Below are 109,618 nucleotides of genomic sequence, written 5' to 3' on the forward strand. Positions count from 1 at the left end.
ATGACAGCTGTGATAGAACGTGGAAGTTTCAGTAACATTTTATAAATGCTGAAAAATCATTTTGTTTGACATGGTGGGATCTTTTTGTCTGTAAAATTAATTATGCAAGCAATGGAGGTGGAAATGCCTTTATGCGCAAATATTGATATAACCATCCTCCCACTATGACCCGTGAAAGCATGCAGTTTATTAGGCTACAGATTAAATATATGATGATGAACTTCACAGGGAGGTGAAAGTGCAAGGTGATGAGCTTGATGCTCCTTTCCAATAAATATCCAGGGTCTGATTCTGGTGACATGATGATCGATGCTTGACTGCCGTTTGACAAATACAAATGTTTTTTTTATCCATAATAATCTCATGTAGACTAACCTACCCCCGAGCTGTTGGCGAGAGCGCATGCGTCAAAAGACCAGAGTGGGTACATTTGCTGTTTAACGCAACGTTTTTTGTGACAAAACTATCGGTAGAGTTGAAAATGTGATGGAAAACCGTCGAACTTTAGATTTTTATTCGGTACATAAACTTTTAGCGAAAAAGTACATTTTGTGTACACTGTCATCATGCACTGCTTTTTATCCGCAACAAGTCTGTTTGGTGGAAACTTGCAAATTTTCTTTATGCAGATTTTAGAATATTTGCATGAAAATCTGTCACCATTTAGATGTAAACCTAGCTATTGTCTATCAAAAAGTACTATGGTATGTTACCTTTGCATTATGAGTTGACTTTATGACCCTTAATTACATGATTATGTAAGATACTGTATTTAGAGATGCACTCACACTTTCTCTAGGTTTTCACAAGGACCAGGTTGGGGGCTGGGTATGTAACAGGCTGATGCCATACTATGTGCTGTAGCCAACTCTTCTATTGTTGTCAAGCCGTATGTACATGTTTGGCATGTCAGCGAATATACGCGTACTTCACTAAAGCACAAACAGATCTGGACCACCAGGCTAGATATAATAACACATTTCCTGCTTTCTGGTTTGCATTAGGACATCCGGTATCAGCGGCAACGGGAGATTTCTTAATTTAAGACTGTTCTGTCGGTTCCTCTAGATCCTCCTTTAGCTTCCCATCCCTCCCTCTCGTATGGAGACGAAAGAGTGCCTTCCCTGCCAGTGGCTGGGCATCCTTATCTTCGTCCTATGCAAACATTTTCTACCAGCCCACTCAACCAGTCTCTTTGTAATAGTGTAGCCAATGCTTCATATACATAGTGGTTTCAAAGAGTATTTTTTTATTTTAGGTACTTTTGAACAGTCTCTGAAATGTTGTTTTGTTGTACATATACATTTTTCTATATATAAAACAAATATGTCACAAGTATTTGTTGTATATATCACGAGAAAAAAAGCTTTCTCGTAGACTTAAGGAATTGTGGAAAGTCTATTTTTCTACTCTTCTCAGTTGGGATTGTAACAGTGGTGAACTTAAATCTGCAATTTAGGTGACTGACATCTTCAAAATAAACAGCTTTGATAAAAATGATCAAATGGCTTGAGATTCTTTCTTTTGCAGTGAGTAAAGAAGGTCCCTGACAAGGACTCCCGTCCATGAAAAGTGATAAGTTACGATACTGTATTTCTGTTTTTAATGGTTACTTGAATGCTTCTGCACAGGGTCAACTGGGTCAGTAGCATCTTCAAATGTCAGTATTAGAAGTTCATTTCCTGCAGTTTACAAGGACTAGCCTGATCCACCATCCAAACCACTGCGTAAACACAAACTCACAAGATCAGGGTGGTCTAATAAGGCTAGAGAAGGACCACATGATGACTTGTCAATCATTTAAAAAAAAAAATAAAGTTCAGTCATCCAACTACTGCATATGCTAATGTTTGCAACACATTCAAATGGATGGGCTCATAATTTGAGATCTCACAAGGAAGAGATTTATTACCATCTGAGCGATTGGCTAAACTCCATTTCTGGTGTGATAGTTTGATTAAAATATCCCCTTATTAATGGTTTGCCAGATGTCAAATCAGCATGTGGGGTATTAAAGCTAGCAAAAAAATATTTAAGCTTCCATTATATTCTCTAATGGATGGGTCGATGGTTCCCAGGTGTAACTGCTGTAAGGAACGATAACGCTAAAACAATTTACATTATTCATAGCTTTATTTCTTAGAGTGAACATTAAAAAGGAACATGGTAACATTTAACGTGGTCCTTTAAAATACAAACCGTACTAATGGGCCAGGGTTCTGCAATCATGCAATCTACAAACAGCACTAAGGAAATTGCAACTAAGGACAAATACAAAATTATAAATTGTCAACGGAATGAGTTGAAAGAAAGCATGTTGTGGGAACGATGACCAGCTTAACCAGAGTTTTAAGAGCAAATCCATTGATGTTTATTAAAATAAAAAGGTAAATAAAAGGTCAAGGGGTCACCATAAACTGGGGTCACTGCTCTGTCTGTTGTCTGGAACACTTGCTATCAGGCAAACTAAACTTAGGCTTTCTCTCCAGTTTTAACAAAAATTGTTTGAGGGAGAGCAATGATAGACTAACAATTTCCTCTAGAAAAAGATAACCAAAGTATCATCCACATCAACCAAATGCCAGTTCATTAACCTGCTTAGCCTCAAAAGACAAATCACATTGCAGAGCCCCGAGTACAGTACAACAAGGCATACTGCCCAGAACAAGATAACGCAAAAGCTCATACAATGTTCAAAATACCTTTTTTTTTTAAACTGCATTTTTATTTGTTTAAACAAAACGTCTGAGGAGTTGTACTAGAAGATGATATTGGACGCAAGGCAATGACATTCAGTGGGAAGAAGAAAAAGGAATACAACTATACTGACAGGTGTTGGGGAAATGTGGAGAGGGGGAGACCGGGAGTTGTCTGAATGGAGACTGCTCAGCTGCAGTAGTACTGGCCCGCGTTGGCCCGTCGTCTCTTGCGGTTCTGCTGCTGTTGGAAGAACTGACGGATGTCCTCGGGAGTCACCACCTGGGGGGAAAGAGAAATGGGGCACAAACCTTTTATGCCTCTTATTGGGTGTAGCGACTTTGGCTACAAACAAAAGATGGAGTCGAGGTCATGCTAGGAGTATGAGTTTGACAGAATTCGATTTTCATCGGACAGTTACTTTAAATAAAGTTTGATCTCATGGTCACACACCAAGGACAGTACCGCCAGGAGGTGCATTCCAGATTCAGGGACCACAATGTGAAGAGAGAGCAAAACAATCCTCATCAATACTATCATTATAGTCCTATTTACTGAAGCTGGTTTGCGACACTGGGATAGTGAACATCAACTGAGGACCAAAATACAATGATGCTGATATGATTGATCATTCAACTAAATAGTGTGTATGCTGATAAATGTGCAGGTTTTAATTACCTTTCCTTCTGCAGCAAATCTCTGCAGGAAATCCTTCAGCTCAGTCTTCATGTCATTGTACCCTGAGAACCAGGAAAAATAATAATAATAATAATTTTCAAAAGCAGCTCTTTTCTGATTGCAGCACCGATAGTTGTCTCCACACAAAATAAATTAAATCTGTATTTCAATCATTACAGCCGAGGGAATGGCTCTAACTACTCATCCAACACCTGCCTCACCTCTTCCCTTCATTCACTCTCTCCCTGTCAGATGGTCCAAATTCTCTCCCTACCCCTAATGCTTTGATGGTTGCAGGTCTGTACTGTGTAAGCAATAATGGTGGAAACTCCTCTACTTCACATACTTACCCAGAACCTTCAGACCTGCAAACATCAAAGGGATAGGGAGAGAACTGGTACAGTCTCTTCTTCTTTAACCTCCCCACCACCACCTCGTACCGTGGATTATCTCCAGCTGCTGAACCCGGCCCAGGGTATTAAGGGCCGACATCAGGGGGTCGCGACCCTCGGCAGTCCCCGCCTGCTCCTGTTCTGTGGTCTTTCCTTTATTCTCGTAGGCTAAGACCGTGTCCGACTCATCCAGGAGAAAGGACATACCAGCTTCAGCGTAGGATTTCTGCTGGGGGGAGGAAACGGGTGAGCACACTTCTCCTATTGTCAATAGTAATTCTACGAACAATATAGGCCTACTCAACGACATAAATATGCAGTAATTCTGATCATAAACCATTTTTATTTGGGTGTATTATGCCTTTGATTTGTTTTGCAAGATACTACTCGTACATACACACCAAATTAAAAAGGCCTAAACAACATGCACGTATTTACCTGTTCTACAATAAAACAGGTGTATTCATTAGTGCACACTGTAGCAAAACATTTCGCAACTGAAAATATTTTACACCGAAAACCAGCGTTTCTTATTGGGCAAATTCAGGTTAGTCCCTCTCACTTTCCACCCGTTTGGTTCCCAGTGAATACACCTCAGATTGTGGCTGTTTGACTTCCTTCTAAAACGGCTGAAGCAGAGAACAGAGTAGCAGCCGGGTTGACGGGATAAGTGGTGAAGACATACCTTGCAGCTGACACAGGAACAGAGTTTGGTTCTCCAGGCTGAGGGCCAGAATACAGCTCCAAACTCTGCTCTCTCTGTACCTGTGCCCCCCAGCTCCTTGAGCCTGCACTCTTTGGAGGGAGGCGAGCCTCCCTCCATCTCCTGGTGCCTCCTTTTGCAGCCTGGCACCCCATTGGATTTGACCTGCGAGTAGGACAGATATCACACAATGTCCTCTGAACACTCAAAAGATGAATATTTTCATCCACAATATGATTACAAAAGGTTACACATGAAGAGGTTGAAAGGATGAGGGCAGAAAGTGAACACCTTGCTTTAACTTATCGCGCCCGGTATGATCTGTTAAGTCTAAGGAAAGGAAAAATGTCCTAAGTATCTTATCAAGGCCCATTACCTTGCACTACCTCGCCAGTAGACAGACCACTCCCTTAAAACCCAAACCAAATTACGAGGACATGCCAAAAAAAACAGTTGCATAAGAGCGACTTCTGTCTTTGGTGCATGCAAATGTGCGAGCTCACCGGGCCCCTGCGGGAGGGGGCAAATCGTGGGCTGCCATATTTTCTGTCAAATAAGGCTGGCTTCAATTTGCTGCTCGCTTCAGAGGCTGACTAATGAAATCATTCTTGTTGATGATATGCGGGCGCCGCAAAGCCTTTGGGCTGCTCCCCGCAGACCAGAGAATCTGCGCATGGCACGGGCCATTTATCCCCTAAATACCCACAGGAAACTAACACAGCCTGGTTCTGTGCACTCATCTCATGCTGACTGTTAGAGGACTGAAGCCACCTGGTGGTTAATACCGACAGTTCCTTTTCCCTGCTCTGCATAGATGCAATGCTGTCAACAGTGGTGAAAGCAGAAACTTGACTTCTGAAACATGTGTACTTAAAGCATAAGAAAACAAAATGCATGAAGCCGCATTGGAAACCTTTTCCACATAATATAGTTCCATCCATCTGTTTTATCTGGTCATAATATCCCTTTCTCAGTGATACTTTTAAACCAAGATACCCATTACTGGTTCATTCATGATATTCATTGTACTGCAAGAAATAAAATGCTATTCATTGTCCTCGTAACATTGAGTGTATATGAAGCTTTGTGTGGAGTGAGTACCTTCTCTTCACCCTGGTCATTGAGGCTCGTGGAGGCCTCCTCTGTTGTGTTCTTGCCCTCCTCACGGTCCCCCTCTTCATTCGTCACCTCCCATTCTGCTTTGCAGGGGCTGGCTTTGGTCGCAGCGGGCACTGGAGGAGAAATACAAAACAACATGGAGTCACTTAAGAGCTGACAGGCTCTTTGCACTGTTTTACTATGGCTGTATTCATCAATCTAGCAAGGCAATATTTTCAATAATGTAGTAGTTTCCCCCCCTAATTTATCGAACAGCTATAGTTATATATTTAGAGCCGCCTGTTCGATAGGAATCCAGCAATGGTTTTGTCATGTCTGTTGTGAGCGAGTCTACCAGCAGAGGAGCTTTTCTAAAGCCGCCCTTTTGATGTGACGTGGAAAACAGGTGAGGGAGTACAGTTACGGCCGGAAGTTACTTTTTATACCAGGTTAGGACAGCATTTTAGCTAACCCTAACTCTTTTCTTGACCTTAACCTAAGTCTCCTAACCTGCCAAGTTAATTATCCTAACCTGCTGCGTAAAAACACTTCCGATCGTAGCTGTACTCCCTCTAGTCAGAACCCTGGATCGAGCCAGAGACAAGTTTATTCGACAGAGAAGCCTCTGATTGTCCTAGGAATGTCTAGTGTTTTATTCTGACTTATATAATTTGACACCGTGTTATAACACATATGGAATGATGTAGTAACCAAAAAGTGTTAAACAAATCAAAATATTTTAGATTCTTCGAATTAGCCACCCTTTGCCTTGGTGACAGCTTTGCACACTCTTGGCATTCTCTCAACCAGCTTCACCTGGAATGCGTTTCCAACATATGCTGAGCACTTGTTGGCTGCTTTTCCTTCACTCTGCAGTTCAACTCATCCCAAACCATCTCAATTGGGTTGAGGTCGGGTGATTGTGGAGGCCAGGTCATCTGATGCAGCGCTCCATCACTCTCCTTGGTCAAATAGCCCTTACACAGCATGGAGGTGTGTTGGGTCATTGTCCTTTTGAAAAACAAATGATAGTCCCACTAAGCACAAACCAGATGGGATGGCGTATTGCTGCAGAATGCTGTGGTAGCCATGCTGGTTAAGTCTGCCTTTAGTTCTAAATAAATTTGGGTCACCAGCAAAGCACCCCCACACCTCTATGCTTCACGGTGGGAACCACACATGCGGAGATCATCCGTTCACCTACTCTGCATATCAAAGACACGGCAGTTGGAACCAAAAATCTCAAATTTGGACTCGTCGGACCAAAGAACAGATTTCCACCGATCTAATGCCCGTTGCTCATGTTTCTTGGCCCAAGCAAGTCTCTTCTTCTCATTGGTGTTGTTTCTTTGCAGCAATTCGACCATGAAGGTCTGATTCACAGTCTCCTCTGAACAGTTGATGTTGATGTGTCTATTTGAACTCTGAAGCATTTATTTGGGCTGCAATTTCTGAGGCTGGTAACTCTAATGAACTTATCCTCTGCAGCAGAGGTAACTCTGGGTCTTCCTTTCCTGTGGCGGTCCTCACGAGAGCCAGTTTCATCATAGCGCTTGATGGTTTTTGCACCTGCACTTGAAGAAACTAAGTTCTTAATTTTCCGGATTGACTGACCTTCATGTCTTAAAGTAATGAGGGACTGTCGTTTCTCTTGCTTTGCTTATTTGAGCTGTTCTTGCCATAATATGGACTTGGTATTTTACTAAATAGGTGTATCTTGTGTCTACCAACCCTAACTTGTCACAATACAACTGATTGGCTGAAATACATGAAGGAAAGAAATTCTACAATGTAGAAAAACCCTGGAATGAGTAGGTGTCCAAACCTTTGACTGGTACTGTATATATTTCCACACTGAGGTTGGAATAATATTGTGAAAATGATAATGCCGTTTAAGTCTAAGAGCTGTTTGAAAAGGCCGCCTGAAATTTCAGCCTGGTTTGGTGGGATGGAGTTTTGGCCGGCGTGGTGATTTAATTAGTTAGACCAATGAGAGTCTCAAACCTCCTTGCCAATAACAGCTAGTTTTCAGCTTTCCCACTCAGACCACCTCCAGACAGTCCTAACAAAATTCTTGCTTGAGAAATTGCTCTTCGCTAAGAAGCTATTTTGTTTCTTTTTGACCATTTTAATTGAAAAGAAATCACAGTAAGGTAAATCATTGTTACCCAGAAATGATTTGATATTGAGATCAAAAAGGCTGAAGGGGGCATGAAATCGTGCACACATCGACCCCAATAGCTAACGGCACTTTAGTATTTTAGTCACCCATTGAAGTAAACTGCTCTACCGCAAACCATAGCCTCTTGTTCACTAGTTACTGCAGGTTTCATTAGTACTGTACAGGTAACTGCCAAAATAAAGGAAACGCTTGAGTCAGTGAGGGATACAAAGTATTTTGAAAGCAGGTTCTTCCACACAGGTGTGGTTCCTGAGTTAATTATGCAAATAACAAACCATTATGCTCAGGGTAATGTTTAAAAATGTCCAGTTGCCCATTACTTTGGCTACCATGGCTAGAAGAGATCTCTGAACTTGAAAGAGGGGTCTTAAGTCACCAGTTGTCAATCCAGTTGAACACTTATTTGGGGTTGTCCCAACACCAACAAAACACCAAATAATTGAATTTCTCGTGGAAGAATGGTGTCGCATCCCTCCAATAGAGTTCCAGACACTTGTAGAATCTATGCCAAGGTGCATTGAAGCTGTTATGGTGGCTCATGGTGGCCCAAAGCCCTATTAAGACACTTGAAGTTGACGTTTCCTTAATTTTGGCAGTTACCTGTACGTTCGCATAGAAGCATAAACAAAACACAATGTGGTAGGTCTAAAGAATGTCTCCTATCCTGAAGTGTGTTTTCTTTCTGAATTTGTTAATTGAGGCATGTCAGTAAACTGAAGGTAAGGAGAGTACCCATAGAACTACATAAAGAATCACTGTGAATTCTAGGATCTCTAGGAGTACCTGCCAGATGGGTGGCGTAGGTCCACAGGAAAGGAGCATTGTTCATGCAGGACTCACACACCATCTCCTGGAGCTCCACACACTCTGGCACAGGGCAACCCAAGTGCTGGATAAAAAAAACATAATAACACTCAGATACGATATACATATGCTCATATAGCAGCTATGGCATCAAGGGTACACAGTCAAGACCAGGGTAAAGGCCAGGTCGGTCTTGAGTTAAATACTCGGGATGTATTCAAGATGTAGGACTACAGATTCTGAGCAGGACGTCACAGATTATAGGATCCCTATATTATCTTGATGTGGTTCCCAAGATGTTAAACCAGGGTTCTCCAACTCTGGTCATGAAGAGCTATTGGGTGTACAGGCTTTTGTTCTAGCACGGCACTAAAACAATTAATCAATGAATTATGGGCTGTGTTCAGTAGGCACAAAACATGAGAAAGCATTTTGAAACAGAGCTCCTATCCAAACCTGTACAATAATAATGCTCATTTTCGCTTTCCGTTTTACCATGTTGCTTCCTACTGAACAAACCCATTCAATTTGGACCATGATTAGCTGAATCCATTGTGCTGGGTTGGAACAAAACCTTGCTCACCAAGTAGCTCTTCATGACCAAACGTTTTAGAACCCTGTGTTTAACACTTCTCCTGGCATTGTAAAGATCTGATCTGTCCAAGGCCTATATTCACAAATATCATACCCCTACAAAATACTAACATTCTGTTATTGGTAATGGTGAGAGGTAAGCATGTCTTGGGGATATGATCTTTGTGCTTCTGTAACTTTCTTGCTCATCATTATTCATGATTATCCATAATCATGGTAGCATCCACAAACATATATTATTTAAAATAAAAGTAACTCCCAAATGACAATACATTCACCATTCACTTCTATTAAGCATAATATAAATCAAACACACGTGTAGTCAAAAGTATGATATATACAAAAGTATGTGGACAGCCCTTCAAATTAGTGGATTTGGCTATTTCAGCCACACCCTTTGCTGACCGGTGTATAAAATCGAGCACACAGCCATGCAATCTCCAAGGACAAACATTGGCAGTAGAATGGCCTTAACGAAGAGCTCAGTGACTTTCAACGTGGGACGTCATAGGATTCCACCTTTCCAACAAGTCAGTTAGTCAAATTTATGTCCTGCTAGAGCTGCCCTGGTCAACTGTAAGTGCTATTATTGTGAAGTGGAAACGTTTAGTAGCAATAATGACTGAGCCGTGATCACAGAACGGGACTGCCAAGTGCTGTAGTGCGTAAAAATCACCTGTCCTCGGTTTCAGCACTCACTACAGTGTTCCAAACTGCCTCTGGAAGCAATGTCAGCACAAGAACTGTTCGTCCGGAGCTTCATGAAATTGGGTCTCCATGGCCAAGCAGTCGTACACAAGCCTAAGATCACCATGTGCAATGCCTAGTGTCGGCTGGAGTGGTGTTAAGCTTGCCGCCATTTGACTCTAGAACAGTGGAAATGCATTCTCTGGAGCGATGAATCACGCCTCACCATCTGGCAGTCCGATGGACGAATCTGGGTTTGGTGGATGCCAGGAGAACGCTACCTGCCCCAATGCATAGCGCCAACCGTAAAGTTTGGTAGAGGATGTTTTTCATGGTTCGGACTAGGCCCCTTAGTTCTAAGGGAAATCTTAACGCTACAGCATACAATGACATTCTAGACGATTCTGTGCTTCAAACTTTGTGGCAACAGTTTGGGTAAGGCCCTTTCCTGTTTCAGCATGACAATGCCCCATGCACAAAGCGAGGTTCATACAGAACTGGTTTGTCGAGATCTGTGTGGAAGAACTTGACTGGCCTGCACAGAGCGCTGACCTCAACCCCATCAAACACCTTTGGGAAGAATTGGAATGCCAACTGCGAGCCAGGCCTAATCACCCAACATCAGTGCCCGACCTCACTGATGCTCTTGTGGCTGAATGGAAGCAAGTCCCCCAGCAATGTTTCGACATCTAGTGGAAAGCCTTCCCAGAAGGGGGGACAAAACTCCATATGAATGCCCATGGTTTTGGAATGAGATGTTTGACGAGCAGGTGTCCACATACTTGGTCAGGTAATGTATAAGTGAATTTGCCCAAATACTTATGACATCTTGAAATGGGGGGGACTAGATACATAAAGTGTTGTCATTTCTAAACGGTAAAACAGATGTATGAAAATACCCTCAAAGAAAAAGGTTACATTCTGTACCTTCACGTCATATGAAACACTTGATCGCGAATCCAAAATGCTGGAGTATAGAGCCAAATGAAACATTTTAGCTTTACTGTCCAAATAAATACATAGGGGAGTGTACATGCCCAGGGACCTGTGCATCTTCAACACATCCTTATGCTTTGGTGCTCCACAAAAGCCTTACCCTGCCATGAAGCCAGTCCTCACAGACAATGCACTGTATCATCTCATCTTCAACCTGGGAAAGACATGTTTTGGTCAATAAATCTTCACTGGAATACGGATTTTTTTTTTAAAACCAATTCATAGACTATTTGAGGTGAAGGGTCAACTCTTACCGGGTCTTCTGGGTCTGGATATGGCCTGTTACAGGTGCAATACAGACCAAAAAAATTGTGGCTGTATTTGTTCTCCGTGTTCAACTGATCCTTGTCCTAAAAGACAGTGAAATCAGTAACATCATGGATTAAAGTCTCTCAGTCAATGGTCCTGGGTACCCAAAGGGGTGCAGATTTTTGTTTTTGCCCTAGAACTAACACACTTCATCATCAAGCCTGATTATTTTGGGTCCCCAGGACCAGGTTTGGTTAACACTGGCCTAGATGTACAGTTTCGGACAAATATATTGCCACCCTTGAACTTTTCTTAAATAATCTCCTATTTCTTTAAGTTGAAATGTAAATAAAAACTCACCACACTTATTGGATTTTCAACATCGCAAAACCAATTTTATTTTTGTATGCTTAATTTGATCATTTTAATTGAGAAAACAAAGACCAATGGCATGGACAAAATTGTTGGCACCCTGAAGCTAGTACTTGGTTGCACAGCCTTTGGCCAAGATAACTGCAGAAAAATAACTGCAGCAAATGACTCTAATTCTTCAGTGTTTGAGAGTTGCCCTCCACCAATTGCTGTTTTTGGTCATCAGTAAACACAGCGCTGATCTCTATTTCCAAAGAGCTCTAATTTAGTTTTTTTGGTACACAGAATATTTTCTCCTGGATTTAGGCTTGTTTAGGTGGGTTGTTGAAGTTCAATCAGGCTTTCTTGAGCCTCCTTCAGCAGTTTACCAACAACCAAATGAAGCTTTCAAAGAAAAGAACATCCTTCCTAAAATCAAACAAGGGGAGGTTTGATAATGCTGTGGGGTTTCTTTGCTATCTCTAGTACTGGGGCGGAGCCTGTGTTTGCAAGAGATCATAAAATCAGCAGCTTATCAAGGTGTTTTGGAGTGCAGCGTTTAACCCAGTGTCCAAAAACTGTGTCTCTGTTGAAGGTTGTGGGTTTTCAAGCAACCCAAACACACATCAAAAGCACCCTGGAATGGTTTAAGAAAACACTGGAGTGGCAGGCAAAAAGTCCAGATCTGAATCACATCCAATAGGGAGCTGAAAACAGCAGTTGGGTCACTCACAAAATGGTAAGAAATAAAATAAGTGTCATTGAGAATTACCTTAACAGCTTTCGATGTCCAAAAAAGTTAAACACATTACTATGTTTAACATTTCTCCCTAATGAAAAGGCCTGAGTTAAACATAACACTGAAAATTCACCTAAATTAAATTAAGTATGACTTTTGCAGCTGTTTCTGTAATGAGAAGGCGAAGTGGGGTAAACTGGGTGTTTGACAATAAGAACCTCCTTTTGAAGGCATATAAGCGTATACATTTCGGGGCTCCTGAGTGGCGCAGCAGTCTAAGGCACTGCATCTCAGTACTAGAGGCGTCACTACAGACCCTGGTTTGATTCCTGGCTGAATCACAACCGGCAGTGATTGAGAGTCCCATAGGGCGGCCCAGTGTCGTCCGGGGTAGGCCGTCATTGTAAATAAGAATTGGTTCTTAACTGACTTGCCTGGAGAAATATTTTTCAAATTATAAAATAAAACTTAACTTGTGCTCATCTAAGGACTACTCCTCTAGATGACGCATCATCACTTTATTTAAAAACTGATTGGAGTTTTTACACAAACTAGTCCACAGACAGTGTTTGTACGTAATAAATACTAGAGGTAAATGTTATGGTTTATTAAAATAAGTTAGTTTTTCTCAAGTAAAATTATATATATATTTTTTTAATACCAGAAATTAATCCGGACGCATTTCGGTAATGAGACTTTGGTGGAAATGTACAAAATTCAGGCGAAAAATGTAAATGTATTTACAATAAGATACTTCCCATAAAACCACACATCTTAGTCCTCAGAATGATACGAGATTTTTGCAGGTTCATCATGGTTTTGTAACTCAATTTGCTACAGACATTTTAAAACTGGTTTAATTAGAATCACCCAGTTGGTGGAGGGCACCCCTCAAACATTAAAGAATTAGAACAGTTTGCTCCTGAAGAGTGGGGCAAACTGCCAGTAGAAAGGTACAGCAAGCTCTTTGATGGCTATAATGCCATTTTCCTTTATTTATTTTTTAAATTAAAATTGTCAAATTTAAAGATGCGCTATGCAGAAATAGTTCCGCAATTTCCTGGTTACTAAAATTCTAATAGATTAAATTTGTGACAAAACAAGCAAGTATAGTGTAGAGAAACATTGTACCATCTAAACCATCCAAATATATTGTATTTTCAAGCTGTTTTAAGCTGGGGTAAAAGACGCAAAAACTAAACTTTAAAACAGGAAGCATACAAATAGCGCACATAAAACATACCGCTTCTTAAACTTGCTTTCAATGAAAATGACAGATCTTTAACTCACATCTCCAGTTGAAGTCGGAAGTTTACATACACCTTAGCCAAATACATTTAAACTCAGTTTTTCACAATTACTGACATTTAATCCTAGTAACAATTCCCTGTTTTAGGTCAGTTAGGATCACCACTTTATTTTAAGAATGTGAAATGTCAGAATAATAGTGATTTATTTCAGCTTTTATTTCTTTCATCACATTCCCAGTGGGTCAGAAGTTTACATACACTCAATTACTATTTGGTAGCATTGCATTTCAATGGTTTAACTTGGGTCAAATGTTTCGGGTAGCCTTCCACAAGGTTCCCACAATACGTTGGGTGAATTTTGGCCCATTCCTCCTGACAGAGCTGGTGTAACTGAGTCAGGTTTGTAGGCCTCCTTGCTCACACACGCTTTTTCAGTTCTGCCCACAAATTTTCTATGGGATTGAGGTCAGGGCTTTGCGATGGCCACTCCAATACCTTGACTTTGTTGTCCTTAACTTTGGAAGTATGTTTGGGGTCATTGTCCATTTGGAAGACCCATTTGCGACCAAGCTTTTAATTCCTGACTGATGTCTTGAGATGTTGCTTCAATATAGCCACATAATCCTTCCTCATGATGCCATCTATTTTGTGAAGTGTACCAGTCCCTCCTGCAGCAAAGCACCCCCACAACAGGATGCCACCCCCGTGCTTCACGGTTGGGATGGTGTTCTTCGGCTTGCAAGCCTCCCCCTTTTTCCTCCAAATATAACGATGATCAATATGGCTAAACAGTTCTATTTTTGTTTCATCAGACCAGAGGACATTTCTCCAAAAAATACGATCTTTGTCCCCATGTGCAGCTGCAAACCGTAGTCTGCCTTTTTTATGGCGGTTTTTGAGCAGTGGCTTCTTCCTTGCGGAGCAGCCTTTCAGGTTTTGTCGATATAGGACTTGTTTTACTATGGATACAGATACTTTTGTACCTGTTTCCTCCAGCATCTTCACAAGGTCCTTTGCTGTTGTTCTGGGATTGATTTGCACTTTTCGCAACAAAGTACGTTCATCTCTAGGAGACAGAACGCGTCTTCTTCCTGAGCGGTATGACGGCTGCGTTGTCCCATGGTGTTTATTCTTGCGTACTATTGTTTGTACAGATGAACGTGGTACCTTCAGGCATTTGGAAATTGCTCCCAAGGATGAAACAGACTTGTGGAGGTCTACAATTTTCTTCTGAGGTCTTGCCTTATTTCTTTTGGTTTTCCCATGATGTCAAGCAAAGAGGCACTGAGTTTGAAGGTAGGCCTTGAAATACATCCACAGGTACACCTCCAATTGACTCAAATTATGTCAATTAGCCTATCAGAAGCTTCTAAAGCTATGACATTTTCTGGAATTTTCCAAGCTGTTTAGGCACAGTCAACTTAGTGTATGTAAACTTCTGACCCACTGGAATTGTGATACAGTGAATTATATGTGAAATAATCTGTCTGTAAACAATTGTTGGAAAATTACTGGTGTCGTGCACAAAGTAGATGTCCTAGCTGACTTGCCAGAACTATAGTTTGCTAATTAACAAGAAATTTGTGGATTGGTTGAAAAATAAGTTTTAATGACTCCAACCTAAGTGTATGTGAATTTAGTCAGGACCCCTAAGAGTTACATATTGCACAAAAATAAAATTGGTTCTGCAATGTTAAATCTAATAGCATGTTGTGGAGACCAAAAGTTGTTTTCAATTTCAACTTATTTTAGAAGAAATAGGGAATTATTTAAGAAAAGTGCAAGGGTGCCAATATATTTGTCCAGACCCGTAACTGGCTTCATATAGAAAACATGCACATCATGCTGTTATTGGCCTAATGTCTCTAACTCAAACTACAGCATCACATCAAAACTACCACAATTTCAATAAATGTAAGGAAACTTACTGAGTATAACTTGCACCTCATCTCTTCAAACTTGCCGTTTCCACAGTCACAGCGGAAATTCCTGCAAAAATTCCCAGCTCAGGATTAACTGTAGGAAAATTCTGTTCGCATCTGCAATATCTCAGATAAAGCTAGAGTGCTGTGGTTCATGATTTTATTTATTTCACTAGGTAAGTTGACTGAGAAAACATTCTCATTTACAGCAAATACCTGGGGAATAGTTACAGGGGAGAGGAGGGAGGGATGAATGAGCCAATTGGAAGCTGGGGATGATTAGCCATGATGGTCAGATTGGGAATTTAGCCAAGACACCGGGGTTAACACCCCTACTCTTACAATAAGTGCCATGGGATCTTTAGTGACCATACCTATTTAACATCCCATCTGAAAGACAGCACGCTACACAGGGCAATGTCCCCAATCACTGCCCTGGGGCATTGGGATATTTATTTTAGACCAGAGGAAAGAATGCCTCCTACTGGCCCTCCAACACCACTTCCAGCAGCATCTGGTCTACCATCCAGGGACCGACCAGGACCAACCCTGCTTAGCTTCAGAGACAAGCCAACAGTGGGATGTAGGGTGGTACAGGACAAACAAGGCAACAGTAAACATGTCATCCCCCACAAATGATGCAACCCCCATCAATGAATTACTTCAACTCCCACCATGGCCCAATCAGTGTAATTTTGTAAATGCCAGATCTCTGTGGCAAAACGCATCTCTGTCTGAGATATCGCGTGACTAGTTTACAAACAAACGGACGGAGACAGATCCACAGCCCCCTCCCCAATTTCATTGTGTGGGACAATAATACCTTTGAGCACAGATATAGGGGCACACACAGCACTGAAATATTGTCCTACAGTATTTCTGTTAATTTCCCGACAATTCTGCATCACCTCCGTTCATCGACACCCAACATTTGATCTATTGCGCATGGCCCACGTTTGTGTTTGTCTGTCTTATCCTTTAGGTGTCCACTCCACGTCTCTATCTGAATTCGTCATCCCAGCTCCTCACCTCCTCAACCTTATTGGAGGAGTAGGTCCAAGGTCCCTCCCTTCAGACTTTCTTCTCCAATAGGTTTTGAGAAGGTGGCAACGAGAGAGGATGCAAGGAATTGAGGAAAGATTAATTGAAAAAATTATCAACAATGCAGTGAAACTCACCTTTTGGTGTAGAGCTCAAACAGGTCATGGCCTTCATGGCATTTGTAGGAGCAGGCCAGACAGACTCCGGCTGGCTGGCCCCCCTTTGGTGTGCAGGTGCTGCAGGCATAGAGGGCTTGTCGCTTCACATAGCCCTGCAAGACCACATCAAAACAAACACGTGTGAAACTGACATCAACTTGAGTCCTTCGGATAGAGCATGAAAATGTAACGTTACATTTGATAAAACCACAGGTTACATTTTGTTATAACGAGTTCATAAAAATACAAATCAAGTTCAATTTATTAACAATTGTCATTTAGGTTGCCGGAGACATCAGATTGGTGACGTCGCTAAAGTTTTCATTTTTCAAAATCCATTTGAAACTAAACACTGGCTTAGACTGCAAAGCTGTATTATAGCTAACTTAAATTGGGATAATTTGTGTTTCTCTAGCAATGTGGAGCAAATAGCCTACCTCGGGATAGGAACACTTCTCAGAATCACTACCAGCTAAAACAGCAGATGCCTCATTCTCCAACTCTTCATCTTCTTCCAAAACATCTACCAAAGAAACAGTAGCCTCATCTCCCTCATTTGCCGCCATTCTTGGAAAATAGAAGGTGAAAAAAGTGTGAATACAAGTTCCTGTTCCAGGGCAAAATGTAGAGCGCCAGATAAATCTAAACAGGGACGTCCATGACTTGAGAAGAGGTATCAAAATGCTCTGTTCACCAAAAGATACAATAAATTAGATACAATAAGCAAAAAAAGATTGGAGCGCACTGGACGTTATGTTATTCTCAAACCCGATACACTGAGGGAGTTATTTTACATTGGCCCAGGTTGAACCGTGCATGGGCCGGCACGTCATCTGGCGAAAGCGGGGAGGGAGGAACGCCCATCTCAAAATGAACAGTAATCTGCGCCGTTCGATCATGTTGTTAACAAGGCATCATGTTGCATCGTTCGGAAACATACTATTTATATACTATAACATACTATCTATTTTCCATCAAATAAATGTTAGCAATGTCAAATTAGTTTTCACTTGGACGGCAGAAAAGCAATCACTTTGCATGGGAAAAGAAAGAATCCTACTCATTGCTGAACTTGCTTAATTACGTCACTATTGTTTTGAGCAGATTTAGATAGAGCAGAGCAGCTGGCTCGCGCCAGGGAGGCAGCCCGGTTCCAAGTCGAATGTAACCAACTTTAAGCCAAAGCAAAACATGTTTACACGGGCGCCCGGGCTAGATTAATCGAACCCCCTCACTGTAGCTATCTCACAATGACAATTTCCGCACGATTTCCGGTTATGCTAACATTTCACCCTGTTGGCGGGAGTTTCTGAAAAGCACTTCTGAGATCTTCACATTTTGATGAAAATTAAACTATTGTCTACCTATTGGTTTAGTTAGTGGTTGTTATTTATATATGTCTTTGTGCAAATATGGCTAAAGTCTCAGAAAGTACAAGACTGACCAAATCGATTCTCCGTCAAAATGCCGCTACGACTCGGGTCAGAGTTCAAACTAGGGTCATGGTTCAACAATCATGGCAGCTACTGAGATACGAGGGGAGCTAAAATACAGGGATGGCCTGAAGAAAGAGATTATCGTAAAAACTGAAAATAACCTCACTTCTATGATAGTGGGGATTAAGAAATTAAACGCAGACGTATCGGGGCTCCTCACTGATCTCGTTGTACAAGAACAATTTTGCGGAGGAAATGACAAGGGGGATTTGCAAGTCGACGACGGTGAGCTTGGTTAGCTAGCTAACGTTACTGGTAGCTCATTTAACAACACGCTTAGCTACCGCAATGGATGTTTGTAAAAACAAAACAAGGTTCGCGAATTGCTCTGTTTCTATTGTGGCTAGTGTCTCACGAAATCTATCAATTTTGGTTAGCTAATCATGACATGGAAGAACACAACACCTTTCGGTAGATAACTAGTTGCTATGAAAATCATTATATAGACAAATCCCAACCTTAGCAAATCTTTGGATGATCAGATAAACCGCCCACGTTGATCAGAGAATTAATTTAGATAACTGTCTTTGGGCTAGCTACTTCATAACACAGATCTTCCGAGTATCAAACCGACTAGCTTGCTAGCTTTTTTTTGTCAGCATGAATACGTTTGTTGTGCTTATGATGCCACTGTGACGTACAAACATATCTTGTTACTACATGTGCATGTGAACAGATTCATTGATTCCGTCATTGGAGTATTGATATGATCATTGCGTTTTCTCGATATCACAATTTATCAAATTACAAGTGTTTAAAACATAAAGCCTGCAGCCTGTCATTTCAGATGACAGGCCGTCTTGAGACTATGGGTAGGCGGCCTATGATATTTGAAGACGTTATGTATATCAGATATAGGCAGATGGCTATCAAATCAATCAGCTTTGTGTCATGCCTGCACAGTGTGTTATCAAGCTGCATAAATTGTGTCAACAGATTTGATGTGAATATTCCTCTCAATCATTAAAACACGCATCTCTGACATAACTGGTATTTGATCACTGATATGTAACCATGCTCAGTATCTTGTGCTACATGAGATAAAACAATTAAATATGGCTTGGTCAAATTATTTTACTGAACCTACCTCAGTCCGTGACAGGCTTCATTAAACTGATGCAATCTAAAATGAGTCCAATATTAACATATGGACTACAACACTTGACAGTTTTTAATATCACTATATAGGCAATGTACTTTAAGCAGGTCCTATGGGTGGGAAGGGGAGGAGGAGATAAATGTCTGTTGGTTTGTTTTCACTTCTGTCAACCGCCCCCCAAAATGTAACTTGATCACAAAAGTAATTTTCTGTCATCTGTTGCAGATGAGGAGGAAGATGAAGACACAAAGGCCCCTATTATGCAGCCTCCTGCAAAGCGGTCCAAGACCTTGAGGGCCTGACAAGGGCTCTGTCCCAAATGGCACCCTTTTTCTTATATAGTTCACTCCTTTTGACCAGGGCCAGTAGTGCACCAGGTTGCCATTTGGGACTTAGAAGACTACTGTAGGAAGAAGGGAGTCTGGTGGTCCTGGCATACAAGACTGGAGGACACTGTTTTGGGGGCAGATATGCCAACCTGTATTATTCAATCCACTGGGTGGCTATTAGTAATTCACTCCCACTCATGTATGGTATTGCTCCTGCCTTGGCAATCATTGCAGTTATGATCTACATCTTTCTCTTGTTACAATTGAAATGTTTGTTTTGAACATTTGTATAAATGTCAATCATTTAAGTGGAATGTATTTCATAGAAATTTTGTTAATGTATAATAGAATTGCACTGTCCCCCCAGCATTTGCTTGCTTTGAGAAATTACATGAATGGTCTGCAGACATTTTCCCATAATACGTTTAATTTTCTTACAATCCAGACCTTATTTTAATCACAGTGCGTTTAGATTTGAAAGGCAATAAAAAATCAGAAGCACCAACGTGAATAACCACTCATTCTTTTAGACAGACCAAACAAGCCCATATTTTTTCTTCTTCTAATACGACGTTTCAAAAATAAACAGAAAAAACATGACAGGTAGTGTTTCTACAGGCTAGTGCTGTATGTCCAAACTATCATATAGGACTTGTGTAGGTTGAATCAAGGGTGGACAACTCTGGTCGAGTAGGGAAGCTTCTGCAAAGTATGATTTGGGTTATTGGGTAGATACAATGTCACCACATTGGCTATCCTGAGAATAGCTTGAGGTTTCAGTAACTGTAGTCAGTTGTATCTTGTTAACCAATAGTACTTTCGGTAGGAGAAAATTGATCAAAATGAGCATTCCTATGAGTTCAGGTAGTAACTCCATCTGATGCCTTCTGAACGTGATCCTTTGTAGACACTGCATCTTCTGAGGACCCAAGTTGTTAATGGGTGCAACATAGTAAAAATAGATGAAGTTGAAACGGGGTGGAGTGAAAGATAATAGTTCAGTTAAAATGTAATGTGAGCCACTAAAAACACCCAGTCCAAAACCCAAGTAGATGATCCTTTATAGCAGCCCCACCCCAGTGCACATTTTTGCCCTAGCACTACACAGCTGATTCTATTAACCAACTCATCAAGCTTTGATTATTTGAATCAGCTGTGTAGTACAAGGGCAAAAACCAAAACAGGCACCCCAGAACAAAGTTTGGGGAACCCTGCTTTATAGCAGGGGTGTCAAACTCATTACATAGAGGGCCTAGTCTGTTGGTTTTTGCTTTCAATTAAGCCCTAGACAACCAGGTGAGGGGAGTTCCTTACTAATCAAGGACAAGGGAAGAGCACAAACCCGCATACATTTGGGCCTCTACAATGAGTGACACATGCTGTATAGTCAAGGACAAAAATCAGGGTTGTGTTCATTAGGAAACAAACAGAACTGATAAGCATGGAAGGATTACCTGGACAAATTTGTATTTTCTGTTGGGCTGGGTTGTGTTCATTAAGGCACACACAAAGCGTATCCTAACAGAAAATACAAATTTGTCCAGGTAATCCTTCCATGCTTATCAGTTCTGTTTGTTTCCTAATGAACACAACCCAGCCCAATTCCCTTTCGGTCAGGTCACTCGACGCAGCACATGCCACTTCCCTGTGTTGGGAGGAAGGTCAAATAAACCTTCTGTACATTCATTACTGTGCTAATGTAGATGGAACATTAAATCAAAACTTATTCAGAATAGTTCCATCTTGAATCAATTGGAAACGTTTAAAAATATGGAGGTTGACCTCCCATCAACACAAAGAGTAGCCAAAGATGATTTCAAAACAAGGTTCAAATTAAATTAGTATTTTGCAGAATTGCTTAAGGACACTACCTGCCATATAAATTAATGTGGCACAGACATCCAAGATCATATAGGTTAGCCAAATTTGTCCCATTGCTCATTTCAAGATAGGAAGTTATCTTTGTTGGCAGTGAACATTTTCCTCGTAACTTACATATGTGAAGGATTCCACAACTCATCGATCATTATTGAACATACATTTCCACATAAATGTCTTACAAAAAAGGGACCAGGGATCCTCATAAAAAAGGCAATAACATTTTGACAATTTCATGTTATGTTTTTGTCACTTTATGGCACACAAGGACAACAAACAATGGCTGTAGTAGAAGATCGGTATTTTTCAAAAGCATGGTCCGTGTGCTTTGTGTGGACTTTCTTTGACTTTACTTGGAGGGTGGGGGGGGAGTCCTAAAAGGCACAAGATATTTATCTTATACAAAGACTGGATAGATGGACGAATCTCCGAAACACTTCCTAAATATTGCAAGTAATAGAATGACAAAAAAAGCATGTTATGTAGAAGGAAATTACTGAGCCAACACAGCAGTAAATAACACTACAAAATACATTCAGACCAATAACAAAACAACACTGCAGTACTTATCTAAGAATCACTACTGGTCCACTAAGACAGTTTTTTAAAATGGCATCACATTCCTAAAACTGTCTGTACAAATTAGTTGACATGTCATATTTCACCTTACTTCGAGTCAGTAATAGTTTTGGGATGATGATTGAACCAATATGGCTCTCAACCTTTCCTCACAGAATTATTTGCTCAAAAAAAGTGGGACCTTGCAGTGAACGGATAAACCCTCAATGATTGGTGTCTATCATAGTCAGGTACTGTGGTGAGACCCTGGAGCACTTGGCACCCTTTGGTCCAGCCTTTGTTGAATGTAAGAAATCACAAATACAAAGGGTTGTGAAACACGTACCATTGTTCATCTCAAGAACAGCACATAGCACACATACACATCAACAAAACCACCACCAAACCCCCAAGTGAATTGCCTAGTGAAGACTGGTAGGCTTAACACTTCACACAGTGCACTAGTTGAGTGTTAAGCATCCTGTAGTTCAGGTGGGAGAGTAGTAGGCCGCCGCCTAGTTTGTGTGCAGCATGCACTAAGGCTGCTCACCCCGCCTCTGATATTATCCACCGTCTCAATCGGTTGGGACACTTTAGGTGTCAATCAGCTGCAGCCGGCTGATCTGATTGGACGCCTTGGCAAAGGTCTGGTGGCGGTTGCAGAGTACCGCCAGGCATACGGGCAGGATGCAGTAGCCCACCGTCTTGGGGTCGGCGCGCGTGCACGAGTAGAGGAAGAGGAACACCTGAAGGTAGGGCACGAGGAAGATGGTGACCCACACCCAGAAGGGCAAGAGGAACAGGCGAGTTTTGAGACTCTGGGTCCAGGTGGGCAGTGAGGCTGAGGATGGGGGCCCAGAGGATGCGGCGGGAGGCGTGTTGTCCCCTGCCAGAGGTCGCTGCTCCTGAGCCACCCGCTCCACGTGCTCCAGGGTGAGACGGTTGTATGTTTGGTCGATCTCAAAGACATAGTAGACGACAGCCACGCTAGCCAGAAGGTACAGCCCCACGCCGATCCATCCCATCCGCTGACGGAAGTTCATCATTCTCCATACTCCTCCCTGGAACACAAAAGGGCCTTAGTTTCGTAGTACTACTCAATAGCTTGCATTATGTATACCCATTTTCTTACCCAGTTGGCCACCCCTGGGTAAAAAAACATTTTGGCTACATTCAGTATGATATGTTTTACTGTAACAGTCAATTAAACAAAAACAGTGCTGTTCTGAACGACCAGTTAAAAAATGGGTGGGGTTGTGGGTTGGGGAACGCTGTCAGCATGTCCGCTGCCCTTTAAATATGTCACGCATTGCTTCAAGCCACACCCTGCCACCCCCACCAAACAGTAAATGTACCTCAAAGTCTGGGGCGTATTCAATACTCCGATTATGTTGCAAAACATTTCTTAAAACGGAACAAAACGGGGAGGGACCTACCTGAATTAGTCCAATAATGATTACATCCTTGATGAAGAACGTTCAATGTTTTGGGGAAATGTGACATTCAGTACACCATTATGCAACGTAGTAAACATTAAAATCAAACTGAATGCACCCCAGGAGAACCACCTAGGCCAGCCTGGTCTCAGAGTAGATGTAAATCAGGGATACTCAAATTAGTATATGTTACATTTGGCAGCGTTTTCCACTAGCGCAAGCTGTCGCCTACACAGCCGGTTACAAACACATTTTCAGCTGGGTACTTTTTCCACTTAAATTAACTAGGCACATTTTTTACAATACAAAGTCATTAAAAAAAGTCAGCCGAGCCCTCTCCCGCTAGAATGAACGATATGTATCTTCTAGCGATCTATTGATAGGACAGGCGCCTGTCAGTCACAAAGTGAGCGATGGCGGGTTTGACAGTCTGCTGTCTGTCCCGCCTCCCAGTACCTGTGTGTGTGTGTGTTGTGTACACTGTGCTTGTAGCCAGTCAATCTGTACACGGAGGGAGAGAGCATGATGCTCCTTCATCATCTATGTCAGTCAATTTGACCGTCCCATATAATGTGGTAACGATGAGTCAAAATCCACTTAGCCTACTGTTTTCTGGCACATTAATTTATTTTATTTTGCGTGTTTCATATGCAGCCATGAAGGGTTGGAGCATAGTATTACTGTAAATTGATTGATGAACAGTAAGCTTGACTACTTTATAAATGGTGTTGAACTGACTGAATAAAGTCCATCTCATATCCTTCATAAATCATACAACGTAGTTATAGGCCCATGGCATCGCATCGGGACAAGTAAACTAAAGATCTTGTTTGTATTTTCGATATGAAATCCATCAGGACTTGCCAGACAGTGACGTAAAAGTGATTGACTCGTCAGTAGCCTACCGTATTGCATTTGTAAGAGAGACGTTCATTTGGCTCCCTAACTTGCATACCGGTAAGTTTTTGCAGGGATGCAAACTGGTGAGGACCCAAAAAGGTGACACTTTTTGTTACACTGAAATATGCAAAAAAAAATCCTTGCTAGGGGGAAATGCAGGTTTGAACAAAATTTTTCTTAAGACTTGTCATTTGTAGTAAAGTCTAGGCAACAAACAACAAAGAATATGATCCACATGATCAGTCTCTGTGTGTAAAATAAAAAGTGGTTAATGTGAACCTAACTCACAGCAAAAAAAAATGTAAGAAAGCAACCCAAAGTTTGTTGCCTAGACTTTCCTACAAATGACAAGTCTTAAGAAAAAAACAATACACTAAAATTGCAGTTAGCCATGACAGTCTTTATAATAGAACGCTTGTGACCACACCCACACATCACCTTCTCACCCGTCTCTGTGGTCAGGCTTCTCACCTAACGTTACCGTTCAGGGGACGCGCTGCTGTACCTGCCAAGCTGCCTTTCCACTCTCCGGTGTCTTTCTAGAGCGCGTGCTAATGCTGTAACTAGCAAGTTGGTTGTCTCTTCTCTCTTCAGTCGTATGCTGCGTTCTGTTATGTGAACGATTGGCTAAGCCTTGGATACAGCCAGTACAGCTCCAAACGCGCATCACTCGTTCGCTTACAGCCAGTAGTGATCCAAATTTTAAAATAAAATAAAACCCTTGAATGTGTAGGTGTCCAAACTTTTGACTGGTACTGTACATACGTTCACACACAGTGTACAAAACATTAGGAACACCTGCACTTTCTATGACATACAGACTGACCAGGTGAAAGTTATGATCCCTTATTGAGCTCACTTGTTAAATTCGTGTAGACGAAGGGGAGGAGACACGTTAAAGAAGGATTTTTAAACCTTGAGAAAACAGACATGGATTGTGTATGTGTGCCATTCAGAGGGTGAATGGCCAAGAGAAAATATTTAAAGTGCCTTTGAACGGGGGTATGGTAGTAGGTGCCAGGCACACCAGTTTCAGTATGTCAAGAACTGTAACGCTGCCGGGTTTTTCAAGATTAACAGTTTCTTGCGTGTATCAAGAATGGTCCACCACCCAAAGGACATCCAGCCAACTTGACAAAACTGTGAAAAGCATTGGAGTCAACATGAGCCAGCATCCCTATGGAACGCTTGACACCTTGTAGAGTCCATGCACTGATGTATTGAGGATGTTTTGATTGCAAAAGGGTGTGCAACTCAACTTAGGAAGGCACCCTAATGTTTTGTACACTCTCACACACAGTTTATTACATACACCACCCCATTCATGAAACTGGATCGCTCTTACAGACAGTGAGTTACGTGGCCATGGCTTACTATATAAAGCAGACAGAAAGACATCCAGTTACAGTTCATTTGAACGTTAGAATGGGCAAAACGAGTGACCTAAGTAACTTTGAGCGTGGTGTGAAGGAAATTTAATTAAATGAAGAAACAGTCTTGAAAATGTAAATCTTATCCTTGGTGTCGTAAACAATCCTTGATTCCTGCCTGTCCCTGGTAAAGATATGAGGGTGCGTCATGACCTTCTCCTTAGGACCATCTGGCAGAACGCCCAGAATATGTTCTTTAGGTTAAGATAGGAGACAGTGCCAGACACATGCTGGAACCAACCCTATGAACTATGCCTATGTAACATGTCTGTAACCAGTATATAAGGGAACTAACAAGACTGCCTCGTTAGAGCTCCTGTTCGACATGTGTACATGGTGCAGTGAGTTGGTTGGAACCTCTCCAAAGCGCTGAGAATAAAGAATTATTAATTTAAGATTGACTTCGAGTGTCCCTGGTGTAGAATTTCTAAGACAATTTGGCATCACGAATAGAATTATTGAATCTACCTGCGGAGCTTTCCAGTGGGGGTCTGCGAGGAAAACTGGTGGCGCATTTTATGAAGCGTGAGGGAAATTTCCATGTGACCAAAAAGACCCGCACAGACCAGACCCTTACTGTGAGCTGTCCAGGAGACACACCATCCGCGAACAATTGAGGGAAGGCAACTGATTTCAGTAAGTCAATTGAAATCAATCTGTATACATTTTTTTTAAGGATTAAAAAAAGGAATTAAATCAAGGCGAGTAACGCATAAAAAAGGTACCCATAGTCTTATAGAGAGAAGACCATTCACTAGTTTTAAGAGAAGACTAGAGCGAGGGCAACGCCCCGCTGACAGCTGCCTATAGGCATTTAGAATAAATTTTGATGTGATCTGCAGCTAGAAAAAAAAGAACGCAAGGTATTTTTGAGTATGTGTTATTTATATGTATAGCAAGTAACGGCAAGAGCACCGTTGGCGATACATATTGTGCATAGCAAGTAATGACAGAGAATCGTAGACGATGCACGTGGGTAATGAGACTTCCGAGTGTGTTTGGAAATAGTACTAAGTGAATGTGGATGTGAAAGTTATGTGATTGTGAGATATGGAATAATAAGCTGAAAGAAATGTGGTTAACAAAAACCGATTGAAATTTGGATAACAAACGATTGAAATTATTACCATTAGGAATTTGGATAATAAGAGGATTGAAATTGAGCTACTAAGTATTGAGTGAATGAGAGCTGTCAGGGCACTAGCTTACGTGTGAAAGAGGTGAATGAATGTCACAACCACTTCCATGTGAGCTGATTGGCAATGTTATATAGGGGTCTGTCCAACACCGCTGTTGGATCTACAGGTAGAGGATAACATGTCTCAGAAATCTCAGAGGACAACATGTTGTCTCGTTAGATACATGTTATCCTCTTACAATGAAACATGTTAACGAGGACAACATGACTTTAGATTGTATGAGGATAACATGTCTCATTAGTGGAGTTTGATGTATAAAGTTATTATATACGGAGATACAGTTGAAGTCGGAAGTTTACATACACCTTAGCCAAATATATTTAAACTCAGTTTTTCATAATTCCTGACAATTAATCCCAGTAAAAATTCCCTGTTTTAGGCCAGTTGGGATCACCACTTTATTTTAGGAATGTGAAATGTCAGAATAATAGTAGAGAATGATTTATTTAAGCTTTTTCCTTTCATCACATTCCCAGTGGGTCGGAAGTTTACATGCTACCAAATACTAATTGAGTGTATTGCCTTTAAATTGTTTAACTTAGATCAAACGTTTCTGGTAGGCTTCCACAAGCTTCCCACAATAAGTTGGGTGAATTTTGGCCCATTCCTCCTGACAGAGTTGGTGTAACTGAGTCAGGTTTGTAGGACTCCTTGCTCACACATGCTTTTTCAGTTCTGCCCACACATTTTCTATAGGATTGAGGTCAGGGCTTTGTGATGGCCACTCCAATACCTTGACTTTGTTGTCCTTAAGCAATTTTGCCACAATTTTGGTGTCTCACAGTACGGACATTGCAATGTATTGCCCTGGCCACATCATTCTTTTGGTGTTTTTCAGAGTCAGTAGAAAGGCCTCTTTAGTCTCCCCGTCAGACCTGCATCCCTTAGCGCATCCACCACGGCCTGTAACCTACAAAGATGTGACTCCCAACTGTTACTGTGCACAATTATGTCATCTAAATAAACAGCGGCGTACTCACTGTGCGGCCGCAGGACGTGGTCCATGAGTCGCTGAAAGGTCGCTGGTTCCCCGTGGAGCCCAAAAGGCAGAACCCGGTAGTGGTATAACCCCCCTGGGATGGAGAAGGCAGTCTTCTCCCGGGAGGCCGCTGCCAGTGGCACCTGCCAGTACCCCTTCGTCAGTTCCAAGGTGCTGACGTATCTCGCCATCCCCAAGCGGTCGATCAGTTCATCCACCCGGGGCATAGGGTAGGCATCAAACTTACTGACCTTGTTCAGGCCTCGGAAGTCATTACAGAAGCGGACGATCCGTCCGGTTTCGGAACCAGCACTATGGGGCTAGACCACTCACTGTATGACTCCTCCAGTACCCCCATTTCAAGCATCGTTGCCACTTCCCGCTGGACTGCCACCCTCCGGGCTTCTGGTATTCAGTATGGCCGTTTACGCACTTTTTCTCCCGGACGGGTGTGGATGTGATGTTCCACGAGATCTGTGCGCCCCGGCACCTCGGAGAACACGGCAGTATTCTGCTGGACCAACTCTCTGAGCTCTTCTCGTTGGGTCGGGCTGAGGTCTTCCCCCATTGCAACTTCGACCGAGGGCGGGGCATGCTGTGGCCGCGTCCACGTTACGCACAGCACCTCACGTGCGTGCCATTTCGTCAGTAAATTCACATGGTAAAGCTGGAGGGGTTTTTGTCCGCCCCGGTTGGCGGACCTTATAGTTGACGTCACCTACCCGCTCAACGATGTCGTAGGGCCCATGCCACGTAGCCAGGAATTTACTCTCTGTTGTAGGGATCAGCACCAAGACCTTCTCACCTGGTTGGAACTCTCGTGGTTGGGCCCCCCGGTTGTAGACACGCTCCTGGGCCATGTGCTCTCTCACCACTGGCCACATCGCCATCACCCTCTCCCTCATCTCCTCCACATGTTCTACTACGCTGCGAAGGGGGGGGGGGGGGTGGTTGGCTGTTCTTCCCAGACCTCCTTGGCTAGGTCCAGCAGCCCACAGGGCCGACGGCCATACAGGAGCTCAAAGGGGGAGAACCCCGTGGATGCTTGGGGGTACCTCGTGATAGCACAACAGCAACTCGATGGCAGTAGCAAACTATTGTAATCAACTAGCCAGCTAACCTACAACTAGCCAGCAAGCTAACTAACAAAGCTAAAGGAACAGGTTAGCATAACTCTAGCAAAACAAAAAATGTATGATTCTAAAGAAGGTAGCTGGCTAGCATTTATGAAGCCAGCAACCGTGTTCCTCACACACTAGGAAAGTTTTTTGTCCAACGTTTAATGAACACACACTCCCAAAACACACGTTCTCTGATGACGTCGCCCAATGTATGCACTTTCGGTAGCCTGATTGCGGCCAGACAGAAGAAATCCACACACAATAACCCCCTTACCACCTGAATGCATGGCACTTAAGTCAGATATTTCCCAGTTCCCAGTTATTAAAATCAAGTTTTTGGTCCACAAGCCACTGTTGCGGGTAGATGTAAAAATCTAACAGGCACTCAGCGGCGCACAATTGGCCCAGCGTCGTCCAGGTTTGGCCGGTGTAGGCCGTCATTGTCAATAAGAATTTGTTAACTGACTTGCCTAGTTAAATAAATAAAAAATACCCCCTCAGTCACCGGCTTCATCAATAAGTGCATCAACGACGTTGTCCCCACAGTGACCGTACGTACATATCCCAACCAGAAACAATAGATTACAGGCAACGTCAGCACCGAGGTACAGGCGTCAGCACCGAGCTACACGCTTTCAAGGAGCGGGACACTAATCTGGACGCTCATAAGAAATCCCACTATGCCCTCAGATGAACCATCAAACAGGCAAAGTGTCAATACAGGACTAATATTGAATCCTACTACACTGGCTCTGAAGCTCGTTGGATGTGGCAGGGCTTGCAAACTATTACAGACTACAAAAGGGAAACCCAGCCGCGAGCGGCCCAGTGACGCGAGTCTACAAGACGAGCTAAATGCCTTTTACATTCGTTTCGATGCAAGCACACTGAAGCATGCATGAGAGCACGAGCTGTTCCGGACGACTGTGTGATCACGCTCTCCGTAGCCTATGTGAGCAAGACCTTTAAACAGGCCAGACGGATTACCAGGACGTGTAATCAAAGCATGCGCGGACCAACTGACAAGTGTTAGTGAACATTTTCATCCTCTCCCTGACAGAGTCTGTAATACCTAGAAGTTTCAAGCAGACCCCCATAGTCCCTGCGCCCAAGAAAGCAAAGGTAATCTTCCTAAATGATTACCACCCACATCGGTAGCCATCATGGCTCACATCAACACCATCATCCCGGAAACCCTAGACCCACTCCAATTCGCATACCGCCCCAACAGATCCACAGATGATGCAATCTCAATCAACACTGCTCTTGCCCACCTGGACAAAAGGAACAGCTATGTGAGAATGCTGTTCATTGACTACAGCTCAGCGTTCAACACCATAGTGCCCACAAAGCTCATCACTAAGCTATGGACCCTGGGACTAAACACCAACCTCTGCAACTAGATCCTGGACTTCCTGAAGGGCCGCCCCCAGGTGGTAAGGGTAGGCAACAACACACCGGGGTGGCAGGTAGCCTAGTGGTTAGAGCGTTAGACTAGTAATCGAAAGGTTGCAAGATTGAATCCCCGAGCTGACAAGGTAAAAATCTGTCGTTCTGCCCCTGAACAAGGCAGTAACTTCTTATGGCTTGGGGGCAGTATTTTGACATCTGGATGAGAAGCGTGCCCAAAGTAAACTGCTTGTTACTCAGGCCCAGAAGCTAGGATATGAATATAATAGGTAGATTTGGATAGAAAACTCTAAAGTTTCCAAAACTGATAAAATAATGTATGAGTATAACAGAACTGATATGGCAGGCAAAACATGAGGAAAATCCATCCAGGAAGTGGGATTTCTTTTGATGTGGGTATTTTCAATTGAATGCCTATAGAGTATCTAATGGGTTAGGACCCAGATTGCAGTTCCTATGGCTTCCACTAGATGTCAACAGTCTTTAGACATTGTTTCAGGCTTGTTTTCTGAAAAATGAAGAAGAATGAGACCTTTCTGTCTGTGGACTGAGGAAGAATGCAGAGCTGGTTTGCGCGTGTGATCGAGTGCACTCCATTCGTTGTTTTTCCTTTCTATTGAAGACGCTATTGTCCGGTTGAAATATTATCGATTATTTAGACAACCTGAGGATAAATTATAAACATCGTTTGACATGTTTCAACGAACTTTACTGGTACTATTAGGATGTATTCGTCTGCATGTTTTGACCGCCTTTGAGCCAGTGGATTACTGAACAAAATGCACAAACAAAACTGAGTTTTGGGGATATAAAGAGGGACTTTATTAAACAAAACGAAAATGTATTGTGTAGCTGGGACTCTTGTAACTGCAACCATATGAAGATCTTCAAAGGTAAGTGATTAATTTTATCGCTATTTCTGACTTTTGTAATTCCTTTACTTGGTTGTAAAATGTTTGTATGCTTTTGTAAGCGGGGCGCTGTACTCAGATAATCGCATGGTATGCTTTCGCCATAAAGCCTTTTTAAAATCTGACAAAGTGACTGGATTAACAAGACGTTCATCTTTAGACCGATGTATAACACTTGTGTTTATTATGACTATTTCTGTATTTTGAATTTGGCGCTCTGCAATTTCACCGGATGTTGTCGAGGTGGGTCGCTAGAGGAACGCCTGGGCCAGAAAGGTTAACCCACTGTTCCTAGGCAGTCATTGAAAATAGGAATTTGTTCTTAACTGACTTGCCTAGTTAAATAAAGGTAAAATAGAATTTAAAAAATCTGCCACGCTGATGTGTTGTTGCAGGGGTGCGTGCTTAGTCTCCTCCTGTACTCCTTGTTCACCCACGACTGCGTGGCCAAGCATGACTCCAACACCATAATTAAGTTTGCTGACGACAATAGTGGTAGGCCTGATCAGACAAAGATGGGGCAGCCTATAGGGAGGAGGTCAGAGACCTGGCAGTGTGGTGCCACACCTCTCCCTCAATGTGAGCAAGACAAAGGAGCTGTTCGTGGACTACAGGAAAAGGAGGGCCAAACAGGCTCCCAATAACATTGACGGGGCTGTAGTGGAGTGGGTTGAGAGCTTCAAGTTCCTTGGTGTCCACATACCCAACAAACTATCATGGTCAAAACACACCAAGACAGTCGTGAAGAGGGCATGACAACACATTTTCCCACTCAGGAGACTGAAAAGATTTGGCATGGGTCCCCAGATCCTCAAAAGGTTCTACAGCTGCACCATCGAGAGCATCCTGACCGGTTGCATCACTGCCTGGTATGGCAACTGCTCGGCATCTGACCGTAAGTCACTACAGAGGGCATTGCATACCGCCCAGTACAACACTGGGGCCAAGCTTCCTGCCATCCAGGACCTATATACTAGGCGGTGTCAGAGGAAGGCCCCAAAAAATAGTCAAAGACTCCAGTCACCCAAGTCATTGACTGTTCTCTCTGCTACCGCACGGTAAGCGGTACCAGAGCGCTAAGTCTGGGACCAAAAGGCTTCCAAACAGCTTCTACCCCCAAGCATCTAACCCCCCCCCCCCTTTGTTATTACACCGCTGATACTCGCTGTTTTTTTATCTATGCATAGTCACTTTGCCTCTACCTACATTTACAAATTACAAATCGACTAACCTGCACCCCCGCACATTGACTCGGTACCGGTACCCGCTGTATATCGCGTTGTTATTGTGTTACTTTTTATTTTATATTTTTTCCCTTTAGTTTAATTTAGTAAATATTTTCGTAACTCCATTTCTTAAACTGCACTGTTGATTAAGGGCTTGTAAGTAAGCATTTTACTGTTGTATTCGGCGCATTTGACAAATAAAAATGTATTTGATCTGATCATGAGCTGGTCAGTATGGGTTGGCAATCCTTTCTAACACAACTTTTTTTTCAAGATATCACGTAGTAGAACTGGTTAAGTGTTGCTCACCACTTTCTGGAGGACCGAGTTTAGAAATCAGTGTTATGACAGCTAAAGAGAAGGAAATAAATCTGCCGTTTGATTTCAAATATGCCGACAGAGTCGAAAAGAGAACACACAGAAGGCTGTTGTATAAAACACCTGTCTCCGGATTACATCTTCAAACTAAGGACAACCATGGCATCCGTGAGAGAGGGAGAAGCGTCCATCCACATATACGGTAAGATAGTCTTACCGTATATAGTAGCTACATTTTCAGATATTACACGTTTCTAATTTTATCAGAAAGTTGTTTTCATTTCAAGTTAAGCGAACGTTAGCTGGCTGGGTCCCAAGCTAACATTGTGTATGATCTGTATAGTAATATTATTTGTATCTCAGAGACATTTGCATTGCTAGTTTATAGCCTAATTTTAGCTAGCTATGTTATGAGTTGGGATTATGGTTCATTGTTTAACTAGCTAGCTACATGTCTAAACAAAAGACTCCACTACTATGCAAGTAACCATTTCAATAGAATGTTCATGATGTCACTGCGACAACTGTCGATAGACGTAGCTGGTAAATTCGCTCTGGCTATCTACTCCGATTTCAGAGCCCTCTCGTCTGAATGTGCCAGAGTGCAGAATAACTGACAAATTTACGAACGCTCAACAGCCGTTGAATATGGCCAGTGTCAGTAAATGTTTGCAAAAAAACTATTAAATTGTTGCCAGCAGCACAGTTGCAGTCACTAATACTGTGGATAACATAAAAACAGCTTAACCAACTCTGCTAGGGTGAGTAAAATGGTCAGAGTGAGCTGTTCTCGCATTTGTGTCTGGAAGTAGCTAGCAAGCTAGCCAACGTTAGCTTGGGTGCTTGACTGCTACTGTTAGAACAGAACGCTCGGATCAACCCAACTCTTCGGCCAGCGGATCAAGTGTGCGCTTTGCCATGGATAAAGAGCCAAGTTAGCTAGCTGTCAAATCTTCATATGACAGATGCTTTTCCACTCTGTTTAGCCAGCTAACGTTATCTATCTAGCCAGCAATGTGCAGACAATCCAATGCCGAGGGGTGGACTAACTGACAAACAAACACTGGGATAAAGCCAGCTAGCTAACGTTATGGGCTGGGCCGCTTCTTCAGGTAGCTCACCACAGCACCAGACTGAACGCTCCGGGAGCGAAACACTCTGAATTTACAAACGGACAATCTGACAATACTGAGTGTACGAACGCCCAGAGCACACCCTGGCACTCCAGATTAAATTTACAAACACACCTGTAGTATAAACCAGCCTTTAGTCTTGAAATCTTTGGTTGTTTATTACATGGCCTCACATGTGAATCCTTAAAAAGATAGGCGGGAAAGAGGGTGTGAACAATGCTGAGTGGGTGTAGACAAAAAAGAGCTCTCCAGTAGGTGTACCAAAACATTCAAGGGCCATTTTCTCAAAAGTGAGGTTACAAGTTAATCAACTTTCAAAGCAGAATTACTTTCCCATTGTTCCTCATACCACTTTCTAGCTCGGGAGTCTATACTTTTATCCAATGTAAAAAACAAAATTTCACATTTTGCTACGTAAGATCGAATCGAGCTGGTCAGTCACATATAGGATTCGTAGTTATTTGACTTTGTGCGATTAATGTAACAGCTATGAAAAAAAACGGCGGAAATACTTTTAAAACTGCTTACGCAACAGTTATTTTACTATAAATGTGATCATACTAAACTATTTTTTTCACAAATGCGAGTTAAATGCTCGCACTATAGAGCCCTGACCACCCGCCAACGTGGCTTATGAAATATACATTTTACCCATCAATGCTAAAATCTACCCGCATTTGGCAGGTGTTAATTTTAGGCCCTGTTCATCATATTATCTCTAGTCTAGTCGAAACGTTGCTAATGCCACGATCAGGACAATGCGCATCCGGCGTGAGATATGGCACGGAAAATGTACCTCAATGGCAGTGCACTCCTAATTATCCCAACTGACAAATAGAGAAGATTAAAATACTGCTAGACTTTAATGACTGCTAGTTTTTTGTCAGTATACTAGGCTAGCTAATGCTACAGCAGCCCCATTTGATTCGACAACCCTTCCGGTAACTACTCACCCCCAGCGCTAGACGTCGCATTTTCATGTAATCCAATGGGCTGCTATAGCATTAGCTAGCCTAGAATGCTGACGAAAAACTTGCTCTATTTGAATCTTCTAGATTTGTTAGTTCGGATAATTAGGAGTACAATGTCATCTCCCATCCCTGGATTGAGGTACATTATATCTCGCGCCGCGTTACGACTAGAGAGAGAATGTAATTAACATCTAGTCGGATTCTGGCTAACTAGCTAGGCAGTCAAGTTAACGTAAGCCTAGTTAGCTAAAAATGGTAGACCACATGATTTGACAGATGGAAAGTGTGTAACATTAGCTAGCCATGAAGCTCACCTTTCTTTACATGACAAACAGTTTCGTTGACGAGGCAACTTGCTGTGATTTCATTTTAAATCCATGTTCATATTATTTCATAACCCCAGGCCATTTAATAAACCAACAACAACACCGATTGCCTTTCTTCCTTGTCATATGACTGACCAGAGATATTAGAAAATGAGATAATGCCGCGTTCATAACAACTGGGCACTCGGAAATCTCGAACTTCTGACTTCAGGTCGGAAAGTCTAGAAAGATGCCGTGTTTCCAACTTGATATTCTGAGTTGGGTGACCTTTCACAACGAACTTCCCTTGTCGGAACTAGTTTTTTTTTTCTAGTTATCTTAAAGGCTTGGAAGTCGGGGATTTCCGAGATTCCAGTTGATTTGAACGCGGCATATATACCAAAAGGAAATGAATGGATAAATGTATAACGCTCCGCCCAGCCGACAGTCGACCAATTGCGTTTAAGTTGTCAGTTTGCGTCACAGGTTGCTAAACTAATCGTCCCATAATCGCTTCTAAAAGTCAGGGTTTGAGTCGAGAAACCTGGCTATTTTCCTCGAAAGTACAAGTTAATTATCTTAAATACTGGAAAATATGTTTTAATATTGAGCTTCTTGTTAATTTAATTCGTGCTCATGTTGGGTTTTTGACTCCTTGAAGACGAGAGATCCTTGTCCGAGTTTTCCTAGAATGCACCGTACGGCCCATTGACTAATGCCGGATTCAAAACAACTGGGAACTTGCACATTTCTAACTTCAGTGCGTTCAAATCAACTGGAACTCAGAAAAAAAGAGCTCCGACTGGAAATAATTTATTTGAACCGTCATCCAACTCGGAATTCCAATTGGTGAACTCGGGCCTCTTTCTAGGTCTTCGACTTTCCGACCTGAAGATCACTGACGTCATGATTTGACCTCGTATTTTTCCGAGTTCCTAGTAGTTTTGAATGCGGCAAATGTACGGACAATGTGAAATCCATAGATAGGGGGCCTAATTAATATATTTCAATTGACTGATTTCCTTATATGAACTGTAACTCGGTAAAATCGTTGAAATAGTTTTTGTTCTTTATCGTTACAGGCATGTATTTTTCGGTAACTGGTGACGACCCGATATTCAGGATACAACAGCGTCACAAAAGTTGAAATAAGATCTGTTGCTTGTGTAGGCTACTAGAATATAGAGTATTTAAGGGCAATATATACGTATTTAATAAGGCACTGTATGCACGCAAAATTGTATGGATTTGTGTTGCACATTCATACAGTGCAGCATGCCATGAAAATTATTCCAATATATATATAATATAATATATATAATATAGTCTACCCGTTCTGTCAAATGTATAGCCTACCACTAGATGTCGCAATGTGAGCAGTGCACCATAGCCTAGTAGACTACCGCTAGTATTTTATCTTTCTACCGTTTTGTGTAGATATCATCCAACAATCATCAACATTTATTTATGCGCAATTTTGACTATGTTCACTTTTGCATATTTTCCACATTTCACCCACCTCAATCTATGGATTGAGTGATTTGACAGCTGAGCTGATTGTGTCACCCAATAGGTAACTTAATTGGTGCCTCCTCCCACTGATATGACAGGACGACATTAAAGTTTATTAAAAGCTTTTCACAATTGATCTGGGCCTGTTATTATAGAAATAGCGTCCAATGCATCATCTTGTCTGAGCTGACCATTTGGGCATATCAGGTTCTCTTGCAATTATTTGACTGTTCATCTGAACCAACAAACAAGGAACCTGTTGCGGTGAAAACAGGATAAGGTACGTGGTGGCTAATTTTGTAGCAAGTATCAACCCAAAATAGCCTATTTTTGTGTTCTGTTTCTGGGCTACACAAAGGCTACCATTAATAGGGCTATAGCCTAACACTAATTTGAAGAGGTTCTATGCATTTTTCCTATATTTCATAAACTGAGACTGATCAAGTTACTTTGTACAAGTACAATATCGGCCACTTTCAAAAACAATCGAGCGCTCTCGGTCTCCCCCTCTGATTGTGATTCAAAGCAATGACTTGAGCATTTTTCCTGTTCCTATGCGCACAACAGACGCTTGCAAGCTCGCGGAAGGTTTACAGCACTTGTAGGCCGACGATTTTCAGCCACAACAATTCACGTCTGGAGTCACATTTAGGGATAAACATCAAGAAATGAATTATAAATGACTCGTAAATGTATTCAATTTCTCAAAGCAAATGTTTCTTGCACGGAATATCGGCACTTTGGGCAAGAGAGGGACACAATTGGAAGGGAGATCGTGGTCAATTAGTTCCCTGCACTATGGGTTGTTGGTAACCAGATTTACCTGAAATACAGCTGGAGTAGCCTATGGTGCATACCTGGAATACAGATCTTGTCTAGGGTATTTAAAGGTCTCACAGTTTGCAAGAATGAAAACATTTCAGGGGAGAATTAGGTATTGTTGGGACAACAACGGCAAGAAGAGCTGGCTTTTATGAATAACTATCTTTCATTATGTCATTGTCAGCAAGGGCACCAACGCATAATATTGAGATGCAGACTCTTCTGAAGGGCAGAAGAGTGGGCTACTGGCTCAGCGAGAAGAAGATCAAAAAGATGAATTTCCTGGTATTTGTGGACATGTGCAGGTAAGAACATTTAACAGGCTATTAGCCTACCAATACATTATGTAACCACGAACGTATTCGTGAAGTTAAGCCAATAGTTTTCCGTCACTTCACAATGGTTTCACGACTTTTACCGTGTGAAACCTGTTGCTGAAATGTAGGCTACAGGACTTTGCACGTATTTATACCACATTCAATTACACACTGGTACGGGACTCAATGCTCGACTTAGACTGAAATAGGTGCCGGTTCTCATTTTGGGCGCCACAACTCGGCACTATTTTAAGCCAATATTCCATAATGTGCAGGAACTCAAGCATTAGAAAATGTGTGGTGTGTTCCTGCCCAAATCAATTAATGTGCTCGCTGAACGCCAATATCGAGAAATCTCACATACTTATTTCGGTTATCATGTTGACAATTCCTTGGAATCTTCAATAGGCTATAGAGCTTATAGTGCTGCCTTCTAGAATGATAGTTTAGTCGTTTTCCCTAGTCGAACATGCATAATAATATCAATGTGATTGGATTACAGTCAGTCTTTTTCATCCAGATGTTTCCACTTCGACCCATCGCCGGGTGCTGCAGCACCCCCTAAAAAATCAGAATAAAAACAAATATAATATAATTTTAGCCAAAATCTTCAAGAAATTGCAGGGTGTGGCAAGCTTGTCTTAACATGTATTCAGAGAGGCTACCTGGCAGACAGGTTTTACTGGTTATTCAGATGGCCTATGACGTTTTACTGAAGCCAGTGATTGGACATGACATATGACATAGTCCGGTCCAAAATTATTGGCACGCTTGATGAAGATAAGACTATAAAATAAATTATACAAATACTGAGATATAGTGTATGCTCCAACAAATTGGGAAATTAATTTTGTACTAATACAATTTCTCAAATAATATATTTTGTTTAACAATTAATAAAAGAAAATGGGTGTCTAAATTATTGGCACCCCTGTTTTCAGTACTTTGTGAGGATAACAACACTTAGCCTTTTTTATTTAACCTTTTATTTTGTCAAGGAGTCATACGGAGTCCAAGGTCTCTTTTACAGATGAGCCCAGAATTACAGAGATTGCACTCATCAATATAAATACAAAATTCCCAGAAGAAAGAAAACAACACTGTCAAAAACCACAAACACATTCACCAGTTATATGGTTTTATATTGAAGAACTGATTGGGAGGGATCTTTCCTCCGTTGCGCTTATGGACTGCCCTCTTCAATTCAAACCACAGGTTTTCAAAGGGGTTCAAGTCTGGAGACTGAGATGGCCATTGCAAAATGTTGATTTTTGTGGTCAAATAACAATTTATGTGTGGTTGAGGTCATTGTCTTGCTGTAAGATCCACTTGTGGCCAATTTTCAGCCTCCTTATGGAGGCAACCAGGTTTTTGGCTAAAATGTCCCAGTACTTGGTAGAGTTCATGTTGTTAACCTTAACAAGGGTCCCAAGGACCAGTGGAAGAAAAACATCCCACCACCATATTTTACAGTAGGTAAAAAGTAATTTTATTCACAGCTTGTTTTTATACCACTCTTGTCCGCATTTCTTTTACACTTTGTTAAGTCATGTTTGTTACCTCATTAGCTTACAACCAGGTAAATAATCATACCAATGAATGAATGCGATACTGTATCTTGCATGTCATCACAAACTTGGTGCTCCTAAAGAGACTGTGTACAGTTTTCAATGCAATGCATCTCAATAGGAAAATGGAGCTTTTACATAATGTAAAAACCCAATATTCCACAAATGACATTTCAATGAGAGGTATTTGTATCAACATTTTAGCAAATTTATTTACATGGTTACAAATTAGATTCTAGGGCACGTGCTTCAGATTTAGCTATAATTCATATAGGCTCTCAATTGATTTTTAAAAAGTCGTATTTTCTGGTGCTCTTAATTCTGTTGTGCTTTCAATGAAAAATGTTTAGAGCCCTGTGCATGTTACCTCATTTTACAAATCCCAGTGAAACGGGAAGCTATGGAAGGCCACAATTCTGATGAGATTAAGTTAATCTCAATTAGAATGATAATGCAGATTTAATAGATTTTATATGAAACGTTTAAGGATACCGTTAATTGACGTCTCATTTTGAGATTTATTTTTACTTGTTAAACAATCTTTCTCTGAGAAATTGTATTTGTATAAAATGCAAAAAGTGTTGTTTTTTTAAACATACAAAGCTCTGAATTTATATTATACCGTATTTTTTTTGCACATCTTCATCAAGGGTGCCAGTAATTTGACCCAACTGTACCTCGGACTATGCTATGGGCAACTGCAGTGTTCAGCTCTTCTCATTGTTAAAGCCAGGAACTGAAAAGTGAATGTGGCAAAGTACTGGCAAGTCATAGCGAGTCTTGTGCTAAAGTGGGTTTACCCTACGCCTGTTGATCTATAGGTAATACGCCTGTTGATCTATAGGTAATAGGTGTTAAGGGCTGACGTTTGCAGCCTGGTCTCAAGCAGTATAGTAGTGTTAAATGCCAAAGTTGTGAATTTCCTCTCCATGAAGTTTAACACATCAAGAAATGTCACATGGCTCTCACTTAAACCCATGCATGTCGCACGCGCACACACAGTGGATAGCGTTATGTAAATACTGAGAGGCATCTCTATGTAAAGCCACTCCTTCAGATGGAGGTATGGATAAGAAAGACTAACGGGACCGTGTCACTGTTCCTCAACCTCCAGGATAACAACACTTCTGGTCTCCTTTTTCAGCAATGTTTATCCTGTGGGCAGACATCCACAAAACCTATGGGCAGACATATTTTACTTGAACTGATTTAGATGATTGTGACTTGTCAAACACTTCCTGTCTCTCTCTCAGCAGAGCTGGATTAGAGCACGGGGGGGGGGCTATGCTTGTCCAAATGAAGATGTCATTAAGCCCCCCCCCCCCCCCCCCCCCCAAAACATTGTAAATATTTTCACATGAACCTCCCCTTGTACTGTAAAATAATTGAACACCCTCAGAATTAACTCCAAATAATGTTTACGACCCAAAATAACTTAGCCATGCTTATAAACAGTTATCGACTTTACCACTTCAGCATTTTTAACAGGTCTCTTTCCATTCATCAACTGGCCACTGAACAGTTTGGATTGATTTTATTTGTCAGTAAAAAAATTGATATCAATCATGACCCAAGGTATGTGGACACTTGTCGAACATCTCATTACAAAATCATGGGCATTAATATGGAGTTGGTCCTGCCTTTTGCAGCAAAACAGCCTCCACTCTTCTGGGAAGGCTTTCCGCTAGATGTTGGGACTTGCTTCCATTCAGCCACGAGCATTAGTGAGGTCGGGCACTGATGTTGGGGGATTAGGCCTGGCTCGCATTCGACGTTACAATTCATTCCAAAGGTGATTGATGGGGTTGAGGTCAGGGCTCTGCAGGCCAGTCAAGTTCTTCCACACCGATCTCAACAAGCCATTTCTGTATGGACCTTGCTTTGTGCACGGGGCATTGTCATGCTGAAACAGGAAAGGGTCTTCCACAAAGTTTGACGTTTCCACTTCACAATAACGGCACTTAAAGTTGACCGGGGTAGCTCTAGCAGGGTAGAAATTTGACAAACTGACTTGTTGGAAAGGCCTGTGCCACATTGAAAGTCACTGAGTTCTTCAGTAAGGCAAATGTTTGTCTGTGGAGGTTTCATGGCTGTGTGCTCGATTTTATACATTTGTCCGCAACGGGTGTGGCTGACAATGGCCGAATCCACTAATTTGAAGGTGTGTCCACATACTTTGTGTGGAAGAAAAGCTTAGGCCTAACCCCTAGAGAGCGAAATGTTGGTGGCATGCTACAACACCGACATGCATTTCTTGGTCAGATGGCTACTGCATCTGCTGTACAGGAGGAGGATAATTAGTTAAATGTATTAATGTTAGCTTATAGGAGTAACTCGTAGACCTGAAACAGACTTCCTTCACCTCAAATGCACCGGGGTGCACTGCCGTTATATCATAGGCCTGCAGTAGCTAAAGCTTAATAGCCACACTATACCAAACCTTCACCAACGTCTCTAAACTTTAGAATAGCAAAACTAAGTCAAGACAATATTTATAAGAAAAATACGAGCAGTAGCTTGAATGTAAACCAAGGAAAAAATGCACTATCCTCCCCTGTGCACAATTTCTTTTGTGTGTGTCCTCCTGGGTGATGCAGTTGTCTAAGGCACTGCATCAGTGCTAGCTGTGCCACTAGAGGTTCTGGGTTTGAGTCCAGGCTCTGTCACAGCCGGCCCTGACGGGGAGACCCATGGGGCGGCGCACAATTGGAACAGCGTCGTCCGGGTTAGGGGAGGGTTTGGCTGGCAGGGCTGTCCTTGTCCCATCAGGCACTAGTGACTCATGGCGGGCCGGGCGCAGTTCACACTGACATGGTCGCCAGGTGTACAGTGTTTCCTCCGACAAATTGGTTTCTGCTGGCTACCGGGTTAAGTGGTCATTGTGTCAAGAACCAGTGCGGCTTGGTTGTGTTTTGGAGGACGCATGGCTCTCGACCTTCGCCTCTCACGAGTACTTACGGGAGTTGCAGCGATGAGACAAGACTAAGTACCAATTGGATACCATGAAATTGGGCAGAATTTAAAAAATATATATTATATATAACACACAACCTTCCCAAAGAAAACGTTTGACAACCCTCCCCTATTTTTGGACCAATCACTGACATGTCAGCTGGTCCTTTTGTGGCAGGGCTGAAATGCTGTGGAAATGTTTTTTGGGGGATTCAGTTCATTTGCATGGCAGAGGGACTTTGCAATTCATCTGATCACTCTTCATAACATTCTGGAGTATATGCAAATTGCCATTATACAAACTGAGGCAGCAGACTTTGAAATTTTTTATATTTGTGTCATTCTCAACTTTTGGCCACAACTGTACACATAGTACCCCATAATGTTAGTTTTTTTCCTCCACATTTTTAAGAATAAAGAACTGAAATATCACATTTTATGTAAGTATTCAGACACTACTCAGTAATCACCTTTGGCAGTGATTACATCCTTGAGTCTTCTTCGGTATGACGCTACAAGCTTGACACAGCTGTATTTGGGGAGTTTCTCATTCTTCTCTGCAGATCCTCTCAAGCTCTGTCAGGTTGGATGGGGAGCGTCGCTGCACAGCTATTTTCAGGTCTCTCCAGAGATGTTTGATCAGGTTCATGTCCGGGCTCTGGCCGGGCCACTCAAGGACATTCAGAGACTTGTCCCGAAGCCACTCCTGTGTCTTTGCTGTGTGCTTAATGTCATTGTCCTGTTGGAAGGTGAACCTTCGCCGCAGTCTGAGATCTTGAGTGCTCTGGAGCGGATCAAGGATCTCTCTGTACTCTGTTCCTCAATCCTGACTAGTCTCCTAGTCCATGACGCTGAAAAACATCCCCACAGCACGATGCTGCCACCACCATGCTTCACCGTAGGGATGGTGCCGGGTTTCCTCCAGACCTGACGCTTGGCATTCGGGCCATAGAGTTCAATCTTGGTTTCATCAAACCAGAGAATCTTGTTTCTCATGGTCTGAGTCTTTAGGTGCCATTTGGCAAACTCCAAGTGGGCTGTCATGTGCCTTTTACTGAGGAGTGGCTTCAGTCTGGCCACTACCATAAAGGAATGATTGGTAGAGTGCTGCAGAGATGGTTGTCCTTTTGGAAGGTTCTCCAATCTCCACAGAGAAACTCTGGAGCTCTGTCAGTGTCCATCAGGTGCTTGGTCATCTCCCTGACCGAGGCCCTTCTCCCCCGATTGTTCAGTTTGGCTGGAAGGCCAGCTCTAGGTAGAGTCAAACTTCTTCCATTTTAGGAATGATGGAGGCCACTGTGTTCTTGGAGACCTTCAATGCTGCAGACTTTCTTTGGTACCCTTCCCCAGATCTGTGCCTTGATACAATCCTGTCTCGGAGCTCTAAGGGCAATTCCTTCGACCTCATCTCTTGGTTTTTTATCTGACATGCACTGTCAACTGTGGGACCTTATATAAATAGCTGTGTGCCTTTCCAAATCATGTCCAACCAATAGAATTTTCCACCGGTGGACTCCAAGTTGTAGAAACATCTGAAGGATGATCAATGGAAACAGGATGCACCTGAGCTCAATTTCAAGTCTCATAGCAAATGGTCTGAATACTTAGGTAAATAAGGTATCTATTTTATTTGTATTACTTTTGCAAAAATTTTCTAAACCTGTTTTCGCTTTGTCATTGGATATTGTGTGTGTAGATGGAAGGGGGGACATTTAATCAATTTTAGAATAAGGCTGTTACAATGTGGAAAAAGTCAAGGGGTTTGAATTCTTTGAGTGCACTATAACTTTTATAAATGCCTCATGAATTAGTTCTACTGTCACACCCCATGAGAACCCAAAATATAACATTGTTTTTCTCCAATGTTTGTAAATGTAAACCAACACTGTCATTGCTTTCAAGAGGGTGCAACTTCCTGTAAGTTGGTGTTAAAATTGCTATAAATAGAGTTCACATGAGTCTTTAGTCTAGATATCAGCGGCATGTCTGTTCTACACCATATATGTATATTTGAATGTTCCACAACATAGTGCACTGGCGTACTGAATGTGCAGTGCACTGGCGTACTGAATGTGCAGTGCACTGGCGTACTGAATGTGCAGTGCACTGGCGTACTGAATGTGCAGTGCACTGGCGTACTGAATGTGCAGTGCACTGGCGTACTGAATGTGCAGTGCACTGGCGTACTGAATGTGCAGTGCACTGGCGTACTGAATGTGCAGTGCACTGGCGTACTGAATGTGCAGTGCACTGGCGTACTGAATGTGCAGGGCCCTGCTGTCCCTAGCTGTTTTTGTGGATGGACCAAACCATTCCACGCTAAACCCACCGCCTGATGACAGTCTTCTTGGGCTGACCCAGATCTTGCCTGGAAACCTGTTCAGTCCTCGGGGGCCGGAGTGGGGTCACACTTTTTCCCCATCCTTAGTAAACGCAGCTGATTTGAATCTAACTGCATTCAAAACTGAAGATCATGATTTAGTTGATTATTGGAGTCTGGTGTGTTAGCAAGGGCTGTGGAAAAAGTGGCATAAATTGGCCCCCGAGGACTGTTGCCCATCCTTGACCTAAATAAAAGCATGTCCCAATTGTCATGTTGTAAAATATAACTTGAGACTATTACATATCTATTACGTCAATAATACAGATCTAGCCAAGAGCATATTCAGTAAAAGCTTAACACCTTGCTTGACAGTGCAATGAAGAAGCATCAGACAACTCACATGGATGCTAATGGTAGGTGCTGATTGTTTGGTTTTGAGGCTTTAGTATTTGTAGCATGATGCTCTGTACTCAATACATTGCTGTGTGTTTTACACTCATTTCTATTCTAGTCAATTTGGGCATTTCATTCCAATTTAACTAATTCATTGACCGTTTTAAATTGGTGTGCACTGAATACAATTCATTTCCTGGTTATGTAAACAGACATTTATTCCATTGTCATAGCTTTGTGGATTTATTGGAGAAGGGCTTCTCATGGAATTTGTCAGTCATAAAGACACCTGTGGTTGAGGTGTCCCCTAAACTTTTTATTTTTTTATATTTAGGTACTTTGACTGTCAGAATAGGATGCTGCTCATTTTGTATATTGCCAGAAGCAACCTAGCAAAATGTTACAGCCCAAATTCAAAATGGATGAAATAAATAAAAAAATTCCCCACCCATCTACACATTACCCCATAATGATAAAGTGAAAATGTTTCAAGTTATTTGGTAAATTTATTAAAAATTAAATGCATATTCAATTTACAAATATTCACAATCCTGAGTCAATACTTCGCAAAAGCCCCTTTGGCGGTGATTATATCTTTTGAGTCTTGTGCAAAGCTGAAACAAACATACCAATCTGGATTTGGGGATTTTCTTCCGTGCCGATTTTCTCAACCTCTGTTACGTTAGATGCGGAGCAGCGGTCAACTGGAATCTTCAAGTCTTTCCACAGGTTTTGGCTGGGCCACTCAAGGACTTTATAACATTCTTGTTCTGAAGCCATTCCAGCGTTGCTTTGGCTGTATGCTTGGTCATTGTTCTGTTGGAATGTAAATCTTTGCCCCAGTCTAAGATCATTTTCACTCTGAAGCAGGTTCTCCAGGATTTGCCTGTATTTGGCTCCATTCATTGCTCCCTCTATCCTTACCAGTCTCCTAGTTACTGCCTCTGAAAAGCATCCCTATAGCGAGATGCTGCCACCACCATGCTTCGAGTTAGGGATGGTTTTAGATAATTAAAAAAAATGTAACCTTTTATTTAACCAGGCAAGTCTGTTAAAAACAAATTCTTATTTACAATGACAGCTTACACCAGCCAAACCCGGACGACGCTGGGCCAATTGTGTGCCGCCCTATGGCACTCCCAATCACGGCCGGTTGTGATACAGCCTGGATTCAAACCAGGGTGTCTGTATTGACTCCTCTAGCACTGAGATGCAGTGCCTTAGACTGCTGTGCCACTCAGGTGCACAAGTGGGTGATGAGGTGTGCCTGGTTTTCTCCAGACACAGCGCTTTGCATTCAGGCAAGAGTTAAATTTGTATCAGACCACAGAATCTTGCCTTATGTGCTGTCTTTCATGTGCCTTTTTGCAAACTCCAGGCGTGCTGTCATGTACCATTTTTCTCAGGAGTAGCTTCCATCTGGCCACTCCCACACACTCCCATAAACCCCAGATTGGTGAAGTGCAGTAGAGACTGTTGTCTTTCTGGCAGGTTCTCCCATCTCAGCGAAGCAACTCTGTAGTTCTATCAGTGGTCATTAGGTTATTGGTCACCTCCCTGACCAAGGTCCTCCTTGACCGGTTGCACAGTTTGGTTGGATGGCCAGCTTTAGGCAGTCTGAGTAGTTTCATATTTTTTCAATTTCCCGATGATGGAGACTACTGTATTCTTGGAAACTTTCAACACTCTAGAAATAGTTTTATACACTTTCCCAGCTATATGCCTCATCACAATTACATCTCTGAGATCTACAGACATTTCCTTGGACTTCGTGGTGTAGTTTTATTGTCTGACACGTTCAACTGTGGGACCTTATATAGACTGGTGGGTTTCTTTTCCAAATCATGTCCAAACAATTTAATTGGCCAAGGGTGGACTCCTATCAAGTTGTAGTGACGTCTCAAGGATGATCAAAGGTAATTGATGCACCTGAGCTCCATTTGGAGTGTCATAGCAAAGGGGTGTGAATACTCATGTAAATTTAGGTTTCTGTATTTCATTTTTATGAGGTATTTTCATTATGGGGTATTGTGTGTAGATGGGGGGGGGGGGGGTACATTTTAATCCATTTTGAATTCCGGTTGTATCACACAATACTGGAATAAGTTAAGAGGTATGAATACTTTCTGAAGGCTCTGTATACCAACATGTATAACAAGGCAAACGGTAGTGCTTCGACATGTTCTCCTTTTCTATCAAACACCTTTCAGGTTTTTGATCTGCGGATCATGGTACAGGTCTTCATGTTTCAAAATGAATGTACCAGGATAGTCCACTCTGTAACAATAGCCACTGTTTTCCAGAGAGTCCTGATGCAGTACAGTGTACTTTGTTGAATAAATCCGAGAGCCTGTTTTCATGAAATCCCTTTGACTTTTTTTAACTGCGTAGTCATTTCAGAAAAATGTGTGAAGGAGTAGCCTTCACTGTCGTTTGACTGTGTTTGTCAATTCATTATCACATGTAAATCCAGTTAATTTATCTTTTCCAATCAGCTCAACCAATACTGGTTTGACTTTTAGATTAAGTGGAATTTCCCTTTAATTTTCAGTTGACTGCTTGCAAGTCTTGCTAATTGCACACACCTGTGCTTCCATTTGTTTTAAATGGAGGATGATATTCAGTGTGTTACGGCTGGTTTGTCATGCAAGTTTTAATTTAAAATAAACTTTTTTATATCCCCATCTGTCTTGTCAATGTGAGAGGGTATCGGCCAGCTATCTCATAGTAGACATGTTAAAAGGACTTATCTGATGTATTCTCTATTGCCACAAATTTGTAATGAGGATTCCTTTTCTCCTTTTCCCTTAGGAAACGAGGCATAGAAATGGTTCAGGTAAGTTTCTTTTAGACTGTTTATCCTAACCTCACACCAGTCATACTGATGTTTTCTTGTCCTTCAATGCAAGATACAGTTCTGATATGGGGAACCACACCTAACTCAATCCAATTTTATTTGTCGCATGCGCTGAATACAACCTTACAGTGAAATGCTTACTTACAAGCCCTTAACCAACAATGCAGTTTTAAGAAAACACTTATTTTCCATAACACTTTAAGTTAAAAATAACAAATTATTAAAAAGCAGCAGTAAAATAACAGTAGCGAGGCATTATACAGGGGGTACCGGTACAGATTCAATGTTCGGGGGCACAGGTTAGTCGAGGTAATATGTACATGTAGGTAGAGTTAGTGATGGTGTAGAGGTTAAAGGGGGGGGCTTAACTCACAAATTCTGCATGTACTTTTCTGCTACCTCATTAACACTAGAACTGCCAAGACGGTTAATCTGACTGTTTTCAATTTTGTAATTTTAACCTTGAACCCACCAGTCCCTGACTTTTCCTAAATATGTGTATTTTACACTAGCAGTATTTTGAGATAAATATTGTTGGATTCTGGGGTAAACTTTGAACATTTATACTCAGAGTATAGGAACATTAGTTACAAAGGAGACATGAGGGGTGCCATAATGAAGCTTGGGAGGGGCTGAGTGCAGGGAAAACAATCACATGTGACAGTACTGATAAGGGGAGAAACTGTTGAAGGCTAGTATCACTTAGTTCCCTGCTTAGCAAGAATGATGCAATGTTTAGAGATCAGGAGACTCCACCCAAAGTGGGGTATGAATACCACCACGGGGGAAGCAATGTCTTGGTCTGAATTACAGCTGTAACGACCCTTTGGGAAGAATTAAACTTGGTTAAGCTTCTCTAGTGTCCATTAGAACGTAACAATATCATAAGACAACTTTCTGAGCATTTCTACATCAGAGCCATGCCTGTCAAAATGGGTATCAATAGCCACCAGTTTAATAAATCCATTTAATATACACAATCACAAGGGTCATAAACATGATACTAAGGCTATGTATGTAGAACAGAATAGAGTGTTGAGTTTTTATCTGTGCTTAATAGACTTTGGCTGTGCCATGCCAATTAAATTAACTTTAGCAGACATCACACGCTTATTCCTCTGCCCTACCAGTCAACACATACAGTATAACAGAATAAAATAGAAAGGGTATTTTTCCCGAAATGTCTATTGCTGATTCCTTATGTCAAGTCACGCTGCACTGGTTAGGAGTCTCTTAATTCTCACTTTGACAATTGATCATATTTTCACCCATTGTCAATATCATCTTGTCTTAAGGCCACATCTATATGTGTATGACGATGGGTCAATCTCACATTGAAGTTGGTTTTAATATAGTTTAGGTGTAGTTTGGATGGGACATTAGCTGGGAAGGCAACTGTCTTAAGCCTTGTTCACACTGAAGGCATTAATGCTCAAAATCGTTATGGAATACTGACCAAACGTTAAGTTACAGGTGACCACATCAGATCTGTGTGTGTTCAGACGGCAGTCACTTTCTGTCATGGCTACGCTAGTTGTCATAGTAATGACGGGGGTGTGCGCAGTGGCGTAGGCTGATTGGTGCTCACGCTTCATATCACTTAAGTTATGTAGCAAGGTAAGGCAACAATAATGCCTGCCATTGACCTTTCCCAGTTGCTTTGAATGTTCAAAATCAGTCTAAGAACACATTTAAAGCCTCAAAGATAAGATTATCCAACTTCCAAAGCAAGTCCTATTTGGCGAGCCGCAGCTAGCTAGGTAGCCGTTTAGCTTTCTAGCACATTCACTCATTCGTTTGTCAACAATTAACAAGCTAGTTAGCTACCTACCACCTGTTCTTGTCAAACTGTCAGAGTAGCTAGCAAGTAACAAGATATGCTAAATAACATCTAACCACTTGAAGGCAAATAAACCAGATTTGACCATTCAGACAAGTCGCATGGCCAGAAGGTGGCTTGAAATGTCAGATTTCATGCACTTTATGGCTGTTCAGACTGCAGGAAAAATGAACATTTTTACTGATTTACATTTGGTGTCCTGAGGTTTATTACCTATTTTAACACATTTATTCATTTTGCTATTTATTATGGAATATTTACGCAATAGATATCATTGTCAGAATGACCATCATGACCATTCTAGTAGTTAAGGAATTCAATCCCTCTTAAATTACGAGCAACATTTCACCGTCAAAATAGTCCAAATAAATCAAGAAATCTAATTGATTTTGAAGTTTTCGCCGAGGAGGTCTTAATCACTCAATTTTACATCTCCCCAAGGCAGGGTTTCCCAAATTCGGTCCTTGGGACCCCAAAGGGGGCACATTTTAGGTTTTTACCTGAGCGCTACACAGCAGATTCAACTAATCATCAAGCTTAGATTTTTATCAGCTGTGTAGTGCTAGGGCAAAAACATTCACGCTGCGCTAAGGCTTTTTGCGGTATTTCTCAAGTAAAAAAAACGTTTGGAAGAAAGCTAGTAGTGCACTGCGGAGAGTATCCAGTCAGCTGCTGCTGCGCTCAGGACTGATTTTATGAGAACATGTCTAACTTCAGCAAGCTGTCAAACATTGCATATAAAGTATACATGCTGTTTCAGTGCCCACAATCACTAGCTAGTTCCATCTCTCTATGAAGCTAGCTATTAACACATTGAGCAGGCAAGCCACGTTAGCTAAATCAACTTTCAAATCACTGGTGAGTAAAGTGCTTTGGTGCAGTTTTTAAATATTACCGTAGTGTGCATCTGTCTGGCAGTGTTTCATTAAAGCAATAATAAATGAGGCCATGTGTTATGAAATTTGTCATGGCTGTGATGTGATCATACCCACGATGCGACGCAGAGTAACCACCATTGTCTAAAGCAAATTATATTACAAAACAGGTCGCGGCGGGACACGATGCTCACGAATGGCTTTTGAAATGTGGAATATTGACAGGTGGCAGTTGTGATGCAAGGGTGTATCGTTTCAATCATAATTTTGCTAAAATGTGTCAGACTCTTGTGATCACACTCAATCACATCAACAAGTGGCCGCTCGATAAAAGTTTAGGTCAAGGGTTCTTTCAACAACATTGGCGAGGTGTGTCTTATGCAAACAAGTCTGAGGCTCTGCATAATGTGGGCAGGTCTGTCTCTCTCTGTAGATTATGCTGTATGATTGGATAGAGCGCAATCAGCGCATCTGTTTCTCCGTGCATGACTATTCTCCCTTGGTGTTACCATGCACATTTTTGTTGAAAGGATCTGTTTTGATTCAGTTTTGCCTTTCTTAGATCACAATGTATAAGATTACATGGACAAGGGGGACCTGATCCTAGATCAGCACTACTACTGACACACTTGATACATACAGCCCCTGATACCATTACGCTGACTGCAATGATGTAACGGCGCTTCAAGTTAATCTATACGACCAATCACACAATTGAAGTTCCTACACACGCACACCAAAAAACACACATACTGAAGACATTGTTTGCTGTACATTTGTGACGACCCTCTGTCCTGCCAAGTCAAAACTGATTTAAAAAATAAATAATTGTTGCCGAAAGTGAAACTACAGATGGAAGATTTCAGGAAGGTCAGGCGTATGATGTAACATTTATAGTCGGTTTTCAAAATGGAGGCCTGTGTGGAAAGTTGAATAACCTTTCTAGTTGCAAAGACTCTGGGGATATGCCATATACTCTGAAATAGAATTTCTCATCGTTGACGCAAACTGCAAGGAAGGGTAAAAATGTGAATTGGATCATATTGGTAGGTCAAATCATTTTAGCTTACTGTAAGAGGAACATTGCAGTCTTCATCTGGTTTTGGTAGACATCAAATAAAATGTTATTGGTCACATACACATGGTTAGCAGATGTTAATGTGAGTGTAGCGAAATGCTTGTGCTTCTAGATCCGACAGTGCAGTAATATCTAACAATTTCACAACTACCTAATACACACGTAAAGGGATGGAATATGTACATATAAGTATATGGATGCGTGATGGCCGAGTGGCATAGCCAAGATACAATAAATGGTATAAAATACAGTATATACAAATGAAATTAGTTATTAAACTAGTTATTCATTTATTAAAGTGGCTAATGATTTGAGTCTGTAGGCAGCAGCTTCTGTGTTAGTGATGGCTGTTTAACAGTCTGATGGCCTTGAGATGGAAGCTGTTATTCAGTCTCTGGCCCAGCTTTGCTGCACCTGTACTGACCTCATCTTCTGGGTGAACAGGCAGTGGCTCGGGTGGTAAGCATTTCACTGTAAGGTCTACACCTGTTGTATTCGGCGCATGTGACAAATAAAATGTGATTTGTTGTCCTTGATCTTTTTGGCCTTCCTCTGACATTGGGGGCTGTAGGTGTCCTGGAGGGCAGGTAGTTTCCCCCTGGTGATGTGTTGTGCAGACCGCACCATCCTCTGGAGAGCCTTGCGGTTGAGGGCGGTGCAGTTGCCGTTCCAGGCAGTGATACAGCCCGACAGGATGCTCTCAATTGTGCCTCTGTAAAGGTTTGTGGGTTTAGGTAACAAGCCAAATTTCTTCAGTCTCCTGAGGTTGAAGAGGCGCTGTTGCGCCTTCACCACACGGTCTGTGTGGGTGGACAATTTCAGTTTGTCCGTGATGTGTGCGCCGAGGAACTTAACTTACCACCTTCTCCACTACTGTCCCGTCTGGATAGGGGGGTGCTCCCTCTGCTGTTTCCTGAAGTCCACGATCATCTCCTTTGTTTTGTTGAGGTTGAGTGAGAGGTTGTTTTCCTGACACCACACTCCGAGGGCCCTCACCTCCTCCCTGTAGGCTGTCTCGTCGTTGTTGGTAATCAAGCCCACTACTGTTGTCGTCTGCGCATGCTCTGAGTACGCGGCTAGGAATGCCGTCTGGGCCAGCAGCTTTGCAGGGGTTAACACGTTTAAATGACTTAAGTCGGCCACGGAGAAGGAGAGGGGGGGCCCGCAGTCCTTGTTAGCGGGCCCCGTCGGTGGCATTGTATTACACTCAAAGCGGGCAAAGGTGTTTAGTTTGTCTGACGTGGTTGGTTTTCTTTTTGTAGTCTGTAATTGCCTGTAGACCCTGCCACATATGTCTCGCGTCTGGGCAGTTGAATTGCGACTTTGTCCTGAAACCGTCATTTTGCTTGTTTGATTACCTTGCGGCAGGAATAACTACTGTTTAATATTCGGCCATATTCCTAGTCATCTTTCCATGTGGAATGTGGTGGTTCGCTTTCAGTTTTGCGCAAATGCTGCCATCTATCCACGGTTTCTGGTTAGGGTAGGTTTTAATAGTCAAAGGGGGTACAACCTCTCCAATGCACAAATCAGTGTTATTCTCTGAGGCTTCCCGGAACATTTCCCAGTCCGTATAATCAAAACAATCTTGAAGCGTGGATTCCGATTAAACAGACCAGCGTTGAATGGTTCTAGTCGCGAGTACATCCTGTTTGAGTTTCTGCCTGTAGGAGCAAAATGGAGTCGTGGTCGGATTTGCCGAAGGGAGGGTGGGGGAGGGCCTTGTATGCATCGCGGAAGTTAGAGTAGTGGTCCAGTGTATTGCCTGCACGCATGCTACAGTCATTGTGCTGATAGAATTTAGGGAGCCTTTTTCTCAAATGAGCTTTGTTAAAATCCCAGGCAACAATAAATGCAGCCTCAGGATATATGGTTTCCAGTTTACATAGTCCAGTGAAGTTCCTTGAGAGCTGTCGTGGTATCTGCTTGGGGGGGTTATACACGGCTGTGACTAATCGAAGAGAATTCTCTTGGTAGATAATGCGGTCGGAATTTGATTTTAAGGAATTCTAGGTCAGGTGAACAAAAGGACTTGAGTTCCTGTATGTTGTTATGATTACACCATGAGTCGTTAATCATGAGCATGCACCCCCGCCCTTCTTCCCAGAGATGTTTACCCATGAAGGAACCCGGTGGCTGTACCGACTCCGACAATATATCCCGAGTGAGCCATGTTTCCGTGAAACAGCAAATGTTACAATCTCTGTCTCTCGAAGGCAACTCGTGCCCTAATTTCATCCACCTTGTCGTCTAGAGACTGGACATCGGCGAGTAATATACTCGGAAGCGGTTGGTGTGCACGCCTCCGAAGTCTGACCAGGAGGCCGCTCCGTCTACCCCTTCTCCCCAGACGTTGTTTGGCTCGGACACTGGGATTAGATCCAATGTCCTGGGTGGTGGTCTGAACAAAGGATCCGCTTCGGCAAAGTCGTATTCCTGGTCGTAACTTTGGTAAGTTGACGTCGCTCTTAGAGCCAACAGTTCTTCCCGGCTGTATGTAATAACATTTAAGATTTTCTGGGCTAACAATGTCAGAAATAATACATAGGAAACTATGCAGTATTTTTTATTTTTTTTTAAGGGCTCAAAGTGAGGAACAAACCTTTGTCAGAGCCATCTTGCTACCCACATTGCCCCTAAGCACAGATACAGGGTGGATTTTAAGACCGATTGATGGACTATTCAATTAGTTCCATTGGTGTCAGGAAAGCTCAATCAAGCGCAGCTGAAGTATTTGGGGGGGGGGGGACACTTTGATCCCAGGTCATTTTTACATGCTAGGGGTTAAGGTAAAGATTAGTTGGGGAAAGCAGATCCTACTTCTGCAGTGAACGGCAATGACTGTTTGGTACCCGGTTTCCATAATTGTAATCAATGATTGAAGACATGTTTTGAATGACTTAATGGTGCCAATCATGTTGCTTTTTATGGCCCTTCTAATTGCAACATTAGGGAGTTACAAATTATCTGTGTGGCTCCTGGAATGAATGATTGAGAGATTAGAGAGCTGGTCCTCTTTAGATCAGTTGGCAGAGCATGGCGCTTGCAATGGCAGAATAGTGGTTTTGATTCCCGGGACCACCTGTACGTAAAGTGTATGACTGTTAGTCTCTCTTTGGGGGCCCTGCCCATTCTACATTTATTTAGATATGCAATCACCAGCATAGTTGCTTTAACTAATCAGATGCTTGAAGACTAGTTGAATCAAGTGTTGGAGTGAACCAAATGTGTAATGGCCGGGTGGGGGGATGGGTGTGTTTGTGTCTAACGACCAAGCTGGGGAACACTGGGGTCATAGAATTGTACCGAGGCAGCTCTAGAAAAAATTATTCTTTAAGCTTACGATGTGCTTGAAGTGAGTGCTATCGTTTTTATATATTTGGAGCAGAGCGGAAGTCACTAGTGTCTTGGCGGGTTTAAGCAGAGGTTAGAATCTCTCCAATTCCACAACACACTGGCTTTGTCCCAAATTGTACCCTCTTCCCTAATTATTTAGAATGTGCTATTCAGAATGTGGTTAAATCTTGTATAAGTTCCCAATAAAAATTAGCTGCATGAGTACTACATAATATAACATGCTCATCATATTTGTATACAATTGCATGTTTAAATGCCCCTGGTCTCGAAGGGGACACAAACTGAACATTGTAGGGCGGCAGGTAGCCTAGTAGTCAATGTTGGGCCAGTAACCGAAAGGGTGCTAGTTCGAAACGGTGAGTAAAATCTGTCTGTGCCCTTGAGCAAGTAGTGCTGAGCGATTTGAGAGCTTTTTGGGGTCTGTTTTGAGTATTTTAAAAATCATGGTTTCGATAATGCATATGTCTAAAAAAATATTATGTGGGTTTAATGCTGTAACGACAGAAAACAATTAATACATGTCCCATTATGGTAGTAACTGCCCATTACTGCTTATCACTTATTAACCATTTATTCACATTACTTTAAAGTATTTCAGTGGTGTAGGCCTATTACTTTTTATTTCATTCTAAGTCATCTAATCTTTAAATAGCTGCTGCCTATGCTGTCTGACAAAATTGCTATTTTTACTTGTTCTTCAAAGTAAATAAGGCATACTTTTATGACTGCTGAATATGAACTATCTTAGGTCATGTATTTTCAGGTAGAGATACTTTGCAAAGCAACTGCTCCATCCCACTTGAGTGTTCTGTCTTCAGACAAGTACGGTGGATTCGGGAAGTATTCAGACCCCTTCACTTTTTCCACATTTTGTTACGTTACAGCCTTATTTAATAAAATAATGTCCTTCATCAATCTACACAATATCCCATAATTAAAACTCAAAAACAGGTTTTTATAAATTTTTGTACATTTATTACAAATCAAAAACGGGTTTCTTATTTACGTAAGTTTTCAGACCCTTTGCTATGAGACTCGCAATTAAGCTCAGGTGCATCCTGTTTCCGTTGATCATCCTTGATGTTTCTACAACTTGATTGGAGTACACCCGTGGTAAATTCTGTTGATTTGACATGATTTGGAAAGGCACACCTGTCTATATAAGGTCCCACAGTTGACAGTGCATGTCAGAGCAAAAACCAAGCCATGAGGTCGAATGAGTTGTCCGTAGAGCTCTGAGACAGGATTGTGTCGATGCACAGATCTGGGGAAGGGTAAAACATTTCTGCAGCATTGAAGGTCCCCAAGAACACAGTGGCCTCCATCCTTCTTACATGGAAGTTTGAAACCACCAAAACTCTTCCTAGAGCTGGCTGCCCGGCCAAACTGAGCAATCGGGGGAGAAGGGCCTTGGTCAGGGAGGTGACCAAAAACCCAATGGTCACTCTGACAGAGCTCCAGAGTTCCTCTGTGGAGATGGGAGAACCTTCCAGAAGGACAACCATCTCTGCAGCACTCCACCAATTAGGCCTTTCTGGTAGAGTGGCCAGACGGAAGCCACCCCTCAGTAAAAGGCACATGACAGCCTGTTTGTAAATTACTCTCACACCATGAGAAACAAGATTCTCTGGTCTCATTAAACCAAGATAAAACTCTTTGGCATGAATGCCAAGTCTCACATCTGGAGGAAACATGGCACCGTCCCTACGGTGAAGCATGGTGGTGGCAGCATAATGTTGTGGGAATGTTTTTCAGCGGCAGGGACTGGGAAACTACCTAGGTTCGAAGGAAAGATGAACGGAGCAAAGTACAGAAAGATCCTTGATGAAAACCTGCTCCAGAGCACTCAGGACCTCCGACTGGGTCGACAGTTCACTTTCCAACTGGACAACAACCCTAGGCACACAGCCAAGACAACACATGAGTGACTTCGGGACAAGTCTCTGAATGTTCTTGAGTGGCCCAGCCAGAGCCCGGACTTGAACCTGATCAAACCTCTCTGGGGAGACCTGAAAATAGCTGTGAAGCGACGCTCCCCATCCAACCTGACAAAAGCCTGAGGGAGTATGCAGAGAGGAATGGGAGAAACCCCCCAAATACAGGTATGCCAAGCTTGCAACGTCATACCCAAGGCTGCAATCTCTGCCAAAGGTGCTTCAACAAAGTAATGGGTAATGAGTAATGGGTCTTAATATATTTTTATTTAACTAGGCAAGTGAGTTAAGAACAAATTGTTATTTACATTGACGGCCTACCCCGTTCAAACCCAGACGACGCTGGGCCAATTGTGCACCGCCCTATGCGACTCCCAATCACCGGATGTGATACAGCCTGGATTTGAACCAGGGACTGTAGTGACGCCTCTTGCACTGAGATGCAGTGCCTTAGACCTTTGCGCCACTCGGAAGCCATGTTTGTATATGTGATATTTTAGTACTTTTTTTTTTTTTTTTACTTTCTAAAAACCTGTTTTTGCTTTGTCTTTATGGGGTATTGTGTGAAGATTGGGGGCAACAATTTAATACGTTTTAGAATAAGGCTGTAAAGTAAATTTCCATGCCTACTGCCAGAATGTCCATCAGAGCTGTTGCCAGGTAATAGAATGGTTATTTCTCAACCATAAGCCGCCTCCAACGTTGTTTTAGCAGTAAGTCCAACCGGCCTCGCATCCGCAGACCATGTGTATGGCGTCGTGTGGGTGAACAGTTTGCTGACGTTGTGGGGTTACGGTACGGGCAGGCATAAGCTACGGACAACAAACACAATTGCATTTTATCGATGGCAATTTGAATGCACAGAGATACCGTGACAAGATCCTGAGGCCCATTGTCATGCCATTTATCTGCGGCCTTCACCTCATGTTTCAGCATGATGATGCACGGCCCCATGTCGCAAGGATATGTACACAATTCCTGAAGCTGAAAATGTCCCAGTTTTTCCCTGGCTTGCATGCTCACCAGACATTGGGATTGACATGTGACAGCTTTTTCCAGTTCCTTCCAATATCCAGCAACTTCGCACAGCCATTGAAGGGGAGTGGGACAACATTCCACAGGGCACAATCAACTGCCTGATCAACTCAATGCTAAGGAGATGTCGCGTTGCATGAGGCGAATGGTGATCACACCAGATACATACTGGTTTTCTGATCCATGCCCCTAACTTTTTTTTTAATGATATATGACCAACAGATGCAAATCTGTATTCCCAGTCATGTGAAATCCATAGATTAGGGCCCAATGAATGTATTTCAAATGACAGATTTTCCTTTTATGAACTGTAACTCAACTTTAAAATTGTAGCATTTTTTTTCAGTATACATCGCACTGTTCGGGCTTGATCTGACTGATCTCTAGATAAACTGCAGTGAGAATGTGTGTTGAGCTCAGGGGGGCAAAAAACAAACAATGTATTTCAACTGATGTCGTCAATGAGTTTTGAAACTGAAAAATAACATTACAGTATATCACTCAGCACTATAAGCAAGGCACTTAACCCTAATTGCTCCAGGCTGACCCTGGCTGTGACCCCACGCTGAGGGTGTATCAGGGGGTGTTGTGATATGCAAAAATCAAATGTCCAGTTCACACATGTATATAATACACACATGTATAAGCACCCACCAAATTATTATAATGTATTATTAGACGTCACGATTTAAGAGCTGGCATGATTGCTTAATCTAAGTGTCATTCACGTCTGTTCTATATCATATTTCTTTCTGAATGTTCCATGTGGATTATGTGATGCAGCCCTTGTCTAATGATCACAGGCAGTATACAAGGTACATGTAATGCTTGAATCCTTAATGGTGAAACTGCCACGTCTGTTTGGGATATTACAACAAAGTTATTTACCACACTGCTGGATGCTCCTCGCCTCCGTTTTGTTAACAGAATAAAAATGATCAAGCCCCTGGGGCGAACAGTGTCGCTGTTTCACATTAATACAGAGTTGATTTTTATGAATCACTAGGTGTTAAAAAATAGGTGGGTTAACGCGGATCACCATTTGCTGTGAGTAAAGTAATGCTCCCTATATTTTAGATGTATTTTTCCTCAATAGGTGGGTAAACTCCTACGTAAAATAAACGGTGCATAAACAGCGTTTACGTGTGTTCACACTACTGCTCGCATGCAATCCTTATACAGAATTGGGCCTAAGTCTCACCAATATTATTATACTTTTTTTATTTTGGGCTTCTGTTATCCTGTTTGCACATTACAGGTGTGTAAATTTGACTTTTGCTTGTAATTTGCAACATTTGCAAGACCACTTTATCACAATGACATGGTTCTGTGTTAAACTGATGAAGTACAGGTAACTGCCAAAATAAAGGAAACACTAACATAGTGTCTAGGGAGTTGTGCCAGAACAGCTTCAATGCACCTTGGCATAGATTCTACAAGTGTCTGGAACTCTATTGGAGGGATGTGACACCATTCTGCCACGAGAAATTCAATTTGGTGTTTTGTTGATGGTGGAAAACGCAGTCTCAGACGCTGCTCAAGAATCTCCCATAAGTGTTCAATTGGGTTGAGATTTGGTGACTGAGATGACCATTGCATATGGTGGACATTTTGTTTTCATGCTCATTAAACCATTCAGTGACCACTTGTGTCCTGTGGATGGGGGCATTGTCATCCTAAAGTATGGGGGCATAGTCAGGGTAGCCAAAATATTGGCCTGGCCAGCATTTTATACATGACCCTAAGCATGATAAATTTGATCTTGCAATGTGTATACATTTGAAGTTTCATTGCCGTCTGTCCATTTTGAAAAGATGTCCTGGGAACTGTCCCAAAGTCAGCATGTCTTTTGTTTGAAGAAGGTAGATGTGAAAGGCTATGGAACCACTTTTCTATAAGCTCTCTCTGGGACCTGCCGCATCTACGCAAACGCACCTGTCACACTCGCATGCACAGACATTTAAATGTGCATCAACAAATAAACGAGCACAGTCACGTGTGCATAGACATAAAAATGTCAGAAAATTTTTAATCTAAGCAATTTGAGTACAGTTGTGTACATTGATTGTGATGCCAACCACCTAGGGTTGAGTTTTATCTATGGACGTGAACAGGATTAAGATGTATTTTATACGTTTGGTCTGGCAGTAGCGCTGCTTCCAACTCCAGACCACACGTTGCTCTAGGAGACCGGAGTTTGATCCCCAGCTCTGCCACTCTCATGACTATCTTCACCCCAGTCTTGCAATGGGTAATTTTATACCTACAGTTACATGCAATAAAAAGTTAGGTTGCGCTGCAGTACTGGCCAAATAATCACTGCAATGCGTCTTCTAGTGATGGCTTGTCACCACCACCAAACCTGTTGTAAAAACTGTTTTAGTGCCCGCAACTTTACCATAATGTACCGATTTGTAATGGCTTTAGGGCTTCCCTCCAGCTGTTTACCGTCTGCCAGACAGTTCAGCTGATAACAAAGAAGAAGCACTTTTCTCTGTCCTCTCAGCCTGGATTTGTTCTTTAACAATGATTGTGACTAAATGTTAACAATTGTTTATCCCATTTTTGTTGAAGTAGCCTATCATTCGCAAAAAGAGACTTGGGCTACTATGTTTTAGTGCAACTATTGTTCGGACGCTACCGATGCACCTTATGTGGGAACTAACAATGGTCTTAATGCTACCAAGATACTAGAAAACCATTTGAACAAATCCACATTATTGTATTGAAGTAAGAGTGGACTTTGAGTAGGTTCCTTGTCACATGTCATCCTTGGGCGGGGAACACCCAGTCATAGGTCGGCTGTCACAAGACACTAAATAAATATTTGTTAATGATCAACTTGTTGCGTTAGTGGTAAGCTATAGAACACTGCTCAATTAGGCATGGTCTAATACTTACTTTCTTCACTTTTAACGTGAGTCTTGTTTTTTTCCGTGGGTTTTTGTTGGACCCTTTGTGCTTAGAGTATTCCATCAGGCAACAGTAAATTACACTTTTATAAAAAAAGATGCTACCTAAACCGGTTTTTCGGTTCCCATAGGAGAACCCTTGGAAGAACTCTTTTTGGTAGAACTCTTTCCACAGAGGGTTGTACCTGGAACCAAAAATGGGTTCTCCTATGGGAACCCATTGTGAGTGTCGCAACGCGCATGCCCCACTCACCTGAACTCTCCTTTTCAGCCACCTATTTCCTGTCTTTGAGAGATGCAAAATCCACTAGTCACTTTAATATGACTCTGTTGTCATTACAAATGTTTCCGCAGTCGTTATGTTATGGGCGGACTTAGTGATTTGGAGGCAGAGGGCATATCAATTACAGAAGTATTCATACCTCTGAGTCAATGCATGTTAGAATCACCTTTTGACAGTGATTACAGCAGTGAGTCTTTCTGGGTAAGCCTGAAAGAGCTTTGCACACCTGGATTGTACAATAACATGAAGCAGCCACCACTATGCTTGAAAATATGGGGTGGTACTCAATGTATTGGATTTGAAGTATTACTTTTAGTGCCTTGTTGCAAACAGAATGCATGTTTTGGAATATTTTTATTTTGGACAGGCTTCCTTTTCGCTCTGTCAATTAGGTTCGTATTGTGGAGTAACTACAATGTTTTCTCCTATCACAGCCATTAAACTCTGTTTTAAAGTCACAATTGGCCTCATGGTGAAATCCCAGAGTGGTTTCCTTCTTCTCCGGCAACAGAGTTAGGAAGGACACTTGTATCTTTGTAGTGATACACCATCCAAAGTGTAATTAGTAACTTTACCATGCTCAAAGGTATATTCAATGTCTGCTTTTTTATTTATATTTAGGTTTACCATAGCAAAGGGGTTGAATACTTATTGACTCAAGACATTTCAGCTTTTTAATTTAACATTTAAAAAAACATTATTCCACTTTGACATTATGGGTTATTGTGTGTGTAGGCCAGTGACCGTCTCAATGTAATCCATTTTAAATTCAGTCTGTAACACAACTATGTGGAAAAGGTGTGAATACTTTCTGAAGGTGGTTGTATGGCCTAATTCACTTTTTTGAAGGCCTTTTTCATTGTCAATGTGGCCTCACTAACCTGGCAGTGGTGGAAAAATTCTTCAATTGTCATACTTGAGTAAAAATTAACTGTGATCGTTCCAGAGGGGACCGGTTCAAGAAAGGGTTAACAAAATCCTGCCTCAATACAGAGCACTTCACTTACAAACCAAAGATACTTTCCATAATCACCTAATTAAATGGTCTTTTGTGGCTAATCTTGGCTTTGGCTCGCTGCACCGGGAATCACTCATAAATTCTTCATTTAAGCTGTTCTTGGTCTTTCAATGTTCTGTCCTTTGTTCTATGTTCCTCCTTATTTCTTTGTCCGTTCCTTTCTCCATTCTCTTTTTTTTCTCATGCGTAATAGCCTCGTCCTTTGCCTTGCGCCGGTAATAAGGGATGCTTTCGGGGATTCCCGGAGTGTCCCCGCCCCTCTGACTCCATTTGGCCCCCAAACCTCTGGATGGTTCACAATACCCTAATAGAAAATTACTCTTGTGAAAGTCACTTTTTTACTTTTAAGTAGTATTTTACTGGTAATCTGGTTTAAAATGTTCTTAAGTACAGTGGTGGAAGAGTACTCCATTGACAGACTTGAGTAAAAGTACAAAGTAAATGCTACAAATTTATTTTATAGCCCTTCTTACATCAGCTGATATCGCAAAGTGCTGTACAGAAACCCAGCCTAAAACGACAAACAGCAAGCAAACCAGACTTTACACCACTAACCTGGGCACAGTGGCCAGGCAAAATGCCCCCTTCCTCTCCATTTCCTTTTCTACGTTGAATCTTCCCGCAGATTTTGCTGCTGCTGAACCAACCTGCTGAGGCAAGACCGAATAAGAGTGATGCGCTGAGCAAGCCCACGACAGTGGGTCGTGTAGGGTTGTGGGTCCTTGAGCGGAGCATGCAGAGGGGGGCCTCAATTTGAGAAATTATTAGTATTTATACACTACCATTCAAATGGTTGGACACTTACTCATTCAAGGGTTTAACTTTTTTTTTCTACATTGTTGAATAATAGTGAAAACAAACTATGAAATAACACGTGTTAAACAAATCGAAATATATTTTAGATTGTTCAAAGTAGCCACCCTTTGCCTTGATGACAGCTTTGGACACTCTTGGCATTCTCTCAACCAGCTTCATGAGCTAGTCACCTGGAATGCATTTCAATTAACAGGTGTGCCTTAAATACATTTGTGGCATTTCTTTCCTCAATGCGTTTGAGCCAATCAGTTGGGTTGAGACAAGGTAGGGTTGGTATACAGAAGGTGGCCCTATTTTGTAAAAGACCAAGTCCATATTAATGCAAGAACAGCTCAAATAAGCAAGCCAAACAACAGTCCATTACTTTAAGACGTGAAGTTCAGTCAATCCGGAAAATGCCGACCTGCTGCAAAGAAACCACTACTAAAGGACACCAATAAGAAAAGACTTGCATGGGCCAAGAAACACGAGCAATGGACATTAGACTGGAAATCCTGTCCTTTTGGTCTGATGAGTCCAAATGTGACATTTTCCGTTCCATCCGCTGTCTTTCTGAGACGCAGAGGTGGTGAACGGATGATCTCCGCATGTGTGGTTCCCACCGTGAAGCATGGCGGTATGAGTGTGTGGGGGTGCTTTGCTGGTGACACTGTCAGTGATGTATTTAGAATTCAAGGCACACTTAACCGACATGGCTACATTTACATTTTACATTTAAGTTATTTAGCAGACGCTCTTATCCAGAGCGACTTACAAATTGGAAAGTTCATACATATTCATCCGCATTCTGCAGCGATACGCCTCCCCATCTGGTTTGTGCTTAGTCCCACTATCATTTGTTTTTCAATAGGACAATAAATCCAACACACCCCAGGCTGTGTAATGGCTATTTGACCAAGAAGGAGAGTGATGGAGTGCTGCATGAGATGACCTGGCCTCAACCCAATTGAGATCGTTTGGGATGAGTTGGACCACAGAGTGAAGGAAAATCAGCCAACAAGTGCTCAGCATATGTGGGAACTCCTTCAAGACTGTTTGAAAAGCATTCCAGGTGACTACCTCATGAAGCTGGTTGAGAGAATGTGCAAAGCTGTCAAGGACAATGGTGGCTACTTTGAAGAATCTCAAATAATATATTTTGATTTAACACTTTTTTTGGGGGGGGGTTACTACATGATTCCATATGTGTTCATAGTTTTGATGTCTTCGCTATTATTCTACAATGTAGAAAATAGTAAAAATAATAAGTCTTGAATGAGTAGGTGTCAACTTTTGACTGGTACTGTATATGTTATTAGTATTTTTGTATTATGCCCAGCTCATGAGGCCCCTTGATGTGAGGCCGGTAAATGAGCTCAATGGAATACATTGTGCTTCGTCTGGAATTTAAAGCACGGTCTCAACACTTGCATCACAAGAAATAACTTGATTTTGGTGGGTGGATTTTTTTTGTACAATTGTAAAAAAAAAAATGTTTTTAGTTTAGTACAGTTGAAATGTTTACAAATTAGATGCATTGAATGAAAGCAACTTCCGAAAAGGAACACTTGGATTATAGGGATGTAAGTATAGGTGGGTGTAATCTAGAGCCAAGCGTTTAGATCTGCAATCGTGTGAGTATCCCTTTCTTTACACACTTGTTGAATTATGCAAGTGGACAACGGAAATTGAGGCAGTCTAGACGGCGCAGGTAGGCCTAGACCAAGCAGGTTTTTGGTGGTTGCAGCCCTGTGCATCCGCTTTATATTAATGTATGCAAATAAATCCAGCATATATGAAAATGAGGCACAGTTTTCTTGATTTTTATCACAAAGTATAAAAACTAATATACTAAAATGTATGAGTGCATTACAAGAAACTTGCATTTTACAATAAATGTAATACCCGAATTCTCACCATTACCTGAACTCCATTATTTGTCTGCCAGTACATTGTTTTATGTGCTGTAATTCAGTCAATATCTGATTAGATTAAAAACATTTAACAGCTGGAGTATTTTAATCCATTGTCCAACTGTTGCTTTTAAATTCACAATTTTGAGTGTTGCTACAGTAAAGCCAGCCCCAAATGTCTTGCAGATTATAGTTTGCGGAGTAAGTCTACGTATTTGAGATTCCTTATGTAATGAAAAGTGCTATATAAAATATTTTATTATTACTTTAAGTCAGGGTTCCCCAACTAGTAAGGATAACTGAGCTGGGATTGGGTCATTAATAAATCTTTGTTTCAATGCAGCCTTTTAATGCTGTGAAAGGATTCAGGAACCCAAATTATTTGGGTGGATCCCTTCCTCCTTTATGAAACGAGCTTTGTTTCCAGAAGGGATCAAAATTGTCAATCAATGTTACACCCATAGCTGCAATAGTCTCGTAGCCAGTTATGGAGGGCTAAAAGTCTGCTGAAATGTTCAATGCCACGATTTAGGGAGGGCACAGGGCCAGATATTATGGGGCGGTTGTTTGTGTCAAGCAGAGACCCAATAAAAAATATAAAAAAATTAATCCATTTTTTACCTTTTAACAAGGCAAGTCAGTGAAGAACAAATTCTTGTTTACAATGACGGCCTACCCCGGCCAAACCCGGATGACGCTGGGCCAATTGGGAGTCCCATAGGGTGGCGCACAATCACGGCCGGATGTGTTGAAGCTTGGAATCGAACCAGGGACGGTAGTGACGCCTCTTGCACTGAGATGCAGTGCCTTAGACCACTGCAGCTGTTCTGAGCTGCCCTTCATAGTTCATGTGAGATTCAATGTCATTATGATAGACTGTTTGCTGATGCAGTTTTAAAATATTTGGGGGCAGCTTATTGATGTCCTGTGCTCCTGGATAGCATAACGTTTTTGCTCCAGGGACTGAGTAATTTCTTACCATTTGAACTGCCCAATACGACGGCTGGAGAAGGGGATGGGGAAATCCGCCCATTCCTCCCACAATTTGTGGAACATTTCACAGGCCCACGAGAAGCAGGATAGCATTCGCCTGCTGCTCCCAGTGATAGGTCCAGACCTCCCAGAGCAGGCAGTACCCAGTCAGATCGGAGAGAGGGAAAGGAGTGGAATTCGACAACTAAGCTGCTGCTGGAGTCCGCGTAGTTGGACACAGGCAGTCCCAGCGACGAAGGCGCAGGTAGATCAGGCACCAGTGCGGCGAAGCTATTCCACATGTCAATCTGCTCAGAACGTCTAGCAGACACTCCAGTCCGCTTAGCAGCATGCCGTTGCCTTCGATTTCCACAACTTGTAACATTGTTCCAATCAGCGCTGGTTCCATCTTCTTGCTGTTCTCCGTCTACTCCACTACGCAATGGAGAAGCAGATGGAGGAGACTTCTTTGGTAGGCAAGTTCCGGTAGCACAGGCCATTCAGATAGGGACTGATGACAAGGTAGGGATACATCCATCAGGCCCGAGCGGTTTGTCGCCACGAGTTAAGAACGAGAGTTCCAGTTTGCGTTTTCCCCGTAAGTTAACACAGAATTTGCTTGCCAAGGATAGCCACCTCAAGCCTGTAATCCTCCGCAAGCAAACAATTCCCACATTGGAACTTCAGATCGTCAATATTTTCCCGGGCAAGAGCATAATAAACACTGCTTCTACAGCGCTGGAATGGTTCGTTAGCTATTCCAGGCGAAGCGGGTGCCATTGCAACCTGGCTAGCTAGTAGCAGGTGTTGACAAACACTTATAAACAAAAAATTAAACTTTGGAAAGGAGGTCGAGGCGCAGGAGGTAGCCGAGTTAATGACAGGTCATTTTAAAGCATTTACACCACCTGCCTTGTTCAAGATTCATTGGATTCCTATCTCCTTTTTTATAGTATCTTTGGCAACAGCACCATGCAATGCACTAAAGAGGCAGACACCTGGCCAGACCTCGTTTCCAAAGTTGTATTTTGTTCATAAGTGTTTGTCAACACCTGCTAGACCCTCTGTTAAATTACACATTTCTCGAGGTAGGAATTTCGCAAAAAGATGTTAAAAGGCTCATTCGAGAAAGCACCCTCCCGAGTTATGCCATCGAACAGAATTGAAATCTGAAATCATCTGTCATACATGTCAATCTAAAAGTCGTATTCCTGTTAACTTCCAGTGTAGTGAGAGCGACTTTATCACAGTGCTACGTCATACCAGACGGATTTCTGCCTGCTCGAATGCCAATAACAGATACACATGAACTGATCCAGGGAATCGATATAACATCAGAGATAATAACATTCAAAATGGGTGAACTTTTCTTTTTAAGGTTTATGTAATAGCTGATTACTCGTGAGTTATTGTGCCACGATCACGTCCCCTCTTTTTATCGCCTCTTCTCTTGAATTCCTTGGTCTTCATTATTACCATATCATTGCCTGAGCCACCTCCCCATTACTACAGACATGACCCTTCTTTATCAATGTTTTTGGGTGTAGGCAGATAAGATACAATGGGTGCATTGCAAATGGTGTGCTATTCCCCATGTAGTGCACTACTTATGACTAGGGCTATGGGCAAAAGTAGTGCACTATATAGAGACTAGGGTACCATTTTTGGATGCAATCTGTCTTATTTCAGTTGTTAACCAAGGGCTTGGGGATTGCGATTGAACAGCTAGAATTTGTTGTTCCAAAGGTTGTTCATGGATTGTGTTGACATCCTTTGCCTAGAGAGCAGTCCAACCTGTGACACATTCTTCTCTTTTGGGCAACGTTGTTTTCTTCCTGTCCAATTTAGGTCATTTCTGGATAATATTTGGGGGACCCCTTTTTGGGTCAAGAGCAACCCCCAGAAACATAAGTTCTGTGTAGTCAGTGTCTCAAACCAGTGTTGGTTATCGACCTGGCAGAAAGCATCGGAATCAGATTTGTTGAGCTGACACTTTGGATATTTCCACCAATGTCAGACTGAAGAATAGGGATTCAAAACAATAAAAAATGGTTAATCCCAACCTTGCATGCATACTATATCTACGATATGGAAGATATTGTTTTCTTTGGAATCCTCGATCTCCTTAGGCGGAGCAATGCCCTGCATTGACAAGTCCACCAATCTTGTTCGATACATACTTGATAAATCATCTCCTCTGCCATAAATATTACATGAGCTGGGAATATTAGACCTGGCTGGACATCCTCGCCAGAAGTAAGAATTTCTGTTGGAATTGAATTGGTCTATCTTTTCGAATGTCTGTTGGCAATGCCCCAAGACAATAAGGTTGCACTGTGATCTTGGACCTTGTTTGACAATAGAATAGATACTTTGTCAACTTTTCTACAGAAATTAATTGCTTTCACACACACACACACACACACACACACACACACACACACACACACACACACACACACACACAGGTCAACCCTGTTGAAGCAGGACTATTTTAAACACAGATGGTTTACTATGGTATGTGGGAGTTGGAACCAAACAGAATCGGAACCGGGAACAAAAGTGATCTATATGGTTCCGGAACAATCCCACAAAAAAATGCAACAAAGAGCCTATGCAAAGCTTTTCCATCTGTCAATCAAACTTCTTCCAGTGTCTGTCTGCTTGCTGAAAATCTTTGCCAGTGTGTAGGTTACCTACCTCTCCCCTGCCGAAGCATACAGTTGAAGTCGGAGGTTTACATACACCTTAGCCAAATGCATTTAAACTCATTTTTTCACTATTCCTGACATTTAATCCTAGTGCCCTGTCTTAGGTCAGTTAGGATCACCACTTTATTTTAAGAATGTCATATGTCAGAATAATAGTGTAGAGATTTTCTTTCATCACATTCCCAGTGGGTCAGAAGATTACGTACACTCAATTAGTATTTGGTAGCATTGCCTTTAAATTGTGTAACTTGGGTCAAATGTTTCGGGTAGCCTTCCACAAGCTTTCCACATTAAGTTGGGTGAATTTTGGCCCATTCCTCCTGACAGAGCTGCTGTAACAGTCAGGTTTGTAGGCATCCTTGCTCGCACACGCTTTTTCAGTTCTGACCACACATTTTCTATAGTTTTGAGGTCAGGGTTTTGTGATGGCCATTCCAATACCTTGACTTTGTTGTCCTTAAGCCATTTTGCCAGATGTTGCTTCAATAAATCCACAATTTTCCTGCCTCATGATGCCATCTATTTTGTGAAGTGCACCAGGCCGTCCTGCAGCAAAGCACCCCCACAACATGATGGTGCAACCCCCGTGCTTCACGGTTGGGATGCTGTTCTTCGGCTTGCAAGCCTCCCCCTTTTACCTCCAAACAGAACGATGGTCATGATGGGCTAACAGTTCTATTTTTGTTTCATCAGACCAGAGGACATTTCTCCAATAAAGTAAGATCTTTGTCCCCATGTGCAGTTGCAAACAGTAATCTGGCTTTTTTATGGCAGTTTTGGAGCAGTGGCTTCTTCCTTGCTGAGCGGCCTTTCAGGTTATGTCGATATAGGACTATTTTTACTGTGGATATAGATACTTTTGTACCTGTATCCTCCAGCATCTTCAAGGTCCTTAGCTGCTGTTCTGGGATTGATTTGCACTTTTCGCACAAGTACGTTCATCTCTAGGAGACAGAACGCATCTCCTTCCTGAGCGGTATGACGGCTGCGTGGTCCCATGGTGTTTATACTTGTGTACTATTGTTTGTACAGATGAACGTGGTACCTTCAGGCATTTAGAAATTGCTCCCAAGGATGAATCAAACTTGTGGAGGTCTACAGTTTTTTTTTTTTTTTCTGATGTCTTGGCTGATTTCTTTTGATTTTCCCATGATGTTAAGCAAAGAGGCACTTCAAGAGTTTGAAGGTAGGCCTTGAAATACATCCACAGGTACACCTCCAATTCACTCAAATGATGTCAATTAGCCTATCAGAAGATTCTAAAGCCATGACATAATTTTCTGGAATTTTCCAAGCTGTTTAAAGGCACAGCCAACTTAGCGTATGTAAACTTCTGACCCACTGGAATTGTGATACAGTGAAATAATCTGTCTGTAAACAATTGTTGGAAAAATGACTTGTCATGCACAAAGTAGATGTCCTAACCGACTTGCCAAAACTATAGTTTGTTAACAAGAAATTTGCGGAGTGGTTGGAAAACGAGTTTTAAGGACTCCAACTTAAGTGTATGTAAACTTCCGCAGACGCTCGGTCACGGGTGAGCAGTATGGGTGAAATTATTGAATAACGTATGTGTATATTTCTTCTTCAGCGCACGCAACATGATGGTCTAGTTTGGGTGTACAGTGCCTTTAGAAAGTATTTATACCCCTTGACTTATTCCACATTTTGTTACAGCCTGAATTCAAAATGGGTAAAATTAGTATTTTTGCTAATTTATTGAAAATGGAATGCGAAAAGTATTCAAACCCCTGAGTCTGTTAGAATCACCTTTTTGCAGCCTTACCTCCTTACTTCATTTGCACATGCTGTATACAGATTTTTCTATTGTGTTATTGACTGTACGTTTGTTTATCCCATGTTTAACTCTGTGTTTTTGTCACACTGCTCTGCTTAATCTTGTACACTAATAGTTGTACTAGTTCCCATACTGACAGACACCTCGTTAAGTTCGCTGATGACACTGCCTTGATCAGCCTGTTGCATGATGACGAGGAACATCATGGCCCGGTCCTAGATGACTTTGTAGAGTGGTGTGAGGAATCACACTTGGTCCTCAATACTAACAAGACCAAAGAGATGTGCATAGACTTCAGGAAGAGAACACCACCTACCTCTGCAACATCTATCAGAGGCCAGAATATAGAAATTGTAGAGGAATATAAATATCTGGGTGTCTTTTTGGACAGTAAGCTTCAGTGGAGTAAATGTACAGACCAGATCTACAAAAAGAGCCAACAGAGACTGTACTTTCTAAAAAAGTTGGGTTCTTTTAATATAGACTGTACTATATTGACTCTGTTTTACAAATCCTTTATTGAGAGTATTTTAACTTTTTGTGTTTGTTGGTTTGGCAATGCCACTGTCAGTCAGAGAAACATGCTGAGAAGGATTATTACCACAGCAAGCAAGGTACTTGGAGTCAAACAGACAGGCCTGGATGAGATTTTTAAGGTCAGGGCCCTCCGTAAGGCTCACAAAATCATTTTAGACCCAAGTCACCCCCTGTACCTGGACTTTGAATTACTCCCCTCTGGGCGCAGGTATAGGGCACCCCTCAGCAGGAAAAATAGAACGAGACAATAATTTGTGCCAGGTGTGATATCCCTTTTAAATAGCTCGGGCAAATGTTCCCATTGACCCCGTAAGGCCAGCAGGCTAGTCTTTTCTTCTTTTTAAATTTTAAATTAATTTTTTTTTTTTTTTTTTTTTTTTATTGGTGCGTGACTGTTATTGAAAGTTGTATTGTCAATCTTGTTTTGTATTTAACGCCACTTTAAATGTGTACATGACACTGCAACAACATTTCCCCATGGGGACAATAAAGTAAGTAAGTAAGTAATCCTGGCCAGGTCGCAGTTGTAAATGAGAACTTGTTCTCAACTGGCCTACCTGATTAAATAAAGATAAAATAAATAAATACAGCTGTGAGTCATACTGAGTAAGTCTAAGCGCTTTACACACCTGGATTGTAGGACATTTGTACAGTCTTTAAAAGTTATTCAAGCTCTCATGTTGGTTGTAGATGGCTATTTTCAAGTCTTGCCATAGATTTTAAGTCAAAACTGTAGCTAGGCCACTCAGGAACATTCAATGTCGTCTTGGTAAGCAACTCCAGTGTAGATTTGTACTTGTGTTTTAGGTTATTGTCCTGCTGAAAGGTGAATTTGTGTCCCAGTGTCTGTTAGAAAGCAGACAACCAGGTTTTCCTCCTAGAATTTTGCCTCTGCTTAGCTCATTCTGGGTTTTTTTTTAAATAAAAAAAACAACTGCCCAGTACTTACCGATTTACAAGCATATCCACAACATGATGCAGCCACCACTATGCTAGAAAATGTGAGGAGTGGTACTCAGTAATGTTTTATTGGATTTGGCCCAAACGTAACACTTTGTATTCAGGACAAAATCTTAATTGCTTTGCCACATTTTTATATAGTACAGTATTACTTTAGTGCCTTGTTGCAAACAGGATGCATGTTTTGGAATATTTGTATTCTGTACAGGCTTCCTTTTCACTCTGTCAATTAGGTTAGTTTTCTCCTAAGGATGGATCAACAACATTGTATTTACGCCACAATACTATCACAGCCATTAAACTAACTGTTTTTAAGTTGCTTTGGACTTGTGGTGAAATCCTGAGTGCTTTTCTTCCGTTAAGGCAACTGAGTTAGGGAAGACGCTTGTATCTTTGTAGTGACTTGGTGTAGTGATACACCATCCAAAGTGTAATTTAATAACCTCACCATCCTCAAAGGGATATTCAATGTCTGCTTTTTGTTTTTGTTTTACCCATCTACCAATAGGTGCCTTTGCGAGGCATTGGGGAAAATCTCCATGGTCTTTGGTTGAATCTGTGTTTTGAAATTCACTGCTCGACTGAAGGACCTTACACTTATCTGTATGTGTAGGGTATAGAGATGAGGTAGTCATTCAAATCATATTAAACACTAGTATTGCACACAGTGAGTCCCTGCAACTTATTATCTGACTTGTTAAGCACATTTTTATTCCGGAACTTATTTAGGCTTGCCATAACGGGGTTGCATATTTGACACGACATTTGTTTTTAATTAATTTATAACCGTTTCAAAAAACATAATTCCACTTTTACATCATGGGATGTGTAGACCAGTGAACAAAAAAATCTAAATTTAATCAATTTTAAATTGCTGCAACACAACAAAATCTGTAAAAGTCAAGGGGTGTGAACTTTCTGGAAAGATGTTGGCTTTGCTAATGCACACATTCCCCTCCAATTGCTCAGTGCGGTTTACAAACCTGATCAATTGGAAGATGCACAGTGCTGGCGGCTACAAATGGTGGCTTTCATGTTCCTAAGAGCCTTTGCCAAAAGGAGTTCTGTACACAAACCCACTCTCTGCGGTCTCACTTAGGACACAATGAGGAATGACTGTCTTGGCTCTGAGGTGAAATTTCCCGTAGGTACCAATCTAGGATCATCTTTGCTTCCCCAATCCTAACCATTCGTGGGGGGAAATGCAAAACTGACCCAAGATCAGCGTCTAGGGACAACTTTTTACCCTACACCTTCAACTTACATGATGAGTTCCCAAGCTGAACTCATCAGCCAGCCTCTCTCTGCCTGCCTTCTCATGATTATGTTTTCTTAAATCAGCCGAGAAGAAGGCTCTGATCCTGCCGCTAGAACATTTCCAGACTGTGCGTCCCAAACAGCACCCTATTCCATATTTAGTTCACTACTTTTGACCACGGCCCATAAAGTAGTGCACTTTATAAGGAATAGGGTGCCATTTTGGATGCAGACATCCTCTCCCTGATTAAACTAGAGCCTTGTAGGGAACAGGCCCCAGAGGCCTCCCAAATAAAATGTTCCCCCTCAATTTCATCCCACGACTTGGTAGGTCTGTTTCTGCTCCTTTATTTGGTGCCAGCGCTGGACCGTTGACCATATGACCGGGTCCCTACTCCTTACATAATGTCTCCCAAATGACAGGACCTTGGTCAAAAGTAGTGCACTATATAGGGAATAGTGTCATTTGGGAAGCAGACAATGTTCCTTGCTGCTTTTTTCTTCTCCCAGCTGTTGTTACCAGAACTAGTCTGTAAAGCCCATATGGTCGTATCGTTTTTGGCGAGAGAGGGGGGGAAATGGAGGCTTTGAACGGGCCTAATTTTAGCAAAAACAAAGTCTTTGACCTGTTGGGTCAAACCCCAAAGGATTGGCCTAAGTGTGGTCATCACCCATAGGCCTCATCAAAGGTAGTGCATTATATAGGGTGCATTTGGAACAGACCCCATATATTATCAACTAATAAAACAAGGTGTCTTGATTTTTATCTTGCCTAACTTCTGAGCACTCTTTCTCCCTCTCACTCCCTGTGTGCAGCTGGATCTGAGTCGGCCCCTGGAGGAGCAGGGCCCTCTGGATGTCATCATCCACAAGCTGGCGGACCTCATTCTGGCAGACCAGAATGACACGCAGGCCCTGCTATTGGTGCAGAGTGTCCAGGTAAGCCAATCGGCACCGCTAAAACATTGTACGGGTGGATCACAAGCTCTTCACCTAATGGGGGAAGTTGTTCTTTGACAGGTGCAGCCATTTCTTTGAGGGCTAGGGGTCTGTAGGTACTGTAGGATGTTTCTCTTTGAGGGGTATGTCTTTGGTGATTACATCCTTCTGTAATTTTGCTCTGAGATTTTGGTGAACGCTTGTGGTGTTCCTGGATATAAATGTGATAATGAAATATGATTTATTTTATTGATCATCTGCAGGAGCTCTCCTAATCATGACTTAATCCATTCTTATTCAACTACAGGTAACTGTCAAAATAATGGAAACCCTTGAGTAAATGAGGAATACAAAGTATATTGAAAGCCGGTGCTTCCACATAGTGTGGTTCCTGAGTTAATTTATCAATTAACATACCATCATGCTTCAGGTGATAAAAAAAGCTGGACAGGCCATTTATTCTGGCCATTATTTTGGCTACCATGGCTATGCCCCCATAGAATGCCAATGCACCCATCCACAGGGCATGAGTGGTCACTGAATGGGTTGATACGCATGAAAACAATGTCGGTCACCAGAGCACAACCCAATTTATGGGAGATTCTGGAGCGTCACCTGAGACGGCGTTTTCCACCACCAGAACGCATCCCTCCAATAGAGCTCCAGACACTTGTAGGCTCTATGCCAAAGTGCATTGAAGCTGTTCTGGCTCGTGGTGGCCCAATGCCCAATGAAGAAACTGTTGGTGTTTCCTTTATTTTGGCAGTTACCTTTTTATATTCTTACAGGGGCCAGATTTGAAAGGTTATTTACAGGGGTACAGACATTTTCTACCTGTGATTTACAATGGGTGAAAGTAGATTTTAGAATTTCTCCTCGTATAGAACCTATGTATGAAATGGTTTTTTTATGGGCCTAATGGTAAATATGAGTAATTTAACTGTAAAAAATATTACCTTTTTAATGTGGCATGAACATGTATTCATCTGATTTGTCAAACAAATCCCTTCAAAAAGTAGGCTACCTGCAATCTAAAATAATTCCAGCATCTAAAACTGTGCACCCTCTATTTGATGAATGGAAAGAGATCTATTAAAATACCAAAAAGTTGAATGGCATTATGAAACTGTCATTAGACACACCTGAATTGATTGATTGCATCCATCGTTTCGCTCTGCTTTGAGACAAGTATGGGGTCTTGAGAAATCAATATGTCAGATTTTTGGATATTGGTTAGGCTACAATTAGGCTGTGTAAATGTTAGCTGAGGTGAGTGCTGCTAATGATCATCTTGACTAGTTGTCTCATTTATTAGCACTGATCAGATCATTTTGCCAGCATGTTATGTAGCTTAACAAGTGGATTATATGCTAATCAATGTCATTTTGTTTCAGTGACTCTGTCTGTATATTTCTGTCTGGGCAAATACTTGGAGGTGGTATAGCTCATCTATTAAGTTGCTCATCTATCAGAAACATTAGTATGCAACAGTGTAGCCTAAATCAAGTGCAGGCCTATTATTTTACTCAATAGCGTATAGGCAGCTCCAAAAGCCCACAGAGGTTGTGAAAAATGAACACGAGTCGAATGCTTTTGAAAATATAGAATCGATTGGTATTATTTTCTATCGGTATCATGATGAAGATACTCAATGTGAGACCCTATGCCTGCTCCCTAACAAAGCAGGGTGAAGGTAGGAAAGAGGTGAATGTGGATCAAAAGCTGATCACGGTAGTATGTCTTGTCTGTTTTAATGAACAAAATAACTATTGATTTCCATACAGGCTGCACGGACCAGTAACATAATTCAACTCAAAATATACCTTTCTCTTCTTTTGAAAATAGGACCTGCCTAAATAAATGTAATAATGGAAATATTTTTGATGGTGTATATTCTCTATGGACTTATTAAAATGGACGGCCACCCACATCTGCACACTACAACTACCACTTGTTTCCGGCATGCCGGCAAGCTCACGGGAGGTATAAAAGGCGTATGCAGGCAAGAATGTGGTAAAAATGAGCCTGTTGTAAGCGGGTCATACATTGCCCCCAAAAAATGTACAGGCGAAATACCGTAAATCCTATGTGAAAGCAGTATTCGGTTAGTATTGTGGAGTAACTACAATGTTGATCCATCTTCAGTTTTCTTCCATCATAGCCATTAAACTTTTAAACTTTTTTAAAATCACCATTGGCCTCATGGTGAAATCCCTGAGTAGTTTCTTTCCTCTCCAGCAACTGCGTTAGGAACGATACCTCTTTTTTTGTGAGTGTATTGATACACCATCCAAAGCATAATTAATAACTTCACTATGGTCACAGGGATATTCAGTGTCTGCTTTTACATTTTTACATATCAACCAATCTGACCTTTGCGAGACACTGGAATACCTCCCTGGTCTTTGTGGTTGAATCATCTATTTTTTTAAATGAACTACTTGACTTGGGGATCTTACAGATACTGTATGTGTGCGGTACAAAGCCGCAGAATATTGCACGCAGAATGAGTCCATACAACTTATGTGATTTGGACACTTTTACTCCTGAACATTTTTTAGGCTTGCCATAACAAAGGGGTTGAATACTTATTGACTTGAGCCATTTGTGTAAAAATTTCAACAAAATAAATCCACTTTGACATTATGGGGTGTTGTGTATAGATCACTGCCACAAAATATTTCTGAAGGCACTAGGCCTACTTTGGCAAAGTTTTTGGTGAAAGCCTTAGCATGCCGAAAGTCATTTCTAACTGGCACACGGGCCACACAAACAGGCATTACTACTTCAAAGTTGCAGGAAATACGAATAACTGATGCATTCTTTTAATCAATTATGAGAAATGAGTTCCTTTTAACTACACTACCGCTGTCTGAGTTGCTCCACGGGACAACCAGCGCGCGCTTGCTACCCGACAGATAATATTATGCTGAAACTAGGTGAATGTTGATTGCCCATTTTCTCCTTTCCATCAGGCTTGGCTGTCGTTTTGTCTTCGGGGGGTGCCTCTGCTAAGGATGTCTGAGATTGTGTGTAAAACCTAAGCTAATAAGTTACATGTTTTTTGCCTTTTTTCCCCCTCCAATTCGAGCCCTCAGTGTAGGGAATTTGAGCATTTTGTTTGAGATCAAATCAGAGGAGAAATTAACACTTATTTTGAAAAGCAGTCCCCAATCATGTCAATTGTTTTATCCCTCAAGTATTTTTGCTAGATATGTATTGGCTTGCTTGTGACGGCCATTACGGAGAAAAGCAACTTTCTCCTCCCTAAGCTCACTTACTCTCTTGAAAGCATTACCCTTGCTTAGCGACCTAATGTCATTATGTAGAAGTTGATCACGATGCTCAGCAGACATGTCTTTCAGCAGACTACGAAACAACCGATGTTGGTGGAGTGGTGTCGCCAGATGTTTGCAGCTGCAAATGGCTGATGTTAGCAGCTCTGATTTGGCTGTAACTGGTACGTTGGGTGATATTGATTGACAGCACTTAAGTGGTGGGACTACAGGAAAACAGATGATCCTATTGGAGAATATTGAACGAGGGCTCATTTTAGAACTAAACATTGGATTTTTGCAGGGATGTTTTTGTGTGGATTTTTATATTAATGTTGATAATTGATCAAAGGGCCATTCTAAATTGATAAAGGGGCCGGATCTAGCCCATGGGCCGCCAGTTGAATAGCCGTGACTAGAGGTCGACCGATTTTAATCGGAATGGCCAATTTAATTAGGGCCGATTTTCAAGTTTTCATAATCAGTAATCGTCATTTTTGGAAGCCGATTTATATTGCAATCCACGAGGAGATTGCGTGGCAGACTGACAACCTGTTACGTGAGTGCAGGCTGCAAGGAGCCATGTTAAGTTGCTAGCTAGCTTTAAACTTCTCTTATAAAACAACAATAAATCTTAACATAATTACTAGTTAACTACACATGGTTGATATTACTATTTTAAGTAGCTTGTCCTGTGTTGCATATAATCAATGTAGATCCTGAAATTGTCACTTCTCTTGCGTTCAGTGTAAGCAGAGTCAGGGTATATGCAGCAGCTTGGGTCGCCTGGCTCGTTGCGAACTGTGTGAAGACCATTTCTCCCTAACAAAGACCGTAATTAATTTGCCAGAATTTTACATAATTATGACATAACATTGAAGGTTGTGCAATGTAATAGTAATATTTAGACTTAGGGTTGCCAACCGTTCGATAAAATACAGAACGGTTCCGTATTTCACTGAAAGAATATACGTTTTGTTTTCGAAATTATAGTTTCCGGATTTGACCATTTATTAATGACCTAAGGCTCGTATTTCTGTGTGTTTTATTATATTATAATTAAGTCTATGATTTGATAGAGCAGTCTGACTGAGCGGTGGTAGGCAGCAGCAGGCTCGTAAGCATTTATTCAAACTGCACTTTCCTCCGTATGCCAGCAGCTTTTCGCAATGCTTGAAGCACAGCGCGGCTTATGACTTCAAGCCCATCAACTCCCAAGATTAGGCTGGCAATACTATAGTGCCTATAAGAACATCCAATAGTCAAAGGTCTATGAAATACAAATGGTATAGAGAGAAATAGTCCTATAACTACAACCTAAAACTTCTTAACTGGGAATATTGAAGACTCCTGTTAAAAGGAACCACTAGCTTTCATATGTTTTGAGCAAGGAACTTAAACATTAGCTTTTTTACATGGCACATAGTGCACTTTTACTTTCTTCTCAACACTGTTTTTGCATTATTTAAACCAAATTGAACATGTTTATTTATTTGAGACTAAATTGATTTTATTTATGTATTAAGTAAAAAATAAGTGTTCATTGTTCATTCAGTATTGTTGTAAATGTCATTTATTATAATACATTACATTTACAACAATACTGAATGAACAGTGAACACTTATTTTTAACTTAATATAATACATAAAATATATACGGCCGATTTTAATCGGTATCGTCTTTTTTTGGTCCTCCAATAATCGGTATAGTTATCGGTGTTGAAAAAAAATAATCGGTCGATCTCTAGCCGTGACCTAATCCGTAGGGGGGTTCGCAGGAGTAGGGGAAGATCAAAGGGTGGTGAATGTAGTTCATGTCGCCCATAGCATGTTGGGGTGGAGTACATCGGTGACCTCACACCTTCCTTGAGTCATCTGTCCCTCAGAGGGACCGACTAGACGGTTGCATGAGTTGTGGTGCAGAAGGTTGCTAGTTTGTCTTTCACGTGGCAGAACAGAATGCACTGTTACACTCCCTAGCATCGCAGTGAACCACATTAGCTTTCGCAACAGCTAATGGGGATCCTAATAAAATCCCAAACATTGGAAGGAAACCGCAAGTTCCAAATTTCATGAGCGTTTTAGTCAGTGCACTGGTCTGCTGTCCACATCTACATAAAACACATGTAATTGACTCCTTAAACTTACCCACTCCTTCAGTCCTCTTTTCTCTAGACACTATACAAACCTAGAGCTGATATATGGCATACTTTAATGCAGAATTTGTTTTCAGTTCCACATGATAAAGTCTGCTCGATTTTTAAAAGCTTGACACGTTTAATGGTCCTCAGCAAACTTGGATTTGGTTTATAGGCCTATTTTCAGCTTTATATGACTAATGACTCCCATTTAGTTTCTTTAATGGTCATTAATTTGAATGTTTACCCTGGACCCCCTCATTTGTTTAAAGAGCCATTGCACTCAAATCACATTTTAGCAGATGTTTTCAGACGTCAAAAGTAGTCTGTCAGAGGGAGTCCATGTCCCAGGCCAGCTGTTTTGTAGATCCAGCTACGTGCCACAATCTAAAACTAATGGAAAAGATAAGAACTGTGTTATTTCCAGTTTGTCTGTACTTATCCTGTTTCATTCATCTGATGACATGGGATGTGGACTGCTTTTCAGGCCTGAAAACATCTGACAACTTCTGATTGTGGAGTAAAATTTAAAGTTTAAAGGGGAACGGTTTTTGAAGTTGATATGTCTAAGGCACAGGGATTAGAGCCGAGTTTCTTTCATACAGTGAGGTACAAGAGTATTTGGACAGTGACACTACTCTAGCACTTCGGATTTTAAATAATACAATGACTGCAGTTGAGGTGCAGACTGTCAGCTTTCTTTGAGGGTATGTTCATCCATATTGGATGAACCGTTTAGAAATTACAGCACTTTTTGAACAAAGTATTGGAACAAATTCACTTATGTCTATTAAAGTGGTCAAGTTTAGTGTTTGGTCCCATATTCCTACCACATAATGACATCAAACTTGTGACTATAAACCTGTTGGATGCATTTGCAATTTATTTATATCACGTGGGATTACATTAATGTGGATATTACCATGATTGCGAATAATCCTGAATGAATCGTGAGAAAGTTAGATGCACAAAGATCATACCCCCAAGACAGAAAAATGCTTAGCATGTTTATGTTTAACTTTCTCTCATCTTTATTCACAATTCTTTCAGGATTACCCATAATCATGGTAGCATCCAGATGAATCTATATGTGTTTAGAAATATATTATTTATAATAAGTGACTACAAAATGACACTATACATTATTTACCATTAATTTCTATTGGGCACACAATTATCTGACACACAAACAAAACATACTACAAATGCATCTAACAAGTTTGTAGAGTCACAAGCTTGATGTAGTCATTGCATGCTGGGAATATGGGACCAAATACTAAACTTTTGATTACTTTAAAACGTGAATTTGTCCCAATACTTTTGGTCCCTTAAGATGCGGGGAACAATGCCCAAAAAATGCTTTTCTTTCAAAATGTTTCATCCGATATCGATGAAAATGGCCTTGAATTAAAGCTGTCAGTCTTCACTTTAATGTCATTGTGCTGCAGTACAGACCCAAAACAACAACTGTGTCACTGTCCAAATGCTTTTGGACCTCACTGTTTACCAAAACAGACCAAGGAATGTCATAAACAAAAGGATGGTAAATTTAGCCACCAGTTTTTATATCACGTGGATTTCCCTGCACTCTTTCATCTTGTAAACATTAGGTAATATGCACTACGCCATATGAATACATGTTTTCACCCTTAGTTGTTCCCGGAGGCGTTGCTTTACACACCTGTAGTCTCAGAAAAACAAACAAAATTCCTCTCCTCCCTCTTCGTCTCCTTTTAAGGTTTCATTGACATTAGATGAGGGCGAAAATGGGCGCTCGAAATGGCAACATGCTAAATTGGCCAGTAGCCAAGCCTTTCATTTCAAATGTACTTGATTACATGGAGTTCCTTTTTGATTGTTGAAGTGCGTACAGAGATACTAATACATAAAAGCACAGACATGAAAATACATGGCCTCTACTGTGCTAGCACAAGTGGAGAACAGAACAGTACAAAACCGGTTGTTATTTGTTAGACTACAAAAAGGTTAACTTGGAAGTCACCTGTATACTTTCTGAAGTCTAGTATACATTTACGTAAACATTCTTCAGATTCATCAAATGTGGCTTTGTTGCTTTAAGGCTTGCCGAGGCTGTAATATAATTGAGAAATGTTCATTAGGGTGCAGAATATTTTAAAACTATTTGCATTGGAAAATGTGCGTTTCTTATTGTACAAGCCCAGGAAGTCCCGCTCAGTTTTTGGTGCCTAATAAACATGGCCTTGTGGTGTTTTTTGTTTGTTGCAAAGTGTGTTGCTACGGTGTGCACTATTGAATACATACCTGATGTTTTTTTGGGACTGTCTTCAGGATTACATCGACACCCATCCTGAAATGGTGGTTCTGGACCCGCTGCCGGCCATTAGGACCTTGTTGGACCGCTGCAAGTCCTACCAGCTCATCCGCAGGCTTGAAGACTGCATGAAAGGTATAGAGACGGGACTGCCACCCAAAGTACACACACAAACTGACACGCGTACACACAAAAACTATCACAAATCCACACAGCCATGCATTCACATATCCCAAAACACAGACACTACACAGTCACTTGCCTAGACATTCTGTTAAGCCTTTGTGAGTTTTACGTCATAGCATCGACATAAGTAACATTCAAATCAGTTACTCACATACTGTGTGTTATGCACTTGCTCTGTTTACCTCTGGCCTGGGACTAACACACCTTCTCATAACTGGCAATGCCATCTGTGTTTGTGTGCGTGCGTGTATGAATTGTTTCCCTTTGGGTTGGGAAAGCCTGGAATTCCAAAATACAGGAAGCCCTCCCTGGCCTGTGTTCATGTTGCTACTGGCTACCTACATGAGCCCGGCACTTTCCGTAAGACTTTTGTCCCGGGCTGGATGTCGAAAGGCAGGCTTCATTTTGGGGCTTTGCACAAGGGAAATGTGTGGCTTAGGGTGGGTTTATTCACGGAGTGTGTATGAAAACTGCAGAGTGGCTCGTCTTTTGTCCTGCGCCATGGGGGCATTCCCAAACTAGCTAAACAAAAGGGATCAGGGTTGAAGAGGCCGAAGGGTTAGCGTTGCTAGCTGCATAGGCACATACTGTGAATCCCAAATGAGACCCTATTTCCTACATGGTGCATTACTTTTGACCAGTGCCCTATGGGTGCTGGTCAAAAGTAGTGCATTATGTAGGGAATATGGTGCAATTTGGTATGCAGTCATAGGCTCTGGCATGACAGTGTTTTATAGTCTGTGCTTGAAGTTGAATGAAAACGGTGTCAGACTCTGTGCTCACTTTAGGTGCTGGTACTCCATTTAAATTATGCAGTACGTGTTCATATTTAAGAGTGAATATTTTATGAGCTGCCGGTCTTCAAACAATAGAACAATCGAGGCGTTTGCACCAGCCCAATTCAAACACTGGTTATCGTATGGAAGTAAGGCTAGTTTCTATGTGTACCTATTTGTAGATAATAAGTTAATAAGTAAATTAGGATCGTTTCTGTGACCAATCTATCCTCTAAATGATGGGAGAGCTGTGTACTCTGACCAGTCAATTACGGCAGAATCTATTGGTACTTTTACATCAAGTGGCACGACTTGTAAGAGAGACATTTTGTTTATGGATCTTACTTAAACTAAATTAAATTAATGAGTTTATTATGTACTCTCCCCTCAACAACTTGAATAATATTTAAAATACTGTTTTTAATTAAAACCAAACTTGATTTGAAGATGCATTGATAAAGCCTCGTGGTAATATGAATTATAAAACATGCGGCTGTATAAGCATTCATAATAGCTCATTGCACCTTTTTGAGAAACGAGCTACATAGACTACTGAAAATACTAAGTTACCTAATACCTACAAATAAAATGATCCCTTAGTGACTACCCTATCCAGCTGACCTCCAGGACTGAACTTCCAGAGTAAGTGCACTCGACCTGGGGTAGTGTGAGGTGAACCGTGGGTCTTGGCTCCAGCTCCACAATTCTATTTAAAAATACCTCCGCAGTGAGCGAAGTGTTTTCTGTGGCTGTCCTTCTCCCAGGCAACCACTTCCATGGCAATTAGCCGGTAACAGTACAGACGGGAGAGAATAGGATCCTGGGTAAAAGCCGATAACACTCGCTTAAACTGTGGCTTTATGTAAGAGGCTACTTGAAGGCTTTTAGACTCCTATCAACGCACAGAATTAACATTCTCCGGGTCATATCAGCGCATTACATCGTCTATTTAGCGCCAAGTTTACTCTTTTCTTTTTTTGGTGTTCTTTACATTTTTCTCTGGTAGGCCTAACTTTAAATGTTACTTTCCACGCGATTTCCGGTCATATTACAAAGGGCCAACTTTTTGATCCCTTCAGGGGTTTTAGCATTCAAGAAATATTGATCGGAATATCACCGCCAGCCATGTATGGAATGTTAATAGTCTGAGGAGTTGGATAAAATACATACAGATCTGGAACCAGTCGTTCTTATAAAACCTCTTAAGAATCCTCAAAATCCAATTTAGGTTGAAAGATTTTGGCTAAAAGCTACTGGTAAAAGGTGGTTAAGTGCACACTTACAGTGAAGTGGAGAAGTAATATGAAAGGATCTATGCATGAGCCAGTCATCCATTCAAGGTTTGTTAGTGCTGGGCTGGAATAACCACACACACACACACACACGCATGTATATATATATATGTGTGTGTATACATATATACATATATACATGTCTATGCACACTGCACTTTTGACCCTAGACAGCAGTTACAGCCTACTTGCTTGGTACACTCACTGGAATAGATTTCCAGTGAGTGTACTTATTTGTTTGTCTGTCAGTGTCATATAGTTTGTTACTTGTATCAGCAAAGAACAATAAATAATACCAAGGTAAACCGTAGTAACTGCAGCCCTTAGCTTGGTGAAACCAAGTAAAAAAGCAGTAACTGATGTGAGTGCAGTTAAATCAACTTTCATTGGTCGCATACACATTTAGCAGATGTTATTGTGGGTGTAGCGAAATGCTTGTGATCCTAGCTCGAACAGTGCAGTAATATCGAACACACAACCATACACACATTTTATAAAGTAAAATAATGGAATTAAGAAATATTGAAATATTAGGATGAGCAATGTCAAAGTATTCAAGCCCCTTCCCATTTTGTTACGTTACAGCCTTCCTCATCAGTCTACAAACAATACCCCATAATGTCAAAGCGAAAACAGGTTCTGAGAAACATTTTCACATTTATAAAAAATAAGATACCTTGTTCACAAGTATTCTGACCCTTTACAATGAGACTTGAAATTGAGCTCTGGTGCATCCTGTCATCTTTGCTGTTTCTACAACTTGATTGGATTCCGCCTGTGGTAAATTTCAATTGATTTGGAAAGGCACACACCTGTCTATATAAGGTCCCACAGTTGACAGTGCATGTCAGAGCAAAAACCAAGCCATGAGGTTGAATGAGTTGTCCGTAGAGAACCGAGACATGATTGTGTCCAGGCACAGATCTGGGGAAGGGTACCAAAAAGCATGAGAAAAGCAAGATTATCTGGTCTGATGAAATTAAGATTGAACTCTTTGGCCTGAATGCCAAGCATCACGTCTGGAGGAAACCTGGCACCACCCCTACGGTGAAGCATGGTAGTGGATGGCAGCATCATGCTGTGGGGATGTTTTTCAGTGGCAGAGACTGGGAGACTAGTCAGGATCGAGGGAAAGATGAACAAAGCAAAATACAGAGATCCTTGATGAAAACCTGCTCCAGAGCGCTCAGGACCTCACTGGGGCGAAGGTTCACCTTCCAACAGGACAACGATCCTAAGCACACAGCCAAGGAGTGGTTTCGGTACAAGTCTCTGAATTTACTTGAGGGGCCCAGCCAGAGCCTGGACTTGCACCTGATCGAACATCTCTGAAGAGACCTGAAAATAGCTGTGCAGCGACACTCCCAATCCAACCTGACAGAGCTTGAGAGGATCTGCAGAGAAGTATGGGAGAAACTCTCCAAAAACAGGTGTGTCAAGCTTGTAGCGTTATACCCAAGAACACTCAGGGCTGTAATCTCTGCCAAAGGTGCTTCAACAAAGTACCGAGTAAGGGTCTGAATACCTATGTAATTCTTTTTTTTTTAATGCTGTTTGGGGGGGGGGGGGGGACAATTTAATCCATTTTAGAATAAGGCTGTAACGTAACAATGTGGACAAAGTCGAGGTGTCTGAATACTTTCCGAATGCACTGTATGTACAGTACCAATCAAGTTTGGACACCTACTCATTCAAGGTTTTTTCTTTATTTTTACTATTTTCTACATTGTAGAATAATAGTGAAGACAAACTGAAATAACACATATGGAAACATGTAGTAACCAAATAAGTGTTTAAACAAATCTAAATATTTGAGATTCTTCAAAGTATCCACCCTTTGCCTTGACAGCTTTACACACTCTTGGCATCCTCTCAACCAGCTTCATGAGGAATGCTTTTCCAACAGCCTTGAAGTAGTTCCCATTTGCTGAGCACTTGTTGGCTGCTGTTCCTTCACTCTGCGGTCCAACTCCTCCCAAACCATCTCAATTGGGTTGAGGTCGGGTGGTTGTGGAGGCCAGGTCCTCTGATGCAGCACTCATCACTCTCCTTGGTCAAATAGACCTTACATAGCCTGGAGGTGTGTTTTGGATCATTGTCTTGTTGACAATCTAATGATTGTCCCACTAGGCGCAAACCAGTTGGAGGCGTATCACTGCAGTATGCTGTGGTAGCCATGCTGGTAAAGTGTGTCTTGAATTCTAAATAAATTACTGCAGTGTCACCATCTACTATGCGTCTCACAAAGACACGGTGGTTGGAACCAAAAATCTCTATTTGGACTCATCAAACTATTAATATGAAGGGGCTAGAAGCGTCGTCTAAGGTGAGCTACCGAGTGGCTAGGACAGGCAAGCCCCATACTATTGTGGAGGACTTAATTCTTCCTGCTCCCGTGAATATGACTGGGACAGTGCTGGGGGAAAAAGCCAAAAAAACTATACAGACAATGTCTTCATAAAACACTTTCACAATGCATCAGTGACATGTCAGGAGATGTTTTGAAACAATTGTTAAATTCAATGTTTGGGACAGATTTCCACAGGTCTAATGTCCATTGCTCGTGTTTCTTGGCCCAACCAAGTCTCTTCTTATTGGTGTCCTTTTTAGTAGTGGTTTCTTTGCAGCAATTCGACCATGAAGGCCTGACTCATGCGGTCTCCTCTGAGCAGTTGATGTTGAGAAATGTCTGTTACTTGAACTCTGAAGCATTTATTTGGGCTGCAATCTGAGGTGCAGTTAACTCTAATGAACTTATCCTCTGCAGCAGAGGTAACTCTGGCTCTTCCTTTCCTGTGGCGGCCCTCATGAGAGCCAGTTTCATCATAGCGCTTAATGGTTTTTGCGACTGCAGTTGAAGAAACTTTAAAAGTTCTTGAAATGTTCCGTGTTGACTGACCTTCATGTCAAAAGTAATGATGGAATGTTTCTTTTTGCTTATTTTGGCTGTTCTTGCCAAATATGGACTATATATATGGACTTGGTATTTTACTTAATTGGGCTATATTTTGTGTACCACCCTTGTCACAACACAACTGATTGGTTCAAATGCATTAAGAAGGAAAAAAATTAACGTTTAACAAGGCACACCTGTTAATTAAAATGCATTCCAGGTGAATAACTCATGAAGCTGGTTGAGTGCCTTGATGACAGCTTTGCACACTCTTGGCAAAGGGTGGCTACTTTGAAGAATATTACATCTATTTAGATTTGTTTAAAACATTTTGGGGGGGGTTACTGCATGATTCCATATGTGTTATTTCATAGTTTTGTGTTCACTATTATTCCTCAATGTAGAAAATAGTAAAAATACAGAAACCCTAGAATGAGTGTGTCCAAACTTTTGACTGGATGTGTGTGTTGTGTATAGAATATGTAGATGTAGTATATCCATATCTATCTGAAGAATAGTATATGTACAGCAATAGTTAAATGAGATAGGCCTTGACTAGAATACAGTGTATATACTTTACATATGAAGTGGGTTAAACAGTATGTAAACAGTATTCAAGGAACCAGTGTTCCATGACTATGTGTATATAGAGCAGCAGTCTCTAAGGTGCATAGTAGAGTAACTGGGTGGTAGCCGGCTAGACAGTGACTAACTTCAGGGAAGGGTACTGGGCAGAAGCCGGCTAGTGGCGGCTGTTTAGCAGGGATGGCCTTGAGATAGAAGCTGTTTCTCAGTCCCAGCTTTGATGCACTATGTATTGATGCACTACATGTATTGACATCGCCTTCTGGATGGCTGCTTTTTTCCTTGGTTTCACTAACTTTCTCCAGTTACTAAACCCCCCCCCCCCCCCCCCCTTCCCCCCCATATTCTCCAACACTTCTCCACTTGAGCATCTATTTAATGTATAAAACATTTCAATAATGTGCAGTTACTGGTCTTTTGCTTTTTAGGTCAGAACTGTTAGCTGGCTAAGTCCTTGATCTTGGCCGGGATTCAATCTAAGGCGTGCTATAGCGCAGGTCACTATACAACTGACAATAAAAAATGTGCAAAGGCATTTTCCCTGACGTTTACGGAGACTGCGCATTCTAGCTCAACTGTAAATTGCCTTTTTAAGAGTAGGTTATAGCATTGAATCCCGGCCCTTGTTTTGTGATATTAACCGTCTCAACTATCATTGCCCAGTATTAACACACCTGGTTCAGGTAAGAGCTTGATGATTAGTCGAGTAGTAGTTGAAAAAGGTGTGATTGTGATGGGCTGGAACAAAAATGTGCAACTCTGGGGGTATTTCAGAGGTACAGCGAGATGGCAAGCTGTCACTGAAATGCTTGTACATATTTCCAGGTTCAGAAAAAAAGCTACATCTGAAGCTAATATCTCATCACTTTGGACACCCACAAGAATTATCTGTCTGGCCAATCTCTTTCTCATATATCCGATAACGGATTAGCTCTTATGTGTTCAGGCCTAGTTGTTTATTGTTTTATTTACTTAGCTTTTGTTTACCACTATTAGAACATACCTTTGCTCTTGTGTATCTGTGCCCCCCCCCCCCCCCCCCAATCCGACTATTTTACCATACCAGCTTTTTTTTGTATATGTCCCCTCCAAAATTATTGCCAACCTTGATGATAAATATGAGCAAAAAAGACTAGAAATACTGAGCTATATTTTATGCTCATTTTAATAATCTCTATATTTTTTCATATTATAATAATATCTATATTTTTTTTGTTTAATAAGTAAAAAGATACAGGTAACTGTCAAAATAAAGTAAACACCAACATAATATCTTAATAGGGTGTTGGGTCACCACGAGTTGCCAGAACAGCGTCAATGTGCCTTGGCATAGATTCTACAAGTGTCTGGAACTCGGGTGTCGCATCCCTCCAATATTCTTCCATGAGAAATTCCATTATTTAGTGTTTTGTTGATGGTGGTGGAAACGCTGTCTCAGGCGCTTGTGTTCAATTGGGTTAAGATCTTCAATATACTTTGCCAAACTAAAGGAAACACTTGAGTAAATTAGGGATACAGTTACATGTTGGTGTCAATTATAAGATTCTTATAAATAAAATCAAACAATTACATTTGCATAAAAATGCTACTTGGAAGTTATTCTCATTTTAAGGAACTGTATTGTGGTATTCCATGGTTTCCTGTTTCACTGGGCTATAAAAATTAGGTAACAGTTAAGTAAAATCCTTTTGGTCATCCATCACAATGGGGAAAGTGACATGGTTGTTGACCTTTTATTTTATTTAGCAATTTTTGGGTACCCATTGCTTGATTTATACACTTACCAGTATTAGTGCAAAAAGTAAGCGATTTAAAACCACTGGATCAGTGGTAAAATTACCTGTCATTGGACGCAAGTGTATCTTGTCCGCACGCACAGTGAGGAAGATTGTTTGGGTAGCAAGGAAAATTCCAGGAGCCAAAGTTGGATAATTTCAGAACTTTGGAGACCTGAAAATCTACAATTAGACTCCACCTCCATGCCAATACGTTATTTGGAAGGGTTGCCAGAAAAAAAGCTTATGAGAGGAACCAACAAATGTGAACGCCTGGAGTTTGCTAAACGGCATTGGCATTTGGATTGGAACCGGGTGATATGGTCATATGAGACACAAATAGAGCTCTTTTATTAGGGGGTAGGAAACATGTTAAAATAAATCCCATCAATACCTAGTCATGATTCCTGCATTTTCACAGACCTTGTAACAAAAATCCAGGTTTTGGGTCTGTGTGAATGGTTATCTGCTTTTTTTGCAGGTACATTAATTAACACTTCCCTAATTTGAAATGCAAACAGCCCCATGGTTTAACACACCCCACGCTTCCCAATTTGCCAGTTGTATGTATAAGGGGTATACATGTAAATAAGGGGCTGTTTGAAAGGGGATCATATAAATGTTGCCTTGTATTTCTAAAATGGGTAGTAGAGGTTATTTATTTAATCCGGAGTCAGGCTTTACATGTCAAGTGGACTTGAAGGATATTTGGTAATTAAACCCGCCAATATGATACTCCGAGCAGGCTCAATTAAATGCTCGAAGTGTGCAAAAAATATGTCCACTGTTGTGCCAAAATGTCAGCAGTCAAGTTTTCAAGATGGAGCACTTAATCCTGCAATGGTTGATAATTGGGAACCTTGTGGATTGTGAGGATGGAGGACTATCTTCTTACATGAACCCCTTAAAGACATTCTCCGGTACTTTGTTGACTAGTATGATCTACGAGCAGAATTTACTGTTTTATCTACCTCAGTTAGCCAAGAAATTCCTAGTTTGAAAGTGACTTCTGGAAGCTGTGTGGCACCATTTCCCATACATTTATTCCACATGGTACAGTCCCCTAACAATTTGAGTTTCAGCCAATGAGCTTCAGCCCCTTGCCTTTTGAGTGACAGCTAACAAGACACATAGATAGATATCTATCTCAGAGTGAGAGTGCAATCTTTCTGTGTCTGTCTGAATAGTGGTGTATCTGTTGCCCCGTTTCCATCATGACATTTAATTAAGCCGTACGTAATCTTTACGGATAAGTGTAATGTTTGTAATGCAAGATGGAGAGCCAGTCTCGTCAGAGATTGCATTTTATTTTTGGGGTTGCAAAATATGACCTTATCAATCAAGACAGGATAAATATATTGTTTCCAGTGAAAATAAAACATGATTTGTTTAGTTTTTCATAAACTTGTTTTCCTAAATTTATAGCAAGTCAAGCTAGCTTGCACTGCAGAGCTGCTAGCTAGTTAGGTTGAAGATGCCATTGTAGCTAGCGACCTCCAATTAAAAATAGTCATTATCTGCACAAACTTAAACAGTCATATAATTGGCATGACAGCCAATGTGTATTTCACATTACGATTTAAAATAGTACTCACTTATAGGAATGGTTAACTGCAAGTTGCTAGCTATCCCATAAAGCCATCACCGAAAACCATATTTTAATCTTCTGTGGTTTGGTAACTTCCTGTTCTTCGTCACTCTGGCTGGACTGAAGATGATGCAAAGTTAGAAAAATGTCTAAGTATGTGGCGTCCGTCTCGCAACGGAGCCTTCAACCGCAAGGGGGCGTTGCGTTTCCAATCCGTTGTGGATATCCCCATTTTTGAAAGGCATGACATCCGGCACAATGATCGGAGTGCTAATAGGTAATGTGAACGAGGCTTGTGTTTGTGAGTGCGCTCTGCCCCAAGCCCCTCGTATGTCTCGGGGTCTTTGCATGGCTGGGTGACAAGGCTTGTAGCCATGGCGTCCTTGCTAAGAGGTGCCCCACCGCCTGTCCCTGGCTTATAAAAACACATACTGAAACAGAGATCGAGGGTCACAGTGAGCAAATATAAACATACCACTGGACGCCTAGATGACGCCAGAGGAGCATAATGAGAGAGAGAAAGAGATAAAGGAAAATAGTTATGGGGAGAGAGTGGGAGGGACTGGGGGAGAGAGGTATGGAGGGAGAGGAGAGATTACAACCTCAACTGAGAATGAAAGGGTTGATGGAGACAGAGAGACCGGTTAGACAAACTACAAAGAGTGAAAATGTTGCAAAGCAAGCAGACTTTTTGCGTGCTCTGCTAGAAACAGCTGCACCAAAGACGGCGGGACTCGAAGCCATCACAGCTGAACAGCTCCCTTGAGACCTTAGAAGGAAGAGGAGATCTTGGAGAGGGCTAAAGCGCTGTAGCAGTTGACCTTTTTAGTGTGGTTTTAAAGTAATTGTTTTCACGCGGTCTCAACTCCAACAGACAAGCACATGGTTAAACGCATACCACAGCAAAGGATTGTTACATCTTCTCTAACTGATTAACTTCTTGGCGCACGGATCCCTTTAGAATCGGGATCATTTTCGTAAACAACCGCTGAATTGCAGAGCGCCAAATTCTAAAAATGAATACTAAAAATATTTAAGTGAAATATACCAAAACACAGCTTAGTTTGTTGTTAATCCACCTATCGTGTCAGATTTTGAAAATATGCTTTACAGCGAAAGCAATCCAAGCGTTTGTGAGTTTATCGATCACTAGACAAAACAGTAAGAACACCTAGCAGCCATTTAGAATGGTCACGAAAGCCAGAAAAGCAATAAAATTAATCGCTTACCTTTGATCTTCGGATGTTTGCACTCACGAGACTCAGTTATACAATAAATGTTCCTTTTGTTCGATAAAGATTTTTTTTATATCAAAATACCTCCATTTGTTTGGCGCGTTATGTTCAGTATTCCACAGCCTTAGGCATCAAGGCTTGACGGAAATTCCATATAGTGTCCGTAAAGGTCGTAAAAACATGTCAAACGTTTTTAATAATCAATCCTCAGGTTGTTTTTAAGACTTTTTTCAACTTAGTTTCACTCCCCCTATTTTTTTCCTTCACGTTGTGTCTGTGCTATAACAAGTTATCAAACTGTTTATGATTTTATGAAGCTCAGGTATGTAGTCGTATTTACACACACACTTTTTTAAATAGATCTCTTTCCATTTCTACGTACTTATATTATTAAGGAATTTATACAAATATGCATGATTATAGTTAACAGTTTAGTGATGGCAAGGATAGAATAACAATATCTTTCTCTCCCTATTTCCTCTAGATGAAAGGATCTGCTCTCCTCCCTTCATGGTTCTAAGGAGTGAGTGTGGAACCGACACTCTCAAACACATCCAGAAACATGGCATTACCTTCCCTTTCAGTACGTAAGATCATGTTCTCTACATGTTTGGTTACCAGAATATTTCTGGAGACTTCTACAGGGTCTCTTCTAAAAAGATTCAAGTCTAGCTTAATTTTCATAACTTTGCTTGACTGAATAGAATGACGTCCTAATCTTTTCACCTCCACAGTTTGTAAAACTCCAAACTCCAACTCCCATGAGGTAAGAGTTTTTGACATTTTTTATTACAATATCCCATTTGTGCCTGCATTGACTTAATTTAAATGAAATTTGCCCCAACCCTGACTTCATCCTGTCCTTATGTTAACTCCCCTCACAATCACTACCTACTCTTGTGAAAGCTTTTAGCAATATTGACCTAAAGGGAATTTCAAGACCATAATGTCACTAATGAGTGATGGCATTACGAGTTGGGTCTGAGTAAGCCTACAGTGAGGTAGTCATGTGCTTTGTCATTGTGTACTTAGACTCGCCTTGGTCATAAAAATAGGTTGGGTTGACAGGCTATTCTGTTAAAATGGTTGTGATAGAATAGTGGTTCAGAATATGTGTGGATTGTAAAAGAATCACTAGACATTGGATTGTCCACACCTTTTTTGCGTAGATTTCTACCAAAAAGGAAACCTCAAAACAAAATCACACAACACCAAAAAGGATATTGGGTATTAGTTTCCTCTATCTGGTGGGGAAACATTGCGGCACTGATCATTTTATTGAGATAGTGGCAGAACATTTTTAGTTATTACACAAAAATGTTTATTGTATTTTTGACAATTGGTTTTGAGGATCTTTCAAATCGTTTAACTTGGCTGGTGCATTAAACTAATGGAATAGTCCCAAAAGTGCAAATCTCTCTCATCTGGCACTCCAGATATGGCTCAATCAAAATCGATGTATTTCAGAGATGACTAATACAATTTGAGTATAGCTGAATGAGGTCAGACAGTAGATTCTACCCATCACTGAACTGACAGAGGGATAACAAGGGAGGATAGATGACGTTGAATGAACGGATGCACGAGTCTTGCATGTTATCCCCCCCCCCCCCCCCCCAATAGATGGCCATCATCTTCAGTGAGGAGGACCTGAAGGATGTTAAGCCCCCGTGTGTGATCCAGAACTTCATTAACCACGATGCTGTACTCTACAAGGTGTATGTGGTGGGAGAGGCCTACTACGTGGTAGAGAGGCCTTCTATCAGAAACTTCCCTTCTGGACCTGCAGGTCAGATATACCCAATTCCCAGCTTCAAGATGTACTCATTACCAACAGCTTACAACACATAGCCCCTGCCTCCTATACACTAAAATGGTACATGAACATTTCACCCTATTCCCATGTTTCTTATACCTATTCAATCTTTTCAAATCTACATGTAGTACGTAGGAGTTAGGGCTACTTTTTTTTTTTTATTGAATTATTTTTTTGTATTAGGCCATAGGTTTGGGTGGTACCCAGATTTTCAAACCATCATACCATTTCTGGGGTATACTGTATTACCAAATGTGCACACAAGGGGCGCTATTTCAACAACAAAAATCACAAAACAATTTAGGCAACAGGGATCTTGATCCAGAAGAGGGTTGAATGCCTCTGCTGAGCTTGACATCGAGCCACTAGGCTAGCAAGTTAGCTAACTAAATGCATAGCTGGAGCCCTGAGCTGCATATAATTTATTTGACACATCTTAGATTTCTTATAGTTATACTTAAGAAATGTTTTTTTGTTTGTTTTACCTTATTGAAAATTATACTGTCGCTATTTTGAAATACCCCAGTAGACAGTGTAGACTGTATATAGACTGCCCAAGCCAGATACTGAGTCTACTCAAGCCCCCTTACCTGAACTCATAGCAGATCCATTTAGCCCAACCCTGCCCTATTCTAACCCGACTTGAGCTTGTCCCATTTCAAATGTCTGAGTATAGAGTAGGTTTCAATTGTGTGTTTTTGATTTAGAAAAGTGTTAAAAGCACAGATGGTGTCTGAGTTGAAGTGGACGCTAAGTCCCCTCACCAGCTTATCAAAGTTTGCATCTGAAATAGCACCCTATTCTCATGCATTACTTTTAACCAGAGTCAGTTTATAGGGAGTAGGTGCCACTTCAGAATTGCCCCGTTTCTTAGAGACCACTGTAAACTGGCACATTACCTTATAAAGACACTTGATTTACCACCGTTTATAAACATGTCCTCTGTTTAAGCACGGCATGGTGCCACATGCCAAGTTAAATGACCGTTAATGGGATTTCCGAGTTGCTCTGTTTGACGCAAAGCACTGCTGATGCATTCCCAAACAATTCCCTGCTTTGTGTCAATGTTTGTGCCCATCCCGTGTTTGTGTATAGGTTAAATTTCCCTGGCTCACTGAGCAAGGTATTCATTAGCATGTGAGTCACTCACAGGAGTAAAGTCATCAGAGTGGATCAGACTTTTATTGAATCGGCATGGACATTTCTGCCCCCTGCTGTGCTAATGCTAAACTGCCACACAAAAAACATCCTTCTGCTTAGAGTTAATATCCCTCTTTTTTTTATTTTGCAGTTTACAACAAGACCCTAGGGCAGGGCCAAGTGAGTTCACTTTTTAAAGTTTCAGTTCATTTCCAGCTTCCATAAGGAAGCGGTTTTCAAATCTCTCCTTGGAGCCCCAGACAATTCTCAATTTTGTTTTAGCCCTGAACTAATTCAGGTAACTGATTTACCGAATCAAGGTCCTGATAATTAGTTGACAAGTTGAATCAGGTGTGCTAGCCCTTTAAATAGTTCAAATACATGGAATGGCTGGGAGTCCCCGAGGAGAGATTTGAAAACCGCTTCCTTATGGAAGTAGGAAATGAACTGAAACTTTAAAAAGTGAACTATCACTTGGTGGACCACCAATAGCCCTTGAGTAGTTGAATCAGGTGTGTTAGTCTTAAAGACCGACAGGACATTGTATTTTTAATTGAGAGAGCTAGTCATTTTAGTAGAGACATTTTTTATTTTCTACTCTATCAGAAATTAGCATTAGAGGTAAAATGTGTACTGTACTTTTAGCGATGTACACATTGGGAAACTGTAATATGTAACATTTCCACCTGCAACTAGCCCCAACTGTCAATTGCATACCAGTAGTATCAAAGGAATATAAATCCACAGGAGTGAAACATACTTTTTAGAATACAGTGTGACACGGCTAATTAGCATTTTTACTGCAAATTAGCAATTTGGCAACTAGATGATACATCTGGTGTGTATACAACTTACTGAATTACAATTGGTCCTCATTTACGAGGATGACGATAGCAAAGACATTAGCAATACAAAACTTCTTCCCGTTCTTGCAACTGATATTTGGGGGATTATGATCAGGTAAAAAGCAGAACTAAGCCATTTTAGGTGTTTCTTAGCAGTGCCCTTAACTGAAGAAATTGAATGTGTGGCTAAAATGTTAAATGTCGCAACTTCATTAGTGTCTGTTCTTTACAAACCTAGTCAACTGCCTGGTTTCTGTTTTCCAGAGAGAAAACCCATTTTTTTCCACAGTCATGATGTGTCCAAGCCAGAGTGTGCTTCCGACCTGAATTCTGTAAGTGAAAGCTCAGACCAAAGCCTATTCTGAAAATGTGCACAGCCATTTTGATTGACAAAATATGGGCAATATTTTTTTTTATAGTTTTGTTCTTGCTTTGTCAGGGCCTTGCTATATATTCATTTTTTTGCCCAATTGTCTCTTAATTGGTACAACGGCATTCACAGAACTGACCCGTCTGTCGATCTATCGCTCTTCCTCTAGTGTAGCCTTGCCATTTGTGTTGGTACTAACAGCAAAACCAGAATTCATCTTGTCAACTTTCCCTCTTTTTTTTTTTTTTTTACTATGTGTCTCTTTCCGTCCATCTTTCGATTTGTCTGTATGGTGTGTAGAGGGACAATGTGGAGGGGGTGTCCAGGGTGCCTGTCGACGACGTCATCAGGGAGATCTCCAGGTGTCTGCGGGGCGCACTGGATGTGTCCCTGTTTGGCATCGACATAATCATCAGCAACCAGACAGGGCAGCATGCAGTCATTGACATCAACGCATTTCCAGGTACGTGCCATTCTCATGTTTCCACAGGGTGCGGTGGTGGTGGTGTCATTCAATGGACCTATTTCAAGCTGCAGCTATGGTGTTCAAAAATCAGATGGCGTAGGAAGCAGTTGTGGTCCATTTAAAGTCAAGTTCTACCATTTTAAATGAAGAGAATTCATAAACTGAAAAGTTATACTCACATATGCCAAACCTAACCAACGTTGTTTTATTCTTAACCATCTTCGTTTTTTTGTTAATGTCTTGTGACAGCAGCCACACTTTAAATAATGTACAGCTTATTTCTGACTTATTATACATGTAGTTATTCTTTGAAATGCTTCTCTGACACAGTTTAAGCTAGAAATGCCATTTAAACTTGAAAATGTGTAGACTGATCAGGACCAGTGTGTTTGCATACTATTTGGATAATATTGAAGCTATTAAACTCCCATTGTTAAAAAAAACTCCCATGACTTCCAACTTTCTATTCACTGTAAAAAAATATATATATTTTGACACAAATCAGCTACTTTTACCACTTTCCCAACAACTTAGACAAAAACGTAGAATAAATATTTTCTACCAGGGATTTTTCAAGAGTGAAAAAAATAAGGTAATGAATTAACATTCAAATACATGTTTAGTCTTTGAACTAAATATTGTTGAAAATAGAATTGGTTTATTTCTTTATTAAACAAGATCCCCATGTTTAGTCCTGTGAAAATATCCTACTATAATTTGCTGTAAATGTCTCTAAAAATATATTTTCATAATTTACTGACCATTTCAGATGCATACACATCGGGAAATGCAAATTAATGATATCTTGCAAGCAGCCCTATTGTGGTTCTCACTTGCTAACACTGTTTTTTGGGAACTTCTTAAAATTAATTTCCTGTAAAAAAAAAAATGTACACAAAAAAACATTCAAATAATTTTGTCTTTAGTGGAGGGCAGTATTGCTCGAACTGGAAGCATTTTGTAATGGATAATAGAAGTTACACCATGTTATCTGAAATTGTATGACACAAGGTTTTAAAGGAACACTCTGGGATTCAAACAACAACAACAAAGCAAACCCCACGCCACTTTTTCTGGTGGTCGACAGCTTGTCTGCAGCTGGAGAAACATAACCACTCTCAGATTCATAGACTGAGCTGTGGATGCAACGATTGCTCATTCATGAGATCAAACTCATATCTGTGTTTCCACCAATTTCAGATTGCCCCTTTAATTCCAGAGGGCAGGCTTTGAAAGCTATCGAAGTCATTAAGCAGATCTTAAGGTATACTGTATATAACCACATGCTAAGTATTTGTTTGGCAGGTACATGGTAACTAACATGCATCATCAAAACGCAGCATCATATGATGCGAAAATGCATCATACGGGCCAGATTTCAGTATTTTGAAAGTTGTACAACTTGATTGTTGACATGCAAAAAATGTGGGACTATATCAACAATAGACTAAAATAGTTTTTGTGTGAAGTTTTCATTTAAGCTAGTTCTGCTAGTTTGCTACAAGGCAAGCTAACCATGCAATCCTACCTGCATCACTGTATTGTGGTATTGCTGGTGTAGAAATGTATTCTACCTCTTGGTCACCCCTCCGGTTAGCAAGCTAGTGTGACTCGGCTAGCCCATAATGCAAGGCTTGGACTATCTCGGCTGGCTCACTGCAAAGCAAGCTAACCATGCGTTTCTACCTGCCACACGGTAATACTGCTGGCTATCCCCTTTGCCTAGTTTAGTTTGCGTTTGCTCGCCTGTGCTAGCTAAGCGGTTGATCCAGCCACATTGCTCTAATGGTCGTCGGGGTAAGATAACCTGACGGCTAATACTATCGTATGTAGCAGCCTAATATTCCACAAATTACTTTGTAATTTCAATGACAGGTATTTGTATCCAATTTTTACTTTTAAAAAAACAAACACGTTTTTACAGGGTTTCTAGGGCACAACATGTGCTTCAGAGTACAGTAACTCGAATATGCTCATAGGCTATATCTCAGTCGATTTTAGAGAAATTGTATTTTCTAGTGCCCCTAAATTTTGTGCTCCTAACTTGTGTTCCCAATGTAAAAACCAGAGGATAGATTTGTGGGAAATGTGAGTATCTTTCTGAATTGGAGGGTCCACTACAGTATAGACTTTGTTGTATCATAACACATGGAGGAGAAATGTATTTTAGTGAAAAACAGCTTTTTTTAATGTTGGTTGCACCATATGATGATAGTGTTTTTCAAATGTGCGGAAGTATTTCAAAGATAATTATTCCTTATTAGCTCTATTTTATTATATCATCACATACATTTACGAGGGTATGCCGAAGTTAAATATTCACCGCTTTCTTATACCAATTTTGCAACCCTTTTGTTCAAATTCAACATTGGACGGTTGCACTATATGACATTTTCACCCTTTGACATGCCAATACTTTAAATGAATCGGCATCAACTTTCTCAACTATTTGAACCAACTGACATTTGACCACTTTTCCAGCAAGTTAGACAAACTTCAAGCGTATGAAATCTTGGTCAACGTCTCTGCTATTCAAATCTGAAATTGTAATATATTTATCTTCTACCAATCAAACGATACACTTGTTCTAGTAACCACAAACTACATTTTATTTAAACTTTTACAAACAACTGACATTTGTACCGCTTTCCCAACAACTTGGACAAAATCCTAGAGCGTATGAAATCTCTGCTTTTCAAATCTGAAATCAGAACAGACATCTTCTACCAATCAAATTATAGCACTGGGGAAGCACGACTTATTATTTTATTTAACCTTAACCAGGAAGGGCTCATTGAGATTTGAGATCTCTTTTTCAAGAGCGTTCTGGCAAAGATAGGCAGCACCAAGTCATTACACAATTAGACAGACAACATTGAAAAAGTAATCTAGTAAAAACCATAGAAATCACAGGAGTATAACGAAATCCTAAAACAGCAAATTAAAAACATTGACTGGTCAAGGAATCAGCCTGAAAATCCTTCATCAATGATTTAAAAACACCAACCGGGACAAGTTCTTCCAGTTTAACTATTTTGTAAGGCGTTCCAAGCCGATGGCGCAGAGTACATAAAAGCCCTTTCAAACATTTGGAACAGTTAGCAGGATAAAGTCCTGCAAATGATGAGAGTACCCAGCACATTTCTGAAGAATAAAACTGGCCAAATAAAATGGTAGTTAAAAAAAAAAAAAAAAACAGCATACCAGTGACTGAGCCTAAGAGTGACTAGAGAAGGCCAGCCAACCCTGGTATATAAAGTGCAGTAGTGTGTAAGGGTTTTGCAGTTTTAAATAAATCTCAATGCTCCATGGTAAAGGGTGTCAATTGATCTCAAACACTGAGGAAGCATTCCTATATAAAATATCACCATAGTCTAGTATAGGCATAAATAGCTGATTCTAGCCACCTCTTGGCTTTAAAAAGAAAAACAGGCCTTATTCCTAAAATAAAATCCTATCTTTAGCTTTAATTATTTTGTAAGTTGTTGAATTATCAATTTTAAAAATCCAAGATATTTATGAGGTAACAGCCTCAATCTCATTGCCCACAGCTCAACACACTAAACTAACCCAATATAACAAACCCAACACTCACTAGTCAAACAACAATAGCCAACCCATGGCCTACCTATATAAAACATTTATTATTACTGCAATGTACTGCTACTAGCACTTCTGGGCAACTTCCCACTGGGCACAGAAGTTATTTCAAAATCTTGTTTTGATTTACATCTGGTTGACTTGTCTACTACTACCAAACTCCAAAGTAATAATGGTTGATGTAGTAGACTATCAAAGTAATCAGACTAGATCTTTTTATATATTTAACTTTGACTATATTTCACTGCTTCACTTAAGTAATAGGTTTTAAATGTCTTCAACTACCACAGATACTTTTAAAGAGCTTGAAGCAAGTCAAAATCTTACTTCATGTACAGTTACCTTTCTACATAGTTATGTTTGTTGTGATGTATTTTTGTGAATGCCTGTATTTGTATGCATCTTGTGCCCTTTTTATGAAACATCTAAGTTTGTAAATCTGCTGCCCATCTTTAAAAATTTCATATTATTTAATGGCATTTCTATAAAAATGAACTTTTCTATTATTCAGGTTATGAGGGAGTCCCGGAGTTCTTTGACGACCTACTGAGTCATCTCACAAGTGTTCTCCAGGAGCGGGCCTTTGAGAGGACCAGCGTGGTCGGGGGACAGCCCCCCGCCGCAGCCCTGGCCAACTGTGGGAAACCCTGCATGCTCCTGGGAAACGAGGCCAACACCTGGATCGTAGAGGGAGACTGCGTCAAGAGGGGAGGCAATCAGGGACTGGGGTGCGACTCTGAAGTTTCGGCCAACTTCCAACAACATTGTGTGTCTGCCATCCCCACCAAAGCCTCCTCGCAATAATGCCCAGCCCTTAGTAGTGAAGAACAAGATGTAGTATGTAAAACAGTGGGGTCCGAAATTGACACCCTTGATAAAGATGAGAAGAAAATGGCGATCAAATAAATAATAAAATTACTGAGCTACATTGTATGCTCCATTTTTGTGTTATATTATACAGTTGATCAGAAAGAGATTGTTTAAGTCATCTTTTTAAATGTAATCTGACCATAGCACTGGTTTCAGTCCAAGTGCCAATGCCAATTAGCAAACTCCAGGCATTTACACTTTTGGAAATACATGAAAATAGAGCTCTTTATTTTTGTTGTAATTTTTGCTTATCTTTATCAAGGGTGTCAATCATTTTCCCGAAAAGCTTCAATGCATCTTGGCATAGATCAGGGTTCTCCACCCCTGTTCCTGGAGAGCTACCATCCTGTAGGTTCTCTCCAACCCTAATCTAGCACACCTATTTCTAGTAATTAGCTGGATAATAAACTGAATCAGGTTAGTTACAACAGGAAGGTAGCTCTACGGGAACAGGGTTGGAGAGCACTGGCATAGATTCTTCACGTGTCTGGAACTACATCATTTGGTGTTTTATTGGTGGTGGAAAACGCTCTCAGGCGCCACTACAGAATATCCCATAAGTGTTCAATTGGGTTGAGATCTGGTGACTGAGATGTCCATGGCATATGGTTTAGATCAATGTCATGCTCATCAAACCATTCAGTGACCACTCGTGCCCTGTGGATGGGGGCATTGTCATCCAATGGGGCCATAGCCAAGGTAGCCAAAATAATGGCCTGCCCAGTATTTTTATACATGACCCTAAACAGGATGGGATGTTAATTATTTAATTAACTCAGGAACCACGCCTGTGTGGAAAAACCTGCTTTCAATATACTTTGTATCCCTCATTTACTCAAGTGTTTCAATTATTTTGGTAGTTACTAATTAATGTGCTTGCTGAGGGCAAGACCACAAGATTTCTTACATATTCTTAATATTAGTGTGCTTGCAGAAGGCAAGACCAATCTGGATTTCCTACATAGACTTACGTGTGCTTGCTTAAAGCAAAACACAACTTTAGAAACTGTTCATTCTTATTATTCCGCTGGAACCTTTTAGTGCCAAAACTACCAACACCAAAACAACTTTTAAAACGTCCAGACAGCCACTGCTCAGGTTGCTTGAAAAAAAGTATAAGTTTTGATACTACTAATACTTTTCACACTACAACCGTATTTGCATAAATCGCAATGGAATTCCGGTCGTAACTAGTCTTCCACCGATTAAACTAGAAATGCTATTAAAACTTTAAAACGTGCAAACTGGTCTGGAATAGGTTGCTTGTAAACGGCTTTAAGATACCATTTATTCTTGTTGAACTATAACTGTTTTACACGTGCATAAAAGCTCCATAGGCTTGAATGTAAAGTTTATTTTAAAGCATACATTTTATACAAAGTGAAGCCGAATACCCAAAACCCCTTGGTTGTCCCTATCCTCATGCCCACCCATCTCCACCCCTGGGAAGTATTTGGATTCACGATTGCTCTTGAACCGTTAAAGCTACAAACACCAAACCAACGTTGACTTGTACACGCTGACTCAACGTAGATTGCTTGTCAATTTAAAAAAAATACTTTTTAAACTATGAAGCAAATTTAAAAAATGGTTAAAGGCAAATGTGGATTCACCACTGCTCTTGATCCGTTTCAGCTACAACCACCACCCCAATGTTGACATACGCCGACTGACTTAGATGGCTTCTATAGAGCTTTTTGCTACCATTCCTACCTTATAAACTATAAAGCTTGTTGTATCCCCATCCATTTCAATGGTGGAATGCGGGCTTCAACATTCTTAACTGAAATCACTACCACAACTTTCAGAATGTTCAAACAAAAACATTTTGAAGAGCTTAAAAACACCTTAGGGCTTATGATGACGTGGAACTCACTCTAGCCTACTATACTAGCCCACTATAATAACTCCACACCTACAAACCACCCCAAAATAAGTCACTATAACTAACACAGCCTATGAAAACCCTACTACTGCCATTAATATAACTATTTCACAACCATAAATATTCAATATTAGCAAGCACACCACGTTTACTTCAGTAAATGTCCTTTTCTAGTTATTCTATTTATTCCCCTCAATATAGTGCTTAAATGATTTAAGCTATTAACACGAAACCGTCTTCCAAATGTGCAGACTAACTCAAATTACGTTGTTTGAGAATCTTTTTTGATAGCATTATATACTTTTGAACTACAACAATATTTAAAATGATCTACAATGCATTTCAATGGCAAAAAGATGGTCTGGGCGTCAATATTCTAGACTCATCGCTTTCGCTGTTTTTAAGCTATCAACACCAAACCAACTTTGATGTTCAGACTGACCCAACTTACATTGCTTGAATTCAGATTTGTTATACTATTTATACTTTTTGACCTATAACCATTTAAAACTAGCATAAATGTAACATGGGTTTCAATGAGAACCATAGGAATACAGTGTTAGCTATTCAAAATGGTCCTTGGCCAATTACGCTACAAGACCAACTTTAAAACATTCAGGTTTTAGAAACTATTTTACCTTGCTAAAATGTGCATAAATGCATGGATTCAATGCCAACCATAAGAAAACAGTGGTAGACATTTTAAATGCTACTGCTCTTTAACCATTTCAGCTACAAACAACATTAAAACTGACATTTTCAGAATTTGTTTAATTTGTTCAAAAATGTCAAATTGGCATTTAATAACCCACCAACAGTAATAGTAACTCTTGAACCATTCAAACTAGACCCAAACCAACATGTTCAGGCTGTCCAATCAATCAGTCGTTCCATCTACCAACTTTTCAACTATAACCAGTCACTACCATTTACTACTTCAGTCACTATCACTACAATCACTTATTTCACAACCATAAATACTATAAAGATGTCCTTCCAGTGATATTTGAACTTTTCCTGTTGAAAAGCAATAGCCCAAGTAATGTACACCCACTTAAGAGTAAAAATGTTGTGAGCAAAATGTTTTTTAGACAACTGTAAACTTCAAGGAGTAGGCCATTCAAGGAGGTGTTCTGATGTCATTGCTTGAGGAACAATAAAGGAGCAATAGAGAACAAAGAGGAAAGCCCCCCCCCCCCCCATCCCACTTGTGTCACGTCATAATCGTACCTGGATCACCTTGAGATGTGCCTAAGTAAATCAGGTGTTCAATGAGGTAAAAAGACTGGAACAGGACTTTAAGACAAGCTCACAAGCACAAACATTTCCTTTAGTGCTGAGAAGGAAGATATATTTTTTTTATGAATTCAGTGGTTCCAATTTGTTTTGATCCACTGGTTTACTGTAATCACATCCCTGCTATCGGATCTCTGTCATATCAATGACTTTGTCAAATGTGTCTATAGGTTCCTACTGAGCCGACATGGTCATGCTCTCCTATAGGGGAGGGCAAGGGGACCCAGCAGCCTTAATTTAATTGTGTGTGTGTGTTAGTCTGATCTTCGAGATACGTATATGATAATTTATTATATAGTATATTGTGAATATACATTGAATGCACAAAACATTAAGAACACCTAATATTGAGTCCCCCTCCCACCCCTCTTGTCCTCAGAACAGCCTCAATTTGTCGGGGGCATGGACTCTATAAGGTGTCAATGTTGACTCATACTTCCCACAGTTGTCAACTTGGCTGGATGTATTTTGGGTGGTGGACCATTCTTCATACACACGGGAAACTGTTGACTGTGAAAAACCCAGCAGCTTTGCAGTTCTCGACACAAACCGGTGTGCCTGGCACCTACTACCATACACCGTTCAAAGGCACTTAAATCTCTTGTTTCCCATTCACCCTCTGAATGGCACTCACACATAATCCTTGTCTCAACCGTCTCAAGGCTTGAAAATCCGAACATCAATAAGAGATCATAGCTTTCACCTGGTCAGTCTGTCATGTAAAGAGCAGTTGTTCTTAATGTATTGTATACTCTGTGTATATTGTTTATCTTTCAGGACAGAACATAATTAGTATACTACTCTGTAAAATCCAGAATAAATGTCAACTAAGGGCTAGATTTAATCAGAGCCGCCTTAATTGTTTTTGTTTAAGCGAAGTTGGATGTGTAACTGCGTTGGTTCAGTCAAATCGGCAAGCTGCTCCCGGCGTTATATAGATCGTGTACATTGCTTTTAGATACTCCTTGTCGCATTTGTAGAAATCCGATGCAGCCGTGTTGCAAATTTTTCCACGGGTTTGTGTGTTGTAATCTACACCTCGATTAGGCTGAATTAAATCATTATTTTGTTGAATGATTTTCAATTTGACTGTCATTATTTCTATATAGCCTACACTTTCTCATTCTGTGGGATGGGTGTGGCCACGGATTTAACACCTCCAACACCGTTGCACTGTGACACCTCTGACACCACCTAAACAAAAACAATGATATGCTATACAGTTTGCGGGTTATCGCTGATTTGATTGAATCTAGGCCTTGCTGTTTTACTTGTTAAAATGCTGTGAGTGTAGCATAGATCAATTTCTATAACAAATTTGCTAAATTAGCTTTGGGGACTTACATTTATTAAAGAAGAACCAAGTAAAGATCCATTTGGGTAAATTTAAAAGTTCCAACTTGAAATGTGAGATTACTGTTTGTAACTAATTTCCTGATGTATGCTATTGAACAAAATGTGTATGTTGTATAAATGATCAATATGGACATATTTATACAAAAAACTGAGATAATAAATCAAGGAAGACAATCAAATGTACACCAGAAAGTCTTTAATGGTTTCGTGAGATTTGTTGCAAGGGGAACAACTTTCCACAATACTACTTTTGCTTGTCCCCAGCCATAATTGGTGGTGGTATAGAAATGGGACCTTAATGTATTATGGTACAGTTGAAGTCGGAAGTTTACATACACCTTAGCCAAATATATTTAAACTCAGTTTTTCACAATTCCTGACATTTAGTCCTAGTAAAAATTCCCTGTCTTTGGTCAGTTAGGATCACCACTTGATTTTAAGAATGTGAAATGTCAGAATAATAGTAGAGAGAATTATTTATTTCAGCTTTTATTTCTTTCATCACATTCCCAGTGGGTCAGACGTTTACATACACTCAATTTAGTATTTTGTAGTATTGCCTTTAAATTGTTTAACTTGGGTCAAATGTTTCGGGTAGCCATCCACAAGCTTCCCACAATAATTTGGATGAATTACAGTACCATATTGCTCAAACTGCAGTCCTTTCAGGGCCTGTATACACACATACTTTCAGAGTGGGAGAGCTGATATAGGATCGGTTTTGCCATTAGATCATAATGAAAAGGTTTATTTGGATAGATCTAGGACGGTATCCTAGATCTCCTACTCTGAGACTATTTTTGAATATGGTCCCAGAGTTACATTAAGTGCCAAGAAGGTAGCGGTTAGACCAGGCCCCACTTACAACCCCCTGCACATAACCTGTGATGACACTGTTGGTGTGCTGAGTGACACAATAACACCACTGTGTTAAATATGTTCACTATTTTTACCTACATGAATATTAATGGTAGTATTGTGATTTTGGACCTGAAGAGTCATTTCCCTGAAACAACAGCGAAATATATGAATATCGACTTTGGGGTGCTTGTGATCTAAACCAAGTGCTTTCGGATGATGTAATGTACAGAGTATTGCCTATAGAAATATATCATAGAACTGGCACAGTTGGCTATTCAGCACGTTCAATTATACAGTAATATGTTTTACCAGTCCTTGCCTTACCAATGATGCTCAATCGAACGGTAACTGAATGCCTCGATGCCTGTCTGCCTGCTTTAAGCTATATGTCTGTAGGAGCAAACCATTTCTGTGACCGGGGTGGTGTACCTAATAAACTGGCCTCTGAGTGTATATGGACATGTCCAAATTGAAATGCTTCCAACAAAGTTTTCAATTATGGGCAATGTAAGAGTTAACAAATTAGCACACAAAAAATGTCTTATCAATAAGCTCTGCATTTCAGAAATCACCTTCGTAAGCACCCCAAGGGCACTGTTTACATAAAAAATATATATATTAATTAATTAAACCTCTTTTTTTGCGTATTTAGCCATAGCACTCATAGGGAGGAATGCTTTCAAAACTTGTCAGAATAACTGATTTGTGTAGACTCAAGATGGTAAGCGACAGTTGCTATCCAGCAGAGCATTGTTATGTTTTGGTTAGCTTGTCAATCAAGTTAAATTTTCTTCTAACATTGCAAGACAGTTGAGTAAGTGTTTTATATCTTTGTACTGTGCATATAAATATGGCTCTGGAGTGAGCAACTATTTATTTCTCTGATTTAGGGTGCGTTTGAATTTACAATCTGGCGATCTACTCCGATTTCAGAGCACTCTCAGCTGAGTGTGCCAGAGCGCAGAATGACTAACAAATTCATAACGCTCGACACCTATTGAATATGGCCGGTGTCGGTAAACAAAGTTTAAAAAAATAGCGCAATTAAATTGTTGCCAGCAGCACAGTTAGTCACCAATACTCTGGCTAACATGAAAACACCCTAACCAGCTTTGCTAGGGCGAGTAAAACGGTCCGAGTGAGGTGTTCTCTCATTTGTGTTGGAAGTAGCTAGCCAACGTTAGCCAGTTAGCTTGGGTGCTTGATGTTTCTATATATGTTACATTAAAGAATAAAGACAGAAACAAATGTCAAGTTCAATAGCCATGTTCAAGTATTGTACAAGTCCCTACATACAGGGTATGGGGAACAGCCCAGCTAGTCGATTACCTATCAACTAGACTCTGTAACACTTGACTGCTGTTGTGAGGTCAGAACACTCGGATGAACCCTACTCCTCTCCATTGTGAACTCTGAACCCTCGAAACGCTCTGAATTTACCAGCGGACAATCTGACAATTCTCTGAATTTGGAACGCCCAGTGCGAACTCTGGCACTCCAGATTAACTATATGAGCACACCCCTCGAGAGTTCTTCTTTTTTGGGGTTTAATGACAGTGTGCAAACCAATATTAGGTGCATTACCACCACCTACCGGGCTAAAGTATGATGGACTATGCCATAATATAATACATTGTTTGGACAAGCTCTGGCCTTTTTCACATGTATTTACAAAGAAATTGTCGCTTCTCAAATTGTGTAAAATAATCCATTCATCTAAATATATTATTTTTGGGGGGGACTCACCATGTTCCTACCACACAGTGGCAGTGTTGAGACACCAGAGGGTTGACCTTTTCAATATGTCAGTCATCAACAACATCATGAAACATACACACAAAACACACATCAGTGAGGTCGAAGGTTTTCTAAAAAATAACATGTTAGAATAAGCAAATAATGTAATTGGATTCTACTCTACTCATTACTCTTTTTTTTACAGTTCTCTCATTTTATATTTTGATCTTTTTGTTTTTATTGTTTTCATGGCAAATAATCAAGTATCTTCCAAAACTTAAGAATTGTCAATGTACAGTAAATATATTTAGTTTACAAAATAGTACAACAGTACAGATTTAGGTTACAAAATAATTTCACCTGATGGAGGCAGCAACAACCAAGATACTCAGTGGGCTATGGGTTGGCCAACTCCTTCAACAATATATGTGCACATCTCCAATAAACTGAACTACAGGGCTCCAGATGTGCAAAAACTCATCAAGTAATGGTTTTAAGAAGGCATCTCCAAAACACAAGGAAATATACTGTAAGACTGTGCCAGAATATAGACCTTAGTCCATTTCCCTGTTTTACAAAACAGACTGTGTTTCCTAGAGTAAGTTGAGATGAATAGACTGAAATAGATGAGACACACACACAAACACAAACTGTTGGCTCAGCAATCATTCTTGGCCAAGGATACAGTGTGTCAGTCAATATCCTCCTTTAAACCCTCTCTTTATTCATTTGTCTAGCTGACCAGCTCTCATCATTCCAGGAATATATTGCCATCTCCCCACATAAAATTGCAGTGTGATATTGTAATCTAGCCACAGCACCTACTGGGCACAGACGTTGAATTGTCAACTAATGTGAACGAAATGTGAAATCAACCAAAAATGTCACCATATCATTGGATTTAGGTTAAAATTTGGTTTTTTTTTTTTTTTTTGGCAAATCCAATAATTTCCCCACATAGTTTTTTTGGTTGAAATGACATAGAAACAATATTGATTTAACCAATTTTTGCACAATGGGCAGTTACTGTACAGTTCTGTAGAGAAATCATATAGATGTTTTTGTAGGCCCTAGAACAAGGGTAGGCAACTAGATTTAGCTGCGGGCCGATTTGTTTTTTGAATGGCTGGTCGGACTACCGG

At 41.0% G+C, this 109,618-nt stretch overlaps 3 protein-coding genes across 14 annotated transcripts; 1 reads left to right on the plus strand and 2 right to left on the minus strand.

The window, feature by feature from the left end:
- Window positions 1-2,114: 2,114 nt before the first annotated feature.
- ubr7 (ubiquitin protein ligase E3 component n-recognin 7) lies at window positions 2,115-18,647 on the minus strand. 3 transcript variants are annotated; one of them, XM_071370441.1, is made up of 12 exons: window positions 18,496-18,647; window positions 16,979-17,108; window positions 16,521-16,654; window positions 15,349-15,409; window positions 11,086-11,181; window positions 10,932-10,985; window positions 8,534-8,639; window positions 5,572-5,702; window positions 4,453-4,635; window positions 3,816-3,996; window positions 3,376-3,437; window positions 2,115-2,979 (listed from the first exon to the last, which is right to left on the minus strand). In XM_071370441.1, exons 2-12 carry the CDS (start codon window positions 17,105-17,107, stop codon window positions 2,887-2,889), a joined length of 1,230 nt encoding a protein of 409 aa, XP_071226542.1. In that variant the 5' UTR covers window position 17,108; window positions 18,496-18,647; the 3' UTR covers window positions 2,115-2,886. The 3 variants fall into 3 exon arrangements, 2 of the variants coding, with proteins under 2 accessions (XP_071226542.1, XP_071226543.1); XM_071370442.1 differs by lacking the exon at window positions 18,496-18,647 and having other exon boundaries at window positions 3,816-3,993; window positions 16,979-17,342; XR_011671125.1 differs by lacking the exon at window positions 18,496-18,647 and having other exon boundaries at window positions 2,926-2,979; window positions 3,726-3,996; window positions 16,979-17,344.
- Window positions 18,648-19,870: 1,223 nt separating this feature from the next.
- On the minus strand, window positions 19,871-35,490 carry tmem251 (transmembrane protein 251). Of its 2 annotated transcripts, none has more exons than XM_071370443.1 (2): window positions 35,250-35,490; window positions 19,871-22,962 (listed from the first exon to the last, which is right to left on the minus strand). In XM_071370443.1, the coding sequence occupies exon 2, from the start codon at window positions 22,945-22,947 to the stop codon at window positions 22,495-22,497; it is 453 nt and encodes a 150-aa protein (XP_071226544.1). In that variant the 5' UTR covers window positions 22,948-22,962; window positions 35,250-35,490; the 3' UTR covers window positions 19,871-22,494. The 2 variants fall into 2 exon arrangements, with proteins under 2 accessions (XP_071226544.1, XP_071226546.1); XM_071370445.1 differs by lacking the exon at window positions 35,250-35,490 and adding an exon at window positions 27,847-28,655.
- A 1,136-nt stretch (window positions 35,491-36,626) lies between these two features.
- On the plus strand, window positions 36,627-106,073 carry itpk1a (inositol-tetrakisphosphate 1-kinase a). 9 transcript variants are annotated; one of them, XM_071370452.1, is made up of 12 exons: window positions 37,782-37,879; window positions 47,939-47,963; window positions 52,349-52,497; window positions 54,032-54,228; window positions 74,076-74,198; window positions 81,922-82,039; window positions 92,719-92,817; window positions 92,969-93,000; window positions 93,858-94,023; window positions 96,300-96,367; window positions 96,706-96,868; window positions 100,983-106,073. In XM_071370452.1, the coding sequence occupies exons 6-12, from the start codon at window positions 81,946-81,948 to the stop codon at window positions 101,273-101,275; spliced, it is 915 nt and encodes a 304-aa protein (XP_071226553.1). In that variant the 5' UTR covers window positions 37,782-37,879; window positions 47,939-47,963; window positions 52,349-52,497; window positions 54,032-54,228; window positions 74,076-74,198; window positions 81,922-81,945; the 3' UTR covers window positions 101,276-106,073. The 9 variants fall into 9 exon arrangements, with proteins under 9 accessions (XP_071226548.1, XP_071226549.1, XP_071226547.1 ...); XM_071370447.1 differs by lacking the exons at window positions 52,349-52,497; window positions 54,032-54,228 and adding an exon at window positions 36,627-37,032 and having other exon boundaries at window positions 37,759-37,879; XM_071370448.1 differs by lacking the exons at window positions 52,349-52,497; window positions 54,032-54,228 and adding an exon at window positions 37,297-37,642 and having other exon boundaries at window positions 37,759-37,879.
- Window positions 106,074-109,618: the final 3,545 nt, after the last annotated feature.

The sequence above is a fragment of the Salvelinus alpinus genome, chromosome 27, assembly GCF_045679555.1.
Source record: "Salvelinus alpinus chromosome 27, SLU_Salpinus.1, whole genome shotgun sequence".
Taxonomy (NCBI): domain Eukaryota; kingdom Metazoa; phylum Chordata; class Actinopteri; order Salmoniformes; family Salmonidae; genus Salvelinus; species Salvelinus alpinus.

What these genes read in the sequence shown, in the direction of transcription:
- itpk1a (XM_071370446.1), top strand. Translation starts at nt 37,746, where the DNA reads ATGTCATTGTCAGCAAGGGCACCAACGCATAATATTGAGATGCAGACT. An exon ending in GTATTTGTGGACATGTGCAG is followed by an intron (nt 37,880 to 47,938) that starts GTAAGAACATTT and finishes CTTTTCCCTTAG; the next exon opens with GAAACGAGGCATAGAAATGG. An exon ending in CTTCCCTTCTGGACCTGCAG is followed by an intron (nt 94,024 to 96,299) that starts GTCAGATATACC and finishes TCTGTTTTCCAG; the next exon opens with AGAGAAAACCCATTTTTTTC.
- tmem251 (XM_071370443.1), bottom strand. Translation starts at nt 22,947, where the DNA reads ATGATGAACTTCCGTCAGCGGATGGGATGGATCGGCGTGGGGCTGTAC.
- ubr7 (XM_071370441.1), bottom strand. Translation starts at nt 17,107, where the DNA reads ATGGCGGCAAATGAGGGAGATGAGGCTACTGTTTCTTTGGTAGATGTT. An exon ending in CTACGCCACCCATCTGGCAG is followed by an intron (nt 5,703 to 8,533) that starts GTACTCCTAGAG and finishes TTTCTCCTCCAG; the next exon opens with TGCCCGCTGCGACCAAAGCC. An exon ending in GTTCCTGTGTCAGCTGCAAG is followed by an intron (nt 3,997 to 4,452) that starts GTATGTCTTCAC and finishes TCCTCCCCCCAG; the next exon opens with CAGAAATCCTACGCTGAAGC.